The sequence below is a fragment of the Microtus pennsylvanicus genome, chromosome 5, assembly GCF_037038515.1.
Source record: "Microtus pennsylvanicus isolate mMicPen1 chromosome 5, mMicPen1.hap1, whole genome shotgun sequence".
In the NCBI taxonomy this organism is placed as follows: domain Eukaryota; kingdom Metazoa; phylum Chordata; class Mammalia; order Rodentia; family Cricetidae; genus Microtus; species Microtus pennsylvanicus.
Window position 1 is genome coordinate 44,054,481 of NC_134583.1, and position 144,179 is coordinate 44,198,659.

The 144,179-nt window shown below is 38.7% G+C and overlaps 10 protein-coding genes and 2 pseudogenes across 10 annotated transcripts; 5 read left to right on the forward strand and 7 right to left on the reverse strand.

Moving 5' to 3' along the window:
- Positions 1-3,639: 3,639 nt before the first annotated feature.
- Or51f1 (olfactory receptor family 51 subfamily F member 1) lies at positions 3,640-4,599 on the reverse strand. The gene has a single exon (XM_075974684.1). It carries the CDS (start codon positions 4,597-4,599, stop codon positions 3,640-3,642), a length of 960 nt encoding a protein of 319 aa, XP_075830799.1.
- Positions 4,600-20,916: 16,317 nt separating this feature from the next.
- On the reverse strand, positions 20,917-21,876 carry LOC142850776 (olfactory receptor 52R1-like). Its single transcript, XM_075974685.1, has one exon. It carries the CDS (start codon positions 21,874-21,876, stop codon positions 20,917-20,919), a length of 960 nt encoding a protein of 319 aa, XP_075830800.1.
- A 22,622-nt stretch (positions 21,877-44,498) lies between these two features.
- Or51f2 (olfactory receptor family 51 subfamily F member 2) lies at positions 44,499-45,427 on the forward strand. Its single transcript, XM_075975147.1, is given in 2 exon segments — positions 44,499-44,961; positions 44,964-45,427. Coding segments are annotated over 2 exon segments (927 nt in total).
- Positions 45,428-51,562: 6,135 nt separating this feature from the next.
- On the reverse strand, positions 51,563-52,507 carry LOC142850777 (olfactory receptor 52R1-like). The gene has a single exon (XM_075974686.1). The coding sequence runs from the start codon at positions 52,505-52,507 to the stop codon at positions 51,563-51,565; it is 945 nt and encodes a 314-aa protein (XP_075830801.1).
- Positions 52,508-62,587: 10,080 nt separating this feature from the next.
- On the forward strand, positions 62,588-65,781 carry LOC142851264 (olfactory receptor 51A7-like; annotated as a pseudogene).
- A 5,945-nt stretch (positions 65,782-71,726) lies between these two features.
- Or51s1 (olfactory receptor family 51 subfamily S member 1) lies at positions 71,727-72,698 on the reverse strand. The gene has a single exon (XM_075974687.1). The coding sequence runs from the start codon at positions 72,696-72,698 to the stop codon at positions 71,727-71,729; it is 972 nt and encodes a 323-aa protein (XP_075830802.1).
- A 27,458-nt stretch (positions 72,699-100,156) lies between these two features.
- Positions 100,157-101,113, forward strand: LOC142850779 (olfactory receptor 51H1-like). The gene has a single exon (XM_075974688.1). It carries the CDS (start codon positions 100,157-100,159, stop codon positions 101,111-101,113), a length of 957 nt encoding a protein of 318 aa, XP_075830803.1.
- A 6,509-nt stretch (positions 101,114-107,622) lies between these two features.
- On the reverse strand, positions 107,623-108,528 carry LOC142850780 (olfactory receptor 51H1-like; annotated as a pseudogene).
- A 9,366-nt stretch (positions 108,529-117,894) lies between these two features.
- Positions 117,895-118,905, forward strand: Or51t1 (olfactory receptor family 51 subfamily T member 1). The gene has a single exon (XM_075974689.1). The coding sequence runs from the start codon at positions 117,898-117,900 to the stop codon at positions 118,903-118,905; it is 1,008 nt and encodes a 335-aa protein (XP_075830804.1). The 5' UTR covers positions 117,895-117,897.
- A 7,376-nt stretch (positions 118,906-126,281) lies between these two features.
- Positions 126,282-127,220, forward strand: LOC142850783 (olfactory receptor 51A7). Its single transcript, XM_075974690.1, has one exon. The coding sequence runs from the start codon at positions 126,282-126,284 to the stop codon at positions 127,218-127,220; it is 939 nt and encodes a 312-aa protein (XP_075830805.1).
- A 6,458-nt stretch (positions 127,221-133,678) lies between these two features.
- Positions 133,679-134,617, reverse strand: Or51g2 (olfactory receptor family 51 subfamily G member 2). The gene has a single exon (XM_075974691.1). It carries the CDS (start codon positions 134,615-134,617, stop codon positions 133,679-133,681), a length of 939 nt encoding a protein of 312 aa, XP_075830806.1.
- An 8,551-nt stretch (positions 134,618-143,168) lies between these two features.
- Positions 143,169-144,128, reverse strand: Or51g1 (olfactory receptor family 51 subfamily G member 1). The gene has a single exon (XM_075975148.1). The coding sequence runs from the start codon at positions 144,126-144,128 to the stop codon at positions 143,169-143,171; it is 960 nt and encodes a 319-aa protein (XP_075831263.1).
- Positions 144,129-144,179: the final 51 nt, after the last annotated feature.

Here is a 144,179-nt window from a genome sequence, read left to right on the forward strand (position 1 = left end):
ATCTGACTGTCGTAAGATGGAATCTAAAGACAGTTTTCATTTGTGTTTTTCTGATGGCTAAAGAAGTAGAACATTAGCAGACATTTCTTTGACATTAGTACTATTTTGAGAGCTGGTTACTTTATTGGCTCATTTATGATTTAGGGAATGGTTATATTAGCACTTTATATACTCTAGTTATCAATCCTGGTGTGTTGTGCAGTTTGTAATAATTCTCCCGTCTCATCACTCTTGAAATCATTTAGTTTGCTATGGAGAAGCTTTTTAACCTCATGTGGTCATGTTTCTTAGTATTTAGGGATATTTCCTATACCACTGGGATCTTTCTTCAGAACAGTTTATGTATCTATCTTGATATATTTTCTTTGTATCTGTTTCAACCATTACAGATTTTATATTTTTTATCCGTTTTGAGTTAATCATCCTTCAAAACAAATGTATTTATTTTCATTTTTATATGTGGATACCCTAATATAGCAGCTAATTTTTGCCCTGAAGCATTTACCAGATTTTCCTCTTACATCTTTAACTTGCCTTGTTTCTCCTGTGAGTTTTGTAAGAGGAAAGCTTTGTTCTTTTCCTGTGGCTACAATTTTAGAACAGTGCACAAAATTGAAAAATAAATAAAACACCCAGACTCCAATGACTTCAGAAGAATGTCTGTGTTTTATATATCTCAAGGCCTGTTTCAAATAAGACTATGATTTTAAAATTTATTTATTTTTATGAACATTTGATTTTGTGTCTAATAGTGTAACACACAAAATTACAACTCTGGCATTTTAAATCCAGTGAAGCAAACCTTAACAAAAATAAAACAATAAAACAAACAAAATTAAATGATAATTTTCACAGAAATTTGGTAGTTTTACTACTCCTTTGTACTTTCTTCAATTCAGAGATTCACAAATATCTTGCCTTTATGTTTGCATGTATTTGTCTGTGATGTTTTGCCAGTCTTTCTGCATGATATGTGGACATCTGACACTCAGTTCAAGGCTATATGATATGGGGACATCTGACACTCAGTTCAATGCTATTTTTATATATAGTGATTTTTTTTCTCTTAGACTTTCTTGTGACTCATGTCTGGTTCTCCATCTTCTCCCTCTAGCTTCCTGCACCCCTCTATCTCCAGTCCTTCTTGGATACATGACTTTTTTTTCTTTTAACATATATGTTAGAAAATGTACAGACCACTCTCCACTCCCTGTCTCAATCACATTGATTTATCCCCAGGACACTGGGAATGCTCGGGTTTCTGTTTGATCAAACCTTTGACTAAACAATGACTTGTTTGTTAAGATTTGCCATAACTGTGCATTATAGATTTTTTATAGTGTTTTTTTTCAAATAACCTGGATGTCCCTCAATCAAAAGATGGATAAAGAAAATGTGGTACATTTACACAATAAACTACTACTTAGCGATAAAAAAAAACATGACATCTTGAAAGTTGCATGCAAATGGATGGGACTAGAGAAAAAACATCCTGAGTGAGGTAACCCAGACCCAGAAAGATAAGCATATGTACTCATTCATAAGTGGATACTAACTGTGAAGCAAAGGATAAGGAACCTATAGTCTCTATCTATCTATCTATCTATCTATCTATCTATCTATCTATCTATCTATCTATCTATCTATCCATCCATCCATCTATCCATCTATCTATCTACCCTAAAGAAGAAAAGTAACAAGGTGAACCCTATATAGATCCCCCTGGGAAGGGGAAATAGACAAGATCTCCTGAAAAAAATGGGAACATCAGGGTGAGAAGAGAAGGGAGAGCAGAACGGGAGAAGGAGAGAAGAAGGGGAGTGGGAGAACTTGAGGGAACATAGTTGTCAAGATGGGGAAAGGACAGAGACAGAGAGGGAGCCATCATGGTGCTAGCAACTAACCTGACACTAGAGAAATTCCCAGGAATCCACAAGGATGACCCCAGCTAAGACCCTGAGCAATTTTAAAATTCATGTGAATATTGTATACATAACACACATACTTCCACAGAATTGTTTCCAAAGTATTTTCTTGATGTATGGATTTATCCCCAGGACACTGGGAATGCTAGGGTTTCTGTTTGATCAAACCTTTGACTAAACAATGACTTGTTTAGCTAAGACTAGTTAAGATGGATTGTATTAAATTCTTCAACTTCAGATTGCAAAGGAAACTGAGTAAAATACTACTTTTGCGTTATCAGCCGTAATACCATTAAAGGCATCATTTCAATTTTTTGTGCATGTTCACATTTCACACACATATTCAAAACTTTGTAGAACAGAAGTATGTATGTTTATTAATCCTTTAATTTGTATTACACAATGCAAGGGCAAACACAGTAAAGTACGCCTACATCACATATGTGCAGATGAGCCAAGTGTTCTAAGGGGGAAAGTCATTTGAATAAGCACATAATCTGAAAAGAAATATACAAAGTGGGTTTGTGAGGTAATGTAATCTGGTTCGTCATATTGGTATCCCAGTGTGTGTGAGATGTACCTGACATCCATCATATAGATCGCCATGTTGTTTACATCTCTAATTTCCTCTGTGCAACAGAGAGTTTAAACTTTTCACTATTTTCTAAGGCCAAACAAGTCTAGTTTCCGAAGTCCCTTTTAGGAAGCAAATATTTTGTGTCTGGTTCTTTATAAATTATTTATTATTTGAGAATCATCAATCAACCTTTATTTTAGTTTGTTGATGGTTAAAGAAACCATGTGAGTTATTTATGATATTCATAGAACATGAAATTTTATCAAAAGTAATACAAGAATGTTGATTTTGCTTTGAGTTTTTCTGTGATGAAGCTAAGATGGATTGTATTAAATCATAGATGAACAAGTATGCAGACACAAGACAACAAACTCTGCTCTAAGATTCTTTGAATTTTACTTGATGAACCCTTCTACATCCCTAGTTCCATTCCATTAATCAAATAAAGAAACAAATATCTTTAATTCCCAAAACTTCTCTTTTGACTGACACTTGATAATGACTTGTCTGCACTACTTGTTGTTATCATTTATATTATAGGTTGTCTTTGAATTCTAGTTTTGAAAAAGCTATGGAACATTTAGAAATGAGGATTGCATTTATGGTGATCCATATTTTACTTCTGATCATGTAGCATCTCCCCTGGGTATATTTGGAAGAGTGTGGGATGCAGAGCATGTGTCTAGGATATGGAAATCACAGACTAGAATATCATCTTTGTTCCATGTTAGATTATGGCCTAAATGTCTCCAGACCTTCAATAACCAATAGTGTAAATTTTAATTGCATTGTAAATAATTTTATATATTTTGTTTCACTGCTTTAAAGGATAGGTAGAATATGTCTTGTGAGTCATTAGTAGAAAACCAAAAACAAAACTGTCAGGAAATGTCAGTTATTTTGAAGAATAGATTTATTTCTTCATCATTATTTGCATTTCCATAGTTAGACTATAAAGTTCCTGGGATAGCATAACATCCTTGTATTTTAACCATAAAGCATTTAATATTCATTAACCATTGTTAAATAAATTAAAATTTTGGAAACTGCCACATCTAATGGGGATTCTCCACCCACAGTTGCTTTTGCAGCAAGAAAACCACACCATGTTTTTCAGAAGTTAAGAGCAATCTCTGTTTATTTTGTAAGGAGCAAACTAAGGATAGCCTTTTGGATTTGTTTTGTTTTTAAACTATAGATGATGGGGTTGAGCACAGGGGGTAGAATAAGGTAAACATTGGCCATCATAGAACGAACTACTTTGGGGGCTGACTGACCATAGCGATGCACCAGGGACAGGCTAAACATAGGGATATAGAGAATAGCAACTGCTCCAATGTGGGACACACAGGTGCTGAAGACCTTGTACCGTTCTCCAGAAGAGGCAATAGTGAGGACAGAACGGATGATTAGTATATAAGACAAGACAATGCATGGAGTATCTACTCCTGTGGTTAGAAGGAGATCAACTAATCCACAAATGCTGTTGGCCCGAGTGTCTGAACATGCTAACTTAATCACATCTGGATGATAACAGTAGGAATGGGACAGGGTAATCACTCTACAGAAAGAAACGGGCTTAAGGAGCAAAAGTAGGGGAACTATTAATACTATAGCACGTATAATCACTAGGAAACCCATCTGAATGATTCTAGAATTAGTAAGAATTGTAGTGTATCTAAGAGGATTACAGATTGCTATGTAACGGTCAAAAGCCATAGCAACCAGCACCCCAGATTCTATAAATGTGAATCCATGAAGAAAAAACATCTGAACAATGCACCAATCTAGATTGATTTCATTTGCACGAAACCACAGGATCCTCAGAGTGGTTGACATTGTAGAAACAGTCAAACCCAGGTCAGTGGCTGAGAGCATGGAGAGGAAATAGTACATAGGTTCATGCAGACTCTGCTGAGTCACAATGATAAAGAGGATCATGCTGTTCCCAGAGAGGGCTGTGGCATAAAGGCAGCAGAAGGGGATGGAGATCCAGGCATAAGCAGACTCTAGGCCAGGAACACCAGTCAACAAGAAAGTTGGTGTTTTCATTGTGAAGTTGCTCAGGAATTCCGTGTTGTCCTGCATTTGTAGCATTTGACTTTACAATACTCACATCCAAAGGAGTAACAAACTATAGTATCATAAAAAGTGTTTAGACGATTTTCTGATTAAAAATAATCACTCTAGGAAATAAATTCTGTTATCTAGAAAACTAAAATTTATTAATCTAGCAATATAATTAGAGGCATTTAGCAAAAAAAAATGTTTCCTCTTTAAACCTAGCAAATAGGTTTACATAATTTTGCACACACACACATATTCACAGACTTAAGTTCCACAAAATTGCTTGCACATATAGTCATTTCTGAGAATGTAGAAAATAGGAATGCTTCAGTGTGGGAGACTCAGGTCCTAGAACACAGAAAAAGAAGTGCATTGGATTAGAATATGCTGTGTTTAAAGTGTGCAAGGGAAACCTACGTAAATATAAATATGCTCGTGCATTTGGCATGGTTCTGCCTGTGTGACACTCCAGACTAGATTTCTAGAAATTGACCATTTTAATCCCACAAATTAGAAGAACAGACAAAGAGAACAGATTATTAAAAGAAAATTAACAAAGACAGAATGCTGTGAAAGTTTAAGGGAAGGGTTATATCTCCTAAGCCATGGGAAGTCTGAATGCTTTATGAGAACCATAAAAACAAAGAGACCATGGCTTCCCTACGTACGTGTTGATCACAGAGCTGAACTGCATGAGCTGCCGAGTTTAGTGTGTATTAAAACATTCGAGGTCAGTTCAGAGTATGGTAGTGATCTGGAGGAAAGCTGGTGCCCTTGCCACCTGAAACCGGCACTGCAGCAGGGCTTAGGAAATGGGTGCAGAAATGAGGTGGCCGTTTATTTAATTTTCAAGAATTTATCATTTAAGGCAATAATGAGGCTTAATGTGACTAATGAAGGCTGTAAACAGTAAGAGGATGTTATGAAAAAAGATAATTTAGATAAATATACAAATTTATAAACTGCAGTTATAGGTCCAGTAGATGGTGGTGAATTTTATATAAAGGAGAGAGTTCTACTGATACTTGAGTCTGAAAGCATCGTGGGATTGAGCACAGTAAAGAGAGCAAACAGATCCCAGAAAGATGAGTTTAGCATTTTCATTGACGCCAGGCTGTGTTAACTTGGTAGACTGGTGGAGAGTCATTCCAGGGAGTTTTCCCTCAGTAGCTACAGATCTCTCAAGGAATCATGAATGTAGATTTGCTCCTTTCCAAATAGTATGGAGTGGTGGATGTTAGTTTGAGGACAAGGTAGAAGACAGAATTAGACAGGCAGATGGTTCCACAGGCATAAGTGTTTTAAAGCTCTATTCATTTAAAATTATAAATTACTTAATTAATTTATAGGATAACTAAAATCAAAGAGTAGCAATGTTACTTACCTTATTAAGGTTTTCAGTCAAATTGAGCACAATATTTGCTGTACCTTAATAAATATCTTGTAATATGTTTTTAATTTATCATTCTCGTGCCATTTTTCTTTTGTTAAATCTCTGATTTCGTGAATTTCAACTATATTTAAGAGGAATACTTACAATATATAGCTACAAACTGCTTGATAATATTATATGCATCCCCAAGGGTAGGGTAGAGTATACTATCACCTTAATTATCTGTAAGATGTTTTAATATTTGTGTGTAGGCAATAAACAAAATGCAAAGACAACATAGTGAACATCCTCATCTATCTTCCTAGGGCTGTGTGGAATCAGTAACTTTTTAGGTCTTTGCTAGCACCCATAGAACAGGCTATCAAGGGACCTATGGCCTTTATAATAAGTTTCAACTGAACTGTGAGATTATATGTATGATGTGTATTTCCCTGGGGAAACTAACAAAGAAGAAACAGCTTGTATAAAAATGGAAGGTACCACCACTGACTCCCCAAAGGTATTAAACTCTCATCTCAAATGAACAGTGGTCCCCAGGAGTACTGGATGATAAAGGAAGCCAAAGCATTCATAAATGGTTGGCTCTCCATATTGCTGTGCTCTGTTTCTTGTGCATTATGCTACACCACCGTGAGTTCATACGTGCACTATTGTGTCTGAGTAAACCCCATTTCCTGTATTTATCAGTCATCACCTCTGACTCATGCAATGCTTCCACTCTCTCTGTGATGATCCCTGAGTCTTGTGGGGAAGGCTGCTCTCTAGATTGCCCATTTAGGACTTATTACTCCATGATCTCTTATTCTCTGAAAACTACCAGTTATGGGTCTCTGTATTAATTGCCATCTACTGCAAACAGAAACTTCTCTGATGTGAGTTGATGGATGCAATAATCTACAGTTATAGCAATGAGCATCAGAACTCATTTTACCACTGTGCCCACTTATCAGAATAACAGTAGGTTCATCCCTAGGGCCTATGGCAAATCTAGCCACAGGTTCTTGGCCCCAGTAATGTTGCCAGGCATGAGCTCTATATAGTTGAGAGGACCTTAAATCTGATCAGAAAACGGTCACTTACTCCCATAACATTTGAGCCTTTATTTCAGCAGAAGTCATATTTTGCCAAGATACTCATTGTTATAGTTCATAGAGTTTGCAGATGAGTAAGATTATGCCTAGCATTTTGTAGATAAATGAAAGCAAGGCAGGAGGAATGAAGCTCTTAGATCAGTACCCCACTGATTTCTCTCTGTTCTATAACCCAGATATGTGGTGTCTTCAGCAACAGAGCGTGATGGATTATAGTTGTCCTTAATTAATTAAGGTGCACAATGTGATACTTTAACATGTGCATACAAGGTGCCATTATCAGGTCATAGAAATTAGTATATGTATACCTTGATGTTTATCTTTTCTCAGTGGAAAAACTTCTATGTAGTTTGATGTTTGGTGTTTCTGATTATAGAATAAGTATAAAATAACAAGAATCACTTGAATCTGGGGATAAAGCAAGACTATAGCAGTCATTCATACGCCTGTGCTTTTAAAACTGTGTACATAGAGAGGCTTACGATTTACAAAGAAAATACAGATAACAAATAAAATATTGTTATGTACAAAGAAAATACAGATAACAAAGAAAATATAGATAACAAATAAAATATTGTGGAATTATGTCCTCAAGTGACAGTTTTCATCTGAGAGATGAAGAGACATAAGTGCCCCAATATCCTAGCCTACTACCCCGACTCTAGCTCTTCCCTAACTGTTAACCATATAAGATAAACTATTTTATAAACACTTTCTCAGTCAGTTTCTGGGAAAATTGGTTGCTTCAAAGCCTTGTTGGCTAATCTTAACTGATCTTGAGTTAAGGGTAGAACTTGAACAACTTGTGTAGAGTGGGCTCTCTGTCACTAGAATATAGAACATCAGAAAATATAAGAAAATAAGATAGAGTTTTACCATGCAGTAAGCTATGTGCCCATTAGCGGTCCATCACAGTTACAAATTTCTGGAAACATGCACACATACACACACTAAGGTAGTGAGGATTTATTTGGTTCATGCTCAGTTGGTTTCACTGCTGAAGACCTAGAAATTTGGTGCAGGATAGCATATTACCAAATGGTGAGCAGGAAGGGCAAGAAAGGACAGAACCACGAAAGAGCTTTAGCTCCAAAGACAGAATCCCAGTGACCGACTTCATCCAGTCACGTTCTACCTCTAAAGAAGTGTCACTAAGTAGAGAACAGGCCTTGGACCTATATGCTTGTGGGAGATGTTTCATGTTTAGACCATATCTGGAACTGGTGGCCTTTAACTGACTAAGCTGAGACTATAGGTTTTTAGTTGGCCATACACAGAAAAGCATCAGTTTGGAGATTATGTGTGCTGTTTATTGTACGGAAATTTGCTTGCTGACTGCTAAGGGGTAAATGGCTGGCAGATCATTTTATATAATACTATAAAATTAATATATTGTGTTATCTTAATGCCAGTAGAAACCACAGGATAGAATAAAAGAAGTGGAGTAATTTTCCAAAATGAAACAGAGTTAGACTTAAATTATCAGTCTTCCTCTTGATTAACACACCTCCATGGGCTGGTGCATGCAGGGATAGTATGCAGTATAAGACTACTTATAGTCCTACTTTTACAAAAATAATTTCATTTAATTTTCAATGACTCATTACAGCTATAAATGCTATGCTTTGTAGGTATGGGTATAGAGTTGAGATCTCCTGACTTGACCTGTTGCATCAATCAAAATTATGTTGTGTGTTTCCTGTCTGACACACAGATGCAAGCGTTGCTGTGGAATGCAGAAGCAAAACAAACTTCCCAATGTTTTTTCTTTCTCATATAAACTAACATTTCTGTCTTTTATATATTGATTCAAAGTAATGCTCAGCATTGTAGTTTTAAGTTTTGTTTCTTTCAATTAAAATTAATGTGTTAATGCAGTCCTTGGAAAATCCAGAATATGAATTCTTCTATATATTGCTCAAAGAAAAGTTCTTTGTCTAGTACAATCATGATAAATTAAATGCTTTAAAGCACACTACTCAAAACTGATTTCCCTTTAATACCAAAGGTTCCTAAGATTTGTCTCCAAAAGCATGTTGAGAACTTCGTCACCATAATTTTGCAGAGATATCTTTGGGTGAAATTGAACAACAATCTCATTACATTGTTGGTCCTTGACTAATGAGAACAAAGGGATTAACGTTGGTTGATCTATCATAGGGAAATTTCCCATAAAATTTCTGTACCATGATCATCGGGCTACCAGGTGGCCCTGTTTAGGTACTGAGGAGTTCCATCTGGACGGGTGAGTGTGTGCTATCCAGGGGCGAATTGTCCCAGAAGAGAGCACAACCCCCCCTCCCCCAGCTCCTTCTGCAGGGCTGTCTTTCTTACACACGACCCCCCCCACACACACACACAAGCCTGCGTTTTCTCCTAGGTCCTTTGCTCAGGAACAGTTTTCTGCTCCCACACTAAGGCTACCCACCCAGAGAGGGACCCCCCCCACCTCGAAAGGGAGCATGCACACTTTCAGCTTTTGCGGCAGGGTGTCCTGTGTTCTACTCATCCCTGCCCTGCCCCCTAAGTTCTCCCTTTTGTCCGCGGGTCATTGGACTACCAGGCGTCTATGTTTCGGTGCTGAGGAGTTCCATCTGGGCCAGACAGTTCCTGCTTCTACACTGAAGAGTTACACCCAGAGAGTCAGTCACAGAAAAGACTGGACCAAGACACCAGGCCTCTCCTGGCTCCATTTGAAGGAAGAGATGTGAAGGCGCCAAGGCAAGAATCCCTCCAACAACCTGAAAGGCAACATGACATCACCAGAATCCAGGAATCCCGAAATAAGAAGAATTGTACACCCTACTCTAGAAGAATTAGAAGAAATCGACTCAAAAGTGAATTATATGAAAATAATAGAAGACCTTAAACAGGAGGTGAAAAACTGCCATAAACAATTAGAGATCACAAACAAAAAGGTAGAGGAAATGAATAAATCGCTCAAAGATACCCAAGGAAACCAAGAGAAACACGAAAAAGCAATCAAACGGGTAAGAGAAGCGGTTCCAGACATGAAGAATGAAGTGGAAGTAATGAAGAAAACACAAACCGAGGGAAGGATGGAGATGGAAAATCTGGGTAAATGAACAGGAAATACAGAGACAAGTACTACCAACAGATTACAAGAGATAGAAGAAAGAATTTCAGACTCTGAAGATACCATAGAGAAAATAAACACACTGATCAAAGAAAACAGCAAAGCCAACAAATTCTCATCACAAAACATTCAGGAAATCTGGGACACAATAAAAAGACCAAACCTAAGAATAATTGAGATAGAAGAAGGAGAAGAAGTACAGCTCAATAGTCCAGAAAATATATTTAATAAAATTATAGAAGAAAACTTTCCCAACCTAAAGAAGGATAGTCCTTTGAAGGTTCAAGAAGCATACAGAACACCGAATAGACTGGACCAAAAAAAAATCTCCTCTCCATATAATAATTAAAACACAAAACATACAGAATAAAGAAAGAATATTAAGAGCTGCAAAGGAAAAAGGCCAAGAGACTTATAAAGGTAAACCTATCAGACTTACACCTGATTTCTCTATGGAAACAATGAAAGCCAGAAGGTCCTGGATAGATGTTCTCCAGAAACTAAGAGACTATGGATGCAAGCCCAGACTACTATACCCAGGCAAGCTTTCGTTCACTATAAATGGAGAAAACAAAATTTTCCAGGATAAAAACAAATTTAAACAATACATAGCCACAAATCCAGCCTTACAGAAAGTAATAGAAGGAAAATCACAAACCAAGGAGTCCAACAATAACCACAATAACTCAAACATCTAGAGACCCTTTACCAGCACAACTCAAAGAAAGAAAACACACAAACTCTACTAATAAAAAAGTGACTGGAGTTAACAACCACTGGTCATTAATATCACTTAATGTCAATGGGCTCAACTCACCTATAAAAAGGCACAGGCTAAGAGATTGGATACGAAAACAGGATCCAACATTCTGCTGTTTACAAGAAACACACCTTAACCACAAAGACAGGCACCTACTCAGAGTAAAGGGATGGGAAAAGGTTTATCAAGAAAATGGACCTAAGAAAACAAGCAGGTGTGGCCATACTAATCTCTAACAAAGTTGACTTCAAACTTAAATCAATCAGAAGAGATGGATAGGGACATTTTATACTCATAACAGGAACAATTCATCAGGATGAAGTCTCAATCCTGAATATCTATGCCCCTAATATAAAAGCATCCACGTACGTAAAAGAAACATTACTAAAATTCAAGGCTGCCATCAAACCGCACACACTAATAGTAGGAGACTTCAACACTCCTCTCTCAGCAATGGACAGGTCAATCAGACAGAAACCTAAATGAGAAATAAGAGAATTAATGGAGATAATGAATCAAATGGACTTAACAGACATCTATAGAAAATTCCAACCAAATAGGAAAGAATATACCTTCTTCTCTGCAGCTCATGGAATCTTCTCGAAAATTGACCACATACTTGGTAGCAAACTTCCACAGTTACAAAAAAATATTCGTAACCTCCTGTGTCTTATCAGATTACCATGGATTAAAGTTAGAATTCAACAACAATGCTACCCCCAGAAAGCTGACAAACTCATGGAAACTCAACAGTCAACTACTGAACCACACCTGGATCAAGGAAGAAATAAAGAAAGAAATTAAAGTCTTCCTGGAATTCAATGAAAATAAAGAAACAACCTACTCAAACTCATGGGACACTATGAAAGCAGTCCTGAGAGGAAAGTTCATAGCACTAAGTGCCCACTTAAAGAAAACAGAAAAAGCACACATTGGAGACTTAACAGCCCACCTGAAAGCTCTAGAAAAAAAAGAAACAGACTCATCTAGGAGGAGTAGAAGACTGGAAATAATCAAACTGAGGGCTGAAATCAACAAAATAGAAACACAAAAAACAATCCAAAGAATCAATGAAACAAAAGCTGGTTCCTGGAGAAAATCAACAAGATTGATAAACCCCTATCCAAACTAATCAAACGGCAGAGAGAGAATATGCAAATTAATAGGATCAGAAATGAAAAGGGGGACATAGCCACAGACACAGAGGAAATTCAGAGAATCATTAGATCTTACTACAAAAGCCTGTATGCTACAAAACTGGAAAATGTAAAAGAAATGGACACTTTTTTAGATAAATACCATATACCAAAGTTAAACCAGGACCAGCTGAACAACCTAAATAGACCTGTTAGTCGTGAAGAATTAGAAGCTCTTATCAAAAACCTCCCTACCGAAAAAAGCCCAGGACTAGATGGTTTCAATGCAGAATTCTACCAGAACTTCCAAGAAGACCTAATACCTATACTCCTTAATGTATTTCACAATATAGAAACAGAAGAGTCATTGCCAAATTCCTTTTATGAAGCTACAGTCACTCTGATACCAAAACTGCACAAAGACTCAACCAAGAAAGAGAATTACAGGCCAATCTCACTCATGAATATCGATGCAAATATCCTCAACAAAATACTGGCCAACCGTATCCAAGAACACATTAGGAAAATTATCCATTATGATCAAGTAGGCTTCATCCCAGAGATGCAGGGCTGGTTCAACATACGAAAATCTATCAATGTAATCCATCATATAAATAAACTGAAAGAAAAAACCATATGATCATTTCATTAGATGCTGAAAAAGCATTTGACAAAATTCAACATCCCTTTATGATAAAAGTATTGGAGAGATTAGGGATACAAGGGCCATACCTAAATATAATAAAAGCTATATACAGCAAGCCGACAGCTAACATCAAATTAGACAGAGAGAAACTCAAATCCATTCCACTAATCTCAGGAACACAACAAGGATGTCCACTCTCACCATACCTCTTCAATATAGTGCTTGAAGTTCTAGCAATAGCAATAAGACAACATAATGAGATCAAGGGGATTCGAATTGGAAAGGAAGAAGTGAAACTTTCGTTATTTGTAGATGATATGACAGTGTACATAAGCGACCCCCAAAACTCCACTAAAGAACTTTTACAGCTGATAAACAGCTTTAGTAATGTGGCAATATACAAGATCAACTCAAAAAAGCAGTCGCCCTTTTATACACAAAGAATATGGAAGCAGAGAGGGAAATCAGAGAAGCTTCACCTTTCACGATAGCCACAAACAGCATAAAATATCTTGGGGTAACTCTAACCAAGGAAGTGAAAGATCTATTTGACAAGAACTTTAAGGCATTGAAGAAAGAAATTGAAGAGGATACCAGAAAATGGAAGGACCTCCTCTGCTCTTGGATTGGGAGGATCAACATAGCAAAAATGGCAATTCTACCAAAGGCAATTTATAGATTCAATGCAATCCCCATCAAGGTCCCATCAAAATTCTTCACAGATCTTGAGAGGACAAAATAAACTTTATATGGAAAAACAAAAAACCCAGGATAGCCCAAACAATCCTATACAATAAAGGATCTTCTGGAGTCATTACCATCCCTGACTTCAAACTCTATTACAGAGCTACAGTAATGAAAACAGTGTGGTACTGGCATAAAAACAGAGAAGTCGACCAATGGAATCGTATAGAAGACCCGGATTTTAACCCACAAACCTATGAACACCCCATTTTCGATAAAGGAGCTAAAAGTATACAATGGAAGAAAGAAAGCATCTTCAACAAATGGTGCTGGCACAACTGGATGTCAACCTGTAGAAGAATGAAAATAGACCCATATCTATCACCATGCACAAAACTCAAGTCCAAATGGATTAAAGACCTCAATATCAGTCCAAACACACTGAACCTGATAGAAGAGAAAGTGGGAAGTACCCTACAACAGATGGGCACAGGAGATTGCTTCCTATGTATAACCCCAGCAGCACAGACATTAAGGGCAACATTGAATAAATGGGACCTACTAAAACTGAGAAGCTTCTGTAAAGCAAAGGACAAAAAGGCAACCTACTGACTGGGAGAAGATCTTCACCAACCCTGCAACAGACAAAGGTCTGATCTCCAAAATATATAGAGAACTCAAGAAACTAGACTTTAAAATGCTAATCAACCCAATTATAAAATGGGGCACTAAACTGAACAGAGAATTCTCAACAGAAGAAGTTCAAATGGCCAAAAGACACTTAAGGTCATGTTCAACCTCCTTAGCAATCAGGGAAATGCAAATCAAAACAACTTTGAGATATCATCTTACACCTGTCAGAATGGCTAAAGTCAGAAACACCAAGGATAGCCTTTGCTGGAGAGGCTGTGGAGGCAGGGGTACCCTCATCCATTGCTGGTGGGAATGTAATCTTGTGCAACCACTTGGAAATCAGTGTTTCGGTTTCTCAGGAAATTCGGGATCAACCTACCCCTGGACCCAGCAATACCACTCTTGGGAATATACCCAAGAGATGCCCGATCATATGACAAAAGCATTTGTTCAACTATGTTCATAGCAGTATTATTTGTAATAGTCAGAACCTGGAAACAACCTAGATGTCCTTCAATGGAAGAATGGATGAAGAAAGTGTGGAATATATACACATTAGAGTACTACGCTGCGGTAAAAAACAATGACTTCTCGAATTTTGCATGCAAATGGATGGAAATAGAAAACACTATCCTGAGTGAGGTAAGCCCGACCCAAAAAGATGAACATGGGATGTACTCACTCATAATTGGTTTCTAGCAATAAATAAGGGTCACGGAGTCTACAATTGGTGAACCTAAAGAAGCAAAATAAGAAGGTGAACCCAAGGAAAAACATAGTTATTCTCTTGGCTATGGGAAGTAGACAAAATTGCCGGGGAGAAAAGTGGGATATTGGGGGTGGGGTGGGGTGGGGTTAAGAGGAGATGGGGAAAGAAAAGTGAGAATGGGAGGATGGGGGGAACTTGGGGAAACAGGATGATTGGCATAAAGGAAGGCTGGATAGAAGACCACGGAAGCACAATTCTTAGTTAAGGGAGCCACCTTAGGGCTGGCAAGAAACTTGAGCCTAGAGTGGCTCCCAGGAGCCCAAGTGATGTCCCCAGTTAGTTCCTTGGGCAGATGAGGATAGGGAACCTGAAACCACCCTATACTATAGCAATACTGACGAATATCTTGCATATCATCATAGAACCTTCATCTGGTGATGGATGGAGGTAGAGACAGAGACCCACACTGGAGCACTGGACTGAGCTCCCAAGGTCCCAATGAGGAGTAGAAGGAGGGAAAAGATGAGCAAGGAAGTCAGGACCACGAGGGGTGCACCCACCCACTGAGACAGTGGGGCTGATCTATTGGGAGCTCACCAAGGCCAGCTGGACTGTGACTGAAAAAGCATGGGATAAAGCCGGACTCTCTGCACATGGCAAACAATGAGGGCTGATGAGAAGCCAAGGACAATGGCAAGGAGTTTTGTTCCTACGTAATGTGCTGGCTTTGTGGGAGCCTAGCCAGTTTGGATGTTCACCTTCCTAGACATTGACAAAGTGGGGAGGACCTTGGACTTTCCACAATGCAGGGAACCCTGACTGCTCTTTGGACTGGTGAGGGTGGGGGAGAGGAGTTTGGGTGAGGGGTAGAGGGTGGGAGGAGGGGGAGGGAAATGGGATGCTGGGAAGAAGGGCAAACTTCTTTTTCCTTTTCTCAATAAAAAAATAAGTCACACTGTAAAAAAAAAATTCTGTACCATGCTTTTCCATAGAAACAAGAAAGACACAGTTTGAACTAGACCAGTGGTTCTTGCTGGTTTCAGTCCTGGACTCCAAGGAGGGAGGAACAGGGATGAGAAAAATAATCAAAAGGTCAGGTCAGGAAAGCTAGAGAATCCAGGAAAAATTGAGTTGGTTTATGGAAGTACTTAGCACCTGCCACATCAATTAGTAACAATAGCAATAGAATACAAGGTAGAAGGCCCATGGGGGATAGATGGTAGGGACATGGGGAGAGGAAGGGAGAAAGTTATCCTTAGTAACAGTTTAAGAAAATATTATAAGGAGATTTATTTCTATAAAAACTGCTAACAAATGAGAAATAGACACCAAAATTGGAACAATTCGTGCTCTGGAATGACACGAAGATAGATGCATGTGTTGGGTGGTGAGGGTGGTGGCAAAAGACGATGACTGTGCTACTAGCATTTGAGGGAGGAGACTACCCATTGCAGTGACTAAGCACGTAATAAACATGTATTGCTTTGACAGAGGTGGAAATTGTGAACTCCAAGTGAATATGAAATTATAAGAACAGAAAATCACTAGTCATATGTCTAAAACCACACATAATTTTCTAAATTGCAGATAATGTTTGGCTATATATAGTTTCATCTACTAGAAATATTTTTAATCCACAAATTCAGACTTGTAGATAAAGAATAAGCATTCCAAATTTGGTACTTCTAGGTGGAAAATTGTTACAGTAAATGTTGCATTAACCATTGTCAATTTGCATGACATAAAAGTCAATTATATAGAGAGTAAATTAGTTTTTCTCTATGTCTTTGGATAGGTCTGAATGTATCTTCTGTTTCTACACATGTAATTGAAATGAAAAGGTACTAGAAAAATAATAAGGTAGAGGAGAGACTTATGAGGGAGAGAAGGAGGAGGAAGAATAAAAGAAAGAAATGGGGAAAGAGAAAGAGAGAGGGAGGAGAGAGAAAGAGAGAGGAGAGAGGGAGGAGAAAGAGTGGAAACAAAGAGAGATAGAGGTAGTAGGCAGGGAAAGGGAGAGGGGAATGGAGAGAGAGAGAGAGAGAGAGAGAGAGAGAGAGAGAGAGAGAGAGAGAGAGAGAGAGAGAGAGGGAGGGAGAGAGAGAGGGAGAGAGAGAGAGAGACAGAGAGAGACAGAGAGAGACAAAGAGAGAGAGAGAGATTTCTGAATTCCATCAGGATATTTCCTCTGCCCTCGCTCAGGATTTCTTGGATGGAAACAGTGAGGGATCTCTTCATATCCTGTAACCTTGACCTGAGCTCCTCAGAACACAGCCACCATGTTAGGCTCTGCTGTATCTTTGTCTGTCTGTAACCACTTTACTGTTTCTTTTGGAACTCCCATGATTCATGTCTTTGCAAATGCTGACACATGTCTTTCCCACTTTTATATATCTGATGAATTAAACTTCTATACCTGAAATTGCCGCCATTACTTTATTTTAAATGATATTTCTGGGTCTCAGTTATAACTTTTCACTCACTTTAATGTCCAGAGTGGCTGCATGAGTGGGATCACATGAATTGCATTTATATTGTTTTCACATCTATTTCTCCCGACTAGAAGACAAAATCTGAGCCCAGTGCATGGTTTATATTCCCCCATGTCTATGGATGCTCAATACATTATCACTGCTCAGTGTAAGAGCCTTGTCTGGTGTTTCAGGCCACTTGTGAATGAATCCTGTCCCCTAGATTTCAGGCTAATTAGAAGAATAACACACACCCCAAATTCCATTTTGTGTGTGTGCCTGCATGTGTGTGTTCAGGTGTGTGTGTGTGTGTGTGTGTGTGTGTGTGTGTGTGTAAGATTGTTTAACTCTAGTCAGGTTTTCATCACTGTAACAAGTTACCTGATATGCAACTAAAGAAAAAGAAAGTCTTACTTTGGCAAGTGGATACAGGGTTCTGGTTCCGCTCACTTGGTTGTGTTGCTTTGAATTGATTCCTCATGGCAAGAGGGTCTGCTGGAGGCCTGTTCGCCTCATGGCAGCTTGGAGGCCAAGAGAAATAATGAGCTGGGATCCCTAATGACCCCTCCAATGTCAAACCCCATGACATAATATTCTGTTGTGGATCCCATCAGCTTCCATTGCCTTCCAGTACTGCCAAAGTCTTGAAACATGCATCCTTCATTAGTATGCAAAATTTCTATCACAACCATACAGAGAGGACTTTAAACCAAAATCAATCAGAAGAGATAGAAAAGGACACTTTGTACTCATCACAGGAACCATACATCAAGATGAAGTCTCAATCTTGAACATGTACGCCCCAAATGCAAGAAAACCCAGATATGAAAAATATTACTAAAGTTTAAATCGTAATCAAATCCCACACACTAGGAGATTTCAACACTCCACTCACCACAACGGACAGGTCAATCAGACAGAAATCCACTCCTGGATCAATATAGCAACAATGGCAATCCTACCACAAGCAATCTATAAATTCAAAGCAATGCCCATCAAAATCCCAACACAATTCTTCACAGACCTTAAAAGAACAATACTCAACTTCATATGGAAAACAACAACAACAACAAAAATCCCAGGATAGCAAGAACAATCATGTATAAAAAAGTAATTTCCAGAGGCATCACCATCCCTGACATCAAGCTCTATTATGGAGCTACAGTAATGAAAACATCTTGGTATTGGTATAAAAACAGACAGGTTGACAGATGAACTCAAATCAATGTCCTGGATATTAATCTATACACCTATGAATGCCTGATTTTTGATAAAGAAGCTACAATTATACAATTAAAAAAAGAAAGCATCTTTAACAAATGGTGTTGGCATAACTGGATGTCAGTATATAGAAGAATGCAAATAGATCCATACTTATCCCATGAACAAACTCAAGTCCAAATGGATTAAAGACCTCAATATAAATTTGACCACACTGAACCTGACAGAAGAGAAAGTGAGAAGTAGCCTTCAATGCATGGGCACAGGAGACCACTTCCAAAATATAACACCAGTAGCACAGACACTGAGAGCAAAAATAAATAAATGGAATCTTTTGAAACCGGGAAGCTTCTGTAAAGCAAAGGACACAGTCAATAAAACAAAAAGGCAGCCTACTGAATGGGAAAATATCTCCACCAATCCCATGTCAGACAGAGGACTGATCTCCAAAATAATAAAGAACTCAAGAAATTAGACTTCAAAATACAAAGAAATTCAATTGAAAAATGGGGTACAGAGCTAAACACAAAATTCTCAACAGAAGAATAGCAAATGGCTAAAATAAACTTAAGGAACTCTTCAACATCCCTAACCATCAGGGAAATACAAATCAAAAATGACTCAGATACCATCTTACAGCAGTCAAAATGGCTAAGATAAAAATACCAATGATAGCTTATGCTGAAGAGGATGTGGAGTAAGGGAAACACTCCTCCATTGATGTGGGGAGTTCAAACTTGTACAATGAGGCTGGAAATCAGTATAGTGGTTTTTCAGAAAACTGGGAATCAACCTACCTCAGCAATACCACTCATAGGCATATACCCAAAGGATGCTCAATCATACTACAAGGATATTTGTTCAACTATGTTCATAGCAGCATTTTTTGCAATAGCCAGAACCTAGAAACAACCTAGATGTCCCTCAACCAAAGAATGGATAAAGAAAATGTGGTACATTTTCACAATGGAGTACTACTCAGCAATAAAAAACAATGACATCTTGAAATTTGCATGCAAATGGGTGGAACTAGAAAAAACTATCCTGAGAGAGGTACCCAGATCCAGAAAGATAAACATGGTATATGCTCACTCATAAGTGGATACTAGCTGTAAAGCAAAGGATCACAAACCTATAGTTCACAACCCTAGAGAAGCTAAGCAACAAGGTGAAGCCTAAGAATAGCATATATAGATTCCCCCCTGGGAAGGGGAAATAGACAATATCTCCTGATAAAATTCAAAGCTTGGGGATGGAGGGAGAAGGGAGGGCAGAAGGGGAAGAGGAGGTGAGTAGGGGAGGGGAACTTGAGCAAATGCAATAGTCGACATTGAGGAAGGACAGAGATGGGGCTGGCAAGAAACCTGGCAGTAGAGAAGTTCTCAGAAGTCCACATGGATGACCCCAGATAAGACCCAAACAATAAAGGACAGGGTGCCTGAACTGGCATTGCCCTGTAGTCAGATTGGTGACTAACTTAAATGTCACCAAAGAAACTTCATCCAGCAACTGATGAAAACAGAGATAAAGACCCATGGCGAATCACTAAGCTGAGCTCCCAAAGTCCAGTTCAAAAGTGGAAGGAATGAGAATATGAACAAAGAGGTCAAGACCGTGGAGGGGACACCCCCTGAAACAGTTTACCTGAGCTAATGGGAGCTCACCAACTCCAGCCGGACAGGGAAGGAACCATCATAGGTCCAAACTATTCCCTCTGAATGTGGGTGACAGTTGTATGGCTGAGACAGACTGCGGGGCCACTGGCACTGGCACCAGGATTTATCCCTAACTGCTTGTTCTGGCTTTTTTGGAACCCATTCTCTTTGGATGGATACCTTGCTCAGCCTAGATATAGTAGGGAGGGCCTTGGACCTTCCTCAAAGCAATGTGCCTTTCCCTCTTTGAGGAGTGGATGGGGGCTGGGGTCAGGAGAAGGTGAAGGGAATGGGAGGAGGGGAGAGACTGAGAACTTGGATTGGTAGGTAAAATGAAAAAAGTTGTGTTTTTTGAAAAAATAAAATAAAAAATATTTTTGCAAAAAAAGAAAAATAAAAGGCTGTAAGCCTTTTTAACAACATCTATAATTCTTTGCAAATTGTGTGACCATCTATTTAAACTATGGCAACCCAGTGCAGTATTACTGACTGAATGGATGACAAGTTAATCTTTTTTCCATTCAAAAAATTTACACTTCCTCCCCTCCTCCCATTCCCCCTCCTCCCTCCCCCTCCCTCCTTAAGAGAGGGCAGGAAACCCTGCCCTGTGGGAAGTCGACAAGTTAATTTTTTCAAGAGGAATATACTGACACTAAGTCTATATTACACATTACCTCTCTCAGATTACTTGCTGTAGGGACCATGAAATTCATTCTTCCTTGTTCTGGAAGGTTTTCAGCCTGTAGACTAGCTGTTATTATAGGTATGACTTTGCAATGGTAGGTAAGAGCCTGGAACTGTTCCTCATCTCTGTGGGTACAAACGGAAGCACAGATGCTGTGATCCCTGGTTCAAGGGCCTTTTCTACAACATCCTTGGATAACTCTGTCCCTGATCTGTTTGGTTCTAACTCCATAGATGATGGGGTTGAGCATGGGAGGAACCAGCAGATAGACATTAGCAAACATGATGTGCACAACACGGGGCACATGGTGGCCAAATCGGTGGGTAAGGAAGGTGAAAAGGGCTGGGATATATAAGGTTAAGCTTACACCAATATGAGAAGCACATGTACCAAACGCTTTGAGGCGGGCTTCACCTGAGGGCAATCTCAGCACAGCTCTCAGAATCATCACATAAGATACACTGATGACAATTATATCAAAGCTAGCCACAGAGAAAGCCACAAAGAGCCCATATCCACGATTGATTTTGGTATCAGCACACACCAACTTGAGCACAGCCATGTGCTCACAGTAGGACTGGGGAATGACCTTGTTGGGGCAGAAGGGCATCCTGGAGATCATGAAGCAGAAGGGGCTCACCCACAGCAGCCCTCTGACCATCACAGCTGTCCCCAGTTTGATGACTACAGACGTGGTCAGGATGCTGGAATGTCTGAGTGGGAAGCAGATGGCCACGTAGCGGTCCAAGGCCATAGCCATGAGCACCCCAGACTCCACAGAAGAAAAGGCATGTATGAAGAACACCTGAATGAGGCAGACATGGTATTCAATCTTATGATCATGAAACCAGAGTATGGCCAGCATTTTAGGTTGTGTGGAGGAGGATAGGACCAAGTCAGTGGTAGCCAGCATGGCCAGGAAGAGATACATGGGCTCATGTAGTGTATGGTCAATCCGGATTATGTGTAGGATGGTGACATTTCCAGTCACTGCCAAAATATACATGACACAGAATGGAAAGGCAATCCAAAATTGATAATTCTCCAGCCCTGGGATTCCAAGCAAGATGAAGAACATAGAATGAGAAGAGCTGTTCCTGGAATCCTGCACAAGAGAATGGGTCATCTTTCCTCTGTAGTAAAGTTCATCTGCTTTCTGAGGACAATAACATCCAAGAATGATTATTTGCACTTGTGTATAAATGCAATTTATTTCACAGCAAATTGTAGTAAAATCATATTTTACAACCAAATAATATTTTGGAACATAAAATGATGCTACTTAATATTTTATTAGTACTTGTAATAGTCAAAATATTACAACATGGTAGGATCACGGGAAATTATTTTCTAAAGAAAAAATATTTTCTTGGAAGTAGAATCTGTGAAGGGCAAATTACTATGACAAATTAGCCATAATAACCATTGCCATTTTCTAGTTAACAAATTACTTGGTCAACATTTCACACAGATCCATTTCTCTCCACGTTGAGTCATTTCAACATCATTAGCTCAAGGCAGGAAGGGAACATAGATTAAAGGACCATAGTAATTTATTCTTGTACTATCTTTGGTTATTTAGGACAGTAATCATCTTGGTTCTAGCCTGAAGAAAAAGATGGACCATCTGTGTGTTTGCAATTATATGTATTATCTTTAATTAAAATCATAGAACATGAATATGTTATGTTTGTGTTATGATTTATTTGCTCTTTAAATCAGTGTCTTTTCTGTTAAAGTGTAAAAGTAGGCATGGGTCACATGTTAGTGCATATCTGCATCTATATTCCAACCTGGATTTGCTTATACAAACTGCAACCTGAGTTTGATTTGTTGACTGCAGTTTATTCAGGGATATCCTGGATGGTAAATAATTCATGACAATGGTTTTGAACCTGTCACTCAGCCTAGCTCCTCTGTTCTTGATGACAAGAAGTTGGGTACAAGTATGGTGAGGGAAGTATCTAATAAAGGCCATTATTCAGATGTAATAGACCCATTGGCTGATTCCCATTAAAAATATTCCCAACTATAACTTTCCTTAACCAGAATCCCTTGATCCCTGTTTGAGCTATATTTATTAGTGTTGTGGCTGTTTATCATACTAGAAGTTATAGAGGACTTTTTGAGTGCCAATTTCTATATGTTCTTGCTTAATAAATGTTGCTTGTGTTTTGAGGTCTGAGCTCTCTAAGAAACACAACTTGTCACAAAAAATCCCCTGTAAGACATAGGTGACATGTGATTTGGTTCTTATCCAACATGTCTTCTCTTAATCTTTGCTGCCGTGTGCTTTGGTTTGAGAACCTCAGTTCTCACCTCTTTCTTAATGGGAACCTGATGAGAAGAGTATCTTTATAGGCTCCCTTAACAAATTCTTGCAAACTAACAAATATTTTATAGACTTCGAGGATCCTGAATGGGGTTTTTCAAGATTTCAATCAGACCTCATATCTTTCTTTACACCCTTCATTTATAACGATCTGACATTGAGGGGGCTCAGATTTTATCAGTCTCTTTTAGACCAGAAAGCTAACCAACTTTCCTAGCTAATAATCATGAGATATACCAAAACAAATATTCCTTTGAAATCTCCAGTGACAATTCAGATACTCACATTATCTGGAACTGAGGGTCTCTGCTTTGTTTCCTTTTACCAGATTCAGTCTGCTGAAATAGTACCATATTTTCTGTTTAAACAGGAACGTACATATTTACCTACCCCTGGCCACAGTATGTCACTCTCATTTGGTGGGAACAGTCATCAGGATTAAGAGTGATTTGAGCAAGCATACTTAGATCATCTTCATTGTCATCACCAGGGGCTGGACTACATAGATCTGTCAATGATCACATACAAAATTGTTGTCAGAGTACATGACTCTTGGACCAGGGCTTTTAGAAGCATACAATACTGTCTTTGTCCATAATGAGTAGTTGAGAATCCTGCTCCAGATGTGTCGGAAAAATTGTTAACCTGTTATGACTACTGTTGATAAGCAGGGTGCTTAGACAATATACTGAATTAGAGAATTTGAATTTAAGATTGTTGCTAGTTCCCGGGACTAGGTTGGGCTTTTAGTGTCTTTGGCAATGTATTGCTTTCTCTTAGATCTTCCCTTCCTCTCTCTCTCCCTCCCTCCCTCCCTTCCTTCTTTCCTCTATCTACCCTCTATCTCCACAGGGTCTAAATATATAGTAGGTAGCCTAGTTGCCTCATAATCCAGATTACTAGGATTTTCTGATTGTATAGCCATTGATTTGAGATAGCATTCTTATTGACTTTTTCTATTATTCTTGGTAGGGGACTTACTTATTTTATAGTTAGGAAGTTGGACACCCCCCATGTTGCATGGCTAAATCCAGTTTCCCCCTTCTGCTCTCTCTAAATTATTTTTTCTCAGACCCAGAACACTCATGTCAAGAGACAGGTCTCAGTATTTCACAATCTAATCTCTTTGGTCTGACTTTATGCTCTCAGTGTTCACTTTTTTGAGAAGCAACAGAATAACAAAAATCACCCAAGAGCTACACTTGAAATGGGAGATGTGGCCCTCATCCTGTGTCTGTTTTCTCCACGAACTTTTCCTTCATGTTCCATGGAATCTATTGTCCTGACATTTGGAAAATTTTCCCTGTTTCTATTTCATTCTTAGTAACTGAGCACATGAAGATTTATGAATACGAGCTATGTTTAATGGACAGGAAGTTTGTTGATCCTTGGTTATTTTTGCTGCATGTGAAATGATTTCATTATGAAGAGAACAGTTTATCATCTGCTTTGTTTGAAAGATGTGGTTGAGCATTTCTTAGAAAAGTGGAAAAGGACATATAATTTTCCTCTTCCTCAATATTCATTGTTCCTCTACTCCTCTATAATATATATCTTTCTATTTTTACTGGAAACAACTATTACTTGCATACTATATAATACTACACAATATATTCTGATATAAAGTTATATGCTTGTAAAACATTAGTGAAAGGGTGGTGAAAATTTGATTCTGACTGTGGAATATCTGAACCTAAGTGTAGAACATAGGAGGTTCAGAATCAGTCTGCTGCTGGAGAGCTTCTGTCTGCAGGGCATCTTCCTACCTTTCTAGGTCTGACACAGTGGAAGCCATGATTCTTCTTCCCATCTCAAAGGGTGGCTCGGTGGACTTGGATCTCTAGATGAGGTGTTCTCATCAACTCAGAAGTTTAAATATGGTACATGACTTTGCCTTCTAGATTCTTGAAGAATCCACATCTCCCACTGAGCTTTGAGAAGGTGAAAGGAAAAACTCTCACTGAGATCTGGTTTCTCTTTGAACAAGCTGACTATAACTAAAGAAGTTCTGACAAGCACCCGGGATTCAGTCTTGGGTAGAGACCTCAGGTCGGGGTCTATTTAAAGAACTGTGTATTCTGTCTGTTCCCCCAAGCACTAGTACTTTCCTTCTTTCTAAATTCACTGTCTCATATTCACAGTAACTACAATGACTCCCTTTGAGACTAGAAGTTAAAGCTGGAAGCATTAACCCCTAACTTTCCTCTCTTGTCTGTGTACAGAAATACAAAGACATGATTAAATGGATGTACAAGAAGTTGTGTTGTTGGAATTACATAAATTAGCTTATAGTTCATAGTTACATTTTCTTTTAAAGTATTTATAGCTCACATTTTAGACATATTCTGTGCAACATGGCAGCTCACTTATCTTTCACATATGTTTATACATGACTATGAGAGGTAGCCAATAAACATGAAAAACATTGGCATGGATATGTGCATATATGTATATATGTGAAATGAATGAAATTTATACCCTGGCAATGCTGAAGCATGCATGGGCAGCCTGTATATGACAGTTCATGCATATACGTGAAAGTGTTGATAATTATTTAAGTATATATAATTAATGTAGTTCCCTCATTCAATGACTTCGTGGTTACTGAATGCACAGGGTTTATGTAAGTAAATGCCTAATTATATTTCTAATAGTGTCAAATAATATGTCATGATGAATACTTAAAATGGATCTAAGTTTATGGCATTATTTTAAAGTAAGACTAAAATGATTATGGTGGTTAGATAAGACTCCAATAGAGAATGATAAATTCCTACTCCAAGATGACTGAAGTCCTTATCTAAACACAAAACTACACACACACACACACACACACACACACACACACACATACACACATGTTTTGTGAACAAAAGGACAGAGATCAAGCCGTTGCCCTATAAATACAGGTTTCCATCAAACTATCAGAATACTAGAAGAGAAGAACATAAGAGATTCTCCCACAAAACCATGAAAAATGAAGCACATCTACTAATATATTGATAATGGACTGGAGGCCTTTGACAAAGGGATTTCTTTGATTAGGTCACTAAGCTTTTAAGTCTTTATCAGAGAGAGCCTAGAATAATGATTGTGTCAATACCTTTATATAGATTTTTAAACACTAAAGAAATTTCATTGACATATTTTTTTATTGATTCTTTGGGAATTTCACTACATGCACACCAATTCTGCACATTTTCCAGTCCCTCCATATCTGCCCTTCATCCTGGCATCACCCCCACCCCCCAAAAAAAAAGAAAATTAAAATTAAAACCGAACTAACCGAACAAACCAACAAAACCCTCAAAACACTTTACTCCTTTCTTTCCTGCCTCTCCAGCAGCTCTTCATTCACCATAATGGCATTGGGAGCTGCAATCTGCCATACAATACACCCCTTGCCTATCAGTTTTACTTGCAAATGTTCATTGCAATGAATCATTGGTCTGATTCAAGGTCTCTGGTTTCTGGTACACCATCATCACTGGACCATCACTGAAACTGCTCTTAGCTATTCCATGGCTGCCCTGAGACAGGACAGAGCTCCTGTGGAGCAGAACCAGTCCCTTCACAGGTTCCAGTAGGTCATAGATAGGGTATCTATTAGGGTGGGTCAACCCAAGACCTTAGATGTGGGCCTGGGTATCAGTTGAATTGGTCAGACCTGTGTGCCGGGGCTGCCCCTTCAGGTGTTGCGCAGAGTCAGCTCTCATATGCCCATGAGAGGGGCAGTGCCATCTCATAGAATACAGGGGCCCAGCTCTGCCATGAGAGTTGGGGTCAGCTCTCTTGCTTCAGTGAACAGTGAAGGCAGGACCAGCTTTCCCAGGGCCAACAAAGGGCAGGCCTGACTCAGTCTGGCCCCTGGTATTTCACAATGCGTGGTTCTTAGGACCCTCTGTGGTAACATGAGACATGGACATCAACACAGCCCCCTAGCTGCTGCAGGGCCAGGGACACAGACATGGCCTTCGGCACCACTTCAGACTCGGACGTCATCATGGCCCCAGGGTGGCAATGCAGGTCACCCAGACTGGCATGGCCCCAACACTGACATGACTGCAGGTGGCAGCCCAGAATGGGGCATCCACATATTTTTTGGTGACAATAGGGGCCATGAATGTTAAACATAGACCTTGATTGCTGTGTGGACTCAGACATGGCCTTCAACGACAGCCTGAGACTAGAGATCACCATGGCCCCGGGTGGCAGCACAGGCCACCCAGATCAACATGGCACATCTGCAGCATGGTTTTTGGACACCAACACGGCCTGGGGAGGCAGGCCAGACCCTGGGCATCCCCATGGCCTTTGGTGGTAACATGAGCCCAAAACATTAACTCAGACCCTGGACCCAGGCATGGCTCTCAGCTGCAGTTCTGTCCTGGATATCACCATGGTCACTCAGATCGGTAAGGGCCCTGTGCTGGCACAGCCCTCCTTCTCCTTCATGGCCACAGGTAGCAACCCAGACACTGGGTGGGCATCCTTGTGGCCTTCGAAGGCAACATGGGTCATGGAAGTCAATACAGACCCGGGCTGCAGTGGGACCAAGGACCCAGATAGGCCCTTAGTAGCAGCGTGGGCCCATACTTTACCATGTCCCTGGGTGGCAGGCTGTCTACCCATATCAGCCTGTGCCTCACCGCCTTGGATTTATTCATTCTACCTCTTTCCACAGCTCATGAACCATGCCGTTTGCCTTTCTCTCCCATTGCTCCACTACACACTTGCTCATCAGAAGTACACTCTCCTACCTGGGCCTACATGTCTCTGGGTGGACCAAGACTGGCCTATGAGTGGCTTCCATCCACCTGAGCCAAGCAGCATTAAGCAGGCCTATCCTTTATATTTATTTTGATGAAGCTTAGCATACAAATAATAGTATGAAGTCATAGCATTGCTTCTTAATTCCCTTACATTATAACGTGAATTTTAGTCGTTTTAATGTCCATTCTCCTACCCCTTTCTCCCTCTTACACTGGAGGACTTCATGCATCTCTTCCTACTTTCATATGTCTTGGTCGGTGGCCCCACTGGGATTAATAAGTCCTTCCTAGGTGCAGGTGAGATGTAGCAGTGGAGCAAGGGTACTTTATTTGTGGTACACCACTGGAGAAAATGGCACTCATCCCCTATCAACCAGTAATTTTCAATAACTCTTGGGAGGGGTGTGGTCTCATGAGTTTCTTCACCAACCATGAAACATCTAAACTGATAGAATTTTAGGTGTTGCTTTTTATTTTCTCTTATATTTGAGTTTATAATATAATTAATTTTTCTTTCCTTTCCCCATACAAACATCCCATACACCCCTGATGCTCTCATTCACCATCTCTCTTTCAAGTTCATGGACTGCTTTTTCTTTCTCTTTCCTCTTTTTTTTTTTCAAAACAAAGTTTCTCTGTGTAGCTTTTGAGCCTGTCTTGGAACTAGGTCTTGTAGACCAGGCTGGCCTCGGACTCACAGATATCTACCTGTCTCTGCCTCTTGAGTACTGGGATTAAAGGCATGCACTACCACTACCCGGCCTTGTGCTACCATTGCCCGGCCTGGACTTTTTTTTTTCTCCTAATAATGTTACTGTATGAACAAGTATATTTGTATGCACATATACATTCCTAGATAAAATGTAATCAGTCAGTATAATGTTATATGTATGTTTTCAAGGTTGATGTTTGGTATTGGATAGCCAGTTGCTGTTCTTCAGTGTTGCTTGTTTGCCTACAGTTCTTTGTTAGGGATGAGATCGCATAGGCTCTCCCTGTCCACTTTGGCTGTCTATTGTTGTTCCTTGTTCAGCTCATGTTTAGGCAGTCATGATGGTAAGACTTTATGAGTGCAGTGTCTCACATTACCAGGAGACAGTCTCACAGCTAACTCTGATCCTCTGGCTCCCTTCTTTCTCCTCTTCTGCACTGCTTCCTGAGACTTAAGTATGAGAGTTAATTTTTTTTGTATATGTATCCATTAGCACTGGGTCTTCAACTATTAATCTTATTGGTGAAGTATAATTTTAATGAGATTTTTTTTCTAGACAGAAATTATCACATAATTTCGCAAGTGTCTCATATATCTTAAGATTGATCTTATATTTGTGGTAGTAGGTGATTTTATTTTTAAAAATGATAAAGTGAAAATTTCCTCAGTGTGAAATTAATTGATTATAAATAGAGGAGACAATGCAGTTAACAGATACTGCAATAGTGTTAGAAATGCTGAAAACATGTATTAAAGAATGTACCGGCGTAAATAAATGCAAGGCTGATATTAAAGAATATATACAGCTTTAATGTTTAAATAAACATACAGAACCGAGGTTCCTGCGCAGCTGTTTTCACAGGAGGCAGGAAAAGGGAGGAGCCCCCCCCCCCCGCCCAATTTATTCATATGCATTCGCCCGAGGCAAACCCGCCCCCTAAAGGGGCTGGCTTAACCCTACATCTCCCCCTTTTGTCTAAATAAGACAGAACTAAACCAAATATAACTATAAACAATAATAACAAATGATAAATATAACAAACAATATTGAGAACAAAAGTTTTGCTAGCATTCTATCTCAAGGAGTCTAAATAATGTAGAGAGTAACTACAATTAAATAATCTTCAACTCCATCAAAGATCTGAGAAGGGAATAAATATTACTTAACAAATGAGAGATATCCAAAATGTGCAACAAATGACAGAGACAACTGACTACTTGGGCAATCACCCAAAGTCTCGTTTGCAATGTTGAGTCAACCAACTTTGGCTAAGGCCTAACTGACATACCATTATCAAATGCAAGGAACTTTTTTAGAATTATCCTACCCTGTCTTGGCAAGATAAGACAATCCTGTTTCATATCTTAGTCAGTAGTTGAGGTATGGGCTTTTCTTAACCCAAAGGCCAGTTCTGCCAAGAAGACAATCTCCCAGTGGAGTGTCTTTGGCGCTCAACGTTCTCTCGGGAGTAGAGTGGTGTTGCCAGGAGTAATTGTGTCTCGTAGGCACAGAATTCTAGGTTAGATTAAAGGCCATTTTCTATAGCTCTTCAAAGAGGCTGAAGATTATACTATCTATACTAAATATAATCTCTATGTATCTAAAAGACCTGGTTAACCTAAAAATAAATATGACAAACATATAATTCTCAATACCTATCTAATTTGAAAACTAAGAGAATAAACAACTGTGCAATATATGAAGACAATGATCTTCACCTGTAAACAATGTCATTACATATCAAATGTAAACACTGTTATTACATAACTAATATCAGAGGTAGAAATTTACATTGTGATATGATAGATGTATCCATACAATATAAGCATAATCTTATACAAAAATAGAGGTAGGAACACTCACATTCAATATTCAATATATCAATATACAAGAAACAGTACCAATATAATTTTCTAAAAACAGTAAGTCACAAATACCAATCATCCCATCAAACCAGTTAATCCCCCCCTTTTTTGAATATACCCCTAATTCCATACAATATCTCCCCATCCCCTCAACCCTAAACCAACCACTAAAAGATGTCCCTAGCCCTGTGGGCAAACTCTGTTGGGAGAGGTGACATCGTCCTCTTAGATTGCTTCTAGCTGACATGGGGGCGACGTTCTTCTTAGGGGCCCCTGTGAAAGCAAATGATGGTAAAATTCCCAAATTAACCTTTGACCTAAGAAAATTATAACTAGTCTCTGAGCGTTTTGAAAAGGTCCGGCCAGAGTGTTGTCAAAAATGTGCATCATTCGAAATTGTCTCCTGCAGTTGGTACCAAAAACAGGTCTAATATTAGTGCTTAAAAAAATTCATGACGTCATAAAAACCAGATTGAGTTGATGTTGTGGGGCCCCATCTTCATCCTGGAAACTTCAAAGATTACTGTAGGAAAATATGTTGCTTGTTATGGGAAATTTAAACATTAACAACAAGGACATATACTGACATATAAAGAAAGACACAGATATGAGGAAAGGCAAACAAAGTTTATCAAGTATAAAATTATTCTTATTCTGTCCCATTTCATGGCTCCTGACCTGAGACAGAAACTCTGAAATATCTCTTATCAACAGGCTTGGAATTGAAGAGGGACTGAGCCATAGTCCAACTCCAAAACCAGCTCTACACATTTATAAAGAAGTGTTCAATAAAACATATAAATTATATAAAAAAATCAATACTTACAGTATATATAGAATTTTATTGTTGATACTTAGTGGGTCGTAACTATTTTCCATCCATCAGTAATTAAATATTCAGGGTCCCTTAAATTCTTTGAAGATGAGTATTTTCCTGTGGAGATAAGAAAAGAACCCTGCCTCCAACCGATCTGTAAACCTTACCCTCAGTATGCTCGCCATCCTTGTGAATGAATTGTTATTTATCTTTTCCAAGTGACTTCTCTTCTTCAAACCGAACCTTTATTAATTTTGATGGTATCTATAATTTTTCCTCACCTGTGGAGATAAGAGCAAAACCCTTTCCCCAACGCAGCACATCTCCTGGCTTCCATTGTGAGGTCAGCACATCCTTGAAATAAACTGGTTGATTTAGTTCAGCAGACTTTTCCATTATCCAATGTCTTTCTGCAGCCGTCGTTCCCTTCTCATTAGCATTGAGACAATTCAAGGTTAACAAAGCATTATGTAACCTATTTCTGGGGGTGTTTTCCACACCTTTCTGTTTGCCCAACATATCCATTATAGTTCGATTTGATCTTTCTATGACTGCTTGACCTGTAGGATTGTATGGTATACCTGTAACATGCTTGATATTGTAATAATCAAAAAACCATTTCATTTACCTAGAGACATAAGCAGGACCATTATCTGTCTTTATTTGTGTAGGTATACCCATGATAGCCATGACTTCTAATAAATGAGTGATTACTGAATCAGCTTTTTCTGAACTTAAAGTAGTTGCCCACTGAAAGCCTGAATAAGCGTCAATGGTGTGATGAACATACTTCAATTTGCCAAATTCTGCAAAGTGGAACACATCCATCTGCCAGATTTCATTCCTATGGGTGCCCTTCGGATTAGCCCCTGCTGGCAGTGGCGTTTGGTTATAGAAAGAGCAGGTAGGGCATTTATTTACAATCTCCTTAGCTTGTTGCCATGTAATAGAAAGTTCTTTCTTCAAACCTTTGCTATTAATATGATGTTTTTTATGAAATTCAGAGGCTTGTAGCACACTACCAAACAATAATTGATCAATTTCTGCATTACCTTGTGCTAGAGGACCTGGCAGACCCGTATGGGATCGGATGTGTGTTATGTACATAGGGCAAAGCCTGTTCCTGATCAAATCTTGAACCTGGATAAACAATGAGGTTAGTTCTGTATCATCAGGTATAAATTCAGCAGTTTCAATATGTAAAATAACTCTTTCTGTGTATTGTGAATCAGTAACTATATTAATAGGTTCTTTAAAATCTCTTAGTACCATAAGAATGGCATATAATGCTGCCTTCTGGACAGAATCATAAGGACTTTGTTCCACCTTACCCAAGTCTTCTGATTTGTAACCTGCCTTCCCTGATTTATTGGCATCAGTATAGAATGTACAGGCTCCAGTTATTGGAGCATCATGGACGATTCGAGGAAGGATCCAAGAAGTTCTCTTTATGAAGTTAAGCCGCTTGCTTTTTGGTTAGTTGTTATTAATGTCTCCCAAAAAATTAGCACAAGCTCTTTGCCATGGTTCATTATCTTCCCATAATTTCTTTAGTTCATCAGCAGTGAAAGGCACTATAAGTTCTGCTGGGTCTATGCCTGCTAGTTGACGAAGTCTCAGCTTGCCTTTTATAATTAACTCAGAGACTTTTTCCACATAAGTTTTCAGTTTCTTACTTGGTTTATGTGGTAAAAAGATCCATTCCAAGATAATATCATCTCTCTTCATTAAAATTCCTGTAGGAGAAAATTTTGATGGCAATATGACCAGAATACAATTGAGCTCTGGATTCACTCTGTCCACATGTGCCTGTTGTAATTTCTCCTCAATCATTGTCAGTTCCTTCTCTGCTTCAGCTGTTAATTCTCTGGGACTGTTTAAATCTTTATCACCATCCAAGGTTTTGTTCAAATGAATTATTAGATCAGGTGTTATCCCAATAGCTGGTCATAGACTGGAAATGTCTCCAGTCTTTGAAAGTCATTAAGAGTCCGTAGGTGATCTCTCTGAATTTGTGCCTTTTGTGTCTTAATTTTTTGCAAACCTATTCTATAACCTAAATAATTAACAGAATCTCCCTTCTAAATCTTTTCAGGAGCAATTTGCAATCCCCATTTGGGTAAAAGTATCTGTATTTCTTCAAACAGTCTGTTCAAGGTATCTATGTTTGAATCAGATAACAAAATGTCGTCCATGTAATGGTATACTATAGATTTGAGAAACTTTTTGCATATTATTTGCAATGGTTGGTTCACAAAATATTGGCACAGGGAGGGGCTATTTAACATACCCTGGGGGAGGACGGCCCAATGGTACCTCCTCGAAGGTTGAGAATTGTTATAAGTAGGCACTGTGAAGGCAAATTTTTCTCTATCTTCTTTTTGCAAAGGTATAGTGAAAAAACAATCCTTTAAATCAATAACTATGAGAGGCCATCCTTTTGGTAATAAAGAGGGCAAAGGAATTCCAAATTGCAGAGGGCCCATAGGTTGAATAACCTTGTTGATGGCCGTGAGATCTGTCACCATTCTCCATTTACCTGATTTTTTCTTAACCACAAATACAGGAGAATTCCAAGGGCTGGTAGATTCTTCTATATGTCCAGCATCTAGTTGTTCTTGTACCAGCTGTTTTAAAGCCAGTAACATTTCCTCAGCTAAAGGCCATTGCTTTGTCCATATTGGTTTCTCAGTCAACCATTTTAGAAGCAAGACTGTTGGTATCTCTGAAGGGACATCAATTGCTTGTTCTTGCACAGCCCTAATGGCCGGTTTTCTCCGTTTGTAATATCTTTTAATATTATTCTCAGAAATATAGGCTCTAGAAGTAGCAGGAATGTTAATTTGGGTATTCCATTGTTGTAATAGGTCACGACCCCATAAATTCATTGCAATATTGGCTACATATGGCCTTAATTTTCTTATTTGTCCCTCTGGCCCTATACATTTAACCCATCTCATGCTCTGCCTTACTCGAGATAGGGTTCCAATTCCCAGGAGCTGAACATTTACATTCTGAAGAGGCCAATACGGATGCCAAGATTCTGGGGTAATGATACTTACATCAGAACCTGTGTCCAGCAGGCCAGTAATAAAAATGCCATTTACACACACTCTCAGCTTAGGTCTTTGATCATTTATAGAAGTTTGCCAAAACACATGTAACTCATCTTTCTGATCACTATTGCTTATAACAGTAGGCATGTGGTTTCCTAATTGTCCTGACGAGGCATGTTCTCTGCAGAAACTGGAAATGACTGAACCATGTTTGCCATGGGGGCCTGTGAGGCCCCCCTCTCACGTTTCCCATCTGTATCAGGTTGCCTTGTCTATGTCTTGTAGACCTGCATTCATTTGTCCAATGTCTGCCTTTTCCACATCTTCTACATAAACCTGAAGGCTGAGTCCTTCTATTTCTGTTATTTCTAGAAGATGCATTATTATTATTTCTGAAAATCCGTTGTTTACAATTCCTTTTCATATGACCCATTTTTCCACAATTAAAACATTTGGTATTCTGGTGTCTCCTTTTACCATTGGAAATTGCTTCTTCTACCCATGCTTCAGTGTCATAGTCAAATGTGTCAACATTCAGTGTATGCAAGACCCATTCTTCCAAGGGCGCTGATCTGAACTTTAAAGGCCCCAAGATCTTTTTGCATTCCACATTTGCATTTTCGTAAGCTAAAGACTCAATCATTATACGTCTTGCTTCTGGGTCAGATATCCCTATTTGTACAGCCTTAGTTAGTCTTTGTAAAAAGTCACTAAAGGGTTCTCTCTGACCCTGTTTAACTCTGACAAAAGATTTCATTCTCTGTCCTGGGTCTTGTACCCTGTCCCAAGCCCTTAAGGCTGCTTTAGTGCACATGGATAGTGTGTTTTCATCCAAATTAGCTTGTTCCTGGGGGTCAGAAAAGAGCCCTTCACCTAGAATTTTATCTAGGGAAATGTCAATTCCTTTTGCCTTTTCCTGCTGTTCTAAAAGTCTAGCCTCTTGCCTGAATAAGCATTTCCATTTCAATTGCGGTCCACTCTCAAGGACCGTGGAGCTCAGCTGGAGCCAGTCCAAGGGGGTTGCTCTGCTTGTTGTGGCCCAAGATTTTAGCATCTCTCTAACAAAAGAGGCATGCATCCCAAAAGTCATGACAGCCTGTTTAATTTCTTTGAGATCATTTTACGGACAGGCTCCCATGTATCTTCCTTGATGACCCTAGGGTTTCTGGAACGAATCACCTTTTCTGTTGTTATTACTGGAAAGGCATGTAGAGCTGTAGGTAGAGCTTTGTGGAAATTGTCCCAGAGGGATTTATCCACAGATGTAGTTAAAATTTGCCTTTCTACCCTTTGCTCTTCTTCATCAGAATTTAGAAATTCCTCAATCTTTTCAATTCTATTCTCCATTGCTTTTTGCAATGTCTGAATCTCCTGTCCAGAATTATGTTCTAAAGCCTTCATTGAGGATTCTAAAGTATGAAATTTGTCCATTAGAGATAACTTGTCATCTTTGGACATAATTTTTATGGCATAAACTGTGCCTTCTTGTATTGACAATCTTTCCGCCAATCTGTCATAAGCTTTAGACAAAATTCAATTGTCACATTCAGCAGTTTTGATTCTCTCAGTTAATGTTTCAGTTCCTACAGAAAGGGACTACTTAAACTTACGATCTAATTCAGCTGTTCCTTCTTCCATAGTAATGAATTTCTCCTTAACATCAGCCTGTACCTTTGCTAAATTTTGCTCAGTTAACCGAGTCATGTTAAACAAAGATCTGTTTTCTTCCTGGAGAACTTCAAACTGATTCTTGAGAAGATTGTTGTCATTCTCAATAGTTTTTAAACGTTCAACCTCTGCCTTAAGAGACTTCATCATTTTCCTATTATCAAACCACATAGTGCTAAGGAAAATTACGAATCCCAGAAATATCCATAGATGTGGGGTGATAGACACCTCTTGTAAAATCTCCCACATGGTACACTCAAAAAAGCTGTGAAAATCTAAAACAGTCACGTTCTCATTTTATTTATAAAAGAAAAAATTCTTTTACCTGCAATGACTGGTTCCTGCCAGTGGTGGCGAAAGAGTCCACTTGAGTCCACGTGGCCTAAGTCTGAAATAAATGACTCAAAAACAAAAATTGGAGCAGACACCAGGCTGATAAATAGCAATTGGGCCAGAAAGGGAACAGAGAGAAAAGCAGCCAAAGTGAACAAATCAAAGGGATGCTGGTGTGTTTCAACCGGCTCACAGGGCCGCTGTCACGTGACCCGAGCACTGGCTGGCAGAGGTGGGAGGGGAACAGAGACTGATCATGCTGTTACAGAGGCGCTTGTGCCACTGTCAGGCAGGGCGGGGCCGGAGAGTGCTAATACTCCCGTCCCATTTGACTTTTTAGCAGGCACCAGGAAAGATCTAGTCACTCAGAATCTCAGCTGCATCCTCAGCCATAGTCACACCGGCAAGGTGCTGCACACCCAGGGAGACCTCTGGGGGGAGGTGCCACTGGGAGCGGTCGCCCCCAGGAGCCTCCGATTTTGGGGCGGGTATCTGCAAAGCCCCACGGGGCAGGCGCCAAATGTACCGGCGTAAATAAATGCAAGGCTGATATTAAAGAATATATACAGCTTTAATGTTTAAATAAACTTATAGAACCGAGGTTCCTGCTCAGCCATTTTCACAGGAGGCAGGAAAAGGGAGGAGCCACCTCCCGTGCGCCCGATTTATTCATATGCATTCGCTGGAGGCAAACCCGCCCCCTAAAGGGGCTGGCTTAACCCTACAAAAGAATGTACCACAACTTTTATCTAAATATTAAAAATTTATATGAGACAAAAAATAAATATAAAAACATAGAACTAAAGTTGAAAATATTGCTCAAAGCAATAATGGTGTGCATATGTTTTTGGACCCTGTAGAAAAAGATGAATTCCCCTTTCTAAAGATTTATTTTCTCATAATATAATTCTGGCTGCAATTTCTCCTTCCTCTATTTATCTCAGTTCTTCTACCACCTCCTCTCTCCCCCAGACACACTCCTCTTCCATTTCCCTTCAGAAAAGAGCAAGCTTTTCTGGGATATCAGCTCATCATGGCATAACTGTGAGCAGAGTTTCTCTGTTTCCTGACAGTTTTGGAAATTCTTGCTCAATAGCTCAGACTTATTACTAAATAGCTCTTATAATTCAAATTAAACCAATTTTTATCTAAGTTCTACCAGGCATCTCATGGCTTATTCCCTCATTTTGTACACATCCTGCTTCCCCTGTGTCTGGTTTGAGGCCCTTCAGACTCTACTCTTCTTCTTCCCAACATTCTTTCTGCCATGAAAATCCTGCCTAGCTCTTAGTCAATCAGCTTTTTATTAACAATGAGAACAACACATTTTCACAGTGTGTGGAAGGATTATTCCACAGCAGAAATGAATAAAAACCGATTTTTGTCAATTTAAAGGAAGTTTTTTTTAAAAAAAACTTTAACATAGTAAAATATAAACAAAAAACAGTTATCAAGTACAGTTGCAATATCCAGTCAATTTGTGTTTGACAAAATTTGAGAAAATAGTCTATTATTTATCTTATCTATGTGAATCTAAAGTCTTATACCTAATTTATTTTTGTAACCAGAGTTTTCCTGTTCTGCTACTCTCAAATAATAACTTAGATGCTTAATATTAATTACAAATGCTTGGTCAATAGCTCAGGCTTATTACTAACTAGCTCTTACATTTTAAGTTATGATGTAACTTATTTATGATCTGGCACATGATGGTACCTTTATTAGCATGGCAAGTTTATCTTCTGCTCTCTCTATATCTAGATCACAACTCCAAACTCCAGTTTTCTTCCTCCCAGCATTCTCAGTTTGGTTTTCTTGCCCATTCTTATCCTTTAAGCTATTGGCCTGTCACTTTATTAATTAACAAGAATAATACATATTCACAGTGTACAGAAAGATTATTTTACAAGTTACAATAAGACTGGGCACATAAGGCTGCATGAGACAACACACTCCCAAGATCAGGTGATACTCCCACTCCCATTGTTAGAGGAGTCCCACAAAAAAATACCAAGCTAGCAAACATATTTGCAGAGGACATAGAACAGACCCATGCAGGCTTTATGACTGTGACTTCAGTTTCTGTGAGCCCATGTGGGCTTAGTTGATTCTGTGGGCCATGTTCTCTTTATGTCCTTGACCCCTCTGGCTCTTACAAATCTATTCCCCCTCTTTTGAGAGGATTCCTGAGCTCTGAGTGGGAGGAACCCTGTTGAGATCTCCAATTTGGGCTCTCTCTGCCTCATGTTTGGCTGTGGATCTCTGAATCTTCTCCCACTAGCTGCCTGAGGCAGGCTCTCTGAAAGGAATTCTTAAAAATACAAAAGGCACTAACTATGACAAGGAAAAATAGAACCAACAATGGACTTCATCAAGAGAAAAAAGTTCAATTTATAAAAAATGAAAATGCAAAACATGGTGAGACTATTCATAATGAAATTATCTGACAGAAAATGCCTCATGATTTATTTATAGCAAAGAAGAAAACTTATTAAAGGCATTAGCAACTTGTTTAAACAAGAATTTCACAAAGAGAGATAGGTGAAAGGCCACTTTGGAGATGAAAATGTGCACAACACTCTTACTCACTAGAAAAATAAAAACAAATTAAAATGAGATATCAATGTACATCTTTATATTTTTGGTTGTGAGCCCAGCCTTTAATGGCTGAGCCATCCCTCCAGGCCTCAATGTACATCTTTAATGTGTACAAAAATCTGCCAGTCACAGACTAAGCCTATTATTTTTAAATTTTCTCAAGTGAACACCCACATGGAAAAGATGATCTGAGATAGACGTATGACTGGATATAATATTGTGTAACATTTTAAATAACTTGTCTGAACATATTTGTGGCTTAATTTAATTTAGTGGCCGAGACTACTTGATCTGTAATCATCCAGAGAGCCAGTAGTCATGTCCAATATATTGACATGAACTTAGAATATGCTCAGGTAAAATCATTTGTGGCATAGATCCTTATATTTTCAATCTAGGTATAAATATAACAAAAAATAGAGGGGTTATACCAGCAAGAATGCAGTGCATTTTTCCTTTGAAACACATTAAAATCTGGAGCAGATGCTGCAATGAATAGACAAGCCTTCAATACTTTGAACTCATGAGAAGTAGAAGTGCATGGACTCAGAGACCTCCCAGTGTACATACAGGAGTGAAACTGGTGTGGCATGAAATCTGCAGTGTGTTACAGTCTTGCATATGGTGTGACCTCAGAGCTGGAGAGATGTCAGAAACTCAGAACACAGTCTCCACTTCTGACCCCAAATCATGTTTTTTTTTATATTAACAAGATATAGACATTAATATTCAAATCATGATTTTGAAAGATTTAATTTTTTATAAACTAATAGTCATAAATAATGATGTAATGAAGAAAGCTTATCCTTTTGTAGCTATAATTTGAATTTCTAAGAAAAAATTTGCTTCAGGAAAACATGGTCTAAAATAAATTAAAATTTACATAACAATGCACAACTGAGCCACTGTTAAGAGAGTTAGCTTTCTTCTCATTACTGGATGACTTGAGTCATTCTTTCTTAGATACAGGTTAATTCTGTTTTAGTCATTACTGTATATTTAAAATTCATTTTTCTAAAGAAGGGTCTTCTGTAACCCACACTGTCCTTGGATTGAGTGTGTAACCAAGGATGAACTCAGACCCTAATTCCCCTGACTTCTCCCAAGTAACTGGGGTTACAAGTGGGCACGACATGCTGAACCTCTGTGGCCACTGAAATTTAACTGTATACCAGTCAGAAGTTAATAACTTTTCAAACTTGAATAACTTAAACACAAACATGAAGTAGTAACTACGAACATATGTATTAGTTTGTGTGCATTGTTGAGAAAAGCATTATGGTATGGTAGTTCAATTTGAGTAAGAATAGAAAAGGGAAGGAGGGAAGTTCTTGACATTTATCAAAAATTATAATCTACAGATAATGGGAAAGGACAGACCATTTATATTTAAACATATTACGAAGATAGCAAATGAGAGGCAGAAGTAAACAGGCATTTTGACCTGCTTAGTGCAGTGTGAGTAGCCTCCTGGGTAATTTTCCTTGTCACCCCTCTTTGGAATCCCATGGGATTTTTGGCAGCAGGCTTGAAGAACATGCTGGGATACTTCTTAGAGGGTCAGGTCTGTGAAGCGCTAGAGCAACCAGTACATACTTGTAGGAAACACAACGGTCCTTGTGTTGGTAAAACACCAGGGGCAGGTAAGATGCTAATATCCTTACAATGAGGCCCATGAAGTAGACCGCTGAGGTCCAACTGGAGGGTGGGACAAAGGGACATAGCAAAGCAAGGAGGCACAGGAGTGGGAGGGATGTTTGGAGAAGAAGGAGCACAGTTGGTAGGTAGAATAGGACAACCTGTGGTGGTGCTGGAGCAGGCAAGTTTCTTTCCAGGAGACAACATCAGAGAAAGGGAAAGTCAACAATCATTGTGATTCAAGGCAGTCCTAAAAGTGACATTCACCATGTATTTTTGTTTTTCAGTTTTCATTTAGCTTTGGGATTGGACTCATTTCTGTATCTCTCTTTGCTTTGTCAGGAAGAAAGCTCTCCAGCAGGTTTAACTCTACATCAGTTCTAGTCTTGGCTATAGAGTGTATTTAGCATGGTTTCTGTGCCTAACCCTCTCACCCTCAATTAGACAAAATTTAGTCTATTGCGAATTAGTGGCCTATCTTCCCAGATACTGGATTTATTTGATGCTCACCGAGATATAGCTTTATATTGTTTTTTCATTTTCTCTGCCATTTCAGTGGCTGTATCAGTTTGATAACTGATGTTTCTTATGAAAATAGCTACTTTATAATATAGTTATGTATATATACATGGAAATACTGTTATATATACTATTCCATCATTTTAAAGGTACATTTACTTAATCATATTGTTTTTATTAACTTTTTTTGTGGTGTTATTTTTAATTTTATTATTTTTTTTAATCTTTTTTTATTGAGAAAATGAGAAAGAAAAAACAGGTTTCCACCTCCTCCCAGCCTCCCATTTCCCTCCCCCTTCTCCCACCTTTCTCCCCCTCCTCCCACCCTTCTCCTCCTCCCCCCACTCCTTTCCCCCTCCCTCTCCAGTCCAAAGAACAGTCAGGGTTCCCTGCCCTGTGGTAAGTCCTAGGTCCTCCCCCCTCTGTCCATATCTAGGAAGGTGAACACCCAAACTGGCTAGGCTCCCACAAAGCCAGCACATTACGTAGGAACAAAACCCCTTGCCATTGTCCTTGGCGTCTCATCAGCTCTCATTGTTCGCCATGTTCAGAGAGTCCAGTTTTATCCCATGCTTTTTCAGTCACAGTCCAGCTGGCCTTGGTGAGCTCCCAATAGATCAGCTCCACTGTCTCAGTGGGTGGGTGCACCCCTCGTGGTCCCGACTTCTTTGCTCTTGTTCTCCCTCCTTCTGCTCCTCATTGGGACCTTGGGAGCTCAGTCCAGTGCTCCAGTGTGGGTCTCTGTCTCTATCTCCATCCATCACCAGATGAAGGTTCTATGATGATATGCAAGATATTCGTCAGTATTGCTATAGGATAGGGTCATTTCAGGTTCCCTATCCCCAGCTGCCCAAGGAATTAACTGGGGACCTCGGCTTGGGCACCTGGGAGCCACTCTAGGTTCAAGTCTCTTGCCAACCCTAAGGTGGCTCCCTTAACTAAGAATTGTGCTTCCGTGCTCCCCTATCCAACCTTCCTTTATCCGAATCCTCCTTTTCCCCCAAGTTCCCCCCTTCCTCCCCTTCTCCCTTTTCTCTCCCCTTCTCTCCTTACCCCCATCCCACCTCACCCCCAGGATCTCAATGTTCTCCCCGGCAACTTTGTCTACTTCCCATAGCCAAGAGGATAACTATATGTTTTTCCTTTGGTTCACCTTCTTACTTAGCTTCTTTAGGATCACCGATTGTAGGCTCCGTGTCCCTTATTTATGGCTAGAAACCAATTATGAGGTTTTTTATTTGTTTTTTTTGCCCCTTTCTTTATTCCATTTTATTTTATTTTAGATAGGCTCTTTCCCTGTGTAGTTCTGGCTGTCCTGGCATTTGCTCTGTAGACCAGGCTGGCCTTGAATTCAGGGATCCACATGCCTCTGCCTCCAGAGTACTAGGATTAAAGGTGTGTACCACCACAGCTGAATTCTGTATGAGTTTTTTAAAAGTTCACCTAATATTGGATTTATTGTTAATGAGTTTATTTTAACATTTTATATCTATTGATTAGTCTTTTTGATGTCTACTTAATAGTTTCCTAGTTTTTTATGTTGACAACTTGAATAATATTTCTTTTCTAATAAATGCATATTCACTAGGATATCATTAGACTTTCATGCTGATATGTAGTTTTCTTACGTTACCCAGTTTAAAAGATAATTTTCCTGAATCACTTATTTTTTCTGGTATCGATAAAATACTGCTTTGGGGGGCATTCTATCTTACACCAATATCCTAGTATTATCCTGAGAAAATAGCAAATTGTATTTTTTTTGTAAGTTAACTTAGTGGTTTATGTTAGACTATATGAAAATTTATAAGAGACACTGTATTCAAGGAAAGCTGAGGTAGATACAGAAAGAAATATTAAAGTTTGAGTAGAAGTATTTTGATAATTGATTGGAAATGGCACCATTTAAATAAATGAAACACAAACAGTACCATTTTTAAAAGCTGGGCCATTTCTATGGAAATAATAATTTATGATTCTAGTATATATAATATATTTATATGGAGATGAAAGCTATAGAGGGAAGTTATTAATTATGACAGAATGGTGAAATCCATAACATGTCAGTACTTCTACTTATGAGAAACCATGTAGATTTTACTTAAAGAGCTTTTATTTTTATGTTTAGATTCTGGCAACCAGAATTGGGATTTCAATATTTACTTGAAATTTTTCTTTCTGTAGATGAAATGGAAGTTAGGAAAATGGGCAGGGTACTTTTTTTAATGCCTTGACAATAGGCAGAGAATTGATATCAGAAAAAAATGTAGGTAAAGCTGCAAAATGGGTTTTGTTGGGAGAAAACAAAAGCTAAACAAAAAGGAAGAAGGATTCTATTACTTGAAATAGCCAATAGAGACTACTTTCCTCAGAGGATGGGGAGAGGAATTTTCTATGAAGAATCTTTAAGAGTACACACTAAAAATTCAATGGTCACTAAAATGAGCCACTGGATTCATTGGCTTCTGTTGAAAGCGTAGCTTGAATCTCTTGGCACAAGACAGAACATCAATACTGAGGTCACTTCCCAGAAAAACTAAAGAGTTCCACACCTGCACAACTTATCTGGGGTTATATTTGGCACATATAAGTGTACACCTAAGCAAGCATAGAGACTTCAGTGTGTCTCTGGAAAGGTGCATATTTGGAAAGAGTTCATCAGTAGCTTTGTCATCTCAGATGACTTTTCCCATCTCAGATAGACTCCTCCCATGCATTTCTGACATATAAGGAGTGGAAGGCATTAGTATCAGATAGAGAAAGTTCATCCATTCTCTTGCCTAATTGTATACTTTGGGGAGACTCACTTAGTTCCTCACCCTTTATATATGTTTGAGAGAGGGAGAGGAGAAATTTTACTTCATTGAACAGTTATAATGATTAGATGAATACAGATAATAAAACAATTGCCTCTTCCAGTTTGTATATGTTCTGGGGACAACACTTCTCTGGATTTCAAAAATATACTGTGTCATTATTTGTTATAACACAGTCTTTAATTTACCATGTTAAAAATAAGGTCAAGGATGTCTTTCTCCCTTCCTCCTTCTCTTCCCTTTCCTTCTTCTTTCCCATTTCTTCCTCTTTCTCCTTCTCTTCCTTTGTCTGTCTTTCCTTATATTCTGCTGTTATGCCTTTTTCTCTATTTCTTATTTTTCTCTAAGTATTGTTTTGTTCTCAAGAGTCAGGCAGAGATTTGTCAAGGTAGTAGTGCAATTATTTAATGATTCAATTTCTGAGATATATTTGCTTCATATGCAAAATACATGTGCTAGGAGAAAAGCCTACAGTTCCAGGATATCAGTAAATATAAAAATTATTTAATAATTAGTTAATATTTAATATTGACTAAGCACCAGAGAGATATTTATGTGATAAGCTGTATATAAATTGTTATATCCACTTATCTAATTACTCTTCTTTTCCCAGCCTCCACTATGCTCATCCTCAATAATACCAATTCCCAGGCTCCAACATTTCTCCTCACTGGTATCCAGGGTCCGAGAGCAGCTCAGGTCTGGATCTCCATTCCCTTTTGTCTCCTGTATGTAATTGCCCTCATTGGGAACAGCGTGATCCTGCTGGTGATCCTTCATGAGCACAGCCTTCATGAGCCGATGTACTATTTCCTCTCTATGCTTTCAGTCACAGAACTAAGCCTGTCTCTGTGCACACTTTCCACTACACTTGGTGTCCTCTGGTTTGATGCGTGAGAGATGAACTTAAATGCTTGCATTTCCCAGATGTTCTTTCTCCATGGGTTTACTTTCATGGAGTCTGGGGTTCTTCTGGCCATGGCCTTTGATCGTTTTGTGGCCATCTGTGACCCGCTAAGATATACCACCATTCTTACCAATGCCAGGATTGCACAGATTGGCATAACCGTACTGATAGGGAATTTGTCAAGAGGCTGTCCTTCTGCAGATTGTTGGTTCTTTCACACTCTTACTGCTACCATGTTGATCTTATTCAGCTCTCGTGTACAGACAACGGAATCAATAGCATTCTTGGTCTGTTTGCATTGTTTTCCACTACAGGGTTCGACTGCCCTTGTATCTTGTTCTCCTACGTACTGATCATCTGATCTGTGCTCAGCATTGCTTCCTCAGATGGGCGACAAAAAGCTTTCAATACTTGCATATCACACATCAGTGCTGTTGCCATCTTCTACATCCCTCTCATCAGCTTGTCTCTTGTACACCGCTCAGGCCATTCGGCACCTGCCTTTGTCCACACCATCATGGCCAATGTCTTCCTCCTCATCCCTCCTGTGCTCAACCCTATCATTTACAGTGTGAAGACAAAGCATATTCGAAAGGCTATTATCAAATTTTACCTCAGAAGCAAAGCCAAATGTAACCAATAATGATCTTAGTAGAAAAGGACATTTGAGAATAAATGATTTTATAAAATGGGGTAATTTTACTCAAAGTACCAAACATACTTTTAAGATGTCAAGCTATGAAACTTCTAGGCGGTATGATATTTGCCTACTCAGTTTCTTTCTCAGTAAACTTGTATTAATGCCATTTAAATTATGATTTAATATAACATGAGCTAATGTAGGTTAAAAACTACTCACATTTATAACTAAGTTGTGGTATTAATCTGTGTAAAGTAATAATTCAGATTCTCTATACAATTAAAAAATGAATTTAATGAGTGAAATTGTAGATGAGTCCGTTGTTCTACTTTTAATGATACAGAAAAGTATTTCAATCAGTCTTATATGTTTTGCTGAAAACTTTTGGTTTTTTCATTGCTTCCTAAATTACTATATTATTGGCTAAATCCTAAAATACACACTAGCAATCTGAGTCATGTTCAGTGAATCTGTCTTGTCTTTTATTATATGCTAAGAAAATATAGATCTAGGTAAAATCTGAGATTTTTCTCAGATGTTACTTATATTAATCCCAGTTGTATGCTTAAGCAACTAAAGATTAATCATAGTAGATTTGAAAAGTCATTTGGGTTAATTTTCCAGAACTCTATTAATCATTTGCTTTTAACAATTTTATAAAAAATGATAATTTATTTAGGTGCTTATTTTGTAAGAAATTAAAGTTTATACATAAGAGTCATCCAAGGGTCCAAATATTCCTTTGTCCAACATTTAACTGTATTTATACATGGGCACATATATTTGGGGAAAACACTGGATAATTTACATCTTATACTGATATTGGCATTGCAATTTATGTCACATAGACCAGGACTCATATGCAGTTGGTTCATTCTGTGTACAGGAGTAAGAGACTGTAATTACCCACTATTGTGGTTAAGAAACATTTGGTTTCAGTAAATGCAAGTAGGTAGGGATTTTTGTTTGTTTGTTTTGTGTTTCATTCTTTTTTCTAGTAATTTCAGTAGACAGCTTATTTTCTCCTGAGATGCTAATAAAACTTCTTTGCTTGTTCAGGCTTTTATGAAACCTAGGCTATGATTGGCCAGGATGCAATGGGAACTGCTTGAGCAATTCTCCTGGAGGACAGATGTCATGTGTGAGGCACAATGTTGAGGTTTGACTTTAGTGTGTCCTTGAATAGGAAAAGCTAAATTTCTGATACTTTATCAGATCCACCCATAAAGATCATTCATCCGTTTGTCAAATAGCTCTGGCTCCCTTTCCCTTAAATCATCTCTCTGAGAATTTGCATTATTTGATCTACATGTGTAGTTTTTTTTCCTACCAAAGGAATATCTTTAACTGGATTTTCATTTGGAAAGTCTAATTAGCTTTCTTTTTTTCCCTCAAGTTTTCTGTGATGAGAGCAAGTTCCATTATTTAAGAGCTATTATTTGCAGGTGACATTGGAAGGCAACATACAAGAGCCACAGTCACCATGTAACACATCTCTTATCTTTTAGCTGAAATTCGCCAGGCCAATTATGAGTGGGTCTTCCTAATTTAGCCTGCCCTTGCAGTCCAAATATTATATTCAGCCTCTGAGCACAGGAAATAAAATCTAAGTTACAAATTGCTTATGGTAGTAATAGTGTTACTGTAGGGCCCGAATGGGAGAGGACTCATGTCAAGTAGAGGCTAAGACTTAAGATGGTATGTTAGATGCAATGTCAGAGTCCAGTTTGAAGACAGAAACAACACAATTTGAACAGGTATAAATTGATATAAATAATCATTAATATAGAAATAAAGTAGTGAGGAAATGGGCAAATAAGAAAGTAAACCAGAAACGCACATAATCTAGAGGAAATAGATACGAAGAACAAAGAGTGCTGAGATGGAGCTGCCAAGGTGAAGCCCTTCTTCCATTCTTTATGTCTATGAAGTCGTGGAAGTGCCTTATTTTTGACACTTGAAAAAATATCTGCCTTCTCTATTGCCAGAAAAGTCCTTCCATACAAAGATGCTACCGGGAGAAAGGTGCTGTACCTGGAAGTTGTAGACCCTCTCTACATGCATATTCATCCGTGTCTCAGAGAGCTGGCAACAGGCCATCTTCTCAGCATGAGGTTGTGTGCTCAGGTTTCCAGATTCTTAGTTATTTGGAGCCTTTAAAGTACATACGCAGGCCAGAGTAGATGGAGTAGGAGCTACCTCAGCCAGAGTGCTGCTCACGTTGTATATATCTTCTGGTTTAGCCACTGATGTCACATAAAACAGGTGGAGAAGAATGTGGGTGGTTCAGTATTGAAGAGATCTGTGCACTGATGGAAATATTTCTGGAAAAACAATGCAGGACCATCAACTTGATCCAAAGCTTATATTTTAACATCATCGTAGCCAGTTCAAAGAAACTATGTGGAGAACTCTCTTTCTCCCTGTGTTCCTTCATTACCATCAACTGACAAGAACTAACACTGTACCAGATGGTAAAAGAAAAACAAGCTATTGTGTCCACACCATTGTCATAGAACAGACGAACGGAACGTGTAACTGAGAACTGGCAAATCAAAACAAGCCAGGCACTATTATGAATACATATTGCCTAATCTTGCATATCTATGTGTGCATATTTATCAAATATATTTGATGATTGTCTACCTAGGAAATTAAAAAGGGAGTGATTTATCAGTCAGACCGTATTTCTCCATGGCCAAAGTTTACCTCACAGCTCCCCAATTTCCTCAGCACATCTGGATGAATCATGAATGAGTGCTAAGCAGTGACAGTGGATGTCTCATGCCCTCAACAGGTGCGCGGTGCTGGTGTATCATGAGGTGTTCTCGTGTTCTCCAGAGCTTATCAAGATGATGATTGCATGTGGGTTAGTTACTTTTCTTGTTTCTGTGACTGAACACCTGACAAGAATCAACTTGAAGTTTTATTTACTCATGGTTCTGATGAGAGTAGCCATCACTAGGGAAGGCATTATGGAAGAAGTGTGAGGTAATTGGTTGCATCATGACCACAGCCAGGAAGCAGAGAAAGGTGAATACTGTCACTGAGTCAACTTCCTAGCCCCCTTTATTGACTCCAGCATCCCAGTCAATAAGATATGGTTATCCAGATTATGGTTGGACTTCCTCTTCAATTATGGAAACACTATCATAGGCACACTCAAAACATGCTGCACTAAAATCCTTCCTGAGTATCATGTCTTAATGTAATCACACTGGCAGTTGAAACTAACCATGGAGGTATGATTGCTACAACAGTGATTGGAAGATGAGGCAAAATGATTTGTTACTGATGCTCTAGAAATCACTGATAATGAGATAAACTTGAAGCATGTGGGTATACAGATCCAGTCGCATCACCTTGAGACATGCTGAATCGTACTCCTGCTGTCATGGGAACCCATGCTTGGTCTTTTTTTCTTGATATTGTTAATCTGATATTTTTATTGTTTGAAAATTTTGCAATGCATATAACTGCGTTTTTATCAAATACACCTCCCTTCAGTTTTTCTCCTATTATCCCTACTACTTTCTCATTCGACCCTATGTGTTCTTATATTTTCTTTTAAGCCTACTGTGTCCATTTAGTAATATACTACTATTGCATGACTATAGAACCATCTACTGGAGCAAGAATAACCTTTCAAGGGCTGCATCCCTGAAGAAAATTTACTCCTCCTTCCTTAATAGGCATCAATTGACAGTAGCTTCTCAGATGGGGTGGAACTTCATGAGTCCCTCCCCGCTTCATGCTGGGACTTTGGGTGGCTTCATCTTGTTCTCTAGTTCCAGGGGATCCAAAGCCCTCTTCTATGTATGTGGTACACAGATACACATGAAGGTAAAACACTCTCATGTATAAGAGAAATACATATAAAAGGAAATAAGATAAATAAAAAAGCTAGGCAAGGTAGCATGCTTTTGTATTCAAAACCCAGGTATATCGAGACAAGTGGTTCCTAAGATAGCCAGCCTAGGCTATATAAAGAGTTAGATCTTCTGAAAAACCCTGTCACATTGTTTATCTTGGTTTATTTGTGGGACTCCTCTCAGTGGGTTCAGGGCCTATCTCAAACTCTTAAGCTGGCTTTTAGGAACCTGTTCCCCAAACTAGGTTGCCTTGCCCAGCTTTAATACAAGAGGAGAAGCTTAGTCTTACCTCAGCTTGATATGATGTGCTGTGTTGACACCCATGGGAGGCCTGCTGTTTTATGAACAGAAACAGAAGGAATGGATAGAGGGAGGGTAGAGGGGGAGGAAAGGGAGGAGAGGTGGGAAGGGAAACTGTAGTTGAGATGCAAAATAAATGTAGAGTTAATTAATAAGAAATGAAAAATTCTGTCATAATGAAAATGGAGAGTCTGTGGTATCCACACACATGTGCACACATTTTCACCAGCTGCATTTGCACACACACACAAATGAGCACACTTATGGAAAGTGAAAGTGCGAGAATTGCCAGGGGAGAGGCAATGCATTGAATATATGTGTTTTACAAACTTTATAGTTTTACCTTTGTTTTAATATTTTAAATTATATGTTATCACTGGGGTGAGGAAGTGAGAAAAATGGCGCATATTTAGAAGTAGAAGCTACCATCAGTGGATTTCCAAGTGCTTCTAAACTCCATCATATAAAACATTTGTCTGTGAGTAGGATGGAGCTATAGTGCACAGTGCTGAGACATTTTACCCGCAGGAATGTTTCCCTCTCAGTTTGGTGAAAATGACTTCCTAGTTCAAACACACAGTATTGAATTTAATAGTCTCTCCCATATGTTTGCCATGTCTTTAATGGACCCAAAGGCTGCGTGTTTTATCTGCCTCCTCTCTATTATTCATCAGAGGAAAGACTTTACTAGAAAACACTTCACCAGTTCTCAAGGGTGTTCTGAAAAAATATTCCATTAATATTGGTAGGGAAGAAAGCTCAGCTATTCCTGTGCAGTGACTCAAAGAAAGCATGTTTTGAAATACGCTAAGATGATAATTTTGAATGAAATTAACATTTAATTGTGTGATCAGAATTTTAAAGACTGTCTTCTGAACTTAAACCTTATTTTCCAAAGAATCTGTTCTTCATTCTGAAATTCATTTTTCTCTGAGATTTAGTAGATTTTAGATATGAGAGACCAAATTTTCAGTTCACTTAATACTCACTGTTAAAGTCTCTATAAGTTGAGATTTGGTAGCAATATTGTCAGAAAGTTTGCAAATTATTGTGCTTCTTAATGAATTATGTCATCTCTTGTACTCGGGAACCATTAAAGACTTTCCCATAGTTTCGGCATCAACTTTTTTTTGCATGTGTTTGTTGAGTAATTAAAATACTTTTCTCTCCAACTATCATCAACTCTATCAGTTAAGGACAATTATTAAAAATTAGGGTTTAAGTGTCCCTTTAGTATGCAGAATTAAGCATTTAACCAAACAAAATAAAACACACAGTTTTTTAAAGAATAAAACTAGAAGCTTACAATGATATATTCCTCCCTGTGGCTATTAATAACATTCCATTAAATTTATCAAAACTTTCCCTCTGCATATATCCTCAGTTTCTCAAAGTGCTTCAAGACTTCCCGATAGTTTTTTGTCATCATTGTTGTTTAGTGTTACATATCGATGAGTTTCACATCTTTGTATAATTGTGACAGCATAGTTAAGAAACACACAACACTCAATTGTTCTTTGTTTTACCTGGTTTTATATTTATTGATATAAATAATGACTTTACATAGGCTTTTTAGACATATTTTAGTTTTGAAAAAAACATTTCTATGAAGAGATTCCAAGATGGAGAAAATATATGAACTGTCATCTGTTTAAGAAAGATTTTTAATCTCTATTCAAACTATCTGTCAAATTAATGTTTTCAACTTTAATAATCTGTAGAAGACAGCATTCTTTTAAAGTATTCCATGCTTTAATATAGGAAAAAATCATATTTGTTTTTCTTATAACAATAACAGGTTAAATATATATGTATTATTCATAAAAGGTCACCAAACTCTCATTCTTGACATCTTGAAAGTTATCTTCTGGAGGGATGCCAGACACCTTGTAAATGTATAATGACTTATCAACATTTGTCAATTATGTCATTTGATCATTTACCTGGGGCTACTGGGTTCCTTGGTTCAGGGGTCTTTTCTACAGACTCCTCGGGTAACCCTGTCCCTGATCTGTTTGGTTCTGACTCCATAGATGATGGGATTGAGCATGGGAGGAACCAGCAGATAGACATTAGCAAACATGATGTGCACAATACGGGGCACATGGTGGCCAAAACGGTGAGTGAGGAAGGTGAAAAGGGCTGGGATATAGAAAGCCAAGATAACACAGACATGGGAAGCACACGTACCAAAAGCTTTGAGGCGGGCTTCACCTGAGGGCAACCTCAGCACAGCTCTCAGAATCATCACATAAGATACACCGATGACAATTATATCAAAGCCAACCACAGAGAAAGCCACAAAGAGCCCATATCCACGATTGATTTTGGTATCAGCACACACCAACTTGAGCACAGCCATGTGCTCACAGTAGGACTGGGGAATGACCTTGTTGGGACAGAAGGGCATCCTGGAGATCATGAAGCAGAAGGGGCTCACCCACAGCAGCCCTCTGACCATCACAGCTGTCCCCAGTTTGACAACTACAGATGTGGTCAGGATGCTGGAATGTCGGAGTGGGAAACAGATGGCCACGTAGCGGTCCAAGGCCATAGCCATGAGCACCCCAGACTCCACAGAAGAAAAGGCATGTATGAAGAACACCTGAATGAGGCAGACATGGTATTCAATCTTATGATCATGAAACCAGAGTATGGCCAGCATTTTAGGTTGTGTGGAGGAGGATAGGACCAGGTCAGTGATAGCCAGCAAGGCCAGGAAGAGATACATGGGCTCATGCAGCGTATGGTCAATCCGGATTATATGTAGGATGGTGACATTTCCAGTCACTGCCACAATATACATGACACAGAATGGAAAGGCAATCCAAAATTGATAATTCTCCAGCCCTGGGATTCCAAGCAAGATGAAGAACAGAGGGTGGGAAGAGTTATACCTTGAAGCCACCATGGGAAGGTAGTTATTGTTTTCTCAGCAGTGAAGGTAGTCTGTTCTCTGTGGATAATAACAATGAAATGAATGTTATTGATTATAAATCTTTTGAATGATACTATTGGGTTTTTATTCAAAATGTTAAGGATTAATACAAACAACTTTGCAACCTGAAGTGATGTAGCTCATTGCTTTTTATTGACATGTTGATGAGGAGAAGTTTTGAGCATATAGACTCTCATATGCTCTCCATATCAGTATCTCCAGGACAGTAAGTTAAACTAGTGGAAATATATCTTGACCAATAATGCTCCAGTCAGCTCCATGTTTCTATTATTTACAACAGAAGAGATAATTCAGTCTTGCCCATATGACCACATCCCTCTCATGGAAGGCAATACTCCTTAAAAGACCCTAACTATTTAGGGCTGATGACTTAACATTAACTCTAAGTGAAACCTGGAGAAGATTTTGGAGTACAGCAGAGCTGACTGACCTAGTGTCTCCTGTAACTAAACACAATACCATCTCTATATGCATCCCCCTAGCCAGTGTACACCTGTACCTAACACAATGCCATAGGTATATGCATCTTCCCAGACTGGAAGTCATGATATGCTTTCTGTAGAGGTCAATTAAAATATCCCTGCTTCTGTAAGCACTATAGGCTCCATTGCAACTAATCACTTTAACGTTGAGTACAAAGAGGCCCTACTCATCAAGTGTGTGTGTCTATGTGGTCCAATAAATCTTTATTTTTTTAAAAGCCCACAAGCTGCATTTATCCATCAATTGCAGTTTACCAGCCCTGTTCTTTAGTCAGCCTGGAACCCTGTTCTACTTCAGTCACCTCTGTGCCTCATACAGAGTAGGACTTTAATAAACGTTTGTCAAGGGGAAGGACAAAAGAACTCTGTTATTCAGTAGCAACAGACATTCATTACATAGCAATATCCAAAATGTCTCATCATAGCTCACATAACCCTGCTTTGAGCCATACCCCCAAGACAGGCTTCTTTATCTTTCTTTCTTTATTGATTTTGTTGAGTTACACATTTTTTTCTGCTCCCCTCCATTCCTCTTCCCTCCCCTTAACCTGTTCCCATGATCCCCATGCTCCCAATTTACTCAGGAGATCTTGTCTTTTTCTACTTCCCATGTAGATTAGATCCATGTATATCTCTTACGGTCCTCATTGTTGTCTAGTTTCTCTGGGATTGTGATTTGTAGGCTGGTTTTCTTTGCTTTATGTTTAAAAGCCACTTATGAGTGAGTATATGTGATAATTGTCTTTCTGGGTCTGGGTTACCTCATGCAATCTGATGTTTTCTAGCTGCATCCATTTGCCTGCAAATTTCAAGATGTCATTTTTTTCTGCTGTGTAGTACTCCATTGTGTAAATGTAGCATATTTTCCTTATCCATTCTTCAGTCAAGGGGCATTTACATTATTTCCAGTTTCTTTATCTTTCTAGAAGTTGCCTTGCATCATCGTACTTTTGGGTAAAACCTCTCTTTGCTTGTGATGTACATGGGTTAATTCTGCTCTGATGCTACTGTGGACTACAAATTTTCTCAGTGAGCTGTACAAGGACTCTCACTTGCCTCTCTCTCGGCCACTTCCCTCTGCTTACTTTCAGTAAAAACTGTGTCTTCTTGATTTGAAAACTTTAGTTATCATCCTTCTTTAGAAACAAGCTGTTAGCAAAAAAGCAGTTTGAATGTATACCTGTTAGCAACTCATCCTTAGGAACTAACAAATGTTTCTACTTCCTAGTCTAGATGGTGCCCAAAACTGAGTTGTTCTTTCCAGGATCACAAATATGCTTAACCTCCTTCTAATTTTTCCTAGATTTGTTGTGGTTTGACAGAAATGGAGCTCAGAGTTTATAATGCAGACTCTAAGTTGGACATTTTACTTTTTTGAATAGTTGATAACTATAGGTTTCCGTGTGAGAATTCACAAGCATACACCGGGTCAGGGCTTATGTTTTGTGTTCTCTTTCCAGGCCACCTCTTCTCATCTCGAAAGTCCTGTCGATCCAGGCTTTCTCCTTTCAGTTTCTGCTCTATGTCACTGTGAGCTCGTTGGGACCTAACCACTGAATACTCCAGCCACTTATTTAGAAAAACTTCCTGGACCTTCCTTGTTCCCGGTGAAAACAGGGGGAGAGGTCTGGCTAAAAGCACAACTTTCCACTGTGCAGGGTGTCTCTAACTGTGAAAGCATTGCTGCCTTTTGAAAATTTATAATACAAAGCATAAAATCAACTCTTTCCAACTCATGCAAACCCCTTAATCTTCACTTTATCATGAGAAAAATAAAGTCAGAACCATTAAATGATTTATTTACTATCACATACTAAATCTGCATGAGAGAACTCTCTTGAAGTCAGAGCTTCTGGGGGCACGTGCTGCTGTCTTCACTTGCAATGAGTTATTGGGATTCCCACCCTGGTTGGGCCAAGTAGGAATGGTCGCCTATTGTGACAAAGGCTGATATAAAAGGAATTTGCACAACTATGTACTGAATTGGGGACACACGTATATTTGAACTAGGACCCATACTACTTCACTTGCCTAAATTCTGTGGATCAAGTTCCAGCTCGTGCTACTCTGGGCTTCTCTGAGATGTTATTTCTTCTTAGTATCTGTGACTCGGTCTTGGAGGTTAGATGCAGGAGTCACTTATTCTATATGTTTCTGTAGTCTGGTAATCCCCCTCCACACACACCATTTACTGTCAGTTATCGGCAAACAATTTCTTTAAAAATCTGTTTTGTCTCTCTTCTTTTTTGTTTACAAATCCCCCTCAACAATGGACCACCACAGAAAAGACATACTTACTGTTCTCTTTTGCTAGCTCAGAATCTGATTTCCTTCCATGGCTACCATAGAAAAGCAAAGCCAAACTAGGATTTGAGTGTAGAGTGGGAGTCTGGGTGATTACTACATGCCTCTGTTTCTTCACCATGCTACAGCCTCTGAGAATTATAGAATTCAGTTGTATACTATTGTAAACTCCTTTGCCTATCTCCCTCACACATACTTAAAAAGGAAAGACAAAAATCAAAGACATTTCATGGACAGTAAACAAGAATTTGACATATCCTGCCAATTATGTTAAATGTGAGAAACATTCAACATGAAAACACAGTTTTTTACCATATCACTGTTAGCTTTGAGGATCACAATATACATTTTCTAAGCATATAGAAAAAAGAACAATGTAATTTACTGTCACAAATACCCTTTTTTCTCTAAGTTGTTATTAAATATGTTCTCTTATTTTTTCTAATATGATAGATTTCTTACTATCATAATGTGTCTTGGTGTAATTGGGTCATCTACTTTGGGATCATTATGGCTAGCATGATCACACCGTGGGTTTCTGACTCAGCTTTTAAATTCTCCACATAAAATCCAACTTGTAAAAAATGTGTAGAATTTGGTGAGGGAAATTTAATTATAAGAGCTGTGACCCCTAGTTGAGGACAGCTTGGCTTGTATCAGTGAATGTGGGATGAATGCAAGGTACCTGTTGGCTCTGTTGGGTATCCTTCACTTCACCCGTGCAGGGATTTCCTGTGTTCACCCGTGCAGGGAAATTCCTGTGTCCTTCAGTTGAAAGCGTTGCTGAAGTTAGTTAAGAGGTGACAGAAAAAACTGGACAGGATCTTGTTACTGAATAGCTTCAGAGAGATGGAAGCATTGTTTTCTCACTTTAAAGTATCTAATCTTTCAGGTAAAGTTTTAATAACTGAGCATGTAACCTTCTTTCAGGCGGGGTTGTGTCTGGTGTAGTCTTCCTACCTTTTTAGGTCTTGCTGCAGAGTACAGTGGGGATTGTTATCCATTCTTCCCATCACCAAGTGCTGTTTGGTGTTCACACACCTCTAGAACTCAAGGTCCCAGGGATGTACAGTTCATAGCTTTGCCTTCTAGTGTCACGGAGACTCTGTGAGTCCCACTGCTCTCTGGAAAGGGCAGATATGCCTATGGCTCAAAAAGCACTTACCCTAAAGACTTTTCATTTATTGACTAAGCTGAACATGTCTACAAGCAGTTTTAACAAGCCCCTGGGATCCAGCTTTTGGCAGAGACCTTAAATTAGGGTTTATTTGAAGGAACATGCCTTGCTTTCTCCTCCCTTTGATAATTCTGTCTCCATTTCTAAGGCTCATTGTCTCATTCTCATCTTGGCTTCCTCTGAGACTAGGTTGCAAAGATGGTGTTAACTCCTACCTTCCCTTTATCCTCTGTGCAAGTGAACATAAAGACTTGAGGTTAGAATGCATTGCAAGAGTTGTGGTATGATTACAAGAGTGTGAGCAATTGTATATACTCATTGTTTAATTAATCTGAGGGTATATGTGAAATTTGAAAGTTTGTTTATATTCATGTTGATATGTGTATATGAGGTTTGTTAATAAATATGTAATTAAGGGACTGAATACAAACATAACAAATATATATTTATGAAGTTAATGTGTAAGTGTATTAATAATGCATATTATTGTTTCATAATACATATTGGTGTGATAACATCATTTTTTATTTAATGGCTATAGATTACATATACTTTGTGAATGCATGGACCTAGCTGGTAATGTGAAATGGCATATCTGTGTGTGTGTGTGTGTGTGTGTTGTGCATGCCAGCAATGTCACAGTGCTTCAGTGTACACTGTGGTAGCTATGATTGCCAGGTCTCTCTTGTGAGGGACTGATGATCCAAAGAAGAAAAGAAATTTTGGCAGAGAATCTACCAGTCCTTCCTGGGCCTTTCTATGGCTGAAAGGCCCTCCTCATTCAACATGAGTATCCCAAACCAGTACAGGTTCCATCTCTGTTTTTTTTCTTTCAGCAAATCTTAAATTTTTTTTAAAAAAGGTGGCAGAATAGTGAGAATAAAGAATTTACAAACAAAATAAAATCAGGAGGCACACCCCTATAACCCCAGCACTGAGAGGGTGAGGCAGGATGGCTGCCTTCTTTTTGGCATGCATAAGTATAACAGGCATTATTTGCCTTGTTTCTTCTCACCCAAACAAGTGTTTTGTTAGTTTTCTCTTCAGCTCTGAATCTGATCAAATTAGCTGGGGAGGAATATTAGTCTAAATTCTATCTGTTCAATTCTAGAGGATCCTGGATTGTATTAGCAGTGAAATGAGTAGTCATGCTTCCAGAGAAAACCTATGTGTTCTGACCGGTCATTTATTATGTTTTACTTTTAATCCTCTTACATTAGTATGGCATTTCTTAAGTCCCATCTCACAGGGAGATTTACCTAATAATATATAATTGTATATATGACTTTTTCACTTGAGATCATCCTGGAGGGCAATTACTTTTCCTCCAACTTGACTATAGTCCTCGTGTAAAAGTGGGAACATGGACACAGAGATATACTGATGAGTGCTGCGTGGGTGAGAGATGGACACAGAGACACTCCCACTGTTGGGGTGCTGTGTGAATGAGAAGGTGGATACAGAGACACTCCCACTGTTGGGGTGCTGTGTGAATGAGAAGGTGGACACAGAGACACTCCCACTGTTGGGTGCTATGTGAATGAGAAGGTGGACACAGAGACACTCCCTCTGTTGGGGTGCTTTGTGGATGAGAAGGTGGACACAGAGACACTCCCACTGTTGGGTGCTTTGTGGATGAGAAGGTGGACACAGAGACACTCCCACTGTTGGGTGCTTTGTGGATGAGAAGGTGCACACAGAGACACTCCCACTGTTGGGTGCTTTGTGGATGAGAAGGTGGACACAGAGACACTCCCACTGTTGGGTGCTATGTTGTTTAGATATGGACACAGAGACACTCCCATGGTTGGGGTGCTGTGTTGTTTAGATATGGACACAGACACTCCCATGGTTGGGGTGCTGTGTTGTTTAGATATGGACACAGAGACACTCCCATGGTTGGGGTGCTGTGTTGTTTAGATATGGACACAGACACTCCCATGGTTGGGGTGCTGTGTTGTTTAGATATGGACACAGAGACACTCCCATGGTTGGGGTGCTGTGTTGTTTAGATATGGACACAGACACTCCCATGGTTGGGGTGCTGCATGGATGAGATTGCAAACTTGCAGTGCTGGATCCATAAGCCAAGGTACCCATGAAGCCAACTGGCAGGCATGTGTGTACAAATTCTCTCTCAGGATCAAAAACAGAAACCAGTCCCACTGACACCTTGATTCTAGACTTCTGCCCTCCAGAACTGGGCTGTAACAGGACCTCCTGTGTAAGCTACCTGAAGGCTAATTTCTCTGTACTTACTCACCTAAACACATACTGCAACTCAGAAAAAAAAATCACAGGGAAAGTAAAAGATTACTTTTCTATATTTCTATAATCACATTTCCCATTGCAATTACTGCTAATATTGGCTACATATGAAATTGTTATATTTTAAATATGCTTGTTTATTCCTTGAGAACTTTGTAAAGTTTTCTTTGACCATTCTAATTTCTCTTCATACCCTTACCCCAGGTCCTCCCTTGCTTCCCCACTCAACTCTCCTCATGTTTGCTCTCTTAAAAACAAGACAAAGCAAAATAAAATATAGAATCAAGATTTTAAGCATACAAAATTTAATTACTTATAAGCTAACTGCACTTAAGGATATTGGGGAATGCCAGGAATTAGGAAAACTCGTGAGCCATCTTAGATGTCAAGTGTGGTCTCAGAGCAGCAGCACCACCAGAACTCAGACCTCCATCCAGAGCCATTGAACCCAAAACTTCTCTGCAAGAAAATACTGTTGCATGGCCCTGAGATATACCCTATCATTTGATTGTCCTTGTGAGCAGATGGCCACAGTTATTACTGAGATACTGAAAAAAAGCTGTGAGCAGACAAAAGAAAGAAAATTTAAATTCTAGAGAATACATAAATAGTATTTCAGGAAGCTGTGATCAAAATTTAACAGAAATTTCACATGGCTTTGGACAATTGAGTCAGTATGAAAGGCAAGGATCAGTTTTCTTTTGAGGACTCAGTGATGTTTCTTTCAATGATTTTTTTGAGCGAGGGTAGTGTGACCTCCTTCTCTCTAGTCATTACATGTATTCTCTGCTTAATTGTCTAACTGTGCGGCAGGCATAATTAATTTGCTCTTAAAATGTGAATAGCCTAAATAAAATCAAATATGAAGACAAAGCTATAGATGGAATGTTACTTGATATATCTTCCCCAGGGATGCTTCATGCTGCATTTGACTGAATAGAAAAGGAGGAAGAGGGAACCAAGGAAGCATACGAGCCTGCTGACTCTACATAGCAGAAAGTGGAACTGAGCCCAAAGGTAGAGAAAACTGAAGCCTGGTATCAGTGGCCATCAGGGAGATGCAAACCTGACAGTGATCCTAGAAGTGGAGATGTACACTCTGAGGTGGGATAAACATTAGTGTAATCATTATGGCAAATGCTATGGAGAGATCCCTAAAGACTAAACATAGATCCACCATGGGATCCAACTCATACAGTGTTGGGCATTCAATGGAAATGACCTCACTGCAATGCAGAGCTTTGCATTCTCATGTTTAGGTCGGACTGTTTCTAACAAACAAATAAAACATGGAGTTGACTGAAATGCCTATCCACAGACGAATGAAGGAAGGAAATTCAGCAGCAGGAAGGCACCTTGTCTGCTGAGAACTAGGTTGGATGTAGGTGGACGGTCACTGGGAGGTGGCAGAAAGGTGCCGGATATGTTGAAAACTAGGTTGGATGTAGGTGGACGGTCACCATTCCTAAATGCTGGGCTTTATTTGATATGTCAAAAGTTTAGTCTTCCAACTGGCACCAATTCAAAGCTGCACAAAGAATGCAAAACTGCACAAAGAAATGACTATATTGTGAAGGCAGAGTCATAAGCGCTAATCTAGTCTATGAAGAATATTGTTTTGTTTCCTTGTTTGTTTAAAAAAGACAAAAAATACGCAACAGTGCTTGGTGAATGTGGGCTGACGACACTCTCCACCATAGACCATCAAAACCCCAGTGCTAGTGACATCCTCTGAATGATTGGTCAAGGTGGTCCAAGTGACCCTCCAAGTGACCTTGGTTGCCTACTGGGGACTGAGTGTGGGCAGCGCTGCAGAAGACATGACATACTTAGGACAAGAGAGACAGATTTGAGCAGGATTTCCTGAATTTCTCTCTCCAGTGGGCCTGTCTTCACAGTAGCCAAAAAATATCTATTTATTGTTATATATGTTTTGGTGTGTGTACAGACATAGATATATTTATTAATATGATTTTTAGTTCATAGAACAAAATGTAATATAAAATGTAACATTCTTTAAACCTTCATATCTACTCACTCACATGTTATTTATGATTTTGGGGGCTTTTCATGAATAACCAGAACAATAATTTTCCATCTTTTAGTCGCCTCTAGATTAGGGTTTCTCAAGTATGGCTCTATAAACAATTGAGTGGACTAGTTCTTTGTTTTGAGGGAAGAATGTGTACATTTTAGGGTGTATAGTAGCAGTCTTGGAATCTACTTTCTAGATTCCTGTAGCATTCTCTCCCATGTTATGACAACCAAAAAGGACTTCAGACATTACCAAATGAAACTTTGGGAGAAAATTGACACTGTTCTTGCTAGATCATTTTTAAGTGAGAAATGCATATGTATTTTTCTCTTAGTAATGTTTGAGGAATTACAGTAGTGCTGTTTTCAAAATCTTTGACCAAGGTAAGCCTTGGTCATGGGCAAGATGAGGACTCGTAATCTTGACTGATGTTCTCATTGGATTATGGCATGCTGGGAAGACTATTTGAATATCATTAAGTTGTGAGTTCCACAGAAAGCAAAAACAGAAACTGTAAAACTACAGGATAGGAAGAATTTCCACCTTTGATTCAGAATAAGGCAAATGTAAGTTAGTAGGTCCTAGAGACTTAGGATTGTTAGGTTAAATTCCCTAGTGGACCTGATGTTTTCTTGTGGAAACTCCACTTATAGAAATCATTCATGCATTATAGAGGATTCAGGGTAAAAAGACTTCTGAGATTACACAATCTGGATCAAGATAACTTTGAAAAAGAGTTCATGCCTGAAAATCCTATGGCCCTTTGCAGGCTAGAATATTCCTATGTATTTGCATGATGAATGCAGTTGAAAATAACAATGTTTGTCAATGGCAACTCATTTCCTTAGTTATGTGAGTTAGCTTGGGAGGGTAACAAGAATGACCTTAGACATAAGTCCTTGGCAAGGGCCATGGGGAGGTGAGAGCAAGACACACACAGTGCTGTTTCCCTCTGCATGAACTCTGTTATCCCAAGAACTGGCCAGCAGCTGGCTTACTTAACTTCTTTGATGTAGAATTCTTATGTTTATTTTTGAGATTATAATATAATTTCAACAATTTTTCCTTCCTTCCCCCCTCCAAATCCTCCCATGTGCCTCAGCCAGGTACCAGGGATTCCAGAGGTACTATTCCTAGAGTTACATACAGAGTCAGTTTAAACTACTGTGGACCGAATCACCACTAATGAAGAGTAGTTCCTGTTGCTTCCCACATCTCTATACTTAAATATCCAACACATATAAGTGGAGGAAAATTATTTGGTTTATAGCTCAAGGGATGATACATCCTTACTTGGTTCTCTTTCTAGGCCCATTGTGAGGAGAATTATCATAGTAGTGGGAACGTGTAGCGGAGGGTCTTTATGCTGGACAAGAAGATGAGAAAATCTGGAAACGGTTGCAAAAGGTCAGAAGAAAATATAGTTCTAGGACTATATCCTCTGTGACCTGATCCTCCAACTAGATTGCACTGTATAAATATCACTGCCTCCCAATAACACAATCATATTATGAATACATCCAGGGACAAATCATCCATCATGTGAGAAATTTCATTAATTGTCTTTGGAGATAAACTCACAGATGCATTTAGAAGTGTGCTGAATTCCCCAGGCAGGTCTTAATCCAATTTAATCCAATCAAGTTTATGATCAAGATTAATTATTAATACAGAGATGCAGAATTCAAGAGCAGCCAGGAAAGAATCCAAGATTAGGCAAGACAAAGGGACAAGGGTTGTGAATGTTCTGAGTAGGACCAATAGCAATGGCCTGGAAAGACGTGAATGCTTTAGAACTATGCAGTGGCAGCGGTAGGAAATCAGCCTGTCAACAGCATTGACCATGCTGCCATCATTTGAGACAGTGAGGTAAAATGCACCAACACTGACTAGATAATAGATTCTCCTAGTCAAGGTTTATTGCTTCTGTTCTTGTAAGAAATATCCACATATTCTACCGACCCTCTTTATAGTTCTTAAATCAAGCTAAATTGAGGAAAAAGTCTTCAAAAAAATCCTTAGTGATAAAAGCTGCTTCCCTTTTCCTTCATGTCTTCTTCACTGTGCCCTGTTTCTAGTCTTTACCAGCTAACTCCTTCTGTGTGGACTCAAGCTTCTCTTTCTCTATCATAATGTGAACTGCTCAGCGTCCCTGTGAAGGCAATGCACTTATGCATGTCATTTCCTTTACAGTTCCTTGACTAGTGATAGCAAGCATCAGAGGTGTCCTGCCTCCCTGTACCTTGTGGGGACATCCTTACATGCTGGCAACTGTAAGCTCTGGCTTTGGGTACTTGAGTTTTTCTGAGGTTGTGAGTCCGTGGGTCTGGGAGATGCTCTGTAAGAACCGTCAGAGTGCAAGCGTACAGGACATAGAGTATTTTATGTTTATGATTCAGATAGATAATTGTAATGATTTGAGTATTTGTGTATATGATTTTTATTTTGCTCATTTGAGTGAAAGAAATAGAATATCACTCTTAATTCTGAAATTCGCTTGGCTCATTCTCCATCCTCACTGTATTAATTTACAATATCACATCTGTGTGTACGTATGTGTTCCATGCTAAATTTTCTAAGAGTCATCAATTTTTTCTACAAAAGGTGAGAATTTAAATGATTTATAATTTTTAGATGAATATGGCCTCATCATTTCTGTTCAAATTGTTTATTTTTCTTGGTCCCATTTCTTTCTTTACAAATATAAAAAGGCCCCTATTTGCACAATAGTCAAAGAGCTGAGTTTGCTTTCTAACCTCTTAGACCCCTTAACCATTACATAACCTGTGCCATGAATTACAATGTATGATGAGTACACTGAATGATACTGTCAATAGGAAAGAATTTCTTCAGATGTCTGGGTCTGACATCTGGGTCTGACATAGTACTGTGGCCTGTGTGAACACACCCCACTTTAGGGAGTGCTTCCATGCTACAAAATACTATATTTAATTTACTTAATTTGTCTCTTTAGAGATGTAGTTTGAGATGCTGGGAAGATGGTTCTGTCACTTAAGTATTTTCTGTGAAAGCATGAGAGCATAGGTTCAGTTCCTCAGTCCCCACATATCATGCTGGGTATTGGGGTATGTGTTTCTAATCCCAGGACTGACGGGGAGAGCAAGGGAGATCCTGAGATTGGTTCACTGGCCAGCTAGTCTAGCTGAAATGCAGAGTTCCAGGTTCAGTGAGAGACTTTATCTGAAAAAGTAGTATGAAAAATATAGTGATAATTCATTTGTATTTTAATAAATAAAGCTTACCTGAAGTTTAGAGAGTAAAACAGCCATACTGGTCAGCCTTACAGACCAGGCAGTGGTGGCACACATCTTTAATTCCAGTAGCCACACTAGTTTGCCATAGAAACCAGGTGGTAGTGGTGCACGCTTTTAATCCCAGCCCTAGAGAGGAATATAAAACTGGAAGAGACAGCTCTCACTTACAGTCTCATTTTGAGATTCCTGAAGGCAGAATCACCATTTTTGGACTGAGGTAGAGGTAAGAGCCAGTGGCTGGCTGTTTGGCTGTTTTACTTTTCTGACCTTCAGGTTGAACCCCAGTTTCTGTCTCTGTTTTTTTTTTTTTTATTAATCGTGCTACAGAAAGACATAGAGGAATACACTTGAAGTATAATCTCTGATTGTCCATATGCATGAACCTGTACAAATGCATTTAAGAGAACCTGCACATACACATACACACACACACACACACACACACACATATATATACATACATATGAAACAGAAATATATAGGTTTTTTTGTTGCTTAATGGAGGTACCAAAACATTATTGTACTTTCTAGCTTTAGAGTTATTTAAAAATATGTCTGAAAATAAATATCTATATATAAATAATGTAAAATTCTTTTAAAAAGTATGAAAAATGGTTTAAGTATATTCCATACTTTTAAAAATAGTTATTATTTTTATCTCCTAATTTGAGCTATATTAAATTTAACCCAAGTTGTCATTGCAACTGAGATAATTCATGTCGATTATTGATGTCACCGTAGGTCCTGGATCAGCTGAACAATATGAGTATTTGGATGCTTCTCGACCTCAGCAGTTGATGCCTCTTCATTCCTACAGATCGGGATCCCAGGCCTTCCGCATGCGCACATTTTGGCCTCCATCCCTATTTACCTCATGTATCTTCCAGCCTTCCCGGGAAACTGCACTATCCTCTGTGTCATCAGAACGGAGCCTTCTCTGCATGAGTCCATGTACTATTTCCTCTCCAGGTTGACCTTCTCTGACCTGGGCCTTTCTCCTCCATTCCCATGATGCTAGGAATATGCTTGTTCAATTCCATGGGGATTTCTGCTGACATGTCCATTGCTCAGGAATTCTTCAATGGATTCACAGATATGGAGTCTTCAGTGCTGCTCACTGTGTCCTTCGATTGCTTTGGCACCTACTGAGATACAGCTCCATCCTCACAAGCTCCACAGTTGTGCAAACTGGGCTAGTCTTCGCTGTTAAAAGCATTCTCTTGGTGCTCCCCCTTCCACTGACTTTAAGGAGACTCAGATACTGCCACACGCACCTGTTATCACAGTCCTATAGTCTCCATCAGGATGCCATGAAGCTGGCCTGCTCTGACAACAGGGGCAGTTTTTACTATGGTCTGTTTATTGCACTCTGCATGATGTCAGACTGTGTATTCATTGCTGTGTCCTATGTGCTCATCTTGAAGACTGTGTTAGGTATTGCACTCCATGGAGAGTGGCTCAAAGCTCTCAATATCTGTGTCTCCCACATCTCTGCTGTGCTCATCTTCTATGTAACTATCGTTACTCTAGCTGCCATGAACCGCTTTGCAAAGCATAAGTCTCCATTAGCTATGGTTCTGATAGAAGATGCTTTCTGGCTGGTACCACCATTGATGAATCCCATTGTAAAAGCTCATCAGATGAGAGTAAAAGCCTTAGAAAAACGGGATCTGCATTCTAAGTAATAGACACGATATTCTTAGAGGCTCCATTTTCTCTACAAGTAGTTACTTTAGAGACAGGACAGTGTTTTATCCTCAAAGGAGATCCACTTACTTCACAGTCCCATAGCTTGTTTCAATCAGTTAGTTCTGTCACTTTTCTGGTCTAAAGGAGGAAGAGACTTTATATTCCATAGAGCCTCTGTGTTTGGATGGTGGAAGACATCTCTCCTTAGACACAAGAAGGAAGAATAAGAATTTCCACAATCTTCTAAAGAAAAACATGGGCCATATGGTCTTTTGTTGTTTCTGGAAGTAGCCTGAAAGATTCTGGAACTGTTAAACGTCTTGCATTTGTCTCTAATTTTGATCCCTGCTCATGTTGTTGTAGAAAATGTGTCCCCTAGAGAGCCACTGACACGGCAGAATCAGCACTGCTGCAAGCTTGGGAGCCAATACTCATCTTAGCGAGATCCCAAGCAATGGACATCCCAATTAATGTTTGAGGATTACGTTCTAGGGTTATGTGAAAGAGGAAATTTAAAAAATAAGGCCTGTCATTTGTTCATGCTGATTTATGGTGAAATAAATTTTAGAGGGGTAAATTATGGAAGGGTTTTGGCATTTGGCAGCACCACAGTGAAAGTCAGGAGACAGAAAAGTAGATCTCAGGAGTTGGGGGCCAGTTATAGTTCTTGCTGTACATATGTCTGTCTGTCATATCAAATGCTGAATTATGAATTCCTACACAGCAAAGAGGAAGATTATTAACTTTTAAATCTCTTATCAGTAAAGTAACTTTTCTATCGTATATGCCTGTTGAATAGATACCAATTTCCTTGGAAAGATTAAAGTAAATGAAGAAATATTGGTAATTAGGTAGCACAAAAAGATATAAAATTAGGAACCTGTTATAGTTTAATTTTTTTTTTGCTATTCTTTTGCTGTGATGCAACACCCCACCTAGCAGCAACTTGTGGGAAGAATGTGCTTATTCGTCTTACTCTTCTAGGTCGCAGTCTGTCACTGAGCGCGGTAAGGATAGGAGCTCAAGGCAGGAACTTGAGGCACAGTGGAAAAACTATGCTTACAGGCTTAACACAGTCCTGAGCTCAAGTATTTCTTGTAGAGTCCAGACCTACCTTTCTAGGACTTGTGCTGCCCATGGTGATCTGGGTCATCTCATAGCAATGATCAGTCAAGACAATCTCTCCTAGAGATGAGCACAGGCCAATCTCATCAAGTTGAGATTTCTTGTACCCTGGTGAACCTAGGTCCTGTAAACTTGGTGTTAAGAACTAACCAAGACAAAACAAATAACAAATCTAGAAGTTTCTGTGATGAGAAAAAGCTTGATTCAGATTAGCAAGGTGTATTCAGAAGGTAAGGAAACCCAGGGCCAATGTTCCTCTGGTTCTGCTGAGGTAAACCAGAATCGTCATTACTCTGACTCTGTTAAGACTTTCTACTTTCTACATGTCAGTGTAAGAAGCTATTACTGCAGGGATAGAGTGAGCCTTGTTAGATACAGGGGTCCTTCCACTGAATCTACTCCCACTCTAAAGAAAGCCAAACTGTTGAAGCTCGTATATACATATGGATGGGAATGGAAAGTTATACAGAGCGAAGCAGCTCAGGCCCAGGAAGACATATGGTGGATGCTCTTTTTATATGTGAATTCTAACACTGACTGACTAGTTTTGCTTGTTTAACTTGGAGTATCTGTAGAAGAAGGAAAAGATGGAAGGGGATAGTAGAACATAGGTAGAATGAAAGTAGAGTGGGAGAACCTTGTAGGGAAAATGTTTAAACAGGGAAGGGTTTGGAGACTGAAGAGATGAGAAGTGTGTATAGGGATGTTAACCAGAGAGAAGGTTGTATGAACAAGCCATATGGAAACCTACTATCTTGTAACCTAATTAAAAATATGAAAGATAAATTGAAGAGAGGTGCATTGCATCGGTAGATAATGATGCTCTCTGAAGGAATGGTTACTACAGAGTATCTTCAGTGCCATATAGAGAACACTACTGTAGGAGTCATTGGTCAGGAAGGTCCTATAGACCTCCCAAACAACACAGGCTGGTTCTTTTGTTGCTCATCAAAGTTAGGTTATAAGACCATATTGCTGAAAAATTAACATACTTGAGTTGCAAGATATAGAGAAAGTAGGTAGAGAGCTGTATACTTCCTCCCAGTGGGCTTTAAAGTTTCTAAAAGGTGCTATGGAGGCTTCTCAGGGAGAAAAGACATTAACGGTTTTATTCAGTTATAGTTCCTACAAACTACAAAAGTGGGCAAGATAATGTTCATTGTACAATAGTGGCACAATTATTAAAGGAACAATCAAACACACTCTGGTTGCATTTGAGGCTCATACCACAAAAGGGAGACTTGTCTGGTTTTATAAAGCTGGGCAGCAACCCATAAAATGGAAGTCTATAGGTGCAAGGGGAGAAACACACAGATGTTGTTTAGTTATACTGACAGCATCAAACTGTTCCACATCTCTGTGTATACCCATTGAAAAAAACTACTCTCAGACTTAGCTCAGGAATACTCTCTTTGCAGTGAATGACAATGAATTTAGAGACCCCAGGGTAAACAATATACTGAGAATAAGTGGTGGCTGAGGGATCAACCCTAAGTAAGACCGTGATACATTCTCTTCTGCACTAAAGAAGAGGGGACATTGAGAAAGAGGGAAATGGGGACAATGTAAGATCTTGAAGACGGGGAGAATGGCTGTGAAAGGCATCATCTAGGCATGGTCTAGTAACTGTAATCATGAGTCTACAGCAACTGTTTATGTGCAATGGACCTAGACCAGATAGGACTTGCTAACAATCAATCTGGAATGCAGAAGGTGCTTTTACTGCCCTACCCCCCCTACTGCTGAACTATGATTTCTTATTGCTAGATTCTGACAAATTGCAGTTGTTGTCTTCAGTTGTGCATTAACTTCAGAGCCAGTCTTCAATGGTTTGCACCAAATCCATGGTCACATGGATTAAATTCACAAAACAAAGCAGACATGACTGTAAGAAAAAGATTTGTGGAGGAGAGGGAAGGTAGATGGGTGGAAGGGAGGTAAAAAAAAGTAAGGTTTGTATGTTAAGAACAATCAATATGCATTACATGTTTGTATTAAGTTGCTAAGGAAAAATTTAATTAATCAAAAAATATGCATGCAACTATTTGTGGAATGCAAAGGTCAAAAAACCCATTGTAAAAACAATAGGTGAAAGATAAAATTTGTAAAGGAATGAAAAAGTGAAATTGGTTATGTAAAATTATTTTACAGTTTCTTAATAAACAAACTTAAACATAAACAACATAATGGTAAAGATATGAAATTAAGATCATTTACAAATTTGAACTTAAAATATATAAAAACAGAAATTATATAAGTGTTTCTATATAGTAAACTTTTGATGGCATAGGATGCAAATAGAAATAGAAAAAATAATAGACATATGAAAGAAATTAATTTTATTATATGGGGAAGTCAAAATAAAGAGAAATAGCTATAAAATTAATAAGGATTTAGAAACAAAGTTATAAAATTAATGAGATTTAAAAATACTACAACAGTCACTTTCAGATATGAAATAAAAGTGCATTCTTCTCTCGGGTATAAAATGCACACATATGATCTTTTGTGAAATGGCTATCTACTGAAAATTTAAATTTCCAGTCTTATAGAGCCATTAGTAGTAACCTAGAGAGCACCCTTGCAGAAATACTAATGTAAATACTCATAAGGAGTTACACAGGGATTTTTATTAGAGAACTGTTGGAAGTAGCAGTAAACTGAAGACATCTTTAGTGCTTATCAATAGGAAACAATTAACTAAACTTATAATCCGTTCAGGCTATTAAATGTTATATAGTCATTTGACTCAATGAAGTGTGCACTAATTGCCTTAGAGGGATTTCAACCACCAATAAAAGCAGATGAAGGGAGGGAATATGATCATAACACATTACATGCAAAATATCTTCTTTATTAAAAAAGCACCAAGGCTCAGTTTAGAGCTTTGCAAAATATTCCATGCACCTCTGAAACCATCATTCTTGTCGATCTGCAAGTCACACTGTCTTCTTATATGTTTGTTACCTAGAGTTCACTGAAGAAAAAAGTGTGATTCTGTATCCCCAAAATACATATAGAATATTATTTAATTATTATGTTATAAGCAAGGCAAGCTCCTCATAGAAACATATTAATAGTATGATAACATTGAAAAAACATTCCGTGCTTGTAGAATTGAACAGAAATTAAATTGTGTTAGCTTATTTTTGTGGGACACTACCCACAAAGCTTCATTTGCACACAATTACAGTTCTTGTTGTAGTCACTGGATACACTCACAAGATGGACAGATGTCTTCTTGATCTAGACTGATCTGAATTAGTGGCTTTGCTTGAAGTGTGCAAGTAGCAGGCACTTGCCTTTGGGCTAGACTTTGCTCGGTTATAGTGACATTTTATTTACATTTTAATAAATAAAGCTTGCCTGAAGATTAGAGAATAAAACTAAGCCACTAAGGGCCAGGCAGTGGCGTCACACACGTTTAATCCTAGGATTTGGGAGACAGAGGCAGATGGATCTCTATGAGTTCAAGGTTACACAAGATCCTTGCAGAAATAGACCCAGGTGGTGGTGGCTCACACCTTTAATCCCAGTAGTAGGGAATCATATGCCTTTAATTCCAGCACTAACAGGAAATATAAAATGGAAGGATACAGAGGCTCAGGGCTCAGTCTGCAGTCACCCAGCCTTGGTAGAGGAAAGACTTTTCTAGTGGCTTGGCTGTTTTGCTTTTCTGATCTTCAGCTTGAGCCCCAACATCTGTCTCTGGGTTTTTATTATTCATGCTATACTCAGTTCTGTACCATGCCTCATTCTAGAGATCAGGCAGAGGGGGGAGGAAATATTAGAGAAGCTCTTTCCATAGCATGGTAAATTGAATCCTATTAAAGACTCCATGCTTCATTACCTTCATTAGCACCATATTTAACAAATTGAGATATGCATAGAACAGAGAAAATCAGGTGCCCAAGATCAAAACCACAGTGAAAGCAGCTGGTATGGGTGAGAATATATAGTAGTCTTACTTGGAAGTAAAGAGCTGAGAATGAAGACATCTTATGCACTATCCATAAGTTATATATACTTGTACAAATGCATGCACAAACACACATACACATTCATTGTATGTAGTTTTGCTATGTAGCTTATGCAGGCCTTAAGTTTATAATTCTGCTACCTCAGTCTTCTAAGTACTTAGATTAGAGGTGTTTACTATCACCCAGGACACTATATTTATTGCCATTAACAGCCCAACTATGGCTAACTTTGAATAATTTAAGTTTATTTTTACTTATTCATTGTTCTGAATTGCAGAGGATTTTAGCCACAAATATACATATACTAAAACTTTGTTTAAAATTTTAAAAATGGAATAATGAAAAATATGTGTCTCTTTTCCAGGTTGATGAATCATATGGCCTTTCTCTTGGTTTGAAGAGCATGAATAAGAAATGTTTGTTCCTCTGAGGATCGCTAAGAATACTATTATGAGTGGCAACTCAGGTGAAAAGTCTTCATCTAGCTGTGCAAGAGGCTCATCTTCTCTTTCTTCTCTCAAGCAGCTTTAGATTCTCCACTCTTCTCAGTTGCCTAGTATACAGTGATGGGAGTTAACAGCCATGTCCCATGCTAGGATGACTGTGACAAGCTATAGCATCCATGATAGGTAGTGCCGTAGTGATGGATCACTTCTTTTCTCTGGAGCTTTTATGTGTTCTTCAGCATGCACATACACATTTGTAGAACAAAGCAGCTAATGTGTGTGCAGGTATGCATGGATCTACATGACCAATCATGCATAGTGAACCGAGTTTTCATCATGGAGGCCTTTGTTTGGGGAGCTGCATACCACAAGCATAGAGGTCACCTTCCTTCACTGAGAATAGCCAACTTTTGTGGGTAGTACCCTTTTGAGAATTTTTTCTCTAATCTCCTTCATCTTGACACTGTAAAGAATTGGGTTTATCAGTGGAGGAAGCAAGAAGTGGACATAGGAGAGAAGAGTATGGGCAGGCTGAGGGAGTGGCAACTTGAATCGGTCAATGAGTGCCAAGAGAATCATGGGTATGTAGAAGAGGAGCACAGCAGAGAGGTGGGCAGCACACGTCTGACCGGCTTTCCAGCGATCCTCAGTAGACCCCACACCTTGCAATACTCTGCCAATCAGGCCATAGGAGAAGAAAATAAGCAGAGGGTCTAGTGCCATGGCAGACAGTACCACAACCAGGCTGTAGACTGCACCCCATGCTTCTGGACACGCTAGGCGAGCCATATCTGGATGCAAGCAGTAAGAATGTGTTAGGACCGGTGGACGGCAATATGGCATGTGAGCCAACAGGAATGGCAGGGGTAGATGGAGACTCAGGCATCGGAAAGCAATGGCCATGCCAATCTTGCTAATGACACCATTGGTAAGGAGTGCTGGGTAGTGGAGAGGGCGGCAGATGGCCATTGCCCGATCAAATGCCATGGCAAGCAAGACGGAGGACTCCATAACAGAAAAGACATGCACAAAGAACATCTGTAGGAGACAGGCTGAGGCAGGGACAGCATGAACATCTGCAAAGGCCAGGCCTAGCAAGGTTGGCATTAGTACAGTGGCCAAGCCAACATCAGACACACTGAGCAAGAAGAGGAAGAAGTACATTGGGCGATGTAGTGTGGGCTCCAGTGCAATGATCCAGAGGATTGTACCATTACCCAGGGCAGAGAGAAGGTAGACAGTGATGAGAGGAACTGTCCACCAGGATGGTGCAGCTTCCAGGCCAGGCGGGCCCACTAACAGGAAAATAGGGGCCATCGATGTGCTGCTATTTGAGATTTCCTGGGTGGATAATATTGACATAGTTCAGGATCTCTCAGGAACCTAAAAAGTAATTAAGCTTATTTGAACACGGCATGATACTTTTTTGGATTTTATATATATTATAAATATTTGGGATGATACCCTCTACCACAATCTGCCTCTCCCTTGTAGGCAAATAGTGCACACACATCCACTTCTTGTCCTGTAGCTTGTTTTGTATAGCTGTGATTTGTGCTGATATATATTCCTCTAACCCTATTTCTGTACCTTCTCCTAATTTAATGTTCTTTATTTGACACACGGCCAGGAGAAGATCTATATTAACACGATTATTTCTTTGTTCTCTTTCTAACCGTAGACAGCCTGTCTTCTGTGTTCCTAAGCAATCACATTTGGTCTCCTTTACCAGTTCTCGCTGAAGCCACCAATTACTACTCTGTTCATAAGTTAGACAGTCATGTGCTGTTTTTCATGTTCTTGTGTTAAACTTTTTCATACAATATATTTTGATCATGCTCTTTTCTCTCCCCAACTCCTCTTAGATCCTCCAACCTCCCTACCCACCCAACTCATCTCTCTCCCTCTCTTAAAATAAAAACAAACTCTGAAAATCAGAACAAACAGAAAAATCAATAAGAAAAAAATCTCTAATAAAATCAAAAAGCCCACAAAAATACTACTTAGTTCATTTTGTGTTGGCCAAATAGACCTGTACATGGGATCTGACCTGGAGAGAGGCTGGAAAATCCACTGGCACTCCATTGGAGAAAACTCATAAAGTGACTTTTGATGATATATTGATAAATTATATATTTTCTTAAATGATTTCTTTCTCAGGAAGCCCATGGCTTTCATGATCCCCCACCTCTTTACATCTCTCAGATTTAGCTCTAAAGTTTACTATCATCCTAGGATGATCTTGATTCTAAACTCAGGCAAACATTAGAAAGAAGAAAACCACAGAGAGATCTCTCTAAAACTGTACTTAGACTTCAGAAAAGATACACTCTTTCTACTTGCCTTGAAAATTATGCTGAGGGAGTCCTAGTTACAGATTAAAGGGGGATGTTTCAATTCTCAATATGGCTAGGAACCAATGCAACAATCTATCAACACAGAGCATGAACCCATGTGTAGTGTCTCCTGGAGTTGTCTAAAACATATTGATTAAAATGATGAATGAGTTTAACAAACCACAGAATATAAAGGTTACCAGCACTGATTATGTTTCCTTATGATAGAACTGAGGAAATTTGCTATAAATTAGGAAAGTAATTTTATTCTTGACAGCATTTAAAAAGCATAAGGTGCCTAAAATAAATCAAAGTTTATATTCTGAAACTTACAAAGAAATACTAAGGAATTAAAAAGCTCCAAAGATTGCAAAGATATTCCTGACTTATAGATCAGAAGATTCAATGGATAAAATACCAGAAGAGCAGGCCAGCAGGCCTTTCTGTTGCAACCAGTAGGCCTATCCAAAAATTTAGATATAAAAACTATGAAATATATCATATCACAGAAAATTCTTATCTGACACTAAATAGAGTATATTTAGTCCATTAATTAAAATAGCAACAAATGTAGCAATGCTGAATTAAAACAACTAGGCTGGTATGGTGGTATATAGATGTGATTTTAGTACTTAGGGAGTGGAGATAGGAAGTATGACTTTTGGGAGAACTGAACAACTTAGACCCCATTTTGATCAAACCAAGCCATGCCAAACCAAACCAAACCAATGAAACAAAACAAAGGCAACATTAACTGTATACCATATGCACAGGTAAAATATAAGGGCTGAATGGGACAATAATTTCATTCATCAGAAAATAAGATTTCAGCCTATATTACTAAAAGATGTTTAGAATCTGGACTATCTAAAGAGCTATAAGTAACTAAAAAATAGATGGTAAAGCTAATATAAAAGATGGCCATGCAGAGCTAGTGATTTTATAGGGAAAAATGTACAAGTAGTAAGTAAACATATAATAAAATGAATTTCAGTTTTACTGAAAAAGTCCATACTTTAAAAGACAAAGCCTGTTTTTACACATTCTATAAGATAAAAAGATATTTTTAAAGGCTGAAAATTTCTACTGGAACAGATGTTAAAAACTACTCAGGCTGAAGTTTTTCCATTATGGAATTGTGTAGTCCCGCTGGGAGCAATTGAGCAGCCCCTAATGAAATAAACTCATTATTAGTCTAGGCAGTTAAGTTGCTATGTCTGAGGGTTAGGCTTGTGTGACGTAAAGAGGTATGGGGGAGGCATGTGTTTCTTAGGGGGACCACATAGAAATCTTCATAAAGGGATAAATAGTGAACAAAGACCTTAAATGAAAGTGTCAATTGAAGACCTATTGCAGAGTTTTAGAAAAAATGCTCAAAATAGTTATGAATTATGTTGTCATGTATGTTTCTAAAACCTCAAAAACTAACCAGTATCTTCCACATAGTTCAGTAGTGTGTAAATGTTAGAGAATGACCTGGATGGATATTCCAGGATTGATTCTGTTTCAATTACTGACGGTGTGGGGGCAAGAAAAGACAGAAAACAAAGTCTGTTGTAGAGTTGTAGTCTGTGGCCTCAGCTCTAGTGCTTCCCTTCCTCTTTGTGTGGCGTGATCCCATGTCAGTCACTGGGGAGCTACATGGCTGCTCCTCAGGATTTCCACCTTTTCAACTGTGATATGTTCTTTGTTGGGACTTTCCTTTGCCACACCCCAGGCTTTGCTGTTAACTCATCTGCCTTCTTATCCCTACTGTATATAGTTTCCTATTTCTCGTTTGCAATTGAATCGCATGGCTCTCTCTTCTTGCCTAAGATCCTTGGTTTATCCAATGCTTTAAAAAAAGATAGAAAGAAAAAAAGGGGGGCCATGTCCTTAGTTTTTTTGTTTTTGAGACAGTTTCCTTATGTCCTCAGGCTGATCTCTGACTGATGAGTTCATATCATCCAGTACCTCATCTTTCCAAGCAGCTGGGATTATTGCAAGCATTTGTTGTCAGAGACTGCTGTAAGGCTGCCTCTGTCTGCTATAAACCCCTTATCAGCTGGATCCAGACAAGGACTGTTAAATCACTTCCATTGTATGTCAATTTATGCATTGATTCTTTAGATAGGTAGATGTGTCATTGCTTTTTATACCTTCAAATATGATATTTTCTAAGAGAATATTCTTCCTTTCTCCATCCTCACACCTCATCTGCATCACAATGCTTTCTTCCCGCATCCTCATGCCTCATCTGCATCACAGTGCTTCCTCCCTGCATCCTCATCTGCATCACAATGCTTCCTCCCTGCATCCTCACACCTCATCTGCATCACAATGCTTTCTTCCCGCATCCTCATGCCTCATCTGCATCACAGTGCTTCCTCCCTGCATCCTCATCTGCATCACAATGCTTCCTCCCTGCATCCTCATCTGTATCACAGTGCTTCCTCCCTGCATCCTCATCTGTATCACAGTGCTTCCTCCCTGCATACTCACACTCATCTGCATCACAGTGCTTCCTCCCTGCATCTCCTTACACCTCATCTGCATCACAGTGCTTCCTCCCTGCATCCTCATCTGCATCACAGTGCTTCCTCCCTGCATCCTCACACTCATCTGCATCACAGTGCTTCCTCCCTGCATCCTCACACTCATCTGCATCACAGTACTTCCTCCCTGCATCCTCATCTGCATCACAGTGCTTCCTCCCTGCATCCTCACACTCATCTGCATCACAGTGCTTCCTCCCTGCATCCTCACACTCATCTGCATCACAGTGCTTCCTCCCTGCAACCTCACACTCATCTGCATCACAGCACTTCCTCCCTGCATCCTCATCTGCATCACAGTGCTTCCTCCCTGCATCCTCACACTCATCTGCATCACAGTGCTTCCTCCCTGCATCCTCACACTCAACTGCATCACAGTGCTTCCTCCCTGCATCCTCACACTCATCTGCATCACAGTGCTTCCTCCCTGCATCCTCACACTCATCTGCATCACAGTGCTTCCTCCCTGCAACCTCACACTCATCTGCATCACAGTGCTTCCTCCCTGCAACCTCACACTCATCTGCATCACAGTGCTTCCTCCCTGCATCTCCTTACACCTCATCTGCATCACAGTGCTTCCCCCATGCATCCTCACACTCATCTGCATCACAGTGCTTCCTCCCTGCATCCTCATCTGCATCACAGTGCTTCCCCCATGCATCCTCACACTCATCTGCATCACAGTGCTTCCTCCCTGCATCCTCACGCTCATCTGCATCACAGTACTTCCTCCCTGCATCCCCACACCTCATCTGCATCACAGTGCTTCCTCCCTGCATCCTCACACTCATCTGCATCACAGTGCTTCCTCCCTGCATCCTCATCTGCATCACAGTACTTCCTCCCTGCATCCTCATCTGCATCACAGTGCTTCCTCCCTGCATCCTCACACTCATCTGCATCACAGTGCTTCCTCCCTGCATCCTCACACTCATCTGCATCACAGTGCTTCCTCCCTGCATCCTCACACTCATCTGCATCACAGTGCTTCCTCCCTGCATCCTCACACTCATCTGCATCACAGTGCTTCCTCCCTGCATCCTCATCTGCATCACAGTACTTCCTCCCTGCATCCTCATCTGCATCACAGTGCTTCCTCCCTGCATCTCCTTACACCTCATCTGCATCACAGTGCTTCCTCCCTGCATCTCCTTACACCTCATCTGCATCACAGTGCTTCCTCCCTGCATCCTCATCGGCATCACAGTGCTTCCTCCCTGCATCCTCTTCTGCATCACAGTGCTTCTTCCCTGCATCTCCTTACACCTCATCTGCATCACAGTGCTTCCTCCCTGCATCCTCATCTGCATCACAGTGCTTCCTCCCTGCATCCTCACACTCATCTGCATCACAGTGCTTCCTCCCTGCAACCTCACACTCATCTGCATCACAGTGCTTCCTCCCTGCATCCTCACACTCATCTGCATCACAGTGCTTCCTCCCTGCATCCTCACACTCAACTGCATCACAGTGCTTCCTCCCTGCATCCTCATCTGCATCACAGTGCTTCCTCCCTGCATCCTCATCTGCATCACAGTACTTCCTCCCTGCATCCTCATCTGCATCACAGTGCTTCCTCCCTGCATCCTCACACCTCATCTGCATCACAGTGCTTCCTCCCTGCAACCTCACACTCATCTGCATCACAGTGCTTCCTCCCTGCATCCTCACACTCAACTGCATCACAGTGCTTCCTCCCTGCAACCTCATCTGCATCACAGTGCTTCCTCCCTGCAACCTCACACTCATCTGCATCACAGTGCTTCCTCCCTGCATCCTCACACTCATCTGCATCACAGTGCTTCCTCCCTGCATCCTCATCTGCATCACAGTGCTTCCTCCCTGCATCCTCACACTCATCTGCATCACAATGCTCCAATGCAGACTTTCCTCCCTTTGTTCCCCTTTCTTCACTTCATCCTTGTGTTAGGGAACAGAGTGTGATTTCATCTCTGTCATCCTCCATTATTCACCTTTTATTCTTTGTCTTTTTTATGATGGGCTTTTACCTTCTCAAGAGACAGTTTATTATTTATTGCTATGAATATTATCCCTTGCATATTTCAACTTCAAATAAAATGTTTCCTAAATCCTCTACACTTCTATGTAGCATTTTCTTCACTGTGTTTCTTTGAATTTTTCTTCTGGATTCTGTCTCTACGAAATGTTTTGATCCCCATTTCTTTCTGAAAACATCCCCATCCACTCCCTCCATCCTGTTTCCTCAAAATATTAGTCTTTCTGTCACTATAGTCCTTTCAAGTTCCTACTATCCTCTCCTGGATGTTGAAACGTCTCTGTATGACATACACTCTAGAGAATGCTTTTGAATGGGCTTGTAATCATGACAACAGAGGTCCATGTGCACCTCAGAGAACCTTCCTGAGCTTCAGGAATGTGTCATGTACTGGGTGTGCTTAGTAGAACATAAAGCAAAAGGGAGGTTTGAGATTGGTGCCTTCTGAGCAAACCTGCAAGGGTTTTGTGAGCAATTTCAATAGATGCGTATAAGAACTTCTAAATCAAAATGTCTCATCCCGCCTTATCAAAAACTGATCCATAATGCTCTGTTCATATGTAGCATGTCCATTCACACACCAATACATATATTCAGTAGGCACTGTGTATACTCACGCGTAATAGCTATGCACAGAACTCACATACATCACACAGTTTACAATCATATGCATTCAAACTTAGAAACTTATTCACTCACACACATATACAAATGTAGTTTATATTTTACTAAAGTTATTGCAGTTTCTATGAATAAAATTAAAACAAAACTGTGTATTCCAACCCACATCACATTCAAGGGGAGAAGTAACAGATATTTACTTAGTTTCTGAGACAAATAATTAAAAAAGTGTATTGATGTTTAAACATGTACTCACATGAAAAGTCCATGTGGAAATAAAAGCAGTGGACACACACACACACACACACACACACACACACACACACACACACACATCTTATATATGCCCATGGAATAAAATCCTCAGTGCTGATTGCTGGTCAGTAACATCTTATCACTTCACACAGCTAGGAAAGCACAATTACTCTATGACTCACACATATGTAAATAATAACTCCTGTACCTTCACATACATATATGTTTATAGGAACTTCATAAACATCGATTTTCAGAACTCACACATGCAGTAAGTATGTATACAGGTACACACTCACGTTATATTCATGTATATATGCATCAACGCATGAATGCATGATCTCATAAACATGTTCCTTATGATAGTATTTCATATCACAGAAACCACCATCATTCTTATTTTATTTCCGTATAATAAATAGCTACATAGGCAAGCACATCTCCCCATGAAATCTTGGATTCTGTGGATTTAATTTTAAATAACCATCACAGACAATGAAGACGTTGTTGCTGAAACACATTTGTAAATGCCACACAGCATTTTCTAGAAGACAAAGGCTTTGGGCTTTATGAAGTTAGTTTCCTGTCCCCTGAGACTCAAATGACTGAGATGATTCAGTGATTAGGACAGGGCAGTGAGTCATACTGGAGAGTTGATACTGGCACAATGAAGATGATTTGCAGACACACCGAAGTGGCAGACACTAGGAAAAATTGACAGTAATTTGTGTGCCAGGCCTAGCCCTGACATTTAAAAGCTTCGTGAGTTTTTTTTCCTGACATTTTCCAGGCCAATTGGTTTAGACAGCATCTTTGTTTGCAGCCCAGACATTGCTCCTTTCTTTCTCAAATCTGTAATCCTAGGATGGCTTTAGAGTGTGGGCGATATGATAGAATTTATAACACCAACTGCCCAGGGGATTGTGCAGTCTAGAACAGGCCACAGTTGGAAGCATGCCCAAGAGCGTGAATTTCTCTCCAAAGCAGTGATTGCCCTCCATATCCTGAGAGACTCTCACATGTCTCAAAATTATTTTATGACATAGCAAAAAAGTATCCTCAGTATTGAGCACTGTTGGAAGCAAAATAATATTTTAAGTCAGGTAAAATTTGAAATATGGATTGAGAAAATACCTATATGAACATAAACAGGAAAAGAAGCAAGAGCTGAGTCATAGTTGAGCAAGGGAACAATCTAAGAATGATAAATAGGTAGTCATGTAAATGGTGTAAATGATAACCCTAAGCATCATTGGCCCCGATCTCTGTGGATGGTTGCATTCATGGAACAGGTCTATCATAATATATTACATTTTTTTTCTTATGCTGTGTCTTCATTAGTGATATCTATGGGATTTGGCTTTTCCCTGAAAGACCTAGAGAACAGAATCCTAGCAGATTTCATGGGGGAGGGGGAAGAAATCAGAAAGCAGCTCAGATTCAATTCTCCAAGTTCCTCCAATTTGCCATCCAGGACATCTGATTCCCAGAGATCTAACTAAACTCCTCTGCATTGTAAAGCTGTGCATCCGCACTTAGTCCGGGCAGCAGCGTCTGCTCTGAATTAATTACATTTGCCAAGTATGTTGTTCAAATTCAGAGCATTTTATGCTCAGGGGTCTAAGACTTTGTCCCAGTTTGATGCTGGGTGCTGCTTCCCAAGACTTGTCCTTACACGTGCTGCTGTATCTGTCTCTGCATTTTACAACACAGTTTAAGATTATTGGGATTCTGGAGCCCCGGATTCTTTGGGCATTGTTATACACTGCTCCTTCATGGGTACTACTCCACGTATTACCATTTCTCTGTGGTATCACACACATCCTCGCCACAAACTCCTACTCTGTAAGTGATTTAAATACAAAGCCCGTCTTCTCTACTTCCTTTTTCTGTAACAGCATCTATCCATCGCACCGGACACGGCTGAGCTTTCCAGCTCTAGTTCACTTACGTTAAAAAATTAAAGTAACTTTCCATGAAGAGTGTTTTCTTATCTCTTTTCTGAGCTCCCAGGCTTAAAAATGGGACCTTCCATACCAATCTCCCTTGCTCTTTCTCTCTCATTGCCTGCACCTGTCTCTGTGCCCCTCCCACGTGCACTGCCACTGGTCCCCTGGCATTGGTCATCCTCCCACGCTGCTTCTGTCCTCAATAGTTGACTCACCACGCCTGGCTTCTCCCAGCGACCCTCACACACTCCAGACCGCAGCAGACTGCCTCTGCTGTATTCTGCACCCAGTCTAGGGGAAAGGGTAGGGTGCGGGGTAAAGGAGAGCAGAGCACAGGTGTCCAGGCCTGTCTTTGCCAGAGCCCCATGGGGAAGCCTCAGTGAGAATGCTGTGGTTAGTTATAAGCCCCTTTGTCCCAGCGGAAAGACCATGGTGACCTCTGAATTACAGCAACAACACAAGGGTCCCTTCATCACCAGCACCCATCCCTGGTTTTGAAAAGGCAGGAGAAGGCACCTTTCCACCTCAGGTTATTTTGATTCTCATAGACCCAATAGGTCTAGGAGCCCTATCCTCCCTAGAGCTGTCTGGCCTTTGACCATTATCACATTTACCTAGCCTTTTGTTTTCAGATAATGGATAATGAGCCCCAGAGAGTTCCCCTGGCTCAGTCCTTGGGGACCCCTCTTGGTTTTGTTGCTTCTGGTTTTGACTAATTGCCATGAACACAGTGTGGCACCACATGGTGCTAATGAGACCCAGGTCACAGGTCCAGTCTCCTCAGGGACGCCTATGAGCTTTACTTTGCTTCCTCAAGTTAGGCTAGAATCAAGGCAAACCTCTCTGTACTACAGCATGGTGTCAATCCAGTGTGATTGGATCTCGGCCTCTATACACGCGCAGGTTGTTACACACAAAATCGTGTTTACCTAAAGTACTCCTGTGGCTCAGCTAGCTCCTCGAAGTCTTTTGAGCCAGTCACAGCATTCCTTGTCCTCTCTCCTCTGCACTTCACACCGGCTCATAGCCCTTCTTGTTTGTAAGAGACACTCTCTCTCCCAGTGGTTACCGCGTCGCCAGACATGCCCGTTCCCATCCCAAATCACACCTGTGACACAGTCAGTCTAAATCCCTCGAAGGAGCTTCGGTACCCATTGTGTGCAACGCCATCAGCTGTTCTTCCTTTACCTTAGACCTCCCAGGAGTACTTTGTCCCAGTAATTCCTGCCACAGGACCAAGTAATCAAGTCACTGACATATCTCGGCTCCTCTATAACACTCTAATACATGTTTCCGGAGATCATGCATTAATCTTTCTTTCCTCAGAGCATAGCCATGTGTCTCCTGGACCGAGGGACAGCACCTCTCCTACTTCTTCCCTCAGGACCAGTCTAACTTGTGCAGTGTTTAGGACCTGGAAACCACTTTCAAATTTACCAATTATACCTTAAGTTCTTGGTAAAGGGGTCAACTGCTCTTAGCTCCTCAAACTTTCTTATCCAGTCCTCATGCCATCTATAGATCTTTACTTCTGATTAATAATATAAATACAAAATACTAGAGATACAGGATTTTGTATTTTAAGCTGAGAACTTTAATTGCATAAAAATTCTGCCCTGTACAACCCACTCTCACAACCAATGATTTTCTGATGTATTATATAATCATTGATCTAGATTTGTGGTTTTTAATGGTTATATTATTTTTAACCGTATATGCCAAAATTTTAATAAAGCCGTTTAAAATACCTGTCCAAATTTGCTTTAATGCAAAGTGCCTGCTTTATTTAACTTCCTATTGCTCTGTGCTTCATTGATTTTAACTTGAAGAGCTCTGTTAAGTTTCTACAAAGCAAGTCCTTAGTTTTAGTTTTCTCAGAATACCCTAATTTCTCATTTTTGGAAGACATGAATGCTGAACACATTACTCTTGGTTTGCAGGGTTTTGTTGTTCTTATTGTCTTTCTCTTTCTGGATCTTTCCTGTTCAGCATCTGCACTGTTTATTTACACAAGATTTTTGCTGAAAACCAGTCAATCCTCGCCTAATGTGAAAACCCCTATAAATGGGTTTAGCTGCTTCAAGGCATCCCCAAGGCTCCATTTCCTCTTTGAATTAGACAGTTTCCTTATAAAGTGTTCCAGAATAGTCTTTTTTAGCTTTATCTTAACTGAAGCTATCTGAACCTCTTAAATTGATATGTCTACTTTCTTTCTAACATTTGGGTTATTGTTAATTCAGATCACCTGTGTTCTTCGTTCTCTCATGTCCTCTGCAGTTATAATATCAAGTGTATTTTATTAACTTATTTGATAGTATTCTATAAATCCATTTAATTATTTACTTACTTCTTTCTATTTTTGTAACTCTAAATTAAAGATTCCTAATGACCTGGCTTCACGTCTGAAAGCTGTTTGCTCTCTCTTCCAAGTCTGTGCTACAGTGAACTCTTCCTTCGATCTTTGTATTGTACACTCCCAGATCCTCTAATATTCTCTTTTAGTTGATGTATCATTATCCTAATTTTATTTTCCAGTATTTTTATTTGTTTTTGTTTAGGCAGTTTATATATTATATTTCTTTAAGATTTCTGGAGTTTTATTTTGTTTCTTTTATTGAGTTGTTTCTTTAGGTGTCTTGTAAATTTTTTTTGTACTCCTTATATTTTTTTTCTGCTAATATTTGACCCTTTGAGAAAATATTCTAGTCTTCTGGTTTTTTTTCATGCTTGCTTCCTCCAGGGCAATTCCCTCTGGTATTATTGTAACCCATCAATCATCAGTCTAGACAGCTTCATAGACTCTCTCAAGTCTTTTACCAGTCACATGCCCCCCCTACTGTCTGCTTGTGGTACCACAGCTACAATGCCCATAGAGTAGTGCTTAACTCCTGCTTCCAGGACCTCCAAGCTATAGATTGTTCTGTACACAAAACATGTAACAATTTACAGTAGGGATTGGGGAAATCATGGAAATGTCGAAGTTTATAATGCTATTTTTAACTTTTTGTGTTTATAGGATACTCATATATGTACATCTGGGTACACAATGCATGTGTATATGTATGTATGTGCGTGATGAAGGTCTTCTACATGTAGGCACAGCTGTTAGTTGTTCCTGATCATAATGACCATGTCATACCCAGTAGATAGCGCTTCATAACCCCTCTTCCTGTTCTCTGTCTCGTACAGCCTTTGTGCCTTCTCTCTGTGATGTTCTTCAGGCTTCGCAGGAGGTCCAGGGTGGGCCACCTCACAGTTTCACCAGTGATGAGGATTTGCATAAAGAGACCTCTCTGTCAGTGCTGGAGACAACACCAGCTCACAGCTTATACCCCTCAGCATAATTTAAAATACGAATTTTCTGTAGCATTTTTTACAATTGAATGAAATTAGTATCAACTCCCCAGTATTTTATGGATATTAATAATTGCATCTAGAGCATATGAGAAAAGACAATGAAAAAAAAACAGGCAAAAATGATTTGGGAAAAGTGAGTAAAGTTGGAAAGAACTGTAATACTTGGCTCCCAGGATTCTGTAAGACCATAGTAGCTAGGGGAATGTGAAAGAAATAGAGAGATAGATCGGGGTGCAGAACAGAGTGTAGTGATATTTCCTTTGTATTTTAATAAATAAATCTTGCCTGAAGACCAGCGGCAAAGCAAAAGCCACTAGAAGATAGGTAATGGTGACACACATCTTTAATCCCAGGATTTGGAAGACAGAGGCAGATGGATCTCTGTGAGTTCAGGACTACTCTGGGCTACATAAGATCAGTGCAGAAACAAATCCAGGGGAAGGTGGCCTACACCTTTAATTTCAGTACTGGGGAATTGCACCTTTAATGCCAGCACAAGACGGAATATAAAATAAAAGGAGAGAGAGGTTTAGTCTGTTTAGTTTCACTGTTTTCCAGCCTTGGTAGAGGTAGACTTTTCTAGTGGCTTGACTGCTTTGTTTTTCTGGTTTTCAGGTTACACCCCAATTTCTGTCTCTGAGTTTTTATTAATAGTGCTTCACAGAGAATCTGGAAAGATCCACAGAATATATTTTGACAAGAGAAAAACAGCAAAATAATGCAGAAAGCAATAATCTGTTATTAAATAGTTAAAGCAGATCTGACATTTTATACAAAAAAAATGACTTAAGAGGGTCATAAATCAAAATATAAAAGCTAAAACTGTAAAACTTCTAGATTTATGCATGGTGTATAAATACATAAAAGCAGGCTCAACATTACTCACAGTTTAAGGAAATATAAAACAAAATTGACACGAAATTGTATTATATAACCCTTTACATGACTGTAGGAAGACTAGAATACTCTGATATTGAGATAGATATGCAAAATGATATAAGCCTTTTAAAAGCACTTTAATTTTTTCATAAAACTAAATATACTAAACATTTTTCTGGATATATTTCTAATTATTTAATCAAAAGAAATATAAATATATATCTATAAAACTTACACAAGTGCTTTAGAAATGATATGCATAACTAATTATCCTTTAATTGTTGAAGGAATGATCAGAAAATTTTCTGTGCATGGGATGTCAATTAACAATAGTTTGGATACATAACAACTCACGGTAAGGGAAGGAATCTAGCTACAAAAGGTTACGCAGCATGCACTTTGATTTATGTGATATTTTAAGTAAAAAAACAGTTAAATAATAGTTATGGGCAGCCTTCATGCAGGCTGCACCCAAATCCTCACTGCCCACTTGATGCTATCCTGCCAAGACCCATTCCGTTGCTCAACCCCAGGTACTTGAACATCTTTCCTGTGGTCAGCCCTCCCCTGCAACCCCAGCAGACTACATAGGCACAGTGCAGACCACACCAGTTGGAGAAACATGCACAAAAATTAGCCACAGTAGTTGGAAAAAAAGATGAGTAAATGTTGGTGTAAGAATATAATCAACTATTTAAAAAGCAATATTGCACCACCAGAACCCAGTGATCTGATAACAGCAAGACCTGAAGATTCCTATGCAGCCAAAACACAAAAAAACTTAAAAATTACTTTATGAAGGTGATAGAGGTTTTTAAAGAGGAAATGAAAAATTCTCTTTAAAAAGATGAGGAAAAGACAAACAAAAAATCAAAAGAGATCAATAAACCCATTAAAGAAAGCAAAGAAAGCAAAGGGAAGCAATCAAACAGGTGACAGAAATGGTTCAAGACTTGGAAACTCAAATAGAAACAATACAGACAACACAAACCAAAGGAATTCTGGGAATGGAAAATGTGGGAAAGTGAACAAACAGGAACAGATGCAAATATCATCAACAGAATACAAGAGATGGAAGAGAGAATCTCTGGTGTTGAACATATGATAAAGGAAATAGATTCATCAGTCAAAGAAAATGTTAAATCCAATAAATTCGTAATGCAAAATATCCACAAAATATGGAACACCATGAAAAGATCAAATGTAGGAATAATAGGGATAGAAGGAGAAGAATCCCAGCTCAGAGACATAGAAAACATATCCAGCAAACTCAGAGATGAAAACTTTCCCAACCTAAAGAAGGACATACCTATGAAAGTATAAGAAGCTTACAGAACACCAAATAGACTGGGCCAAAAAAAAGTTCCCTCACCATATAATAATTAAAATACTAAATATAACAGAAAGAAAGAATTTTCCGAGCTTCAAAGGGAAAAAGTCAAGTAACATATAAAGGTAGACCTATCAGAATTACGCCCGACTTCTCAATGGAGACTCTGGAAGTAGGAAGGTCCTAGACAGACATTTTACAGACGCTAAGGGACCATAGATACTGGCCCAGATTACTAAACTTAGAAAAACTTTCAATCAACATAGGTGGAGAAAACAATATATTTTATGACAAAACTAGATTTTAAATAATGCCTATGCATAAATCTAGTACTACAGAAAGTACTAGGAGGAAAACTTCAACTAACTCAGTTACATCCACAAAAACTCAAGCAATAGATAATCTCACAATATCACCACCACCCAAATCAAAAATAACAGGAATTAATAATCATTGGTTAACAACATCTCTTAATATCAATGGACTCAGATTACCTATAAAAAGACAGGCTAATACAATGGATACAAGACCAAGATCTATCCTTGTGCTGCACACAAGAAACACACCTCAACTTCAAAGTTGTAAAGGGTAAAAAGGAGTAAAGGGTTGGGAAAAGATTTTCTAATCAAATGATCCTAAGAAGCAAGCCAGTGTAGCTATCCTAATATTTAACAAAATAGACTTCAAACTAATATTAATGAAAAAAACGGAGAAGGACATTCCATATTCATCAGTGGAACTTGATGAACATCCATCAAGATGAAGTCTCAATTATGAACATCAATGCCCCAAATACAAGGTCACCCACATTTGTAAATGAAATATTACTAAATCTTAAATCACATATAAAATCCCACACATTAATAGTGGGAGACTTCAACACCCTACTCTCATCAATGGACAGATCTACCAGACAGAACCTTAACAGAGAAATAAAGGAACTAATAGATTCTTTTTTTCTATAAAGAAACTAAAGACTTCCTAGAATTGAATGAAAATGAATGCACATTATACCCAAACTAATAGGACACTGGGAAAGCAGTGCTAAGAGGAAAGTTCATAGCATTTATGTCTACATAAAGAAGTTGGCGAAATCTCACACATGCAACTTAGCAGCACACCTGAAAGTTTTTAAACAAAAAGAAGCAAACTCACCTGGGGAGCATAGGTGGCAGGAAATAATCAAACTCAGGGCTGAAATTGATAAAATTAAAACAAAAAGAGCAATACAAAGCATCAATGAAACAAAGAGTTGGTTCTTTGAGAAAATCAATATGATAGACAAACTCTTATCAAAACTAATTGGAAGGCAGAGAGAGAACAACCAAATTAACAAAACCAGGAATGAAAAGAGGGGCATAACAACAAACTCTGAGGAAATGCAGAGAACCATTAGGTCATATTACAAAAATCTATACTTCACAAAATTGGGACATCTAAAAGAAATAAACAACTTTCTTGATAGGTACTACACATAAAAATTAGATTAGGACTAGATAAAAAATTTAAACAGACCTGTAACCTCTAAGGAAATAGAAACAGTCATCAAAAGTCTCCCAGCCCAAATAAGTCCAGGGCTATTTGGTTTCAGTGCAAAAGTCTATCAGAATTCCAAAAGAAGAGCTAATACCAATACTCCTCAAATTTTTCTGCAAAATAGAAACAAAAGGAATACTGCCAAATTCTTTCTGTGGGTCAGTTACCATGATACACAAACCAAACAAAGAAGCAAGAAAATTAGAGAATTACAGACCAATATCCTCCAGGAACATTGATGCAAAAATACTCAGCCAAATACTGACAAACAAAATCCAAGAACACATCAAAGAAAACATCCATCATGGTCAAGTAGGCTTCATCTCAGAGATGCAAGGATAGTTCAACATATGAAAATCTATCAATGTTGTTTACTATATAAACAAACAAAAATACCACATGATCATCTTATTAGAGGCTGAAAAAATCTTTGACAAAATCCAGTACCCCTTCATGATAAAGTTTCTGGAAAGAAAATGATACAAGGAACATAGCTAAACACAATGAATGTAATATACAGCAAACCAATGGCCAACATCAAATTAAATGGACAGAAACTCAGAGCAAATACACTAAAATCAGGAAAATAAAGCTATCCACTCTCTCCATATCTATTCAATACTGTTCTTGAGGTTTTAGCTAGAGCAATAAGGCAACAAAAGGAGATAAGGGGATACAAATTGGAAAGGAAGAAGTTAAACTCTCACTATTTTCAGATGAGATGATAGTTACATAAGTGACCTCAAAATTCTACCAGCGAACTCCTATAGCTTGTAAGCACCTTCAGTAATGAGGCTGCATACAAGATTATGTCCAAAAATTCAGTAGCCCACCTGTATACAAATGATAAATGGACCAAGAAAGAAATAAGAGGAACTACACCCTTTACATTAGCCACAAATAACATAAACTATCCTGGGGTAATTCAAACCAAACAAGTCTTTACTTGTTTTACCTATATAATAAGAATTTTAAGTCTTTAAAGAAATAATTTGAAGATGCCAGAAGTGGAAAGATCTCTCATGCTCTTGGATCGGTATGTTTACTGAAAATGTCAATCTTACCAAAAGCAATCTACAGACTCAATTCAATCCCCATCAAAATCCCAACACAATTCTTCACAGACCTTGAAAGAACAATACTCAACTTCATATGGAAAACAAAATACCCAGGGAAGCTTAAACAATCCTGTGCAATAAAGGAACTTTTGGAGGTATCACCATCCCTGATGTCAAGTACTGCTACAGAGCTATAGTAATAAAAACAGTTTAGTATTAGCATAAAAACAGACAAGTGAATCAATGGAATTGAATTGAAGACCCTGACATAAACCCACACACCAATGAACACCAGATTTTTACAAAGAAGCCAAAAAATATACAAGGGAAGAAAATACAGCATCTTTAACAAATGGTGCTGGCATAACTGGATGGTAATATTTAGAAGAATGAAAATAGATTATATTTATTGCCACGCTGAAAATTCAAATCCAGGTGGATCAATGATCTCAACATAAATTCAGGTATACTGAATCTGATAGAAGAGAAAGTGAGACATAACCTTGAAGGCATTTGCACAGGAGACTACTTACTGAATATAACACCAGTAGCACAGACACTGAAATTGATAATTAATAAATGGGACCTTCTGCAACTGAAAAGCTTGTACATTTTTAATAAGACAAAATGGCAACCCCAGATTGGGAAAAGTTCTTTACCAGCCCCACATCTGACAGAGGACTGATATCCTGTCGGAGAACAGCGTCGACAAGTATACCACTTACCAGGGTAAGGGCATGGGTATTAGAAAAATAAATAAAGAGAATGAAGATGTGAGTGGAAATAATAAAATAGGAACATAGGATAGTACTGGGAAGGAGTTCTAGTGAATACTGAAATTCCCATGTTTAATTTTCCATATATTTTTACTCCCTAATACAACAGGAGTGAGAAAGCAAAAGAAGACTGCTATAACATGATACAAAGGACAACTAGAATAGTTACTTGCCCCAATACTTGAGACATCAAGCCATTAATTCTTGAGAAAAGCATTCTGTTGTTTAGGCAACGAACCTACTCTAGACCAAGTATCCTGAAGGCAGCCACTCCCTTGGCCAAACCTTCTAATTCAAAAGAAGGAGCAAAAGTATGCTTTAATTCTCTGATCTTTGGTCAGGATGAAGTGGATCTACCTATTTGGGCCAGCAAAGCAACCACATCCTAGGTCAGGGTATGTAGCCACACTTGCTGTCAACAACTTTGAACAAGCTAAAACTCTCTGATCTTCAGACAAGGTAGAAATAGGCTAACAGTTTTGGGCCTACACAATATCCAAAATATATAAAGAACTCAAGAGACTAGATATCAAAATACCAAATAATCTCATTTAAAAATGGGGCACAGATTTATTTTTTTTCTTTTTTTTTAATTTATTTATTTATTAAAGATTTCTGTCTCTTCCCTGCCACCGCCTCCCATTTCCCTCCCCCTCCCCCAATTAAGTCTCCCCCCAGCCCGAAAAGCAATCAGGGTTCCCTGTCCTGTGGGAAGTCCAAGGAACCCCTACCTCCATCCAGGTCTAGTAAGTTGACCCACACACTGAGACAATGGGGATGTTCTATTGGGAACTCACCAAGGCCAGCTGGCCTGGGTCTGGAAAAGCCTGGGATAAAACCGGACTCTCTGAACATAGCGGACAATGAGGACTACTGAGAACTCAAGAACAATGGCAATGGGTTTCTGATCCTACTGCACGCACTGGCTTTGTGGGAGCCTAGGCAGGTTGGATGCTCAACTTACTAGACCTGGGGCACAGATTTAAACAGAGATTCTCAACAGAAGAAATCTTGAATGACTGAGATGCACTTAAAGAAGTGTTCAACATCCTTAGCTATCAGGGAAATGCAACTCAAAATATCTCTGCGATACCATTGGTGTGGGAGGTCCTTCTATGTGTTGCTTTCATTGGTTAAGGAATAAAGAAACCGCCTTGGCCTGTTGATAGGGCAGAACTTAGGTATGTGGGGGAAACTAAATGGGATGTTGGGAGAAAAGAGGCAGAGTTAAGAAACTGCCATGGAGCCAGAGTAAGACACGCTGAATCTTTGCTGGTAAGCCACTGCCACACGGTGATATACAGATTAACAGAAATTGGTTATACTAAGATGTAAGAGTTAGCCAATAAGAAGTTAAAGCTAATGGGCCAAGCAGCAATTTAATTAATACAGTTCCTGTGTGATCATTTTGGTTCTGGGTGGCCAGGATGAGCAAGCAGCTCCTTCCTTGCAACATACCATCTTATACCTGCTAGATGGCCAAGATCAAATGCTAATGACAGCCTATGTTAGAGAGAATGATGTGGGAGCCCCTTCTGTGTGCTGTGATTACCAGTATGAATAAAGAAACTGCTTTGGAACTATAGCAAGGCAAAACTTAAGGAGGCAGGGAAAGCTAGGCTGAATTCTAGGAGGAAGAAGGGCAGAGTCAGGGGAATGCCATGGAGCTGTTGCCAGAAATAGACATGCTATAACTTTGCTGGTAGGGCATGGCCTCATGGTGATACACAGATTAATGGAGATGGGATGAATTAAGTAAGAATTAGCCAATAAAAAGCTAGAGCTAATGGGCCAAGCAGTGATTTAATTAATATAGTTTCTGTGTGATTATTTCAGGTCTAAACTAGCCAGGCAGCCAGGACGGAACAAGTAGGCCCTCTCCCTACAAGAGAATATGGAATAAGGGGGACACTCTTCCACTGCTGGTGGGAATGCAAACTTGGACAGCCACTATGGGAATCAGTATGGAGGTATCTCAGAAAATTGGGAATCAATCTACCTTAAGACCCAGTGATACCATTATTGAGCATAATATTCAAAGGATACTCAATCATGCCACAAGGACACTTATTCATCTATGTTCATAGTAGTATTGTCACAATAACCAGAACCTGAAAACAACCTTGATTCCCCTCAACCAAATAGTGGATAAAGAAAATATGGTACATCTACACAAAGGAACGTTATTCAGTGGGAAAAAAGAAACAGTGACATAGTGAAATTTGGAGGCAAATGGATAGAAGTAGAAAAAAATCACCCTGAATGAGGTAACCCAGACGCAGAAAGCAAACATGGTATGTATTTATAAGTGGATATTAGATGCAAGCAAAGGATAATCTAGCTATAATCCTCAGCCCCAGAGAAGCTAGGTAACAAGGCTAGGTAGCAGGGAGGACCCTAAGAGTAATGCACGGATCTCGCTGGGAAAAGGAAATATATCCCCCATAAACTAGGGTAGGGGGAGTAGAGGGAGGTGGTTGGGCAGGATGGAGGGGAAGAGTAATGAAAGAGATATATTGATAGAGGGGGTCATTATGAGGTTAGGAAGAAACCTGGAGCCAGGAAAACTCGCAGAAATCCACAAGGATGGCCTCAGCTAAGACTCCTAGCAATAGTGGAGAGGGTGCCTGAACTATAGTCAGACTGGTGACTACCCTAATTGTCACCATGGAGCCTTCATCCAGTACCTGGTGGAAGTAGAAGCAGAGATCCAAAGCAAGCACTTGGCCGAGCTCTGGGATTCTGGGAATTTCCCTAGCACCAGGTTTTTTCCTAACCCCATAATGACTCCCTCTATCATAGCATCTCTTTCATTGCTCTCTCCCTCTGTCCTTCCCCCATCTCAGTCTTTTCCCCATCGCCTCCCTTTTTCCCTTGCTCCCAGTTTATCTAGGAGGAGATCTCTCTAATCTTTTAATGTAGGCCCTTTGTGCTATAAACTTTCCTTTTAGCCCAGATTTCATTGTGTCTCATAAGTATGGGTATGATGTGTAATCATTTGCATTCCATTCTGGGAAAGTTTTGGTTTCTAGATTTATTTCTGTCTTGACCCGTTTTTCATTCAGTAGAGAGCTATTCAGTTTCTATGATGTTGTAGACTTCCTGCTGTTTCTGTTGTTGATATCCAACTTTAATTTGTGGTGTTCTCATAGGATGCAAAGACTTATTTTAAATTTTTTCTGTATGTTGAGACTTGCTTTGTGTCTGAGTATGGAGCATTTTTGGAGAAAGTTCCATGAGTTACTGAGAAGAAGGTATATTAGTTTGTGTTTGGGTGAAATATTCTCAGTGTCTGAGATTCTTTCTTCCATCGCTTGTTATTCTCTTGGTGAATCTTGCCTCTGTGGTGCTGTTTACATTCCCAAATTTTCATTTCCAAAGTTCCCTCAGTTTTGTGTCACATTTATCACAGCAAATCTTGCAGACAAATTGTGAGTCAAAGGTTTTGTGGCTGGTTCGGTGTTCCAGTCCATCTACTGGAAATCTTGCCTACACAAGGTTACAGAAGGCCGCAGGTTCAGTCTCCATCTCTGCCATTACTAGGAATCTTCACCAGGGTTGCCCTCATGGATTCCTGGGAGTGGAAACTTGTACTAGATTTCTACCCTGCCTGTGAAATGCCCCCAAGTCCAGTTATCTCTCCCAGTGCTCTTATTTCCCCACACCCCACTTGATCCCTCCTGTTCCCATTCCCACTTGCCCCTAGTCCACTCACAAAGTCTACTCTATTTTCCCTTCCCATGGAGAACCATGTTTCCTCCCTTGATCCCTCCTTGCTACTTAGTCTCTCTAGGTCTGTGGATTGTAGAGGATTATCCTTTATTCTAATGTCCACTTATAAGTAAATACATACCATGTTTGTCTTTCTAGGTCTGGGTTACCTCATTCAGGATTATTTTTTTCTAGTTCCATCCTGTAAATTTCATGGCATCATTACAAAAACAGTTGAGTAAATGTACCTCATTTTCTTTATCCATTCTTTGGTTGAGAGACATCTAGGTTACAACTTGTGTGAGTGGCCAGCCAATGACTGGTCCAACATAAGACCCATGCCATGAGAGTGAGCCCATGACTGGCACTTCCTGGATGGCCAGGAATCAGTGGCCAGATAGCCCAGAGACCTAGGATAGAAACAAACACAAACTGACAAAAAAATCAATAAAATGATTTTTGATTTCTTCTATACATATAGGCCAGAACCTAGTATAATCTTCATCAGGGAGGTTTCTTCCACCAACTGATGAGAGCAGATGCAGAGACCCACAACCAGACATTAGGCAGATTTCAGGGAATCCTGTGTAAGAGGGCAAGGCTTGTAGGAGCCAGAGGGGTCAAGGACACCACAAGAAAATGACCCACAGAATCAACTAATCAGAGCTTATAGGGACTGTAGCTTGGTGTTCTTATGGGGCACCTAACAGTGGGAGCAGAGACTGTCTCTGATTCTTGCCTGTGTTTGGGACCCTTTTCTCCTATAGTGTTGCCTCTTCTAGCTGTAATATGAGGGAGGGGATGTGCCTAGTTTTATTGCAACATGATATGACATGTTTGGCTGATATCCCTGAGAGGCCTGACATTTTCTGAAGGGAAATGGAGGAGGAATGGATCTGGGAAAGAGAAGAGGTAGGGGGAAGGGACTGGAAGGAGAGGAGGGAGTGGAAACTGTAGTTGATATGTAATATATGGGAGAAGAATTAAAATAAAAGAGAATTCCCTCAGTTTGCATTGTCTTTATTGCCTCTTTCCACTTTCAGGTCTTGGACTGATCTATTCCTTTCCTTCTAACTTTGTTTTTTCTTGGCTCTCTTTAAGGGATTTATTCATTTCCTCTAATTTTTGTGTTTTCTTGGGTTTTTAAAAGAGATTGCTTTATATTCTTCAATTTTTTCTTTATGTTTCCTTGGATTTCTTTAAGGTATTTACTTCCTCCTTAAGGACCACTATCGTCATCATATCTTTTCCTTGTGCTTCAGCTATGCTGAAATATTCATGGCCTGCCATAGTAGGATAGCTGGGTTCCAGTGGAGGCGTACTGCCCTGGATGTCATTGATTGTTTTTACACTAGCAACCAGGAATCTGGGCTTGGGATAATTATGGGTCTAGGTGTTGATTTCTGGATTTGTTTTTGTTGACTGTGTGTTTTGTTTCTTGTTTTCTGTTTCTTCTCTAGAGTTTTGGAAAGTGTGATGGCTCTGTGCTGCCTGTTCTACTGATCTGCTCAGCTGGTGTGGTGGCTGGGATACAGGGACTAGTAGGGTAAGGGAGGTTAGGAGGGAATGACCACCTCAATGCCCCTTGACCGAAGAATGGATAAAGAAAATGTGGTACATTTACACAATGGAGTACTACACAGCAGAAAAAAGTAATGACATCTTGAAATTTGCAGGAAAATGGATAGAGCTAGAGAACATGATTTTGATTGAAGTAACCCAGACACAGAAAGTTAGCACATGTTCTCACTCATAGGTGGTTTTAAAACATAAAGCAAAAAAAGAAAACAGCCTACAAACTACAATTCCAGAGAACTTATTCAACAATGCAGACACTAATAGAGACTTACATAGATGTAATCTACCTGAAAAGTAAAGAAAAGACAAGATCTCCTGAGTAAATTGAGAGCATGGGGACTTTGGGGGAGGGTTGAAGTGGGGAGGAGAGAGGCAGGGAAGGGATCAGAGAAAAATGTAGAGCTCAATAAAAACAATAAAAAGGGGGGGTGGCCTGTGGTATCTACAGGGATGTGGGCATGAGGGAATAGAGGCTGATAGAGTTTGGAGGAACAGAGAATGAGGACAAGATCTGTGGGCAGCCTTCCTGGTTTTCTGGCAGGCATGGCCTAATAGTTGGTACCTACTAGAGTTGGAGGCTGGGACACAACAATGAGCAGGGGGAGGGAGATTAAGAGAAGATGGCCCCTGGGGCTCCCAGGAGATGTGGGAAGGGGAAAGGGAGGCTGCAGCTGGGAATCTGTTGCAACACTGTGGCTGAGACTGAGAGCTTGGGTCTAGAGCATTGACTCTTAATCTTCCTAATGCTGCAACCCTTCAATACTGTTCCACATGTTGTGGTGACCCTCAAATGTAAAATTATATTCATTTCTACTTCATAATGGTGAATTTGTTGCTGTAATCTGAGGTAATCCCTGTGAAATGGTCATTCAGCCTCCAAGGGGTTGTGACTCACAGGTTTGGAACCTTTGGTCTGGGGCATAGAGAAAGAGGAGAAAGTCTGTGGGTAGCCTACCTCTTCTTGTTTATAGAAGTATATCTTGATACCAATAACAGCTTTTGTTTTCAACTGAGTTAGTAAGTAAAATAATAAATGGTCAGTAATATACTGGTGGATAGAAAGCTGTGTTTTTTATTAATCAATATATTAAAATAAAAATGATATGGTGATGTTTGTTGAAGTTTTATACTTGTGCTGATGTGGCATGACAGAAAGAGAACGGAAATTAGATTTTATAGAGATGTACTTGATTGACTTAGATACATAATAAAATAACATTGGTTAAGCATTTAAAATAAAATTACCATGATTCAATTATATCAACACTTATGTGGCTGGAATGAGAAAAACTGATTAGCAGCACAGTTTTATTGCGAGATAGCGTATTTACTAAGAGCACTGAACTGCAGATGCTGCAAGCAGAGCAGCTTCTTCTTCATGTTCTTAGCTTGAAAATCATACTGCGTCATGATTCTGTGATACAGAGAACTTTGAGTCTGGAAACTCAACATTCTGAGAACCTCTGGGATTCAGAGAATGTATACATCAATGCTGAACAAATCTGGAACTAACATGCAGATAGAACTAACATGCATTCTGAGGGACTCTGGGATTCAGAGAATGTAGGCATCAATGCTGAACAAATCTGGAATTAACATGCAGATAGAACAGTAGGTGTGGAGCTGGGCTCAGTGCATGGCCTTCAGTTTTGGTCATCATCTCTTTCTGCCCTTTAAGATCTCAGGACTCAAAAATACACTTTGGTCAAAAAGAGCATCTTCTTTGTTATTTCTGTACTGTGTTATTTCTGTAATTTAATTCCTACAAATTCACCAAGTCTGGGCCAATTTCTTAAGCGATCTTTTATGAATAAGAGGACAATCTACTTACCAAATTTATAAAGAGCCATTTATATGAATGACTAAACTATGAATAAATTCAACAAATAATATTATAGAGTGCACTGTTTATTATGATATGTTGGTATGTTACTCTTTTGTTATGATTATCTGAAGTGATTAATTGTATATTGTAGAATTCATTCTCTCTTGATTGATGGAGACATTGATGGAGGACTTCCCAAATGTCCTCTTGCTTGTCTTTTATAAGGATCATGACTTATGACTAGATTTACATGGGTATAAATGACTGAAAAAATAACGGTGAAAAATAAGAAAAAATGAGAAAATCATTATAACTTTGGAATTTTTTTCATATAGGGTAATAGTAAAAGTGCTTTTCTTTGAATTTTTTAAAAATTTGGATGCATTTTGGGATAAATAAAAGTAAATACCATTTGTTCATTGCATGGAAATCCTGAGATGCCTACCCTGGCCATGAAAAGATGTCGTGGGGTAGTTAGTAATCAGGCTCTGGAACTCCCCTGCCTGCTTTCTTAGTAGTGCCGTCAGCTTTATCTCATTTTTTAAAGATCTGAGTTGCTAAGAGTGGTTTAGTTGCCCTAGAGAGATCTCTGATTTGGGAGCCCAGGGGATCTGCAAGAGTCTCCTTGGCACAGTAAAGGGAAGACTGTTGGTGTATGTCAGTACATAAAAATCCTAACGGTGTCATGGCAAGTTTTGCCAGGTGAACCTCCACTGTGCTGTTTAACATCTTTATCTAGCTAGGGTTCACTCAAGAGTCAGGTAAGTGTGAGAGAAAAACAAGAAGATAAATCTGGTCATGGGAAAGAGATTTAAGATAGCCCTACAGAAGCATCCTTGAGAGTCCCCTTTATCTATCTCTCTTAGCTTTGATTTCTCAACAAGAACAGCCCCTGCCTTGTGTATTCTCTTTCCTATTCACATCTACTTGTTCTCTTTCTCACTCACATCTGCGTTCAGGGAAAGGTGAAACTGACCTTCTGTAATCTAGTGGTATAGGTGGGGGATACAGACCACCTTCCAGAGCGAACACACTGACTTAGAAGAATGAATTTCAGCCATGGAGTTAATGTTGGCAGAAGATAAATGCCACCTATGGATTATGTTGTGTTTATTTCTGTAATATGATATCTATTTATGTGGTGGGCATTCATGGTTTTATCAAATGAGGGTGGTTATAATTAATTATGGGAGAGGGTTTTATTTTATTCTTATTTCTTCAGTCTTATTTGCCCTTTATATATCTAGAAAAGTGAAGGATAAATTTCTCCTATTAATTTCAATCTTCACCGTAGTCTATTTTCAAACAATACCCAGGAATGCCTAGAATCCCAGAAGTTACTTACTACTTTTTAATAGACAATTAAAGTTCATTTTTGTGGCTCCATCTGCTTCTGTGATCTATGTGCAGATGAACCTGAAGGACTAGTGGAGCCTAAGGTGCCCGTGCAGAATGTTTACATGGCCTGGTGCCTCTTCCACCAAACCACCCATGACAAAGCTATGGGTCTAACAGCACAATCTTCAGAGAATACAGTTGCATTCCATCTGTTTTCTAAATCTTAGGTAATTTAGATAAATAGCAAGTCTTGAAAATTCTTGTCAAAAGAGTACCTGCCAGAAGCTGCAGTGACTGTGCCTTTTCTGAGTCTGTGATTCCTCCTGGCCCTTAACTGTAATTCTCAACAAGGTTTTGGAGATCCTTACCTCTTATTCTTATGGAAGTTTTGCTACTAAATGAATGAAAGAATGATATCAATTAATAAATTACTAAGTGCATCACTTTCTGTCTCTACTGTTCCTGTAATTTCTGTTTGCTCCCCTACTTTTTTTCCACCCTGCTTACCACACTTTTCTTTGCTCACCTCTTAAAGTTTCTTTTATCATCACTCTGTATTACAGGCATTTGCTTGATAAGAATTTTCACTCTCACAAGGCACTCAGGCTCTTCTGGCTGAGAAGCATACCACGACTTTATATATATATAATATTTATAGACTTATATATTTATAAATTTATATATATTTTTATATGTATATAAAGTTGTGGTATGGTAATACCACGTAATATAGTTAATATAAGCATAAACTACAGATTTCCATTAAGGTGACCATGTCTCTCCCCCATTCAGAGTGTGTTACTTGATAAAAGTGCCTTAGAAATAGAAAACTGTAATATGATATCATCTTTAGGGGAGACCCACTATATCCTGTATTGTTAGCTTACTGTGGAAAGGATTTTGCTGTTGCTTCCACAATCATGGTTTAGTCTGCCTTTTGCTGATATCTCAACAATTTAGAAGATACAAATATGTTCATTTTAATGTTCTATGTGGCTAAACTTGGATTCAGGACAAATGTGTGCTTATATCCAGACTCTGAAGAATAAAGAAATGTTGTGCTTTGAGTAGAAACATACAAATATGAACTAGGTGCTTTAAGAGCTCTGAGCCCAAGGAGGGAGGCTGGTGGGAGTGGCATTCATTGTGACAAATTGGAATTTCATAGTTTATACTGCCATCATTAGAATTGTCCTCTGTAATTACCCTCGGTCAGTCACGGACACTGTATAGCACCAGGTGTGATTCACATAGAGATTGCACAGGCAGAGCTGGGGTCTGAATGTGTGTTTCTCAGCTCCTTAGTAAACTTGAATCTAATCAGTTAATAAAGAAAACTGTGTCTTAAGGTTGAAAAATTTTCAAGGAGGATGTTCTACCTCCTCAGTTGCTGATTAGTCGACATAAAAAATATTGATGAGGAAGAAAGGATAGGAAAGGAAAAATTTTTGCTTTATAGATTAGTAGTATACTGCGTTCTTAAGCTAATATATTTCTGAGTGGATCATTTTTCCATGGACCATTAGAAATGTCTTCAAATAGGATCTTCCTTAGAGTGATAATTTCCGGGACTCCACACTCACACTCATGAGGAAATAAAAAGGCTGCATTCCTAGGGAGGTCAGATTGTAACACACCAATAAACCCCACCATTTATTTTTAGGAAACAGCTTCTCAGGATTCTCAAAGTTACTCTCATTGCCTGTATGTTGGCTTCATGGCAGACCATAACCACTCCCAATTCCAGCACCCTTACTTTGTCTTAACCGGAATCCCCGGACTTGAGCAGAAGTACTATTGGATGGCATTCCCACTGGGTGCCATATATGTCACTGCTCTCTTTGGCAATGGTATTATCATCTCTACAATCAAATCCGAGTCATCTCTGCACATTCCTATGTACTACTTTCTGTGTATGCTGGCGTTTGCGGATATGGGGCTCACCCTCTGTACTCTGCCCTCTATGCTCGGCATATTCTGGTTTAACTACAAATTCATCACTTTTGATGGTTGTCTTACTCAGATGTACTTCATTCACACCTTCTCAGCCATCGAGTCAGGAGTGCTAGTCGCAATGGCCATTGATCGTCTTATAGCCATCTGGAGTCCTCTCAGATACGGCACCATTTTAACCAATGGTGTGGTCTGTAAAATAGGGATACTCATCTTGACAAGAGCAGTCTGTGTGGTCTTCCCTGTGCCTTTCCTCATCAAGAGGCTTCCGTTTTATCGCTCCAACATTCTTTCTCACTCCTTCTGCCTCCATCAAGATGTCATGCGCCTTGCCTGCGCCAGCACGCGTGTCAACAGTCTCTATGGCCTCATAGCCGTCATCTTTACCAAGGGTTCTGACTCCCTCTCTATCCTCTTCTCCTATGTGTTTATTCTCCGCACGGTGATGGCCATTGCCTCTGGGGAGGGCCGGCTGAAGGCTCTCAATACTTGTGTTTCACATATCTGTGCTGTACTTATTTTCTATGTGCCATTGATTGGGGTATCAGTCATCCATCGCTTTGGAAAGCACTTGTCACCACTGACTCATGCGCTTATGGCCAATGCCTACCTTCTTGTCCCCCCTGTGCTAAACCCCATAGTTTATACTGTCAAGACCAAGGAGATACGAAAAAAGATTATCCAGATATTTGTTAGAACTAAAATTACTTCAGAGGGTTAAAACTTACCAGTTTGAGAGAGAAATAATTCTGTAAAAACTTAAATCTAACTATGAAAATAAAGAATGTTTATTTTTTAAAGTTTTCTGTGTGAGTTGAATTGTGAAAAGACATACTTTCCTGCTCAGAAGATAAATACTTTATTTTGCTGTGCCAAATTATCTTTTACTTAATACAGAAAAGGTAACATACATATGAACTGTATTTCTCTGTAAACATTCAGTTAAGACTTGCTATACACTAGATGAAAGCACAGATTATTACCTATTCTATTTTGAAAATAATTTATTGGTCAAAAATAAGACAAAGATTGATGCCTTTTAAGCTATAGTTACTGTAATGAATTTTATCTAACGTAGTAATTTAAGTGATTTCTGTTATGGATTACTTGCATGAATGTAGTAGATAAGAAAAAATTATTAAATAACAAGAGAAAGGGAAGAACACACTATTAAATTAATTTTAAAACAGAAAATGGCCAAATTTTATAATTAATAATATAAATGTAAATCAAAGTACAGTTCTATTGCACAACATGGTATCAACCATTTGAAGGTGTCTTTTCCTAGCTGTCCTGGATGACACCAGGTCTTACGTTAATTTTCTTTAGGCATAGTTTCAAGTATTGAATATGGAAACAATATTTCTTGGTATCTACAGTAATTGTGAATTAAACTAAACAACAGTTTAATAAGAAGCCATAATTAGTGATATTTGTGAACTACAAAGTACTATGTAAAAATAAGTTTTCAAGAACATTGAGCACCATGGAAGATAAGAACCTTCATAGACTACTAAGTAAAAGGCACAGTGCTAGATAATTTTGCATGTTAGCTCATCTGAGGATCATGGCATGTTTCTCAAGCCAGCACTAATTCCAAGAGAAAAAACAAATCGCAATGTGATTGATTTAGTAGGCCATGCAGACTTGCCCAAGAATATGAGAGTCATGGTAAACAGAGAAGGTTTGAAGGTTAGCTGAGATGTATATTTTTGAATATGTATATTTTGTATAATATGAATGTTTTGAGTATTTTGAATAAAGATTTCATTGTACATGTTGAGTAATAATAGGGTTGTTCTGAGTGAGCAGTGTTTGGAAGGCTGTAAACTGGGAATGAAAAAGAAGTGATTAAAAAGAAGCTTGGTTATCAGTCAAGGTATCTAGTTTCCTGAGTTCTTAAATACCTTGAATATTAGTTCTCTATCAATTATAGAGTTGATAAAATGTTTTTCCCATTCTCTAGGTTACTGTGTTGTTGAAATGATGATGTCATTTGCTTTGCTGAATCTTTTCAGTTTCCTTAGGTCCCATTTATTATTTGCTGATCTTAGTGCCTGTGCTAACAGTGTTCTGTTCAGAAAATCTCCTAAGCCAGTGAGTCCAAGAATATTCCCCACTTTCTCTTCTATCAGGCTCCGTGTATCTGCTTTATGCTGAGGTAATTGATCCATTTGGAGATGAGTTTTGCCCAGAATGATAAGTATGGCTCTATTTGCATTCTTCTACATTAGCAATCTAGTTTGACTAGCACCATTTATTTGTTGAAGATGTTTTTTTTTCCCCCAGTGTTTATTCCTGGCTTCTTTATCAAAGTCAGGTGACCATAGGTGTGGGTCTTCAAATCAGTTTCATCAATTGGTGTGCTTGTTTTTGTACCATTATCATGTTGGTTTTATTATTACACCTGTGAAGTATATCTTGAAATCAGGAACGGTGAGACCTCCAGCAGTTCTTTTGATGTTCAGAATTGTTTCAGCTGGCTTTGCTTTTCTGTTTTTCCATATGAAGCTAAGAATTGACCTTCCAAAATCTGTGAAAAATTGTGTTGGAATTTTGATGGGGGTTTCATTGAATCTGTAGATTGCTTTTGATAAGTTGGCCATTTTTACTATACTAATCCTATCCATCCATGAGCATGGAAGATCTTTCCATCTCCTGATATCTTCTTCAATTTTTTTTCTTCAAAGATTTGAAGTTTTTAATCACATAACTCTTCCACTTACTTGGTTAAAGTTACCCCAACAGTTTTCATGTTATTGTGAAAGGTGTGTTGTCTCCCTGATTTCTTTGTCAGTCCATTTGCCATTTGTATGTAGGAGAGATACTGATTTTTGTAAGTTACTTTTGTATTCAGCTACTTTGTTGGAAGTATTTATCAGCTGTAGGAGTTCCCTAGTGAAAATTTTAGGGTCACTTATGCATTCTATCATAATATCTGAAAACAAATATATGTTCACTTCCTTCTTTCCAATTTATATACTCTTGATATCCTTCAATTATCTTATGTTCTAGCTAAGACTTCAAGAACTATATTAAATAGGTATGGAGAGAGTGAGCAACCTTGTCTTATCCTTAATTTTAGTGGAATTGCTTTGAGTTTATCTCTATTTAACTTGATGTTTCTATGGGCTTGCTGTAATGTATGTCCCTTGCATCCTTAATCACTCCAGGACTTTTATCATAACTAGGTGTTGGATTTTGTCAAGGCCTACTACTACTCTAAGGACAAGATCATGTGTCTTTTTTCCAAGTTTCCAATAGGTTGGATTACATTTATTAATTTATGTGTATTGAACCTGCAACTGTGGAATGAATCCTACTTGTCCATGATAGACAATCTTTTTGACGCATTCTTGGAACCAGTTTGCAAGTATGTTATTGAGAATTTTTCAACTATAATCATAAGGGAAATGAGTTTATAATATCTGTTCTTTGCTGTGTACTTTTGTGATTTGAGTATCAGGATAATGTTCTTGTGCACAGCAGGGAGCAAAGCAGGGCATTACACCAGGGTCTACTTATTCCCCTGGTAATGGAGCACTGAGTGAGGAGAGGTCACAGCAGAATGTCTTCTATAGAGCTCAGAATAAGACTGTGAGATTGGGCTTTGAGGAATACAGAGAGAGGTGAAGATTTTCAGTTTGCCTACCTACTTCTTAGCTGGAGTAGCCTGTGGGTTCCAAGGGAGTATCTTCTGGAGTTGGGGGCTGGGGTAAAGTAAGCAGTGGGGGGATAGAGGTTAGAAGAGGGAGCCCCGAGGGATCCACTGGAAATGGGGCACAAGAAGAAGGTGGCCACTGTTGGTTGTCTGCTCTAGAGCTGGGGATGAGAACGGGGCATTAGATTTGGAGCAGCTGAGGGAAACGTAAAGAACCTATAGGTAGCTTAACTGTTTCCCTGGTCAGAGTCAGAAATCTGTAATAATTACAGAGAGAGAGAGAGAGAGAGAGAGAGAGAGAGAGAGAGAGAGACTGGGAGACACACTCACACTCACTAGCCTATGGCTATAAAGATAAAAATGTAGGTGACACTTTAGTCCTATGTTCATTTATCAGAATAACAGTACTAGGCTCTCACCCGGAGGCTATGTTCAAACAGCCTCAGCCTTAGGTGTTTTTTTCCCCAGATATAAAGGTTTTATCTTGTGGAGTGGGCTTTATATCCAGCAAGATTGGTTACTCCCCTAACACTAATGCTACCACTATAGCCTGACATGACAGAAAGATTTAAACCTCTGCTTGGTAGAGTAGAATATGGATTAAAACTCATAGTGAATGGATTAATTTTTATTTAATGATCTGACATACCCAAAGAAGAAAATTCAACACTATTTCAATACTCTTCTAAGTGTCTCAGTCTCACAAGAGAGAAAGAAATGCTACTATCAGGAAGTATGAAGTACTGATAGATTATGTTAAAATAAAGGGTGACTTGGTCCAGGACAATAACATTGGAATTAAGATTTAAATACCACAATCAGCCTTATTATCCCTTACCCATTTTTATATGGTATATATCATCCTCAAAACTTACTGCTAAATTCACTTTTTATCTTTTATTTTCTCATACATTTCATAGGGGCCAAAGTTTTCACTCCCTCCACTCCTTGTCCTTTCCAGTCCTCTATTTTCCCTCAGATTAACTCTTCCTCTTTTTCCCTTAAAAAAAAAAAAAAGAGCAAGCAGGCCTCCCAGGGATATTCACCAAACATGGTCTAACATGATACAATAAAGAAAGAGTTCCACACACAGGCAAAATAGTCAGGGACACCCCATTTTTACTGTTGGAAGTCCCATAAGAACATCAAACTATACAAGCTATACAAACTATAGAACCTTCTCTTGAGGTACTCTGGCTCTGCCTAGGATTTGGCTGTGGGTCTCTGCATCTTCAACCATCAATTTATGGTTTTATGGAGTTTTAATTTAATTAAAATTTTAGAAAGACAGGGAAGGAGACAAATGCATATGTAGGAAATGAAAGAAAGGGGGAAGCTAGCATGGGACATGGAGACATAGACATGCTGGAAAAGGAACAGAGGGTAGAAAAAGGAAAGGTTCTGAATTTACTAAACAAGACTAAATGGAATTGTAGATGCTTGAATTTTACCCAAAGAAATCAAGTTCAAAGAGAGTTCAGAAGAAATAGTTGAGTTGTTACATGGAAGGAGATATGAACTGTGAAGACATTAATGGAGGCAACGCTGAGCCTAGAGAAGGATCATGTGATGAGCTACAGAGAACTTAGGTGGATGCTTGTGTTGTGAGCTACAGAGAACACATACAGAGGCTTGTAGAAAATTTTGAGATTTGATTTTATTTCCTCATAGTTCCATTGAAGAATAAAAGGACAGACAAAATAGGAAGGGCAGCAGAAGTCCCTGTTTTCACAGAGTCTGAACACTACAAATGTATTTCCTGAGCAACTGTTGCTTGCTCTCATCTTAGATACATTGTAAATAGGTTTTATTCCTGTTCAATTACTAAAGTTGGTTTTGAATAAAACAAGTACATCTCTAAATACAACTATATTTTATACATAATCATTAAAAATTATATAAAAAAGTATTATAACAATGTATATCATACATGACAACATAAAAATGCAGTTTTGAAAGATGAGATAAATAAATGCAAGTAAAGTTCTATTATTTTTTTCTCTTAGATCAATAGATTATAATGATTCCTGACATTTGAGGCTTGTTTCCCATTTATATTGCATCAATATTGAGTCATGGCTTAATGTAGAATAATGCTTAATAACCTCCAAACACATACTATCAAAATCTTTATGAATCAGGAATTGTTAGATAAATTTCGTGCCATCATAATGCCTTCAGGATTACCCTTAACCGACTCTGTCTAGTTTATCTTGTCTAGGTGAAGCTCTTGTTTAAGCTTCAGCAGTGTGACTGCTCTTGCTTCTCTGCCATCTATCGTAAGGCCAGAAGGTACTTTTTTCTCTTTGGAATATGCTTGTGAGTCCTGGAAACCCTGAGGCATGGGTCAAATCTCAGTTCACAGGTTTCAGGGAAGTTGGTCAGCATTTGAATCCAGCTATGCCACTTAGTGGTGCGACCTTGACAAGTTATTGCTCTGGATCTCATTTTTCTTCCGTAGAAAATGCTTGTCACAACTCTTTCAACGATTGAAGAATTCAGTGAGATAACAGGTAAATGATGTAGCTGGATTAGTTAACTACACATTAAATGCATAATTCTAATATGATCTTGTTTGCATTGAAATCGTCTGAGTGCACTTGTTTATAGAGAAACATTACAGAATTGAGCAGAAAATCGGGTATGTTTCTTTGTATCCTTGGGGTCCAGCATACTTACTGGTATTTCTTAGTGTTAAATACATATTAATTTATGGTTAAATGGCCTAAAACTTAGTTACGTGATACTGAAGTACTTTTAAGACAGATATTAGCATAAACACAAGAACATGCGACATATTTTTCTGAAAATGTGATCTCTGCATTTCAAACCCTTCACTTACGTCCAGTATCTCCACTAGACTTACACTTTATTCTGTCAACTTTTATCAAAACCTCAGTACACAGTAATATTGTCAGCAGTCTTGCTAGGTTGAAAGAATTCTGTATGATTGTATTAAATATGTAAAGGAAAATTATGTATTTTGAAAGAAAAGGTATGTACTAGGAATAATGTGTCTGATTTAATTTTATCTCAGAACCCTTTGGAAACATAAATACCTAGACATACAGGTAATTGAATTGTTGTGCTAAGATATTATAGCAGTTTTTTTCTCTATTCAAATATAATGTTTTATAACCTAGTTATTCAGTAGCATTGTGGGAATTATTAAATCATTCTTGATGCAACTATTGCTTAACTAATACATCAAATATTGCTTAACATTGAAAGAATAAATACTCAAAGGCCCAACAGAAAGGACAAAGAAAACACTCATCAGGGTTATCTGTAAACAATATGATTGTTGCTTATCCCCACTTTTGTAGACAAAAGTATAATATCACCAAATTAAATTTAATTTATGATGGCAGATATATAAATACATGTTTTCTAAATTGAATATAACCCTGAAAAAAATGATGTGTTTTATCTTTGCCTATAGCCTTGTTCACTCCTACACTATATTCTAATCAGATTTTAAAATTTGATTGTATCATAGCTGCTGAAAGTGGAAATATGAATTACTCTAGTGTTAACTTAATTTTTATTTTACTTATGATTCCATTTGACTAGGCTCTGCTCTTTCTCCCCTGAAACATTCTCATGACCTCACCTCTTATCTGCTTGTCCTTCACACTGTACATAACGGGTCTTAGCACAGCAGGGAGAAGGTAGATATTGGCATGTGCACAATTGATGGTAAGTGTTTCCCAAATCTGTAGATCATGGTGGTACCAATGAGAGGAATATAAAAGAGAAGCTCAGCAGAGATGAGAGAGAGATGGGTGTTGAGGGCTTTGAGCCTCTGGGCTCTGAGGCAATGCCCAGCACTGTCTTCAGGAAGAGAATGATGGGAGCATGGAGCCCTGACGTGATGACGATAAGGCCGTAGAGGCTGTGGACACGGTGCTGGCACAGGCTAGGTGCATTATAACCTGGTGCAGACAGTATGAATGATAAGACATTGGAACGACAGAATGATAGCCAGAAAAGGCACAGGAAGGCCACACAGACTGCCCGAGCAAAGACAACTAGTCCAATCTTTCCAATAACACCATGAGTGAGGATTGACACATAATGCAGAGGTTCTCAGATGGCCACAAATCTGCCGAAGGCCATGAACACTAGGACTCCAGATCCTACTACTCCAAATCCATGAATGAAGAACATCTGTATTACACATGCATCAAAGGGAATCTCAGGGGCGTTGAACCAGAAGATACTGAGCATAGAGGGCAAAGTAGACATGGAGAGACTAACATCAGTCAGAGCAAAGATACAGAGGAAGTACTACATAGGTCATGGAGACTCTGCTCCACCTTGACAACCGCTAGGATGGTGCCATTTACCAGGATGGTGAGTATGTAGAGAAATCCCAGAGGAAAGGCCATCTATGGGTTCTTGTCTGACATCCCTGGGATGCCTGTCAGAATGAAAACTGGGCGACTGGCATGTGATTCATTCAAGTTTTTCATAGTGTTTTCACCACTAAGTAAGCTAACTCTTTCACTAGTTCACACTCCAAAATTGAAATATGGTCTCACATGAATCAAATAGCTTTATGATTGCATAAATAAAACAATATATGAAAGAATATGCTTAAAAACGTCTGCACATCTTTTATATTACATTGCCTTTATCTCCCCTCCGAAGTTTCTATGTGGTAAGGTGCCTGTTCCTGGGCTTATTTGTTCACTGGGAAAATGAAAATGAGACTAAATATTCCATATTTGCACATTAAAGAACTTAAATATCTCTTCTTTTGACAATTATCAAGGTTTAAAAGAAAAGCAAACATGCAACTTCTTGTTAACCTAGAGAAATGAGCTAAAACTAATAATTTAAAACTACTAAACACTTAGTTCCACACTGACATTTAATTTCACAAGCCTACCTCCATACAGACTCATACACACATATTCATATGCATATATATACAAACAGTCCAAGCATATATTCATATGTATGCCTATATGAGTATATACATACAAACAGTCCAAGCATATATTCATATTTGATCTGCCTCACATTGGCTCCAGTGTATTCACAATGAACCCTGTGGACAATAACTTTTTGTTGGATAAAAAATTTTCAAATTAACATTTCCTGTTACAAATTTAAAAAGTAAATGGAAGTTTCCTTCACCTTATTTTAATATAGCAAAGCACATAGCGTAAAATTTACCAGCCCATATGCAACCATGTGTAAAACATACAGAAATATGCCACCTGCATTTTATTTAACACCATAATATAGGTACCATTCTTGAAACCTAAAATAAATCTATTTGCAAAAAAAATTATAAAACATATAATCATTGCAACCTTCTGTCTTTCTGAGGACTAGGCAGCTGAGTGGAATTTTTCTTTAAGGTTCTCTTACTGATCACTTATATCCACTAAGGTTTTCCTCAAGTGAGTTCTCTATTCTGCAGTTAATATTAGTGTTTTTATAAGTGAGTTATATTCCTTACAAGTAGAAATTTCATTAAAGGTTTCCCAGAGTCTTAGACCATCTTTGCTTTCAAGGTAGAATCATTCAACTATTACACACTTTGCTGGCACAAAAATCACACCATTTTTTCTCCCCTTTGGTATCTTCAATTCATACAAATTTTCAAGTATATTATCTCAATATCTATGCCATGAAAATAGGAAGCTAGTAGTTAATATTTGCAATGTCTCTTCTGGAAGAAAAGAAGAAAGAAACTATTAGGTAATATATGGTCGGGTTTTTTTTTTTGATCAATATATCTATTTCTGATTTGAATTCAAATTGTCATATTACCAGAATCTCCATAATACAGAGTGGCAGACTATCATATACTAATAAAGGAATTTAATCTTTCTGTCTTTTAGTTCCGCAATGCTTTAGCTATATTATTTATTCACTCATTCCTAGATTTTATCGTTGATACAATGGCTGTTTTCCAGGGCCTTTTAAGAAAAGTATCACTGATAACCATAGAATGAAGCAGAGGGCAATAGTGCCTATAACTATGAAAATGTACCTGTAGGGGTAATAGGCATTGGGTGATAATCTTACATGGGTTGAAATTGAAAAGTGCCAACATTTCGATTTCTCAGAAAATTAGGAAACAACCTTTCTCAAGACACAATAATACCACTTTGGGTATATATCCAAAGGATGCTCAATTGTGCCACAAAGACATGGGTTCAAGTATGTTCATAGCAGCATTTTTTTGTCATAGCCAGAAACTGGAAACATCCTAAATGCCCTTCAACTAAAGAATGGATAAGGAAAATGTGGTACATTTACATAATGGAGTACTACACAGCAGAAAAAAATAACGACATCTTGAATTTTTCAGGGAAATGGAGCTAGAAAACATCATTTTGAGTGAGGTAACCCAGAAAGACAATTATCACATTTACTCACTCAAAAGTGGTTTTTAAACATAAAGCAAAGAAAGCCAGCCCACAAATCACAATCTGAGAGAACTTAGACAACAATGAGGACACTAAGAGAGACATACATAGATCTAATCTACATGGGAAGTAGAAAAAGACAAGATCTCCTGAGTAAATTGGGAGCATGGGAACCTTGGGAGAAGGTTGAAGGGGAGAGAGGGGAGAGGTAGGGAGGGGAGTAGAGAAAAATGTAGAGCTCAATAAAAAAATAATAATAATAAAGGAAAGTGACAAAATTTAAACCATTCTACTCATAACAAATTTAGTCATAAAGACCTATACAATGCAAAATAAAGACTATTTCATTTAATTGCAAACTTTGTCTTTTGAGTAAAGCCATCAATATTAAGAAATTTATGAGTGATGTGGCTATTGTAGTAGCTTAAAGGAAGAAACATGACACAATTGTGCAGATATATTTTGTATAATATTGATAATAACAAAAAGAAGACCCTCTAATTTTCTGTTTCTCTTTGCAATATGAAGTTACATCAATCAACAAAGTATCCCATTGGAAATGTATAAAAATGTCTATCTCAAGACATGAGGATTTCCAAAATATAGTAAAAAAAAATTATGTTAGTAACTTATCAGTTGAGAAAAGAATCTATTATATCCCAAGTGAATGTTTATTAATTGAATTATTTTTACTTTCTTCTCTGCTATCTTCTTTCTCCTTCCTTCCTTCCTTCCTTCCTTCCTTCCTTCCTTCCTTCCTTCCTTCCTTCTTTCCTTTCTTCCGGTCTGCCTGCCTTGTTTCCTCTAGCTGGCCACTGAATGCAAGCATTATGCATCTTAAAAACATGTTTTATTACTGACCTATACCCCAGGTACACTGACAAGTTTTAAAAACATAAAATGTCACTACTTCATAAATCTTTACATTTGGGTTGCTATATTGGAGGCAAATACACATTTTAATAATACTACAGAAGTAAATGGAACATATTTATGGTGTTCTTAGGATTAACTTAAAACCGCTGTATAAAACATCTATAAAATTCTAAATGCTACAGTAAAAGTTTTTAGAAAAATAAAATCAGGGTTAAGAAAGCAAAAAAATCCCCAGGACAGCATAATCAGACTATGATATAACGGAATGAGCTTCAGAATTTCAGAGCTTTGACTTTGTTTGCATTGACATACACTCATGAACTAGATATATAGAGCACTCATGTTCTTTGACTATATATATATATTATAAATATATATAATTAGTATTCTATATATATACTTAAATATTTAAAATACACAATTAATACTTGTGAATTTCATCAACATTAGCATCACATGGGCAGTCATTAAAACATGGAACCTAAATCCCTCCCCAACATGTCAAATTAAATCCAACCATTTAGAAAAGGTGCCTATGCAACTGCTTAATATACATCGGGCTTTTTTTCTCTTGATAATTGTTTGTGATTCGCTTGATTCTGAAGGCATTAGAGACAGGAAGAAACAGCACTGGATGTAGATCTCGGCATCTGGAAGTTTTCGCCAAGGAGAAAACACATGGCTGAAGAAAACAGAGCCTAGTGTGATGTAGCCAGAGCTTCAGGAAACTGGATGATCATTTTGCCTATGAGCTCACCACCTGTTAAGTCCATGATTTAAAAACATCTCTGTTTTGCCCATTTTTAGTTGCTTCTGTGATGGTTTATAATAGCAGGACTGATTTTATATGCTGCAAAGTGGACACAGCCCTTATACAAGTGGGAAGGGAATGCAAAGCCTGGGGTCTCTATAAAAAGGTAGAACTGGGGTCAAATTAAAAAAAATTAAAAATCTCCTTTAAAAATACTCTAGAAGTATTTATATAAACCCTCTTACAAGGTCCCTATGCTCCCAATTTACTCAGATCTTGTCTTTTTCTACTTCCCATATAGGTTTGATCTGTGTATGTCTCTCTTAGTGTCCTTGTTGTTGTCTAGGTTCTCTGGGATTGTGGTTTGTGGGCTGGTTTTCTTTGCTTTATGTTTAAAAACCACTTATGGGTGAGTACATGTAATAATTGGACGGAAGAGGAAGGGAGGGGAGAAGAGAAAAATGTAGAGCTCAATAAAAATAATAAAAAAGAAAAAAAAGGAAGATATGAAGGCAAAGAAGGAAAGATTTAAGGGTCCCAGAGGGAATAGGAAAGGGATTTGGGATGTAAATGATGAAGATACAGTATATATGAAATCTTCAAAGAATAAATAAAAATGTCCTTTTAAAATAAAAGGGAGTATTTATATCAGCCAAATTTAAAGACAGTGTGAGAAAATAAAGTATACCGTGTCTCCGTGTGGCCCACAGAGGAACTCTACCCCATATCTAGTCCATATCTAGTTTTTGATGTTTTCTCCTGGGAAAAAAAGATTGCTTGCAAACGAGTTGCAGATTTATCATTTAGCTCCCATGATCTTTAATTTGTGTTTCTTCCTCCAAACCCGTCATCTAAATGTCTCTGATCTTTGATTTGCATTCCTTTACTACGATGCGCCTGCCTCCCCACTCCTTTCTGTGTTCCCTGTTCTTTCTCTTCTTTCCATCTCACTTTTCAACAGTCTCTGCCCATTGTGCTTGATCTACCTGGTCCTCGCATCTTACCTGGCTCTGACCACTGCTCGATCATTGTCCAGTCAAGTATATGTGCACATGGCTACTGCTTGTCTATAGGAACTAAGAACACAGGGAACACTGCCGCTAGGTGCCCTTGGTACGGTAAACTAGGTAAGGCAATTAGACGTTCCCAGGAGGCTCCATGCACGATTCTGAAGAAAGTCAAAATAATAGATTAACATCTCCAATTTAGTTATCTTTTCTTTATAACAGTTTTCAGAATCTGATTAATATGTCTTCATTGGCACACTAATGGGATTTAATGGGCTACTTCAACACATGCCCTAGTGTATGCTGATTAGGTAAGGGCTGGGAGCAGCAACCCTTTACAATTGGTATGAAGGCTTTAAGTTGTCTCTCTTCCAGATTTTCACAAGCAGATAAAATATTATTTTAAGTTATAACCATCCTACTGTGGTGTGGAATATTAATAGAGTAGTTTCCACCCTCTCTGTCTTTTCCATGCAGTCAAACCTATTCCACATTTGAGCTGGCGTCAGTCCATTATAACCACGCTGCGTTCAGTGGTGAATGTGGCTCTTTGTTTTTTTTTTCAGTATTTTTTTTATTTTTTATTTTTTTTATTTTTTTAATTTATTTATTTATTAAGGATTTCTGCCTCCTCCCCGCAACCGCCTCCCATTTCCCTCCCCCTCCTCCGATCAAGTCACCCTCCCTCATCTGCTCTAAGAGCAATCAGGGTTCCCTGACCTGTGGGAAGCCCAAGGACCGCCCACCTCTATCCAGGTCTCCTAAGGTGAGCATCCAAACTGCCTAGGCTCCCCCAAAGCCAGTACGTGCAGTAGGATCAAAAACCCACTGCGATTGTTCTTGTTTTCTCGTGTCTTCATTTATCTGTTTCCATGGATACTATAAAGCTTGTGGTGTGGCAGGAGTTACAACCAAGAGAAAAAATGTTTAAAAGAAATTGCATGAGCAAAGGACAGTGCATACACTGAGCTAGAAGCTGCATTTCCACACTTTGATGTGTTTGTTCTTATGCCGCTGCCAAACTGTTTTTATTACTATAATTCCTCAGTGCAGTCTCAGTTTGGGGATGATGATATCTTCCTCAGGTCTTTGGTTATTCAGGTTTGTTTGGCTATCCTGTGTTTTCTGAATTTCTATGTGAAGCTGAGAATTATCCTTCCAAGATCTGTGAATAAATTCTGTTAGAATTTTGATGTAATTGTATTGAATTTGTAGATTGTTTTAGGTAGAAAGGATATTTTTGTGGGGTTTTATTTTTGTTTTTGTTTTTTGAGGCAAGGTTTCTCTGTGTAGCTTTGGAGCCTGTCCTGGAATTCATTCTGTAGACCAGGCTGGCCTTGAACTCACAGAGATCCTTCTGCCTCTGCCTCCCAAGTGCTGATTTTATTAGGGTAGTCCTACTGATCCATGAGCATGGGAGATCCTCCCATCTTCTGATATCCTTTTTAACTCTTTTCTTCAAAGGCTGGAATTTTTTCATACAAGTCTTTCATTTGTTTTTTTAGGGTATAATATAAACAAGACAGTTCATATTATTTGAGGCTATTGTGAAAGGTGCTGTTTCCCTGATTCCTTCATCAATCCAATTGTAGCTTGCATATAAAAAGCTGCTACTTTATTCAGACAGATGAGACAGATTTTTTAAAATATATTTTCTTTCTTTTCTGGAATCAACATTTTAAGTCTTGTTTGAAATCTCAGCATTTGTGGGGAATCATGTATTTGCATACAAATTGGGACTTTTCCTAATGTGTAATATGTGAAATTACTCATCTCTAGGTACTTATTGTGATACAACCTTTTATTGTGCATTTATCATGCAAGAAACTATGAAAATGTTTAAAAGAAGCAAAATCCAGGGAAAATTAGTTATTGTAAAGATTATTAATTTATTGCCAGCTATAGAAAGTTGAATCCTTGTCAAAATAAGACTTAAATTGAATGTGTTCTTGCAACTGGAATCAGGAGATCTAAAGAATGGGTCAATTGAGAATGAAGCATTGAAACTTTACTTGATGTGGATAAAACAGTTTAATGAAGAGGGTGTCAAAGCTGATTGAGTAAGCTCCAGAACCTTGTAATAAGGTATGTACTTAAATTCCTGCTCTGTAATGTGCTAGCTTTTACATAAAGTTACTCAAACCTGTGGTCTTTAATTCCCTCAGATGTGACAAAATGAAGAATACCTCCGAACCCACTAGGTTGATGACAAATGCATATAACAATGTATATAGTTTCTGTACTCATCAAATATTAAGTTGCTTATAGTTATAAACTTAGTAGAAATTGGGCATGAGTAGAGTATTATGGATTCTCAGGAAGTGTTCCAGTATTAGAGGAAGGATCAGGGAAATGTTGGTGAGACATTAGAACCTGTTAGACTAAAGGTGTATTAGCATCATAGAAGAGAGGGATTGCTTTTTCAACCAAGTCCTAATTAATCTCTGACATTTAGGGTGCTTCTTTGGCTGATAATCTGTAGCCCAGAGCAGGGTGAAGAGAAATAGATGCAGTTATCTGACACAGGCAGGCTGTTTCTGTAGACACTTATTACAGTCAGCCTCCAGGGCTAGGCCTTTGCTCTCAGCTTTGATAGATGGGGTTTGTTTGAGCCCGAAAGCTGTGTGTTAAGTTATGCCTGAGTGCTTTGGGGGAACATTTCATATTGATCTCATCTCTCTTGTTTTCATCTAGTGTACTTCAGTAATCAAGATTACTGCTGTCTGGTGACTCTGTGAGACTCCCTATATAGTCTCCTCCTTGGCAACTGGTTTATCTCTGCTATGTGAAGAGACTCAAGAGATATGACCAGGTAAGTGGAGTGTGCATATGGGGAAGGATTGAAGGGAAAAAATGAAAGAGTTAGAGATGGGAGGAGGGAGATCAAAGAAAACTCAAAAAATCTTGGAAGATGGAAAATGTGGTTGAAGAAACAGAGGGATATTGTTAAATACTCATAGAAATCGAGACAAGAGACAGAGTACAGGGAGACAATAAAGAAAGAGAAAATGAGCTAGAAGCATAATTATTCTGCAATTGGTATTATTAATCAAAGCTTTCTGTTGTTCCATATTGTGTATCACTAGCTAGCACTGAAAGATGTAAGACACACCTGCCATAAGTATCAAGAAACTCACACTCCAGATTGAAAGAATGGCATTTGCATATACCAATTTTCAGTTTCATTTCTTCTTATAATTAAAAATTTAATCCAATGCCCAAGCATTGTGGTACAGTTTTTAGTAGCAAAGGAGAATTTTCAGTTTAGCATGCTCTGATGCTGTCTAAGTATGTTGTGGATTGTAAAATAAATATAGAGTATTGACAAATGAAATTTTATGTAGTGTCTGAGAACCACGGAGGTTGGGGTCTGTCACTGTTAGTGCTGGAGGGAGTGATTTCAGCCTTTGGATTACTAAAGAATAGAATAGTGTGGATCATAACCAAGTCATTGTTTCCTGTCCCTTGTATGGGCCAATGTTACCTCTAGTATGGTTGGTCAGATAGAGACTTGTGCATGCAATTAGAAAGCACTAATCTTTTTTTCTGGTTAGTTGTCCATGTAGAGAAAATGAGAATGCTTCTAGAATAAGCATTGTCTTGACAGGGCTCTTTAAAACAGTATACTTGCAGTAAGTGAGTTTAAATTCACACGCTATGTCTTTCAAAGGAAAGACATAGGAACAACAGTGCAAAGGTGTACTAAGGAGAGAACAGAGGCTGGGTGGTTTAGTGGGGCTGGAAAGTCACACACAGAAACAGAAGCGGAAAGCAGTGGGGACAGCTTACAAATAGGAGAGGTGGGCAAAGGAAGACTTACTGGAATTCTTTCAGTTGTAGGATCTGAAACAAAGAGTCGATGATACTAGCAATAGACTAGGAGAGTAGACGAAAGGGCAACCAACGATTCAACTGCATGGCAACATCTCAAAACATACACTATCAGAGGCATCACGCTGTATGCACCAAAGCAGTGTGGCACTGAGGTGCTTCACTCCTATTAGAGTGCTATCTCTAGAAAACCTCAGCGGCAGCTTAACGACTCAACACAAAGTCCTATCAGGTTACAAGTATGGCTATTGCTATTTCATAGTCTATATTACATGATAGATGTCTATAATATTTTAGTTCAAGGTAGGATTAATCTTGAAAATAAGGTGAGAATGAACCTAAGATAAATAATTTATGCAGGGGAAAGATTTATTTAGTCTTATGACGCCTTCTATGATACTTGACTTGTTTGCTTATATCTGTGGCAAGGCAGTACACAAGCCCAAGATGAAGAAAAATGGCTCATTTGATATCAACGATGGGACAGAGAAAGAGCGGAAGAGGCAGGAATCAAGCTGCATCCCTCCATGGCATATCCTTCGTGACTACCTTCCTTCAAGTAGATCTTATTACCTAAATTTTCCTAAACTTCTTTATATCTTATTGATCCAAGTGGATTAATACACTCATGACTTCAGACATTTTATGATTCAATCAATTTTCAAAAGCTCAACTATAAACAGTGTGTTCTTGGGACCAAGAATTCAACACATGAGCTTTTGAAGATATTTGGAGTCTAAAATTCGAGTGACAGTTATAGCTAGAGGGAGCAGAGGCAAGAAAATAAGGCCAGACTCTAGCAAGAATGGTTCAAGGTGCTGTAGAAATTGGATTAGAGGTTTTAATTCATATTATGGAGATTTGGGAATTCTAAACGCAGAATATAGTTGTGTTATTGAGAAAGATCTATAAATGCTTGGGAAACTGCAAGAAGAATCTGATGACACACAGTAGTATTGCTTTTCTTTTCAGAGTATATTTCAACTCGTCATGCTGATCTTCAATAACACTACATCCTCCTCTTCCAGTTTTCTTCTTACTGCCTTTCCTGGACTGGAACTTGCTCATGTCTGGATCTCCATTCCTGTTTGTGGTCTCTACACCATTGCACTCTTGGGAAACAGTATTATCTTGTTTGCTATTATCATTGAACGGAGTCTCCACAAGCCCATGTACTATTTTCTCTCCATGCTCTCTGTTGTTGACCTGGGTCTAACCATCACAACGCTTCCCACCGTCCTTGGCGTTCTTTGGTTTCATGCCCGGGAGATCAGCATTAAAACTTGCCTCATTCAAATGTTCTTTGTGCATAGCTTCTCATTCCTGGAGTCGTCAGTGTTGGTGGCTATGGCCTTTGACCGCTACCTAGCCATCTGTAGCCCTCTGAAGTATGCTACTTTCCTCACAGACACAATGAGCTTGGTGATTGGACTGATCATCTGTATAAGACAAGTGGTTTTCATGTTTCCCTCAATTATAGTTGTGAACAGTGTGTCCTTCCAGGGAGGCCAAGAGCTTTCCCACCCATTTTGTTTCCATCCAGATGTGATCAAATTCACATACACCAACCCCTGGATCAGCAGTTTTTGGGGAATGTTTCTTCAGCTCTACCTGAATGGTACTGATTTATTGTTCATTCTTTTCTCCTACATCTTGATCCTTCGTACTGTTCTGAGCATTGTGGCCCCCAAAAAGCAACAGAAAGCTCTCAGTACATGTGTCTGCCACATCTGTGCTGTGACCATTTTCTATGTGCCAATGATCACACTGTCTTTGGCACACCGTCTCTTCAGTTCTACCCCCAGAGTGATCTGTAGTGTTTTGGCCAATATGTATCTACTCTTGCCTCCTGTGCTGAATCCAATCATTTACAGCTTGAAGACCAAGGTTATTCGACGGGCTATATACCGGCTACTCCGAATCAAGAGTTCAAGGGACTATAGTGTGAGGAGCCTCAGAGAAAGGTGGGAAAGAAGGAGACAGTTTTCTAGTACATGAATTAAGGTTAAAAGGGAAGATAATTGGTTAAGTGTTATCTCCAGGTATTATGATTAATAAGCAAATCCCAACTGAGTTACAGGAGAAAGTCCATATAACCTTGAGTTTATGAGAGTTTTAAAAAGTACATTTTAAAGTCAATTTGTGAGCAAATGTGTAAAATGATGATGTTTGAAACACTTATATGGACTTTCATGTGCAGAATGATATTTTCCTAACCCGTGAGGTGGCACCATGAGTAGACACACTTGCTTTTAGTCTGAAGACCTGGATTTGATCCCCTGGACCAGTCCTGGGGAGGAGAGAACTGACTCCCGTAAATTGCTCTCTTATCTGGGTCAATACCATGGCACATATGCGTGTATGCTCGCACATACACACACACACACACACACACACACACACACACACACACACACACAATGTGATTAAAGACTACTCAAAATCCTTTCGGTAGAATTGCTATCTCACTGTAAAGCAGGAACAGTTAGAGCAGAAGAAATGACAATGTTTATATTTTTGTGTTTTACTAAGTAAGCCCTTCTTTTTCCTCACTGAGGTTCGCATTCTCCAGGGAGTGAGGAAGTTTTTTCCCCCACTCCTGCTGGTTAGAGGAAAAGTCACTCATATGTACAAAGACACAGACATAGACACACATAATTAAAAAGTCTAGAAAAGGCTTGAATGCTGTTTTCAGTTCAAATCAGAGTCCTGTTTCCTTGCACGGGCACTCTTCATTTGTTAACCCATTTAATTTTCTTAGCAAGGACGATGCCTTTCCTATTTAAATTGCTTACATATTTCCCTTTAGTATAACGTATCAAGTTACATACTGCCTTTCATTGCTGCTGCATGGCCTAGACATGTCAGGATGGCTCTTAGTCTCTAGCTCTTCTTCAGTGCAGACTCTGCTTCAAGACACTCGCCTGTGTTTGAAAGTGTTTGCTGCCTTCTGCCTGACTATTTCCGTCCCCCACTGCTCTAGACTCGGCAGCGTTACACAGTGACTGCAGTCCTGCTTCATTCTGGCATCTTGAGATCACCTTAACTAAGGATATTTTTTTGTAACAAAACAGCCTTTGGTGTGGTGTTGGGAAGACATTAGAATTTTCTAAAATCTTCTTCCACTTATGGAATTAGGAAACTTTATTTCCACCTAGAATAATCCACGTCTGAACACAGGAAAACAACAGATAGTCTGACCTGAGCCACCTGATTCCTTGGAAAGTAAAGAGCACCAGTCCTAATCTCTGGTGTCTGAGTTTTCTGGAGTCCTCCACAGCGCTGCAGAAACACTGGTGGAGAGGGACTCTGATTTGCTTAGCTCACCGTATCTATCTTTTCAGATAACCACTGCCAAGCAATAGTCCCATTACTCATGGCTGAAATTATTTGTATTAGTTACCTTTTAGCAACACATTCAAGTGCGTTAGCTATTTCAGCAGGTTCGTGTTCCATCAGAGTAAGTCATTTGTTACTCATTTATGTGTTCTTAAAGTTTCCACATTCCATCAGTAAATTTAATTATTAATTTAATGCTCTTTCCACAAGGCTGTGAAAACTTTGATATCAAGACTTTACCTTTAGGTAATCCCTAACCCCTAACATTTAATTTAGTGAACAACATTTAGTTAATACTGTATGGCAAATATATAATCAAAATTTATGTTACTAGTTGCTACTTTCAATACTTCAGTAATTGTCTAAATAAGTTCTCACAAACATGTATCTGATATTATATCTCATTATATATCATTAGACTCTTAGAAATTGAAATCTTAATTTTAGAAGGAGACATAATTATTGAAAGTCCAATATAGTGTGTAAAGTTGCATACTTTGGATTTATGAATTCTGGGCTTAGATTCAAAGACTAAATACTTTAGAAATATAGGTATTTGAAAAGTTTTTTAGATCAATTTTTAAAGCTGTAACTTCTTACTGTAGAACAGGAGTAATGATAAACTCCTCCTCTTTCAGATGCTCACACTGAATCCTGGAACTCGCACTGTAGACCAGGTTGGCCTTGAACTCACAGAGATCCACCTGCCTCTGCCTCCCAAGTGCTGGGATGAAAGACATGTGCCACCACCACCCACTCAGTTTATGTTCATAATCTAAATAAAATTTACTTATCTCAAGATATTTTGTGTCCTTGTGAGGAAATATCAAACCTACACTTACTAGCCTTAGATTGTCATTGTCTTTCCAGTGTTATTTGACTAGTCAGTCTATTTTGTATCATGTTGTGATATTTCTCAGTGTGTTAAACTTTATAGTATTTAATAATGTTTGAAGTTTTCTGCTTGTTTTTTTCATTGATTTATTAAGGAAACACAGAAATTTTAGCTGGACTGGCAGTGGGCAAACCTGCATAGGACCAAACCAGGCCCTCAGAATGTGAATGACAGATGTGTGGTTGGAGCAGACTGTGGGGGAGTGAGACCAGGATTTATCCCTAGTGCTTGAACTGGCTTTGGAGCCCATTGTCTTTGGAGGGATACCTTGCTTGGCCTAAATGTAGAGGGGAGGGCATTGGTCTTGCCTCAAGGTGATGTGCTAGACTTTGTTGACTCCCCACGGAAAGCCTTACCCTCTCTGAGGAGTGGATGGGGGTGGAGCAGGGTGGGGAAGGTAGGAGGAGTAGGAGGAGAGGAGGGAGTGGGACTGGGATAGGCATGTAAAATGAGAAAATATCATTTAAAAATAAATTAATTAATAATAAAAAATAAATAAATGTCATCACATAAACCCAGCATCTATTTGTTATTATTGTTTATTCATTGATATACTTTCATAAATTTAGTTTTAGAATTCCTTGGGCAAATTCTAAAAGAATTAATATTGTAAGCTTGATAGGAAATGTATGGAATCTATAAAAAGACTGAGAGGAAAATATTTTTTAAGTCTATTTACTCTTTTAGTGAAAAAATAGTCTACTTGATAAGGATTTGAATTTCTGAACTCAGATAAAAGATTAAGAGAGGTATAAACATTCTTTTTTGATTATTTTATGGCAATATCATTTCTCTATAGTATAATAGAATGTGAATTATTTTTAGGAGCAAATTCATTGAGTTTAAGATTAATCAATCTGTCTCTCAGTTGTACCAGTATGGATTTTCTAATATGAGTGTGGTGGTTCAGGCCTACTATAAGGATGTAGAATTAGAGACTCAGAAATTAGGATATAACAGTTAGAGGATGACCTGAGCTACACAGTGAAATCAAGGTCATCCTGAGCATACACTGTAGTGAAGCCTTAGAAAACTAAGGTCTGAGAATATAGTCGGTGGTAAATCCATCACCCAAAAGACTGTCAGTTTAATCCCCACCACAATTTGTGAAGAATTAGATCTTTTCTGCATATGTGTCTCCTTCTCAATCTGATTATGATTTTAGCCAGTCATTGGAGATACAGTAGTAAATATGACCTGCCTAATTCGTTTTTTTTACAAATATTTATTTATTTATTATGTATACAATAGTCTATCTGTATGTATGTCTGCAGGCCAGAAGAGGGCACCAGACCTCATTATAGATGGTTGTGAGCCACCATGTGGTTGTTGAGAATTGAACTCAGAACCTTTGGAAGAGCAGGCAATGCTCTTAACCACTGAGCCATCTCTCCAGCCCCGACCTGTCTAATTCTTTAAGACAAAACACAAATTAAAAGTTGAAACTAAGTATTGTGATGTAACTAGAGAATATTTGGAGCTACTAAGTAACAATTGAGAATTGTAGCCTAGGAAGAGGCATAAAAAGTTTTGCTCCAGGTAAGCCAGGAGTGTCAGTCATGTTCAGATATCCAACAATAATAACTCCAGCAAACTGCTTTGGGACATAAAACCAGGAATATTTAATCATTAAAAAATAACCTTGTCAAAATTGATCTTTAGAACAAAATTTATTTGCAAGTTTAGCTTAAATAGCAAAACATTAAATTTGTTGACAATTATTTTTTTCTAATTAATCTATAATTTTTCAAAGTATTGAATTATCTTAGTTATATTTTGGCTTCGTATAGCAGTGAATAATCATAAATAAAGGTAGAATGGGAAACAAAATTATTTGAGAGACGCAATCATCTTTAGTTAGCTTCTCATCTAGTTCAAATATGGAACCATGTATATGTATGTCTCACACAGATACACATGATCTTTTGCTACTAACATATGAATACTTTTGATTATTTGAAAACTATTTCTAGCTCATTAGGGATACTTGACTATATCGTAACTTGAAATACAAAATATTAAAAACCCACAAAACCTTTTAGTTTATAACAGAAATTTTGGATCAGTTAATGAAAATTCCAGGTATTTTTTTAAATGTCATATTCTTTACATCTTTTATAACTCTTACCAATAATGTAGTCCTTTTTCTTTATCCTACAAATCACAATCCCAGAGAACCTAGACAACAATGAGGACCCGAAGAGAAACCTATATGGACCTAATCTTCATGGGAAGTATAAAAAGACAAGATCTGAGTAAATTGGGAGTATGGGGACCATGGGAGAGTGTTGAAGGGGAGGAGAAAAGAAGGGAGGGGAGAAGAGAAAACTATGTAGTTCAATAAAATCAATAAAAAAATAAAAAATCTGAAATATTGAAGGAGCATAAAAGAGGCAGCTGAAGCTGGAACACACGTATAATCCCTACACTCAGCAACCAAAGCAGGGAGGTCATGAGTACAAGGCCAACCTGGGTTCAGAGTGAGACCCTGTCCAGAGGGAGAGAGAATGAAAGGGCAAAACAACCAAAGACAAGAGAATAAAAATGATAAACGATGCATCTCATCGGTAATACCAACATGCCCCAAAACAGGTTATAAAACCAAATTTATTTAAAATAGTTGTCATTTTATAGTATTTTAAGATATCAGGAAATCAGTATGTATCATGACTATGCAGCAGTTACTTTGGAATTTACAAGAAAAATCACCAAAACGTGGATGAGGGTATGGTTCAGCCAATGCTTTCACATTAAAAAAATAAATAAAAAGAATATGTGGCACATATGTAAAATGGAATATTACACAACTCTGAAGAAAGATGAAGCACATAATTTATAGGAAAACTATGAACTTAGAATCTATATTAAGTGAGGTCATACAGTCTCAGAAAGAAGAAAACCCCATATTCTCCCTCATATATGGATCCTGCTCTATAGTGTGTGTGTGTGTGTGTGTGTGTGTGTGACTGAGAGAGAAAGAGATAGGTTGTCTACATTAAGCAAATGCACATGTAGGTGCACTATGACATAAAGAAAGGAGAACAAGAAAGGATAAATATTAGGTGACAAGGGAGCTATGTGAATGTCATTTTAATTCCCACTGCTTACCTTTCATATATGTAAACATCCAGTTGTTGTTAACCTGTCCTTAGTTCCTCCTGAAACCTGGAAACCAAGGAGTTAACCTGCAACCCACCATGTTCTTCATAAGTGCACTGGCCGGTTCCCCCAGGTGTTCCCCCTGTGTTCCCAGTGGCCTGTACTCCAGAACAAACAGGAGATACTGATCTAGATAAGGCTGAGGACAAAAAGCAGAGGCTCTTGCTCTTATCTTTCAGAGAAGGGAGCTTCCAATTCTGGTAAGGACAAGGAGCCAATTATTCCATTGAAAACTAAAAATTAAGGCTTTGTTTAGCACCTTATATCTGGATAAATAATTATGGAACAAGAGGAAGCAATTTTGGCCTATGTCTGTGCGTGTAGGGATATTTGTGTGAATAAGTGTATTGTGTGATTTGTGAGTTTATACTTGTGTGCACATGTGTTCATGTGTATCAGTGTGCATGTATGCATGTGAGTGTGTGTGTGTGTGTGTGTGTGTGTTGGATGATCTGATGGTCAAGTAGAAAGATTAATCACCAGGCTATTTATCAATATTCTGACACTCATAACATCTCATTTACTTGATAAAATTTTAAATAAAAGTAACCCTTATGGTCAATGAAACAACAGCATCTGATCAGTCAAATATGTGATGTAATAAAGAAAGGCTAGTCATTTTTTTTTGGAATGTTTGTGAAAATAACTGCAATTGCTGATTATCTGCATTGTGTTAGAGACCACATCACACTGCTAAAATATCTCTGAGTAGAAATTCTTATGTACAATATTCAAGGTACAGGATTGTACATTGGGTGTCTTAGATTTATAGAGTTAAGCTGACTGGCTGAGCTTTATGTCCAGATATTCATGCAAATCATTTGAGCTCTTGTTTCTTAACTAAACTATAGACATTCTAAGTGCTTGATTATGTATTATTCTTCTCAAACATTCCGTCTTCCTGGGAACCTACAACATCCATTAAACTAATCTTCCAAATCTCTGTTTCTAATATAGGACACTCTCAAAAATCTTGCAGCTCCCAAGGTTCTGTGAGATTCAAATTTGTATTTTGTTCATTTTTTCTATCTTTGATGATCTCATTTGTTCTCACAGTCCCAGATACCAATGCCTCTTAATCTAGTGTTTGGGGGCTGTAAAATTATTCTATAGCAGTCCTGAAGTATTATTAAATGAAGGTTAATTAACCCATCCTTGTTGCTCTGGCCTTTCCTTGGTTCTCCCTCACTGTTTTATTATATATATATGTGTGTATGTATGTATATATATATACATACACACATATGTATATGAAACCAGTGTGTAAACAATTGTTAATATTTAAAAATAGTTGTAATGTTATAAATTTAGATGTGTCTTTGATTCTTCACAAATATATATAACATAAAAATCTAAAGAGATTAGATAAAATTTACTGATATAAAATGAGGGTCAGATCAGTCAGATAGAATAAATAAATTAATACCATTTAAAGCTGTGGCAATTATGCTTGGACCACTTTCTTATTTTTATTCTTAGTAGTTCCTAATGTATTTATTCATGTATATTATGTGCATAATGAAAACCTACCTCTTAAGAGTAAGACATTAATTAAACTTGCTTTCTAGCAGTTATTGCTTTCCAAACTATTTCCAGTGATCAATGAGCATTTTAGTAGACTATTGTTTGAGATTTTCTTCTGTGAAATTCAGGGATTTGTTGTAAAGCTAACATGGAAATTATTTAAGGTTGTGTGGGGAAAGCAGTGCAAAGGATTCTGGAAATATTTTTAACTGATATAAAAAAACAGTTGAATTGCCAGCAATTTAGAAAAGCTGTGATTTTGTTGCACTGGAGGATATAAACATGAAGGACGTACAGTAACTTTGGAAGAGCGCTCTAGCTGCATATACTGCATATGCTTTAATGCAACGTATAGAACTCATTTCTGTAAAACTGAATATCACCTAATAGAATGATTGCTTTTTTTTCTCACATGGTTTCAGATATAATTAACGAGCTTCTAGTCCCCCACATCCACATGTCTGTTCTTAACAACTCCGAAGTCAAGCATTTTCTTCTAATTGGGATCCCAGGACTGGAATATGCTCACACGTGGATCTCCATCCCCATCTTCCTCATGTACCTCATTGCCATCACGGGTAACTGCATTATCATTTTTGTCATCAAGACAGAGTCTTCCCTTCATGAGCCCATGTATTATTTCCTTACCATGTTGGCTGTCTCTGATATGGGCTTGTCCTTCTCTTCCCTTCCTACCATGTTCAGGATCTTCTTTCTCAATGCTATGGAAATCTCACCCAACGCCTGCTTTGCTCAAGAGTTCTTTATCCATGGGTTCACTGTCATGGAATCCTCTGTGCTTCTAATTATGTCTTTGGACCGCTTTCTTGCCATTCACAATCCCTTAAGATACAGTTCTATCCTCACTGGCAGCAGAGTTGCTAAGATGGGACTAATGTTAGCCTTCAGGAGCACAGCTTTAGTGCTTCCGTTTCCTTTCACTCTGAGGCGATTGAAATACTGTCAGAAGAATCTCCTCTCTCATTCATACTGCCTTCATCAGGATGTCATGAAACTGGCCTGCTCTGATAACAAGGTCAATTTCATCTATGGCTTCTTTGTGGCTCTCTGTACCATGCTGGACTTTGCCTTGATTGTTGTATCTTACCTGCTGATCTTAAAGACAGTACTCAGCATTGCATCTCTGGCAGAAAGGCTCAAGGCCCTAAATACCTGCGTCTCCCACATCTGCGCTGTGCTCATCTTCTACGTGCCCATTATCACTCTGGCTGCCATCCATCGCTTTGCCAAGCACAAAAGCCCCCTAATTGTAATCCTTATTGCAGATATGTTCTTATTGGTGCCACCATTGGTGAACCCCATTGTGTACTGCATAAAGACTCGGCAAATTAGGGAGAAGGTCTTGGGAAAGATGGTTAACTTATGTATGAGATAGAATTTGCAATACATTATCTGCCAGTAGGTACTTACTGGTACTCAGTGTCATAGTGGTTATAATCTAGTTAGGGATCCGAGCAGGACACCGAAGTTCTGTGAAGTATAGAATGTGGAGTTGTGAATATTTTGAATAAGGGTAGAGGAAACCATGGAGAGATACAGTATGATATAGAGAGGCTTAACTAACATTTGAAAAGGAGTTTAAATAGAAACATTCATGTGATTGAACTGTTAAGTCAGTCTTTAAAGAATTTTTAAGATTTTAGTAGACATGTTGTTGTTCAGTTAATATTTATAAAATATTTCTGTAGTGCATAATATTTGTGCCATAAAGGAAAACAAATTAGCAGAGCACATAGTATTAATTTGGCAAACACTGAGTGAGTTTTAGGTAAAATAACAGATAGGAGTTTAGAAGTATCTAAAAAGAGTTGAACCTAGATACATTTGTGTAGTAGTGGGAGCGGCAGGGCTGCATCCCAGCACCCGGCTGCGTGCTGGCTTATGCCTCGAAATAATTACACGGACACTGTATTCTTTTAAACACTGCTTGGCCCATTAGCTCTAGCCCTTACTGGCTAATTCTGGGAAAGATTCAGCATGTCTGACCTGACAGCTTGCTTCATCGCGTGTGTCTCAGAGAGCAGAGCTATTGCGTCTGCCCGGGAGAGGGGAGCATGGTGTCTCTGAGCTCACTTCCTCTTCCTCCCAGCATTCTGTTTTGTTTACTCCACCCACCTATGTTCTAACAAATAAAATGGGCCAAGGCAGTTTCTTTATTTTTTAACCAATGACCTTCCTCCATCACATTTGAAAGTCTTTTGGGCTGAAGGACAGAAACATGTCTGAACCATGTGCAAGATAAATTGAATCTGGGAGAGACAAGGTGATTACTCAACACTCCTGCTGTGAAGTGTTAGTTCCAGGATGGTAAAGAGAGCAGAAAGATGCAGTTTTTGCTGTTGTTGGTTTGTTCTCATTTTTGTTGTTATAAAATAAACATGTAACTTTGTTTGACACATTCCAGAAAGTGCCTAAGAAATCATTTTTAACCCTGTGGTGTTACTGTTTAGTCTTTTATGTCACAGTATTTGTGCCTTTCACATAAAATGTAGTTCTTAAAATTAGATTTCTATAGGTCACAGAATCTGGTACCAATATACTCCTTCATCAAAACTTATTTATTAACGTTTTTCATGAAAATAAGAACTATTTTAAGGAATGATTAAAAGGTTGATTCTGTACTTGAAATTCAGTTGGAAGGAAAGCTAGGTGTTAAGCTTGTCATGAAATTCTAACTAGGGTGCTGAGGCCACAATTTTTTTATGAACTCACACAAACTTTTCAAAGATGCTAGAAGTTTAGATGATGGGTCTAAATTCTTTTTGAGAATTTGTCTTGGGTAACTGAATATTAAATATAGTATCCTAGAGAAATCTTGAAACATGAGGCTGGTGTGCTGCTTACTAGTTACTAATGAAAATTGGCATGGGTCCCTTTTGGAAGACAACAACAACACTTGTGTGTAGATGTGGAAGTAAGCTTGTATACATGGTTCAGTTATCAAACTATGAAGACCTCCTTTACTGAGGGGCATCTCTAATGTGCTTCTTCACTCATTGATACCCATTGCTATATTCTTAGTTCATACTCAAAATTAGTCTTCATTTTAAATCTTAAAATAGTTCTCAGTAATTTATACCACAATGGCAGGTCTCCACACAGTCATTCATATCACTTATGGATGTTCTTCTCTTCTCTATGTTAACTCTGTCTTGCTCTTCTGCACAGCAGCATAAATGCACCTCACATCTAGTTAGTTTACACCTTGGCCTCTCCTTGTAGTAAACTCTGCCATGCTATATTTGTTGTCTCTTACTGCATAACAAAACATCATCCATTAAACGGTTAATACAATAGACATGCTTTCATCCATTAGTCACTTAGTTCAAAATACTCGCATGAGTCTTCCAAGGTTAAAATCAAAAGTAGACAAGCCCATATTTCTTTCTGAGGCCACTGAAAATAGTATCTTTCCTCACCTTTCCCAGGTTCTAGAAATCACCTGCATTTTAGGGTTCATGGACCCTTCCTTCCTTCTTGAAACAAACAGCACCGCATCTCAACATGCTCTCAACACAGTCCATAGCCATGTTTCCAACACTGGCCACTGTCAGAAAACATTCTAAGCATTTGTGTTCATCAAAATAATACCCTACTCTCAACAGCTGTAGCTGTAATTATTTCTGCAGAGCATCAGCATACTCACAATTCCTGGAGCTAGAGTGCTCAAAGCACTGCAGAGTGTGCTTTTCTGCTTACTATAAATGTATTTCCTTGGCTTATTTTTTCTCTTTCACCCTGTAGAAGGGAATCATGGGAATGATTATTGAAAATTGAAACTTATACTAAAAATGGATTAGTGAGTTTGTGAAAATCATGATAATGATAATAAATTCATATTAACACACATGGCATCTTTCAGAAAGATAACACAACAAAATGAAACTAAAATAATTTATTGAAAAGAGGCTATTGAACGTTTTTTAACAAATTGCATTAATTTTCCAATTCAGTAGATGAAAGATGGAAGAAAGGTCAAGTATTACACATGTGTTTAATCTATTGCAATAGTATATCATTTGGAAAAACCCTGAGTGTGAGTGTGACTGATTGCAAAAGAAACTTTAAATAAATCCAAATCATCTTAATACTGTTACAGAAATAACTGCTATTTCAGAAACTGACAGAAATTGTCTAGAAACTACCCAGGAATACCATAAAACACTTTCATCTTCTAAGTGAATCCAAAGCTTATGAACGAAATGAAAGAGTGATAGCATATGAACAAGAGAGACTTTAGCCTCCTCCCTTAAGATAGTCCACACCCTTCTATCAGGGTAGAGAACTGTCTGTCCACCCAGTCATGTGTTTATGGCAGGTTTGGTTTGGAAGCTGAACTGAATAGGGTCTGTCAAGGTGATTCTGAGCCACAGGCAGGACTTAAGGCACCACGCCTTTACAGAACATGTTTTCACCTGCATGTAATGTCACAAGCTGAATGGGCCCTCCCATTCCTCACAGACAGGTGAGAAAGACTTCTTTCAATTGCTTAGATATATTTTCCAAGTCATGGTTATTACAAAGCAGTTAGTTATATATGAATTAGAAATTAATTCCATGTTGAACTAAAGGAATAATGTAGGGGCTTACTATATTCTCCATTCCTTCTATCCTCTCTGCTTCCTTCACCTTCAGTTTTCCTTCTAGGAGCCATAGAGATTCTTGTACATGGCTTGATAAAGAACAATATTCCTCCATAATGACATGTAAACTTCTTAATGTCAACTTTTCAACTAAATTCATCATGTTTACTTGGAATATATAATCATTTACCTATGCTGCTTTATTACCCTTTGATCCCAACCAGAATTTCCTGGATTGTTACAATAACCTCCCGTTTCCCCCCAAAGGCAATTCTTTATGTATCATATCCATGACAGCAATTTTCAGTGACTTCCGATCTCATTATGATTGAAATTCAAAACCTGTCAATGACTTATTTGCATTGTAAAGAAACAGTACCTCTCTTCCTTTCTTGCTATGCTCTTCCTTCTAACAGTGCTATATGCAGTGGTATTCCTGACACAAACCCATTCAAACTTTAGATTTTCAACATACTCTTCTAGCAATCTGGAACCCTCTCCCCTCCTTCAATAGCCTCATGCCACATAACTCTGAAACATTTCCTTCTCAGTGAAACTTTTCTTGACCCCTTATAAAACTGCAACCTTCCAGGGCCTATCTTACCCTTCTTTTCCATATAAGATTTTCTGACTGTATCATAGTATGATCTTTCTTCATTTTCATGTTTGCTGATGGCCTAACCCTACCAGAAGTTCACAAGGACAGAGTTTTGTCTGCTTTGTCCACTGTTCTGTTCCTAAATCCAGGGAAACTGGTTGATGGGAATAGCCACTCAATATATAAGACCTATACTTCTTCAAGTGCTGATCCATGAGTTCCTGGCTGTAGCTCAAGGTGTCCTCCCCATGTCATCCCTATCACTTTTCCTCATTTTGTCTTTCATAGTATTAGGGATCACCTAGGGTCTCACAAAAACTAAGGAAGACTGCCAGTGAGTTAGAACCCCAGCCTTGAACAGTTCTTAGCAAAAATTACAATAGTACCATTTGCTGTATTTTGGCCTTTTTTTAAAAAGAATTCTTGCTTTATTTAGAATACGACTTCTTCCATCTTACCTGGATCATATCAACATGATGTACTAGACTGAAGCTAGAGGGCATTCTAAATAAATTCTAAATAAAATGTGCCAGATCCACTCATTTATAAATGCCACTCTGGAAATTCAACTCTGGCCCTTTTTCTCAGGGTCATTTCTGGCCTGTCTTACTTGTTTATCATACATTTTCTATGCTATGTTTGACTTTATGCTTCCTTGGCTTATGTTTGTTTAATAAATAAAAGAAACTGAAGTTTTGTTGTAAGTCAAAGAAATCTGCTAAGAATTTCCTTTGAAACTTTCTTTTCTTTAATTTTCAAACTTAGCAGCCTCAGTGTACTCTTATTTTTCTAAGCAAAAAAAAAATATATATATAGTATATTATTGTTTTAGATAGTATATTCATTGTGAAATAGCTAAATTAAATTAACATGCATTATCTTGTCTATGTTTTTGTCGAGAACTCTTAAAATCTAATTTTAGAAATTTGTCCTGTAAATGATGGAAACAGTTTTGCAAGATGAAAATTGTTAGCTATGTTTTAACAGAAAATTGAACTCAAAGCATCTCAATGCAATTTTGTCAAATACATTAATGCAATTTACCCAAGTTACACAGAAGCTAAAGTCTTCTAAACAGGACTGCAACTTATCCGTGTAACTCTTTAATTCATTTAAAGGTATCAGAGGCCAGGACTGTCTGTTCTCATGGTACTGGAATTACAAGCCCACGCCACAAACATGGAGTTCAATGGTAGAATTACCCACAAACCTCAGAAATCTCAGGCTTCATGTTTCTGTAAAGTTTGTGTGTTTATAGACACCTATGATCTAAACCACTTTGAATGTTCCATCTCATAGTTTTATATGCACTGATGGTCTTAAGTTCCACACATGATGTTGCTTAAAGTACACCCATAGACACCCATAGGCACTGTTGTAGAGTACATTAATATGTATTTCTCAGAAAGTTACTTTTAATATCTAGCAATGTTTTGGTATAATCATGATGCACATATGAGGGGGTATAAGAAACACTTTAATTGGTGTGTTTATTTATGACTTTTATGATATTATCTATGATTAGCCTCTTTCTCCTTCCCTACCCTTGTCCTCAATCTTCCTAGATATACAAGGGAACAGCAACAGCAGCAACAACGTTAACAAAAATGCCTGGAGAAATGGTTCAGTGGTAAACAGCTCTTAACTACCTAATTATGATAAGTTGAATTTGGATCTCAACACATAAGTAACAAGATAGACATCCCATAAACACCCTAAATGTCAGTTCTGAGGGACCTGATATCCTTTGTATACATAGGAATGAGTGTGTATGTGTGCATATTTACACTTTCTCTAATTCTCAAACACAGGTTAATAAATAAAAATTAAAAATAAAAATCAATCCAGTTAATTCTCTGGACACACTGTTTCTTGTTCATCTCTTCTCAGCTTTGGCCATGCTGTTCCAGCAGCTTGTGAGCTATTAGCCCCTCCCTCTGCCATCGTCAATGACTCAGCTCCCACGTGTCTTCTAAGGCTGATTGCTGTCACCCCAAAGGAAGATTTCTTTATCCTCTCTTTCCTGAAATATCATCTGATTGAAGATCATGTCTCATTTCTGTTGCTATTTAATCACACTTTAGTTTGAGCAACAAAATTAAAAACTGATCCAAAATCTAGCCTTTCAAAAATTCTTTTCTTTACTAACATGTATTAGGATTGGGTTCACAGTAGAATTGATTCTGGTCACTCATTGTCCACTGAAAATAAGAGCTGGGATAATCTGAATTATGTCCACTCACTGGTGTTGACACTGACTTAACTAACGCTCTGATATGAGCTTTTTAGGTGGAACATGTACATGTGATCAGCCCATAGGACTTGGTCTTCTCAGTGTTGTGTCTGGGCTCCACAAGAAGGCTCCAAGCAGAACGTTTACAAATAAATGTCTAAATAAGTGAACATGGGGAGAGAATAGTAGCTTTCATCTCTTCCATTTCTTGTGTGGAAAGTATGATTAGCCATATTTCTGCTGACAGAATGGGGCAATATGATTTACCACACAACTATGAATTATATTAATCAACATCACCTGTAACGAGATAATTATGTGAGAGATGTGATTTATTCAGTCTTCTATATTTCTTGATTAAACAAAAAATTATCTTCTCTATTTCAAGCCTTGGCAGGAAGAGAAAATTATGAACTAATCTAGTTACAAAAGGCATGAGTTACCCTATCCCGGATCTGTTTGGTCTTGACACTGTAAACAATGGGGTTCATCACAGGAGGGATGAGAAGATACACGAAGCCCATGACCACTTGCACCAGATGGGGTGCCTGTTTTCCAAAGCGGTGGATTACAGACAAGCCAATCATGGGAGTATAGAACAGAAGTACAGCACAGATGTGAGAAACACATGTGTTGAGAGCTTTGAGTCTCTCAGCCCTGGAGGCAATGGACAGCACAGTGCGCAGGATGAGTGTGTAGGAGAGAAGGATGAGCAGGGAGTCCACTCCCACTGTAGAGACAATGACGAACATGCCGTAGATGCTGTTGGCCTTGATGTCTGCGCAGGCCAATTTCATCACCTCTTGGTGGAGACAGTAGGAATGCGAGAGGACTAGGGAGCCACAATAAGGAAATCGCTTGAGCATAAAGGGCAACGGGAAAATGAGCGCAACACTGCGGCCCAGAGAGGCCAGGCCTATTCTGCCAATCACTGTGTGCGTGAGAATGGAAGCATAGTGCAAAGGGCAGCAGATGGCCACAAAGCGATCAAAGGCCATAGAGAGAAGCACAGAGGATTCCAAGAAAGACAAGCAGTGGATGAAAAAGAGTTGGGTAAAGCAAGCGTCATGATCAATGTCTCGTGCCCCCACCCAAAAGATGCCGAGCACAGTAGGAAGGGTGCAGAGAGACAGACCCAGGTCAGTCAGAGCCAGCATGGACAGGAAGAGGTACATAGGCTCGTGGAGGGAGGGCTCTGTCTTGATGATAAAAAGAATTGTGCAGTTGCCCAGGATAGAAACCAGATACAGGAGGCACAGTGGGAGGGAGATCCAGATGTGCATGTGTTCCAGCCCGGGGATGCCACTCAGTAAGAAAGTAGAGGACATGCTGCCATTTCCTAGGGGTCCTGGTGTCATTGCAAATGGAGAAATAGGTCAGCTGGAATCTGTCCAAAATCCTGAAATGAATTGTAGAAACGTTAGTGATGGATTGAAACTGGCAAAATCAAAATTCAGAACAAAAAAAAATTAGAACCAAATAATTCTGGAACTGTATAGCTCCCTCAAGAGATTATTTCAGTCTTTTTCTGGTTTCTTCTTTTGATTAAGACAGGATCTCATGTGTACCAGGTTGGCCTCAAACTCGCTGTGTAGTTGATGATGACAATGATTCCTCATCTTCTTGCCCCACCGCTCCAGTGCTGAAATTATGGGCATGAACCACCCTCCTCAGTTTATCATCACCTATTTGAAGAAATAGTTTGCAGTCTCACAGTTTTGATGAGTAACAAAGAAGCAGTAGTAAGGAGACTTTGTTAGCCTGTGCAACTCCTAAGAGCTGGAGAAGAGAGGCTTTTGTGTTGATGAAACTCCTCTCCCCTTTCTTTCTCTCTGCCTGCTCTGGCTTTCAGATCAACCTTCTTAACCCATGGATTTTTACTTTTTGAATTATGACATTGTTATGTCCCAGACTATCTGGTCTTTTCCTTGAGCTGAGGCAATCTTGAGTATCTTTCCATCAGGACTCTGCAATTGTGCCTCTGGAATTTTTCTTATGCGTGGGGAACTGAAAGTGCCTAGGGGAAAGGGTTATGAAACAGGGAAAAGTCAGTTTCTTCCCTTAGTGTTGTGGTATTTTACCATGAAGACCATGGATATTTTGGAGGCGGAGTTTACAGCGGCCCACCTCCTTGGTTCTAGGAACTTCTCTGCTCTTCCAGAATAAGCGGTAAGTTTCCTTTTCCACACTTCTGCTGAGCCTGCATCCTCTGAATGCACCATCAGGCAAGCCCTACACACCTTTTCTGTCAGGTCTTTTACTAAGGTTTCCACTTTTCTCTGATCTTCTGTTTCCTTCACTTATGTTACTATACTTTCTTTCCTGTATTTTGATGGTTTTACTTCTTGTCTCTTCTCTGTTGCAGTTTAAGCCATTGTATAGAGATTATGTTACATACAGTCCTTCACTTGTTTCTGCTTTCTGCTCTTGCTAACATGGAAGTCTCATCAGCTCTAGTCCATAAATCCTGCTCAATTCACAGGACTCTAGGTAGACCTGGAGGGTGTGTGGCCGGGTTTGCCAGACTATGCCTGACTTCTACAGTATGAAACCAGAGCCCTTCACTCAGTCAGTATCTGGATAAACTATAAATTCAGGAATTTTAGTGATGTGGACCTATGCGTTAGAATATGACTTTGCCCCTTCTTGCACACTGAGTGTTTGAAAGTCTATATAACAAAATCCAGTGATGCTGGTAGACAGAAAAATAACCACGTAGGAGTTCAGCCATTGAGCACAGGTCTATTTCCAGTAGGTTCCTTGACTTCTACTGTAGCGATATCCCATTCCTAATGCCTATAAAATAGAAGCTCAGGCAGAGTGGGGCTTTGCTTTATTCACCTCTGTGAAATATGACAGGTGATCAATATATTTTCCTTTCTGATTGAAAGTTAACTTTTTTGAGTTAGTGATTAGTAACTTAGAGAAAGTTACAGCTGTTTCTGGGATTTTAGAGAAAAATGGGATGGAGCAACACTTTCTTTTAGTGTGAGTTCTGAATAGCTGTAGTGCTTTCTGTTACAGAATGACAAGTTAGAGACAAACAACAGCAGTTAGCATAAAGCAAAGAGTCTAACAGACCTTTACAAATACTGGTTCTTTAAAAGACTTAAGAAACTGATGCTGGGGGTATCAGCTTTGGGACCCTGTGCTGTGTCTCCAGATTTTCCTGCTTCATAATTATTAGTTCATGTTATTTATCAAAGTAAACTCAGAATAGTTGCAATAGAAGCTTCCTTGTCATCGACAGTAAGCCTTTGACACCCAAAGCTCATCACATGAGGATTGTTGAGGTAGGGAGAGTGGGTTTTCTTCAGGGAAATGGCTCCTGTTAGGTGGCCCATTCTCCAACAGATGGCTCTACATCCGTGCATACAAAGACAACATTGATTAGACTCAATGGACTATGATAGAAAAAAAATGAAAACAAGTAGTTGGGAGAAGGATGTGGCCACGGCAGTTTGGAGCTGGAGGAGGAGTATGATTTGAACTAAAACCTTGCAGCCTATTTCTACTTTTTCAAATTAAGGCAATTTAACAAAACTTTCTAAGGTTCCATGGAGATTATTTGTAGACTGCTCTTGGCAAAAATTAGATGTTCATCAGGGATTATATTTCTTTCTTCTGATTCTGTTCTATTTTAACATCAAAAAATACATTGTTTGGTTTCTTTTTCTTAGTTGCAAATTTTCTTCATTTAGAATTCTTAAGCCATTAATTTTTGGAAATTCACATACATGGTATTATTATCCTATCAAACCCTACATCACATATCTGCCCAGAAGAGCAATGGAACTCAGATCTCTAGAACTAAAATGTTCATGGTGAAAGCTGAAAAAAAAAACATTTTTTTTTCAGTGAACATTTCCAGGTAGATGCTTAGCAGCCTGGAGTGAGTGGAGGTTAAATAACACAGGACACACAGATATATCGAAACTTTCCCATTCCTACCTTCTATTTGTTACAAGCTGAAGCTAGATATGCTCTGGAATTAGAAATTGTTCTTTTAATTGTAAGTGGGTAGCACTGAATAGAAATCAGCAAACAAGATAAGGGTACGTTGGAGCAGGGGAATAGAAATAAAATAAAACCCAGAAAATGAAGCCAAAATACATTAACTTCAGAATGAGCATCTTTTGGCTGACTTGGGGTTTGGCAGGGATTGAGACTTAGTAAAGTAACTCTTAAGAGCTCAAGAAATGACTGCCAGAGTATACACTTTCCGTCAGAGGGAGGGCTTATTGTTCTCTGTCATTACCAGAACAGTTGCTATAGGCAAGGCTGGAAGTGGAAATAGATTTAACCTATGATCTTTTCTATAGTTTTTCTGCTTGGAAATCTCTTTCTGAATGAAATTTAGCAACTACGATGATGTCTATTATTGCTACTCTGTAGTGGCTCAGAGAGTTATCATTTTATGTCACAGAAAAGATTTTCTTCCAGGTCAGTTAGCTTCCTGGATACCTGTACTTCTCTTTCTTAGACAATTCCCTCAGGTGCGTTAACCTTGTTGGTGGTTGAAGTGGTAGATGCTGAACTCAATAGCTAGTCCATCTCCTCGCAGTACCTCGGTTTTACTGTCTCAATTTGTCTCTCCTTTCTCATCACTACTTCTGCTATTACCGTATAAAAGGCAACTTCCTGGGCAGGAAGCTGGGGGAGTGGAGAAAGCTGCTGTTTGCTTCTGAGAATGCTTTGATATCAGACCTGCGATTCCACACAGTCAGGAAGGCTGGTTGCTGCAACTGTCATGTTCAGGAGACATCCTTGTCAGTATTCTGTGGTCAAAATCAAGGCCAGAGTGAGTCTTCCAGCGTCTCTTGGTGCCATAGCTGAACGCTAAACACCTGTCTATTGAACTGACTCGTCACAATACCAAGGCTCAGTTCAGAGGCTGCAGAGCTCATACCAAGGAAGAAGGAAGCTGAAGCAAGGAGCCATAAGCTTAGAGAGAGACTGGAGAATGGATACAGAAATCCCCAATTTTTAGCAACTGAGGTGCCACTGAGACATTTTCAATTGCTTTTAATCTGCTCCCTGCTGAGACTGGGCTCTTGGGCCTCATTATCTCAGACTCTGGAAGGAAAAGGAAAGAGAGTTGGGGGCTCTTGTGAGGTAAGCATCTCAGTGTGTCCCAGGCACTTGGAACCAAACCCTACAGGATATGGAGAAGTTTTACACATACTCTGCTACTCCAGCAAAGCAGAGTAGGTGCTGCTGGTAATATTTTATGTATGATAGGGCACAGTTCAACTTGAATACATTAAACATGGTGTGTGCTAAGGATAGATAAGCACATATGATATTTATAAAAAATGTTTTGCTATAAAGGGGCAAAATAGGAGAGGGACTTAACTGAAGAGTGGTAAAGAGTAACACAGGAGAGTGAGGTAGGAGGGATAAATAACATCAAGGATCTTTGAATAGGAGGAAAAATTATTCTATAAGCTTATTTAAAATCACATTATACATATAAAATCACACAGTTGATAATGTCCGACCCAAGATCCATAAACTGACAGCTACCCAGTGCCAGAAAAGGGAGGTCTCCTTTTAGTAGTGACGAGAGGGTTCCAAGGAACCCCAAACAATATTGCCTCCTAGAATGTGACTGTAAGTCCCTGTTGCTGAAGACACCACAAATATTGGACATACTTGGAGGAATTGAACTTGTATTGACCTGAAAGACTCTTCCCTGAGGGCTAGCTCTCATGAATAAGAAGATGCTGTATAAGTTGTCAAAGGAAAAAAGTAATAAATAGTCTTGTCCAGCGGTAAAGTTTATAAAGCACAACAACGACCACCCCAGAAGATCCTCACAATGGTTCAATAGTGGGATTAACCAATAGCTGTCTAATTGGACTAGGAGTCTAATCAGTACACAATACTCATGCACTGTAAAGCTAGCCAACTACTCATGGCTGGAGAGGTCAGAGACCCTAGAGAAGAACCTACTACTGCTTTTTTCCTAAATAAATACAGCTTCTCTCTGTATTCTAAATATATCCTTATACCTGCATGTAAGTATGGCTATTGCCTCTTAACAAAAGAGCTTCTTTAGAAGCAGTTGGAGGCTGCTACATAGATCTATAACTGGAAAAAATGCATAGAATAAGTAAGTGTGAAGTGTCTAGCCCCAACTGATAACAGAACCCCTACAGCCAAAGCTCAAAAGACAGGGATAGAAAGATTCTAAGAGGCAAAGTTTTTTTTGGTAGATTGTGCCTTCTAGGCCTATCATGAATGCAGAACCCATGAAACATTGATGATATGGTTGCCTAAAAAAAGATCTAACTAGTGAACACATAAATTGACATGCCAATGTGTTTTGGAACAGTCCACAAAGTTCTGTCCTTAGGAATTTCAGGGGGAAAGGTGGAGGACGTAGAAAGTTTTCTCCATGTATGATCAACCTGATAAATTATCCAAATGTAGTGATCAGCCCTAAACACATGGACATATGAACAACACTGAGTTGACATAGTAGGGAGTACACTTGTGTGTTTGTGGGGGGGTGAAGTGATATAATAAATACATTAAGGTGATTATCTCAAAACTGTAAAGAAGTTGGCAGTAGTATTTCAGTTGTAGAATTCATTCTTAGCTTATATGAAGACCTGGATCCAATATTGGGGATCAAATCCAAACAAAGAAAACCAACATTTTTATATGATGATCCACAGATATAAAGGAGTAACCCTTTATTATCTGGCTCTGGGAAAGATTATGAAGAAACCATTATAAAGAGAGGAGTAGCTGCAATTTCAATGTTTAGTAATTACTCAACTAATTGTATCCATTTTTTGGAGTAAATATGAAGGAATTTCTCATAGTCCCCAACTTTGCTGCATTTTATTCCCATCTGGTGATTTGGCAGAAAGGTTCCTCAGTGACACAGTCCACTAGATTTTTGATTGAGCACACTGTTTGTACGAGGGTGTTATGAAGCAGTGTGTGTTCAAATTACAGTCCTCTGGTGATCTAGATTAGAACTGACTCTCATGCTTGCAATCATGCAAATGACTTAGCCTCACCCTTACCACAGTGAATCAGAAAACTCAACATTAAAGATCATTACAAAGACTTGGGTGTTCTGTGTATCTTTATCTTTGTGATTTGTTTTAACTCTGATTTCAAACTTTTTTATAAAATAATAAAATTTTCTTTATAAAAAATAGTATCTTCACATTTAGTCTGGAGTTACTTCCAAACCCAACTGTCTGCTATGTTAGTAGAAGGATGACATAACTAAATACTGCAGATTAGGGAGCTTTACAGCAGCAGGTTCTTTTCCCCACAGTCTGGAAGGTATCAACATCCAAGAACAGGGTATATACAGCTCTGATCTTCCCTTCTAGGTTTGCATGGATTATCTACTAACAATGGTCCTTACATTTCACCCTGTGCTCATGCAACCCTGTCTTCTCTTTAAGTCTACAAATCACTTCTTACAGTACATTGTTTATCAGATGTTGGCCCTTCTTTATTGACTCCATTTTATCTCATGACCTTGTGTCTAAATATAGTTCCATACTCGATTCTTGCAAGTTAGAAATGATTCAACCTACAATACTTATTTATCCTCAGTTCTGACAACTACTTATTTATATATTTAACACATTTTATAGCAAAAATGTTTTATGTACAATAAAATAATACATTTTATTTTTCACTCCCTGTGATAATACTTCATCAGCTCTAAACCTGAGCTCTTGAATAATAAAATTAGTCTTAGAAATATTTTGTCTAAGTTTGAATGCCACATTATACAGTGGGAGGGGAAAAAGAAATGGAGATAAAGAGACAGAAAAAAAGAAGTGTGATTAATTTTTGATTCACTTTTAACAATCTTTATCAGAAAGAACATACAGAATAATTTATAACACAGACAAACTTATTCTGTCAAACTTAAGTCTCCATAAAGTTTTTGTAAGTTAAAAATAGAATATGATGTGGAGAAACTAGAGTTCACTAAACCTAAAGTGCCCAGTTATAAGCAGTACAGCTTTTTAAATAAGGCAATTTTGGGTGTGTTTCTAAGCACTATTTTATTAGATATATGTAATATTGATTACAATAGTTGATCTCACTGCTTATTGTCTCTGAAAGGCTTATGTAATAACTGGAAAGGAAATAATGCCTTTCATGGTTGTAGATGTTGTTAAATAAAAATAATTTGAGAAAATTACAATAAAATGATTATTTTTGACATTTTATTAGATGAACATTATGATCATTTTAAAATTACAAGCATATCTTTTAGTTAGAATTAGGATTAATAACTTCCACTAAAAGATTAAAAATTCAGAGCCATTCAAAACAAGACATGGTGAAAATAATAATAAATTAATTAATTTGTGGAGTTAGAGTTCCCATATACCTCAAGAGCAGTGTAGAAGGATTAGATATGAAGATCAGTGCCAGAGGCCATAATATACCCAAAGACCTGAGTTCTAGCTCCAGAATTGTTAAAAAGAGGAAAAAGCAGTAGCTACTAGGTACTACCATGCAGGCCACTCTGTGTAAGAATAAAGGTGTGAGAATAGGGGTAGCAAACATAGCAAACATGCAGCAATGTTGTAAGACCTTTTTTGGAGTTGACAGCTGTGTCAGGGCTAAGCTCATGTGAAGCTGCTGTAGGCAGAAAGATGGGTGTTTGCTTGTTGGTCAGGGAGGACTAACAAACTTCTGATTCAAAGCTGTCCTATCTATGGAATTCTGATAATTATGAGGATGCAATATATCTCAAATGGTGGGAAGTGATCACTTGATGGTCTTAGGCCTTCATGAGAACTGAAGGAACAGTCAGTATAAATAAAGACAAGCTGAATTCACCGGGCATTTGCAGTAATTAAATGATGATTGACTAGAAAGTATTTGGGCCACATGAAGGGTGAAACCCCTTAGGATGTATGTTCATAGGAATCTATATATTTTAAGTGTGTAGGCTCTATATTTATATTGCTACATGTGCTTATGGATACCATGCAAGCATATCTACTTTCATAGTTTTATATTCTGTTGCCTTCCCTACAACAGAGGACCAGAACCTAAAACTGATCATGCTTTAAAAGTGGTAAACCTTCTTATAGTGTTGTTATTTATCTACTTTCTCTTTATAATGAAATGTTACATCTTTTTGTTTCCATTACAATAGCTTCCTTTATTGCATCTGGAATTAAGACACTGGACAGACAAAGATTGTTGAACCAAACCTTTATAGTTCTCATGACTTTAAGTGAAGTTTATGAAGACGATACTTTGTTCTGTGTCAGTATATGAAATACCACAGTTTGTTGTTTATTTATCTAGACAAACGTGATAATAAACAAACTGACACAAACTGGGCAGCAACACCATACATACCAAATACAAATAAGCAAGGCGCACAAAACATACAAACATAGAAACAACAGTAGTGTGAGTGTGCCTGTGCAAATAAGAGATACCCTCACGAAAATTCACCACTGTGGATATGGGTTCAGGTATGTACAAATGAATAAAATTTGTCATGATAATAAGTCAATAAAATGCATCAAAATGTAAATTAAAAAGAACCACTAGTTAGATTCCATAGACAGCAAGGATTGAAGGAGGAAACATGATAGTTTTCACTTTCTCACATTATAAACCGGTAAACATGGAGAATTATATATTTGCTAAGTACTATTAGAGATTTCCATGAATCTCCTCATTAAACCTTTGCAGCATCCCCATGGGAAGGGGAATTTATTTCCATGTTCTTTCGATTGTGAAAACTAAAGAGATGGAGAGGTGGGTAGCTCCCTCAATGCCACACAGACTGTCAATTGCACACTTACTATTTTAGAGTATTTTCCCACAACATAGCTGAACCTATAAAAAAAAGTGCTCTATATGGCCAAACTTTTTCTTCAATTTAACCCAATTCTACTGAAAACACCTAGGTGACTTTACAAACTCAAACTTCTTCATAATACGCTGGCGTATTTGCTTGGTCTTGATGCTGTAGACAATGGGGTTCATGAGGGGTGGTACCAACAGATACACATAAGACATCAGAAGGTGTACAATGCGGGGAAGATGCTCACCAAAACGATGAACAAGGGATAAGCCGATCATGGGGATGTAGAACAGCAGCACTGCACAGATGTGAGAGATGCAGGTATTGAGGGCACGGAGGCGCTCCTGGCGGGAGGCTTTGCCTAGTACAGCATGGAGGATGAGGGTATATGAGAGGAAGATGAGCAGGGAGTCCATACCCACAGTGCAGGCCACAACAAAGAGTCCGTAGATATGGTTGACAATGATGCTGGAGCAGGCCAGTTTCATGATCTCCAGATGCAGACAGTAGGCGTGGGCGAGCACATGAGAGCGGCAATAATGAAAGCGCTTAAGTAGAAATGGTAACGGGAGAATGAGGAGTGCACTTCGCAGCACTGAGCTCAGTCCCATCTTCACGATCCTTCTGGGTGTCAGGATGGTAGAATAGCGCAGTGGGTTGCAGATTGCCACATAGCGGTCCAAGGACATAGAGAGCAGAACAGACGACTCCACTAAAGACAAGGTGTGAATGAAGAAGAGCTGGGTAAAGCAGGCAGGGATGCCGATCTCTCTGGCATCAAACCAGAAGATTCCCAGCACGGTGGGCAGTGTGGAGAGGCAGAGCCCCAAGTCTGTGAGGGCTAGCATGGCCAAGAAATAGTACATGGGCTCATGGAGGGTGGCATCAGTCCGGATGACATGGAGAATGGTCAGATTCCCTAAAATCACTGTCAAGTAGATGGAGAAGAAGGGAATGGAGATCCAGCCATGGAGGTCTTCCAGACCTTGAAAGCCTGTCAGAAAGAAAGTGGCCTTTTGGAGACTGCTGTTGTAAAAGATGACCATGGCTTTATGATCTTATATCCGCCAACCTAAGGCATAAAATATAGTCCACAT

Bases quoted from the DNA above. Each gene is read 5' to 3' on its own strand.
- Or51g2 (XM_075974691.1), bottom strand. From the start codon at position 134,617: ATGACACCAGGACCCCTAGGAAATGGCAGCATGTCCTCTACTTTCTTA.
- Or51s1 (XM_075974687.1), bottom strand. From the start codon at position 72,698: ATGTCAATATTATCCACCCAGGAAATCTCAAATAGCAGCACATCGATG.
- LOC142850783 (XM_075974690.1), top strand. From the start codon at position 126,282: ATGTCTGTTCTTAACAACTCCGAAGTCAAGCATTTTCTTCTAATTGGG.
- LOC142850776 (XM_075974685.1), bottom strand. From the start codon at position 21,876: ATGACCCATTCTCTTGTGCAGGATTCCAGGAACAGCTCTTCTCATTCT.
- Or51f1 (XM_075974684.1), bottom strand. From the start codon at position 4,599: ATGCTACAAATGCAGGACAACACGGAATTCCTGAGCAACTTCACAATG.
- LOC142850779 (XM_075974688.1), top strand. From the start codon at position 100,157: ATGGCAGACCATAACCACTCCCAATTCCAGCACCCTTACTTTGTCTTA.
- LOC142850777 (XM_075974686.1), bottom strand. From the start codon at position 52,507: ATGGTGGCTTCAAGGTATAACTCTTCCCACCCTCTGTTCTTCATCTTG.
- Or51t1 (XM_075974689.1), top strand. From the start codon at position 117,898: ATGCTGATCTTCAATAACACTACATCCTCCTCTTCCAGTTTTCTTCTT.
- Or51g1 (XM_075975148.1), bottom strand. From the start codon at position 144,128: ATGGTCATCTTTTACAACAGCAGTCTCCAAAAGGCCACTTTCTTTCTG.